The sequence below is a fragment of the Bactrocera dorsalis genome, chromosome 4 (genome assembly GCF_023373825.1).
Source record: "Bactrocera dorsalis isolate Fly_Bdor chromosome 4, ASM2337382v1, whole genome shotgun sequence".
NCBI lineage: Eukaryota > Metazoa > Arthropoda > Insecta > Diptera > Tephritidae > Bactrocera > Bactrocera dorsalis.
In genome coordinates this window covers 55,838,608-55,982,786 of record NC_064306.1, presented here as the reverse complement: position 1 = coordinate 55,982,786, position 144,179 = coordinate 55,838,608, and the positions used below count along the sequence as shown (strand labels likewise).

The following is a 144,179-nucleotide window of genomic DNA, read 5'->3' as shown; positions in this document are numbered from 1 at the left end:
ACTTAAGTAAAAAAAGGTTTGTCTTTAATTTATTTGTTACCTTCTTAGTTGCATACACAACTAAAAAAAAATAAACCTAGGTATTAAACTTTCAATGCATTAGTAAAAAAAAAATTTAACCCAGTTTTAGAAAGAATGGTCAAAATTCAATTACTCGTAATAATTTCGGAAACATGTGTGGATAAACATACCTCAAAAATGTGTATATTGGTTTACATTCATATTCACTGGGCATGTCTCAGGGTGTCTCGCTGAGACTAGGTATACTGCCGGCATTAAAATCAGTGTTGCCGTTTTAGCGCATTTCGCGCTAGATAGCGCAATTCTAGACTCTTCAGCGCTTTTTTTTCTCAATACAATGCGCTAAAAAATATTTTTCGGAATCTAGTAGAAAATTGTAAAAATTATTGACGATCGTAAATTTAAGCCAATAAGTTAATTGTCAGAGCTGTAAAACTTTAGGAAAATAACGAGCTGGGAATTCCCCAAAGGATTTAGTATTCCCCGACCACAATGTTATTGATGCGTTTAATATTTTGTCTCTTTTTTACATTAAAGTGTTATGTTATGACTGTCTCTGATTTTACTAACAGAGTTCAATTCTTAAGAAAAATTGCCACACTTTTATGTTGCCTGAACACGGTTTGAAGAAAATGACTAAAACTGTAAAAAAAGAATCGGCATCTGGTGAAGGCACACCAACTGCACCCGAACGTAATGATGACCAGAAAGATATTCAGTTATTTAATTTAGTTGATTTTGATAAATGTAGTAATGGTTAAATAAATTCACATAAAAACACATCTTCTCTTATTGCCATTAAAAATTCACAGCTAAAATTTAGCGCAATTTTGAAATGAGTTTGGTGCATTTTTTTCTTTCTCAAACGGCAACACTGTTTAAAATTTATGTTGGTAATACTTGCTGATGCTTGGAGAATCCCCGATTCGAGTTTGTATATATGAAAAACTCCACTATTGTATTACACAAGAACTCTCCAAGCAATTAGCAGTTTATTGTTGTAAGAATTGGTTGTTTGTTGCAAGTGAGGATATATTTAATTAGTTAATTGTGAAAATAGGTTGACAATGTCTACTCGGTAAGAATTTTATTCTAATATTTAAAATAATTTATACTATTACAATTATTTTAATTTTTAATCTACCCATAAAATTAATCATTTACATCGTCAGTAGGTATCGGTAGTAAAGTTTGAAATCACAAGTTACGAAATTATTATTTAAAATAATGATTCTCATCGCGCATTTCAAAATCAATTCACTATTTTGACATTCGTAACCACCAAAACTATTTCGGTACCTATGTTCATCGTTCTTTCAAAACTTACAAAATTTGACACTTGAATTGAACTTTGAACAATCGGTGGACTTTCGTTATAAACATTTTTACGGTCGCTTTTTTGGCATTTGTTAGCAATTAAGTAGATTTTTCAATAAATAAAAACTATAGTATTATTACAAACTTTTTGCGCTTTTTTTTCTAGAAAGTATCAGAGTGAAAGCGAAAAACGAAAGCGAAAGAAGGAGTCTGAAGAACAAAATAAAAAGTTACCAAAGCGCGACGGAAAGGCAGAAAATGATGACATAAGTGGCAATATCGCAGGTCCCGATAACAGTGAATATTTAGATTCAGAGCAACCACAACCAGTTACGAGCAAATCTTTAAATGAATCATGTTTGGACATAGAAAAATTATAATCTTTACCGCACGTTACTGCTAAAGATAACTTTAAAGAACTCAATGATCAAGTAAAACGGTTTGTGATCGAAAACGGACACTGTAAACCAAAAGGCCCCTTTTTAAGGGATAGTAACAATAGATCTTTCTTAGATAAATATTATTACACTGTTTCTAAATCTGGCGTAAAGTTAGAACGTACATGGCTGTCCTATTCTCTATTGCTTCAAAAAGCATATTGTGAACTATGTTGGTTATTCGCAAATAGGGCATCTAAAAATATACAAAATATTTGGATGGAAGGCTATGATGATTGGAAACATATTGTGGAAGCCATAGAAAGACATGAGGCATCGAAAGAACATTTGCATTCATGTTTTGTACATCGACAGTGGCAGTTACAGGGAACACTAGATGAAGAGCAAGAGTCCATTATCAAGAGAGAAAATTTTTTTTGGCGCCAGGTACTCACTAGACTCCTTGATGTTACTCTGACACTTTCAACCTGTAATTTAGCTTTTCGTGGCCATAAAGAAACGGTATATGGCAACGAAAGGAAATTTTTTGAGTATTGTTGAGTTAATAGCCAAATACGATCCTATTTTACAAGAGTTGCTAAACAAACCTAAGGGCCAGTTTAAATACTTAAGTCCAAAAATACAAAATGAGCTCATTGCTGTTCTGGTTCAAAAAGTGGAAAATGCTCTGGTAAATGAAATAGTCACCGCACCGTTTTATTCCATTTTGTTTGGTACTACTCAAGATATTTCCAAAACAGATCAATTGTGTGAACTTTACCGTTACTGTGTAATCGAGAAAGATGAAAATGGAACTCCAAAGGCGCTTGTAATTAAAGTTATTTTTAGGATTTCATGAGGTTAAGGATCAAACTGCCTTAGCAATGTCCAAGCAGATAATAAAATCCATAAATGACAAAAGTATTTCTCTGAATAAGTGCCGTGGACAAGGGTACAATGGAGCTAATACCATGAAAGGTACTTATGGCGGAGTTCAAAAACTCATACGAGATATAGAGCCAAATGCAGCGTATGTCCATTGTGCTGCTCATAATTGTGCAACAAATTTATAATTTTTTTGGCTATAGTATTAGACGATGGAATATATTATCTAGTTTTATATCTGACAACAAAAAAGGAGAAACCGTTGTATCATCAAATTCAGTAACATTAAAAACAATGAATCCAACTAGATGGGCAGGACGCTTTGATGCCATGTTTGCTTTAAAGGTTCGATTTGTTGATGTTCAAAAAGCGCTAACAAAAAGCATTTTATCAAATTTCAAATCAGATGAGAGAAATGAAGCTATCTTGCTAAAGAAGAAGGTATAGAACTACAATTTTATTATGTTGCTGGTTTTCCATTGCAAAGTCTTACAAACCATAGACGCGGCTTCTAAAGCACTTCAATCTAAAGCCATCGATCTTTCAAATGCTTCAAAGCGTTTGCAAGTCTGTCTAGAAGAACTTGAAAAGTATCGACATGAATTTGAAGATTTAAAAACGGAAGCAAATAGTATTGCAGTTAAATGGTCTATAAACCCTGAATTTTCTAAAACTCGTCAGAGAAAAGTGAAACGTCATTTTGATGAAATTTGTGAGGATGAACGTCTCCAAGATCCTGAAAGCTTGTTTAAAGTGAACGTATTCTATCGTGTATTAGACATCATCATTAATCAACTTAGATCGCGTTTCCTTGGAATGAATGAAATTGTTTTCAATTTTAGTGTCTTGCAGCCTGCCACTTTACAAAACTGATACTGATACTTGATACTGATTTATTGGAAAAGGCTTTAGCATTTGTCCATTTATATAAAAAAGATATATCTATGTCGTTTTCCAAAGAAATTCTCAGTTTTCGATCCTCTTTTAAACACGAAATAGAAAGGTCATCTTCTATAAGAGAACTTGCTGACTTATTAATAATAAAGAATCATTTTATATCTTCAAGCTTTCCTGAAGTGTGCACTGCATTTCTGTTATTTCTCACCATTCCTGTAACTACGGCTAGTGCCGAGCGATCATTTTCAAAACTGATATTGACAAAAACTTATTTAAGAAATTCTATGGGACAAGAAAGGTTAAGCAATTTGGCTATTTATCCATCGAAAATTCTATGGCCCGAAATTTGAACTTTGATGATGTCATTAACACTTTTGCTGAACAGAAAGTCCGAAGAAAGGAATTCTAATAATTAAAATTGTGTACTTAAAATAAAATTGTGATTTCAGTTCAATATGTACTTTAAATTAGGTACCTTTAATTAAAAGTGAATAATTAGAAAATCAAGAAATTATAATTATAAAGTTTGTATGTACCTACTTCACGTAATGATTTATTAGTTAACTCTTACAAATAAAAGTGTATAAATAAATATTATAAAATAAAAAATACTATTGCTGTTGGTTCAGCTTCTTTATATATTGGGGAAGTGGGAGGGCAGGGGGCCCATTCGATGAATTTGCCACGGGCCTCGAACGGTATAGTTACGCCACTGCTCGCTTGCCTTCCTTTCCGTTGGCGGTTGGTTTTCTTGTGTAATCAATACACCCCAAATGCGGCGAAGATGCAAAAACTTTTTGTTTTCAGATTACCCAAACTTTCTTCAATATTTTAAACGTGGCATGTTTGAATATACATGCATATATATTGTGACAAAAAAGCATCCGGAAATTGTAATTAAGTTCCCCGGGTAAATGATATTTCAAAGAAATGTATTTTCCCAAGTTGGTAGGACCAAATATGTGCGCGGTCTGTCAACCAGTTTGTTTACAGCAACTGCTTAAGTTGACACAGCACAGCAGTGCGTTGCGATATTTACAATGAATAAAAATATCGAACAAAGAATTTGTCTCAAATTTTGTATTTCTACCAAAATTTCGTGTGCCAATCGTTGCGAATGCTGGAGAAAGCTTACGGGGATTCAGTTTTATGAAAAATAAAAACCCGCTAGAGGTACACAGATATGCCTCGTTTTGGACCTTCGACCTTTTCAACCGATGAAAATATTATAAAGGTGAAGGATATAGTGATTGCTCGACTCGTTCAGATAAAGCTCAATGCAACATCGCAACGAGATACGATTATGACCGAATTTAAAGTCTAGCACGCAATGAATAACATCAAATAACCGCCGTATTTACCAGATTTTGGCTCCGTGAGATTTTTTCTTGTTTTCCTGACTGAAATTTTCACTCCCCGGAACCCCTTTTCAGTCGATCGAAGAAATAAAACAAAATTCGCTTAAGGAGCTTAAGGCCATCCCAAAAAGGGCCTATGAAAACTGTTTCGAGGACTGGAAAAATCGTTGGCATAAGTGTATTGCATCTGGTGGAGATTACTTTCGAGGCGATAAAATGAATATTGATAAATAACTAAATATTTTGCTTTTTATTTACAATTTCCGGGTACTTTTTGTACGCCATGTAAACCACTGTTTATTTGGTATTAAGAAAAAAGGATACTAAGAAGAGTCGTAGTTGAAACGAAAATGTTTCTGATGCGGACTTATAAATCCAAAAAATTTTCTAACCGTTCAGCCGTACATATAGCCGAACACATTGTCTTATAAGTAAATACAAAAAAAATTGGTAAAATTCGTAGAAAATCATTTAGTTTTTGATTAAATAGTTAGGAGATTGATTAAATTACATCAATGTATATAAAGAAAGGTCGACCATTAACAATCAAACTCTAGTATATCATATGCAAATTTAAACAGATATACATACATACTTGTATTTATGTCCAGGCCCTTTCACTCTTTACTTATATGGAAATTTTCTTCACAAATAACAAATACTTTTATATACCTACAAAGTATTTAAATATTAACGCCCAAAGAAATGTGCATTTTTATTTTATATACCAATACGAATTCCTTTCTATAGCACTTATAAATCCAATTTAAATAAAAAACACTCTCTTAAAAAATCACGTTTAATTAAATGACGGAATTTAATGGCTCTCAACAAGTACTTATGAATGGTTTTTTACCCTTTAGCTAAAGTGAAGTGATTTAGTGAGTGGAGTATGTGAAGAAGATCGTAAAAATAAGGAAATACTTTATAAAACCAACGGAATACTAAAAATATATTCAAACGAGTAAGGAAGGGCTAAGTTTGGGTGTAACCGACCATTTTATACTCTTTCAACTTGCAGAAGAAAAAGCGGTCGAAACTCGTTCAGTTCCTGGAAAAATAAAATTAAAATATAAAAATATTGCTTTAGACATCGATTATTCGATGAAATCGTGAATAAATTACAATCAAATTTTATATCTTCTTGACTTAAGTATATTGAAGGCCATATACTTAGACTAAGTTTTGTTGCTATATTCTAGTTCGCATCAGCAAAAATTATACCGAAAATATCTTCAAACGAGATATGTGTGATGTGAGATATTAACTGGAGCAAAGAGGCTAAATTTAATATATTGAGTTAAGATGGAAAACGACAGCTAGAGAATCGGAACTTATGTTATGGATGTGAAGTTAGGGCCAAAGTTTAAACCAATTTCATTCAGCGCTATACCACATAATTTTTGAAAAATATTGTACATTCAATTTCACTAAAATATTACATAATTTGATTAACTTGAACGGTGGAAAGAGGAAATCATTTCGTTGGGAATATTAGAGGTAGAGAAAGGAACAACCTGATTGCATTAATTTTGAGACTGCTCGGGTACACTTGGGAACATAATTTAAAGCAATTTTGTATAAAACTAATACAGTTATATATAACTAATACGTAAAATATGGAAAACTATGACTAGATTTTATCTATCTTTGCCAATAATAGAATTAACATGCCACAGACTAATAAAATGCTCCCAGGTTTTCATAAGGGTTTTTTTTCATAAGGTATCTAGCTTTCTCCCATAATACCCATTTTAGCCACAAAGATACACTGTTATGTGTAGAACACGCTCTCTCATTTTCATGAAGATAACTCACATATTGGTCGATATATGCGACATAAAGTCACCCGGAAACCGGACATAATATTATAAGAAAATAATTCTCTCTGGCATTCAATTATACATATATCTCACATATAGACCGATATTTTCGGTCAACAGTCAACTTCGATAATAGTGTGTAAACGGTATCAGTATGACCCTTTGAAAAATCACTGATTTTCGCGATTTTTTTTTGTATTTTAATGTTGAAATTGACTAATCGGTCCGTTTTTTTTAAATAAATACATTCTAAATGTACTACAAATGATTTTATTATGTTTTTTTTATGTATTGTAAATTGCTGAAGTGACACGTAAAAAAAGATCGTGTACGATGTCCACGATTGCGGCCGCGGCGGGCGGTCTAAAAAAAAATTTCAAAATGACGGCGGTTTGAACAAAAAGTATCGAATTTTTCCCTTTTTTCGACAGTTTTCCCTAGAAAAAATAGTAAGATTTAAAAAAAATAAATAAAAGTTTACATAGCGTGATAGCTAATCATGTTAGAAGCATTCTCTATAAATTGGAACTAGATATCTTCAAAACTCTTTTCTGTTTGGATCGTTTCTGTGAAAAACGAGTTTAAAGATTGGAGGATTGGATACCTTATACAGTTTTATTTGGATTTGGAAAATTTTTGGCCACACTTTAAGAGTCAATTTTGACACCGGCTCCTATAAAACCCGGCGTAGGCATGGTCCTTTTATTAAATTTTTAGCCCACAGGTGTCCTTGGCTACTGCCAAATTAAAGCTCTACATATTAATTTAGTGCATAATTTTTAATCAGGTTACAACTTTGTCTACTAAAATTTTATTACTTTTTTCGCACAATAAACATAAAATCGTCTATTTTTAATTGTACGGGAAGATTTTGACTATTATGTACCGCTGTTTTTTTTATGGCGCCTGATTTTACTATTGACCAATGACTGTCAAACAAAAAAGGTACAAAAGATTATTCTCAGTGCTGTTAATTCTTGTATAAGTGTGTATGAATGTAAATATTTCCAAGTTCCTGTTACCATTGCATTTCAAATTTTGGTATTTTATTTTCATAAATATGTTTTTCAGAGTAAGAACTTGTTAGACTAGATCTAACCGCATGTCAGCGTATGCAAATACAGCAATGCATATATACAAACTTTAAACTCACTGACTTTTACTCCGGATGCTTTTTGCTTGCTTTTGAATTTAATTGTGGCTTATAAGCTACTTTTAATAGTGAAAGTAAGAACCGCATTTGACAACTTTTCTACGCAGCTTTTTGTGTTAAATAACAGTATTTTAACCAACTCATGAGTATACCCAGTGCTACAGTCTGTATTTCATATGAATATGCATGGGCTTATAGAAGCCAGCTGCCCAGTGGGCACATGCAAATTAGTTCTAATAAATTTAATTGCATCTACGTCACACAAGGTCTTTCGCTACCGCAGCTATCACTTATAAAACAGAATTTAGTAGGAAAAATTTTGCTCAGCGTTTGAAAAACAAAACCGTGTTTCTTACTCACAAGAAAAAGAGGAAAAATAATATCTTCTTTCTGGCGAAAAGCATTATATATGCACTTGCAATGTTTCACTAAATTAAAGCTAAAAAACAATTTCCTCAAACTATGTTAAGTATTATTGATTTCTCATTGTTGACCTTTAGCGCCCACTTGAACTTGTGGGGTTTATTTACATAATATGATTTCCCTTCGACCAAATTTTATAGAAATATTTCTTTTAAAAACTTCGCTTGCGGAATTAATAATAATAAATAAGCGAGCATTTCAAATTATAATCAATTAGGTACCCCACGGCGTATACGTAACCTAGACAACTAACCGAGCTAGGTGTACAGGCGCAGTTAGCGAGTCATGAAATATATTTATTTGTTAATTCACCTATCTACTTGTACGCTCAGACTTATATTATTTTTGCGACAAAATTTGTGGTTTGTGTACAGTTCCATTTAAATGTAAGGTGGCATCAAAGTACAGAGCGACAACTGTTGAATATACTTAGATTATTTGGTTACATATTTGAAGTGAGCAGTTAAAAAACGCAATACAAGCACCTTTAACCTGTTTATGAACTGTTAGCACACCCTTGTATATACATATATAAATGCGACTACCAAGCACAACATTTGCTGGTGCGTATACGTAACTTCCTGGGCACGATATAACAAATCTAATGACTGAGGGAGCATGCGTTCTGAATTCTTACAAAATACGTGAATATGAACTGCTACTACTATGAGCGAAAAATAGTAAGATATTGTTCATAATTTTAAAATTCTTAATATATGTATTCCTCAAAATCTTTGTCTTCCCTCTCAAAGTAATCCCCTTTGGCTCCAAGTTACTTGTGCCAACGTTTTGTTTCAATCCTCGAAACAGTTGTGAAAGTCAATGCCTTCAATAGGCGTAGCGATTCACGTTTAATGTTTATAATGCACTCAAACTGATCTCTTTGAAATTTGCTGAATAGCCAGAAGTCACAGGGAGCTAAATCGGACTAATACGGTATTTTGGTACGATATTGAGATTTCCGGTCTCCTTTTACAAATAGATTCGCGCAAACGACGCATAGCACTCAAATAGTATTCATTGTTGACAGTTTGGCTGGTCGGAAGGAATTCCTTTATTAATTTTTATCAATCAAAAACACTTGCTCACAACAAACAATTATTACAGAAGGCGTTTCCAATATTCTAAATATTTTGGCATCAGAAATTTGATTCCGGGCACAAAATTTTATGGAACCTCTTTGTTGAATGATTTCACACATCGTAAAGATCGCCGAATATAATAGGTTGTCAAAAAAGTCTTGCGGTATTTTCGCTAGTTGGGGCTGAAAGCGCGTAGTTCTAGTTTTATTCGTCGCATCGGGTCATGCTATACCTTTTTGGAAAGCTCATTTCACGCGCTAACACGTGTTTGATTGATTGTCGTTTCTTTTAAGTCGTTCGTGAGTTATAGCGTCGCAAACATGGAGCAAAATAAAGAGAAAATACGGCATATTTTACAGTACTACTACGATAAAGGCAAAAATGCATCTTAAGCCGCCAATAAAATTTGTGCAGTTTATGGACCCGATACAGTTTCCATTTCCACCGCACAACGATGGTTTCAACGTTTTCGTTCTGGTAGAGGTGGTCGAAGATGCGCCTCGCTCCGAAAGGCCTGTCGTCGAAAATTGCGATAAAATTGCTGAATTGGTCGAAAGAGACCGGCATAGTAGCAGCCGTAGAATCGGTCAAGAGCTGGGCATGAGTCATCAAAAATTCATTTCAATTTCAATAAAAAAAAATTCAATAAAAATACCGCAAGACTTTTTGACAACCCATTACTTTACGTACTTCAGCAAGTCAAGCGTTTACTAAACACGAATGATTATTTTGATGTGACATTTGCCACAGATGGCATACCAACTTAGAGAAAAAATAGTTCGGCTTATGCATTTTCGCAGGAAATTTTAATTAAAAAGTCTTACTATTTTTTGCCCACAGTATGTTATAAAATTATTAACTAATGAAACGTGGAAAAACTATTACAATGACTTTTATTTTAATAATTAATTAGTAAATTAATATCCATTTAAAACGGAAACAAAAGCTGTCAGCACTTGTAGAAAGGAATTCAATTTGCTTCCATCATTAAATAACAGATTAATTACTTAATACACTTACTGAGCAAACAACGGGATATATGAATTCTGTCATTTTCAGTTGATTACGTGAGCAATTTAATGTAACGATTTTGTGTTTAATAAGATTTTCAAACGCTAATGATTTATTTACTTTTGAATACAAGCACGTAATTGTTTCATCGACAAGAACACAGTTTATAGATGGATGTGGGAAAAATAATAAGGCAAAAACACAAAACGTGGATAAATTTAACAATGTTGTAAAAGATTTTTGAGGATGATAACACTCGGAATTTTTTTTTTTTTTTTTTTTTGAACTAAACACAAAAATCTAGATTAATTATTCAGTTAATAAGGCTTTCGGGCTTTCGATCTGCATATTAGTATTCCAAAACTAGGTTTTTCAAATGCGGTAAGTTCCATTATAGTAAGTAGTATAGTTCCAGTAATTCATATTTTCTATACTTACATATACTCGTATAAGATTAATAGATCCCGACAACAGCTATTGTGATCCCATGTTAATACACACGTACACATACGTATTAGCACAACTGCAACCCTTCATTTGCTTGTCAATTATACTCAGCGGAACTGCTTTTCATATATATTTAATATATGTTTTCACGTACACTACTTCACGAGCTTTTATAACGGTACATTTATAAAAGCGACTGCCAGCTTATGTAACTGCTGAAAACACGTTGACAATATATTTTAGAAACTTTGCTCATTTTTTTCACTCCATTTGCTGCTGAGCTCACATCGAAACGTGATGGCAACTCATTGATTATGCAAATGGGAATTTTAAAATATATATATAAGTATGTATATTTGTAACAAAAAAGTACGTTTGTGTTAGATGTATGTAGGCATGTGTAAGTGTGCATAGCCATGTGTGCAGTTATGAATTTAGTTGAAATAGTTTTTATTTGAATTTAAAAACATCTTGTATGCAGAGGGTTAGGGGAAATTTAAGTGAAACGAAAAAATCATGTCAATCAAATTCATAACTTTTAACTCACTTTGAACTTTAATATTGCTTTATAAAAAACTAAAAACATTTTTCCTCGAATTTATTGTAGCAAAATGTATATGGTTTAAAATGACGAATGTCACTTCATATAACTGAGTTAACATAAATACTATATGATCAAGTATTAATGCTATATCTTTTTCAGCTAAAAGTGCATTTTTGTGCGGTTTTTCTGGTGTAATTTTTTCAGGATGCAATGGTGACTCATGGAGTACGTGCGGATTGCTGTCTGACCAATAATACATATTTTGCTTCTTAACGAGGCCATTCAGTCAGAAATGAGCCACACCGCTGAAGATGATTTTTCGATGAAAATCTGAAACATTTTCAGGTTGTTGCTTACGATTCTGGTGGTCAACCGTTCTTCAGTTCTTGCATCAGTTTGTTCTTTTAAGTATGTAGGCCAAGCTCTTTTTGTAAAATTCGCCACAACCGCGTCACAGAAAAGCCCAACGCTTGAGAATGTTGTATGAGAGACTGATTTGGGTCTTCCTCAATTAATCCGCCAGCGGCAGCAATATTCTCGACACTAGAGGCACTTTTTTGTCTCTCTGGCACGAAAATGTTTTATACTGGACCTGTTGACTCGAATTTTTCCACTAGAAGCTCTATTGTTTATCTGATAGAACGATTATGACGAGCATAAATTGGACGTAACGCTCTTAAAGTTGAGGCCACTGGCTCCGAAATTCAGTAGTAAGAATTAATAGTTTCGGCTCGTTTTTGGATCGTACATCTTTCTATGATGAAATAAAAACCTTGGTGTAGAAAAAAGGCAAAAAAAGAAAAAAATATGGCGTCGTTTGCTGTCCTTAACGGTCTACTTCTGTAGCGTCCTTATTTAAAACCCCGTTATCTAGCACTCCTTATAGCCTTTCGCACCTCACCTATTAACTCTCACTTCACGCAAGCATTTTTCAATTTGAGTGACACATTCCAAGTGTCTTGGCGGTTATGTGTTTAGCTGTTTAAATTTTTCTGTCATAGTCAAGCTTATAGAAAGAAATCACTCTACCATCAATCTATATAAATCTATCTATACAAATTCAAATGCTATTCCATTCTATTATTCTACTTATGTAACTTATTTCGTTACGTCTATTTCACCTTTATACACTGTCATGTCGCCGACATAAAAGACATTGCACACTTGCATCTCTTGCAGTTGCGTATACGCACTGCTACATTGTGTCGGAGCAAACCAGCATTGTACTTATCGAATATAAAAACTTGAAGCAAACCAATTTGTTGGCATCTCAAGAAAAGATTCAAGCCGTGCAGCAGTTTCGTCACTTCCTTCTCTTTCGTCGATACTTTTTAATCCGTCCTCTTTCTTTTGTAGATAACACCGTTTTTATGTTATTTTTTGTATCGCTGGACACGAATCATACACCTAATCCCTTTTACCAATAAAGTCATCTCTAAAAGTTTTTCTGGCACGCGAGCGTGACAATTGTTGGTCTACATTTCGGATCTTGTTTCTTTAGGACCACCGTAAGTTAAAGTCATTACCACTCAAATATTTAAGCGGCAATTTGACAAGAAGAAGGGGAGAAGTTCAATTAATATTCTCACATATTTATTAAAGTTCACATATCTATACGTATGTGGCTGCTAAAGTTCCCCCACCAATTGTGGCAATTAAAGATACTATCAAACTATGACATAAACTTACATAAGAAAAGCAATTTCCGGAGTGAAATCGTAGAAGTTGGCACACAATTTCAATAGAATCAGTGAAGCAGTCAAAACAGTGTGATGAGTTTCTCTGTTACATTACACACAAACATCCATGTTTGCATAAAACTATGTGGTATAAGGAGATGCGTCTTTTTGCGAAAGCTTTAAGGCATAAATACATATGCATGTGTGAGCAGAGATATCTGTTTTCAATTATATCATGTATGAATATACATATGTATGTACATGTATATGTACGTTTCGACACTTGCACGCACTATTGCCTTAAATGAGTAACCGCGTGTTTTAACCAGAATATTCTGCTGCCGACGATCTGTGGCAACCTCTCCGCTAGACAACCAAATATTTCACCACTTTATCTATGTGTTATAACCACTTGCCTGACCACTAATTGGTGTTTCCGCTGCAACAGAATTCGCGACAAAGGCATTAGCACTTGAAAGCATACGCACACAAGCGTATAATTAAATATAAACACTCATATGAACAGATTTTTATATCTATATACAATATGATGAGTTTATGAAATTCGAATATTTAGCATAACAAGATATCTTGCATGGTAGCCACTGGTTTATAACGGGTGATTTTTTTGAGGTTAGGATTTTCATGCATTAGTATTTGACAGATCACGTGGGATTTCAGACATGGTGTCAAAGAGAAAGATGCTCAGTATGCTTTGACATTTCATCATGAATAGACTTACTAACGAGCAACGCTTGCAAATCATTGAATTTTATTACCAAAATCAGTGTTCGGTTCGAAATGTGTTTCGCGCTTTTTTATCGACAAATTTTGTTCAGCGATGAGGCTCATTTCTGGTTGAATGGCTACGTAAATAAGCAAAATTGCCGCATTTGGGGTGAAGAGCAACCAGAAGCCGTTCAAGAACTGCCCATGCATCCCGAAAAATGCACTGTTTGGTGTGGTTTGTACGCTGGTGGAATCATTGGACCGTATTTTTTCAAAGATGCTGTTGGACGCAACGTTACGGTGAATGGCGATCGCTATCGTTCGATGCTAACAAACTTTTTGTTGCCAAAAATGGAAGAACTGAACTTGGTTGACATGTGGTTTCAACAAGATGGCGCTACATGCCACACAGCTCGCGATTCTATGGCCATTTTGAGGGAAAACTTCGGACAACAATTCATCTCAAGAAATGGACCCGTAAGTTGGCCACCAAGATCATGCGATTTAACGCCTTTAGACTATTTTTTGTGGGGCTACGTCAAGTCTAAAGTCTACAGAAATAAGCCAGCAACTATTCCAGCTTTGGAAGACAACATTTCCGAAGAAATTCGGGCTATTCCGGCCGAAATGCTCGAAAAAGTTGCCCAAAATTGGACTTTCCGAATGGACCACCTAAGACGCAGCCGCGGTCAACATTTAAATGAAATTATCTTCAAAAAGTAAATGTCATGAACCAATCTAACGTTTCAAATAAAGAACCGATGAGATTTTGCAAATTTTATGCGTTTTTTTTTTTAAAAAAGTTATCAAGCTCTTAAAAAATCACCCTTTAGTTGCGGTTACATTTGTCTTGGATTCCTTCTTCTTCTTTACTGGCAAAGCTGACGCAATTATAGCCGAGTTATCAGTTAACAATTCGCCAGTCGTTTCTTCTTTTCGCTTTTTGGCGTCAATTCGAGATACCAAGTGCAGCCAGGTCCTTCTCTGCCTGAACGGAGTGGAGGTCTTCCTCTTACTATGCTTCCACCGGCGGGTACTAAATCGAAAACTTCAAAGCAGGAGTGTTCTCTTCCTTCCGAACATCAGGACCTAGCCAGCGCAACCGCTGTCGATTTGCGTCTATTGAGAAGAGTGGTTCTGCTTTGTATTTCAAGCCTGACATTGTTGTTGGAATTCATGCTGATTCCAAGATAGACGAAATTATCCATGATTTCGGTGTTATGACTGTGAACAGTGATGCGTGAGCCAAGTAGTGAATGCTATGACTGTTTGTTTGTGGTTTGGGCAGAGTGCACTTGAATTCCAAATGTAGGGCATGCTTTCGTCCGACCATATCTTGCAGATGCATGGCTGGTATTCCATCGGCCCCTGTGGCTTTGTTGTCCTTCAGACGGGTATTTGTTATTCGAACTTCACCGCAGTGGGGCATTAGGATAGATTCGATCGTCATCGGTGGCGGATTCTTTTTTTGTCTGTATATGCGTCTCGCTTCCTTCTTCAACTCTTCGTATATATCCTACCCCGCTCGTGTTGGTGTCGATCGCAACACTGCAAGGTAAGCTGTCCTCTTTCTCTCTACTGCGACACGACAGTCCTCATCGTACCAGCTGTTCTTTCGAACTTTACGAAAATGCCGTCACACATTTCAATCCGACCACATTGTCCTTTTCTTTCGTCGAGGCATGAGGAAAATCAGTGTTATGTTGAACAATTTTGCACTGATGCGGACTCTGGTCAGATGCTCATTCACCGGATTGAATTCCAGGCCTCGACGACTGAGTCTTTCTCCCACCACGAATCTCACACCGATCCTAGTCATTCTTTGGTTGCAGTAAGTATGAATGTCCACCTATGTATATAATGACGTCCTAACATTTTAAATAACTGTATCCGTTCTTTCGGGTATCCTCAAAACATCTGTGCTAAGAATTGTTAAGGGAAGTGGATAAAAGCCATAATCTTTGGGAATCTCGGTAAATCTTGAGAAACATAATGAGCGTATAGAATGAAATTTTACTAAATTACCCAGAAATGAAGAAAATTATTATTAAAGTTCTATGAACCTTCTATAGAGTATACCCAACTAACAGCCACATAGAAACTACCAATAGGAAGGCGAACATTCTTTTAATATAAAATGTCAGAGCTTTTACAAATTTCTTTCTTATTTTTATCTTGGAAACATTCAAGCCAACTGAAGCCATGAACCAATTTATAGGAAACATTTTTTGAAAATAATTTTTTAAAATAGTCAAAATAAAAAGTTATTTGCTATCAACTACGCCGCCTATTTTATTGTATGCTTATGATTGCCATTGCAATTAGTAGAATTGTTAAATGAGTTAGTTTAAAATTTTGCTCTCTATCTAAAATTTCCATATTTCGAGCTAAAATAATAATTTCAGCAGCACTAAAGCATTATGCTTCCTACTAATTTTGCACTTTGATGTAATAATTGCACAATTTGCTTGCCACTGTTTTGTAAATTAGTGTGTGTGTGTGGGCAGCATGGTACACGTTGATTTATGTTTCAGTACAGTATATCAACGTGGATCTAAGTTGCATATGTGAACCCGGCTATCAGTGAGAGTAAGTAATTTATTCATAGATGCAGCTCACCACTGTGATAAACAACTAATTACTTCATTAATGTGTAATAATTTTACAGGAAGAGACCAGGTTTCCAAAGTAGTATTTAATTATCATAGTATATATTACAACAAGAATGGTAAAAGTTTCAATAATAATTTAAAATAAAAACATATTATTGAAAAAAATCGTCTCCAACATAGTTGCCATGAGACAAAGGACCTGTTATAGCGAAAGTTGATCATTTAATACCATTTTAATAATACGTTTTCTCTTGCGGTCCGACAACACGAACAAGTCTCGAAAGGCCACTTTCTCAAAAAAAGTATGAAATTTCAATTTTGCTATCTTTTCTTTGATTTGATCTATGGTGAATAGGACAACTTAAACGTTATTTCTACAACCGAACACAGGTCACAATATAATCTGCAATATTCACGCAGGAGCTTACACTAATGCCAATAAATTGGCAGATACCACGACTACTTTCATATTGACTACTGTCATCGAAAACCATTCTTTTGTATTTTCATATTCACAGGTCACCAAATCTTAAGCAAATTTGTATACCATTTTTGCCTTAAATTAGCATAATGGTTATTTTCGAAATCCGGAAAAAATTGCAGGTGACATGTTACAGTACCTATAGACTTGATAAAAAATATAGAAAGGTCTCATTCTTATGAAAAAACGCAAAAAACAAACAAACAGCAAACAGTTACAAACATATAAAATTAAATAAATCTGTAAAAATGTCTCTACTGAACCTAGAATTTTTAATATTAAGCGTATACAAATAATCTGTGAAGAAATTTATGCAAATGGAAGGTCGGCAGCAATGAAATTCAAAGATGTGTAAATAAAAAATGTTTGACATGCAAAATTTCACAGAAAATTCTTTTTAATTTTTTGCCACACATCGCTTCAGGCGATTTTCGTCTACCTCTATTTATTTAAACAACAAAGGACATAATAAATGCATGACGGAATGCCAAAAGTACAACATTATTTACTCTGCCAGATTTTTCAATTCAGATATTACCTATTCGTGCTTATTATTCGTCATTTGTGGGATTCAAAACAGTGGGTAGAAACTTTCTTTTTTGGCGGAATGTTTGTATTAATTTTCTTTATTACAATGTTTAATATTTCTCACGCTATGTACATTTTTTACTTCCTGGTTGTTTGCACTACATCTGGCTCAAAAATTTTTGGTTTAAAATGTAATTAAGTATTCGTATTTTTATTAAAAAGAAATTGTAATGGAATATACGGTGTACTAACACATATACGCATATTCAAACAACAAATAAGTCTACATGCTAATACTCTTCATACAAAGAAACCACAAGTATGTGTTACATGGCTACGCATTGTGTATGTTGAGAGAAATGAGCAAGCGAAAAGCTCAACTGCCAACGGAGCAAATGTGAACAATGAAAAGCAGCTGACTAATTGGAATTGTTGAAATTATTACATCGAAATGACAGCTGAGCTAAACCGATGAAGACAATGAGGCAGCAAACAATTAAATTTACACGCGCTTATGTGAAAAGCTCGTAAAATGTCAATCATTTCACTCAAATGTGCGTCAACAGCAGCCACTAAAAATCACAATAAAATCCGCAGCTTGTTCAATTTGCGCAGGAATTTCGCACAAAAAGGATGTGTAGAAACGCACTGGCAACAATTTAATTATTTCAGGGAACATATTCGCACTCCCTTTCCTTTCCCTATTCGCGCTTTACTACCACCCAGGCACCAAAAATTGTCAAGAAATAATACCAAACTCATTAATAATAATTTGAGTGTCAGTATAAGTGACAGTTACTTAACAAATACTAATGAAAAAGCAAATCTGATGTGAATAAATTTTCAGCAGTTTTTTTCAAAATATAACGAATGTCTTTAGATAGAAAGATTATGAGTTACTGTTTAGCACAGTTGAATAAAACATGCTTATATGCTTAACAGACGGCAGCGTTAATCCGGATTACCTGCCTTAATCCGTGTGTCTGCCCCACGGTGACAGAAATGAAACACACCTTTGGTAAAGTAACCTATCTGCCACAATTTCCAATGACCTTAAATTGGATTTCAAGGGACAAATTGCCGAAAGTTTCGCCTCTGCTAATGATAATACCTTCTTCGTGAAATTTTTCTGTAGAATATCTGCACATCTAAAAACAGCGAAGATCACAGCCTTAGAAATGCTTAGAAGTCTGTCCATGGGTATTGGCAGTTTGGTGCGTACACCTATCATCCGAGTCCTAATTCTATATGCCGTTCCCGAGCCGTCTGTATAGCATAGCATAGTGCTCCTGACAATGTACTACTCGGGAATGGCTCTAGAGACGAATTCTACCCAATGACTCTATGCTTTTATACGCTTACTACGAAGTTCTTTCCATGGTCTCCCAGCAACCATATAGTCTTTCTAAAGATCAAAAAGTGGCAAAATACTTCGCACAAATGAAGAGCTTAAGATGAAAATAAATGCCTGTTACCAAACCGATATCGAAATATTGAAGGACCCTTGATATACTACTATTTTCAATACTTTTCAGCCTATGAATATGTAAAACAACACAACATCAATATAAATACATTAATTAATCATTTGAAACGATAAATTTTTAGTCACCATCGCCTCCTTACATTTCATAATACTGATTATAAATGAACGTGATCTCCAGCGAAATTTATATTATCGTTTATTTCAATATTCAACGTGAAAGTCAAAATATGTTTATTGCCTATATTCGTTAAAATAAATATTTATAATACCTATGTATATTGATATCAAGATTTTATGCCTCTTAACAGAAGATTAATTTTATTTACTGTTTTCTCCTACAACTTTTCTTCACAGCAATATAAAATTGGATCAAAGAAACCCAAGCGAAATCTGCTCCTCACACATACTACCGAAATTTGTCATAATTATCAAGTCTGGTCACGACGCAGACCCGACGCGAAACACACAACCAACTAAGCATTGAGTTCCAGCGGTCTAACGCTCCCACTATCACTACACACCCTTAGGCGTATTTTCGCATTACTTTGTAACCAAATGCAAACAAAGCACCATCAAATACGAGGCATACAAGAGTAAACGAAATATGTTGCACAATCAGAGTGTCGCGCCCACACTGAGTCCGACGGCGCCCGTTATGGTCGCGCTGACGACATCGTTCGTTGTACGCCCCACCATGGCAGTGCTGCCGGGAGTCTGCCCGCCCAATTGGAGCAGCAACAACACCTATGACTGTATTAACGCGACCATGGACAATGGTGTGGGCATGGGAGGCACTAGCGCAAGTTTCACCGGATTCCCTGGACAAGATGGCGCAGCGCTGGGTTATGATGGAAATTACTCTTTACCACGGGATGGTCTGTTCGAATTTGAAATGGACCCATTGGAGCACGTTGTGTCAACCATTGTGCCCGTATTTTTTGGCATCATCGGCCTCGCGGGCCTTTTGGGAAATGCGCTCGTCATTTTAGGTGAGTACAATAATGAAATAATGAAAATCAAGTGTGTGCCGCATACAATATGTGCGTAAGTGTGTTGACTGACTGAATATATTTGTTTGTGCTCATTTGGATAACTGACCTCGCAAACACTCATCTTTATGTACCCATATGTTTGTATAGTTAACAAATGAGTGTCGGCAGTGAGTGTATGAGATAACAGCTTAATGGATTTGTGGTTGCCAGCGAAAATCCAAAATCAGTGCAAAATATTATCCCACTCTGACTGTGTTAAAATTGTAAATTTTTGAATGGTTTCATGATTTTCCATCATTCTAAGAGCTGCTTTGGTATTTTAATTATAAAGGATCTGCGGATTTCAATTTTATCTATTTTGGGCACAGAGATATACTGTTATGAGTAAATCACTCTTTGTAATTATCATTGAGATAACTGAAATATTGGCCGATATGTCCAGCATAAGGTCACATGGAAGTTCGAAAATCTTTATATTAGGTATAAGGGGACTCGGAGAAGTGTTGACCTGACTGAACCCATTTTTGATACACAAAATTACTATTGTCAGGAAAGGATTCATACTGAATTTCAATCGTATAGTATATCCCATACATTGACCGATATTTTCGGTCAAAAGTCAATATTTTTTATTTTTTTGTTTGTTGGTACACTCTTCATATGAACGTATGTGAAGTTTCATTTCAATCTGTCAATTCATTCTTTGCTTACAAGCCATTTAGTGTCGCCGTGTCACAGTATCTTTTTACAATGGAAAAATTGAATATCGTGCAGTGATAAAATTCTTATTTTTGGAAGGTCTAGCATCAAGGGAAATTCACGAACAAATGTTAAAGGTGTATAGTGATTGTTAGAACAATTAGAATAGTAGAAAGATGGGTTGCTGAATTTAAACGTGGCCGAACAAGCCTTGAAGATGATCCACGTGAAAGACGTCCAAAAAGCGCATCAACGCCATTTGGAGCGTTTTAAAATGGATAAAGTGGATTTTGTGCGTCGTTTCATCACTATAGATAAGACTGGGGTCTATTATCATGATACTGAATCAAACCAAGAGGCTAAAGAGTGGTGTGAACCCAGACTTGTTCGGCTTCAAAACGAGTTCGGTCCGGAAATCGGCCAAGAAGGTTATAGCATCAGTTTTTTGGAATGCAAGAGGAATTTTGTTTGTGGATTACTTTCAAGCTGGTAAAACAATTAATTCTGAATATTGTTGCAACTTTTTGTACCAGTTGAAGAAAAAAACTCGTGAAAAAAGACCCGGTTTGCAGAAGAAAAAAATACTTTTTCATGAGGACAATGCACTGTGTCACAAGAGAATTTTGACAATGCCTTAAATCCATGAATTAAATGTCGAATTGTTGGAGTATCCACCGTAATCACCAAAGCCCTCTCATAAGCGTATTTAGTTATTGATTTATTGGGCTTTTAGCAATTTTTAACAGTACCGTTATATACGGAGTGAGCGTTATCTTCCGATTTCATCCATTTTCACACTGTAGGTAGGAGTTCTTATAATATGTGTGCTGAACGAGTTTGGTTATTGTAGTTTTTATGGTTTAGGAGATATGTAGATTCAACTTATTAGAAGAGGGCGACACTTTCTGCCACACAGAGGTACAACCTCAAACATGATCGGAATACTAACTGGTCACTGGTGGCGACACAGGTCCGCAGAATGGAGCAGATAACTCGAGAGGACTGCATGAAAGGCCATCCATGTCAAGAGGTCCCCACGGTATGATACATTGGAAGAGGTATCAATAAAGAGGTCACAGAGCCTGTTAAAATTACTAATCCACATGGTCCTAGGAACTAAACTCCATCTGGTCAAGTTTCACAACCCAAGAGAACTAAATGATATGTATAGAATAAGAAAACGAAACGAAACGTCCCATCGGAACTCTTGCAAATTAGTCGCAAACAAACGTCTGTGCTTCCAATATTCATTCCAACTTTTACCATTAGATTCAAACAAATTATCTTTCGGCATTTCAAAGAAGTCACTAAAAACAGTATTATAAAATGCAGCCAAATTATTATCCCTCGGTTCTTTAATTTCTTCCGTTCGCATTCAGCGTTGCTCAGCAACAAAAGTGAATATAATGAATGTTGCAGTAAAATATGTGTAATAAATGAGTGCTTACGTAAAACGCAGGTGTAAAAGTGTAGCAAAAGTGTTGAGGCGTGTACAAGCGTGCCGACGTTGAGGGCTCTTCACGTGTAGAACCTACAAGTACTCAGGTAAAAGAGGATGTATACTACGGCTTGAACGACTACCATATTGTATGGGTATATGTGTACTTATGAGCGCATATGTACAAGATTGAGTACGTGAACGGGCTAGTCAGGTGTCAGGCTACAAACCAACCGCGCTTTGTTGAGCACCTACGTTATTTTGGTAGCAAGTGGGAAGTCAAGGCCATATAGTAGTAGTAGTCTCTTTGCAATTTCCTTTCTTTTGCAAACCACTTCATCCGATAGCCATTGTGTCTTGCAATTGCATGTAGGCTACCGTGGTATATCGACTAGCCTGGTACTTATCACAGCTGTTGTTTTCTGCTATTCGAGAGAATCCTTTGTTGTATTCTTACGCTCCCACAAGTCTATAAGTTTTATGTGTATAATTACAGATTGATAAGTTGGAACTTTTTCGAACATTTTTTTTTTTGTTTTTTTTTTTTTTGTGGTTCAGATGACTTCTTTAGAGTGGAACTCTTTATTTACCACAAACCTATATTTATTACATAGAGAATACATATTCACTCATGTTAGAGTCACATCTTGTTACTAGAAAAATGGTAGAATTTTATTCAGCACGAAATTCACAGGTGTACATATGTATGTATGTATATATTAAATGAGCCAAAAATGGATTTCTGGCCACAAACCAGCACTTGCAATTCACACAACAATCCCTGGGTGGGAGAGTATATTTCCGAACGGATGTGAATGTAGCCACAAAAATATGTCCCCTCAGGTACTTACTTGCACACAGATTTACAGTGTGAGCTACTAATATACCATATAGGCTATATACCATCAAATTTTTACTAGTTTCTTGAATTTTTCCCAATGAGAAGCTCAGAGAGCCAGGGAAGGCAATGAAAATCGGTAATGGTAATGGGAGCCGCTGAAAGGCAATAAATGAAAGCTGATAAAAAGAAAAAAGAAATCCCTTTTTATAGTAGGATGCAAATTTACTAAATTCGAGCGCAGTCAAAGCCGAGAAGAGCCAGTGAGAACCAGGGAAACCAAGCGAGTTCAGTGAGACTCAGCCTTCATTATTGGATAATATTCGACCGAATAGATCACACCCGCTATACCAGTCGTAACTTAGAGTGTACACGAAGACTGTGGAGGGTCGACTTGGGGCCCCTTAGCAGCAACTCGGACCGACGTATGGAACGACTTGGAGCATTTTAAGTCGAGAGCTTAAATTGAAAGCGTACAAAATACAAATTGGGCAAGAACAAAGCCGCTCGAGCGTCCCAAGCGACATCGCTTCGATCTAAGGGATTTGAAAAGTTCAAAGAAGATCCGATTTTTCCGAGAAAAATTTGGTTTAGCGATGAGACCCATTTCTGGCTCAATGACTATGAAAACAAGCAAAATTTCCGCTTTATGACGAAGAGCATCCTGAAGAGCCGCCATTTCATCCAGAAAAAATAACGGTTTTGTGTGGTTTGTGGGCCAGTGGAATCATCATTCTACATTTCTTTAAACATGATGCCGGTGAGAACGAAACCGTCTATGGCGACACCATGATAACCGACCAGTTGATGGCTGAAATTTTAGCTCATGATCTCGGCGACATTTGGTCTCGAACGAGTCATAGAAAATTGAATTCAACAGATGGACCATCTCAGACGTAGAATATTCTTTCGAATGATAATAAACATTTTCTATTAAATTTGAAGTTTCTGTTTTTTTTTTCATTAAACAATTAGAGAACCTCGAACTGGATCGCCTATACATTAAAAACTGTTTTGGTTTCATTTTTATGACGCAGACTGTATGTTCTTGCATTTTCTACCGGAATACGTATTTTATTTTGTTAAAATGTTACAACATTTTAGAGCGTCACTTGTTTTTACATTGGTAACACAAGTGGATGAGTTCCTGTCATATCTGCTGATGTTACAATTAAACAGACACATTGAGACAGTTAGTGTTACATAGTACACAAATGTGTTAATATAAATTTGAAGGACTTAGCCATGTGCAAGTAGTTGCTTTAACTTAAATGACTTACAACTTTGTTCTGATACTATCTAGTTCTACTAAGTTTCCGAGAAAAATTCACAGTAAATTGAGTTTTGTACTTCGGGATAGCCGAAGAGTTGTAAGAGGTTGCTTTAATTTATATAAATTTCGTCACATATCTATAGAAATAATACATGCAATATATAAAATTAATATATGCAGTATATAACGACAAATGGATTAATTTGTTTACATGCAAGGAAAGGTCTTTGGGATTTGTAAACCACAACTTTGACATGGCTTAGCTTGTTTTTCACTCATGTCCTCTTGATGAAACCGTGCACCAATATACATATACTCGTTTATGGTCGTATGTTTGTATCATCCTATATTTGCGTAACAGCTTAGAATAAAACAAAAAGTTTAAATTCGTGTCAAAACTTGGTTGAAATTAGTATGTTTGTGTGGATGTATTCGAGGACACAAATAAGCCCAAACAAAAAGCTGTCAACGCAAAAGTAAAGCAAGCATTTTGTTCTCTCTAAACACTCTTAAAAACTCGTCTGACTTTGTTTACAATGACGCTGAAGATGTCACTCAGCGCAGCATGCTTTATGGGCTCTCTAGGAAAAAATTAGCATATGGTAAGAGGAAAAGTGGCTGCATTTCATCAAGTAGAGTGGTCATATGGTAAATGACACTTCGACTTAAAAATTCTAGTAGCTACGAATATTTGTATACGCTGACATAGTAAGGATAATATTGTGAGCAAAAAATAGTAAGACTTTGCTCATAATTTTGCTGCTTCTACTAATGGCTATAGTTGGCTCAATTTCACGATAGGTCACAGGATGATGTGTCATATATCATTAAAAATACCGTATTTCTAACCTAAACAACTAATTGACTGAATAATTATTAAATAAATTTTAAATTCATTTTATCTTCTTTTTACAGTGGTCGTCGCCAACCAGCAGATGCGCTCCACCACCAACCTGCTTATTATCAATCTAGCCATTTCCGATATACTCTTCGTCATCTTTTGTGTGCCCTTCACCGCAACCGATTATGTGTTGCCCGAATGGCCATTCGGCAACTTGTGGTGCAAATTTGTGCAATACATGATTGTCGTCACCTGTCATGGCAGCGTCTACACGTTGGTGCTGATGTCTCTCGATCGTTTTTTGGCTGTCGTACATCCGGTCACGAGTATGTCCCTACGCACCGAACGCAATGCGATGCTGTGAGTACAATACAATACTTAAAACAACCTACATACCGCTAATTGAATTGGGTACTAGGAGAGAGAAAACGTCATTAACACATTTTTCTTTTTGCAGTGCCATCATTTGTGCTTGGGTGGCCATTGTGACATCGGCCATACCCGTGGCGTTATCGCACTCCGTTCAACTATACTATTTCAAAGGACGCAATTACACAGCGTGTGTCTTTTCATCGCATGAGGGAATCTGGAATCTCGTTGCTTTTCAGGCAAGTGACATACTTTTTATAACAAGCTCCTTTTCACTGAACATCGACACATTGTTCTTGCGTTAGTGCCGATTTTCTTTAGACAAGTTGGAAATAGAAATAGATGTAAGTTTTATTTCATTGGTGTATGACACAAGCAAGCAACTTTTAACGAAAAAACGTCGTTTTTCTCAAAGAATTTTCTAAATATGTCGGTCTCAAAGTTTAAATATTCGGGATTTTCTGTTGTAGATAATTCTTTCAACGAGTAGGTTAGGAGTGTCTGAAGATATAATCTCCGATTGATTGTCATCAAGTTCTCAGAATGAGAGTACATAGGCGACTAAACTATCGATCAACTGAGCATAATGCGACTAATGAAGGCGAAAATGTGACAAGTTGTTAAAAAAAGGAAAAAGGTGTCCTCGGCAAATAGCGTAGACCTTTCGAAAATTTTTCGATGGGGAAAATAACACTGCAGGAATATCAGATAGAATAGAATAATTTACAAGATCACTCGGATTCATCGCGCACGACGCCGTAACTTTTAACCAACGCACAATATGTAAGAAATTGGTGGAACTACTGAAGAAGAAACATTCATCACGCACATTTCTATATACTCTAAACTACAGCAAGCAAACAAATAGGACGAAATATGGCTCCATGTAGAAATCAAAGTATTGCAGATAAGTATATTGACTGAATTACTGAGAGTACTGGCACTTGCACAGCTGCGGCAGCCACTTCTATGTTTGCATTTATATGTATATATGGATTTGTGTCATTGGAGTTTACTGTAAGCATCGTGGCATTTTTGCAGATTATTCGCACAATTGTCGTGCTGATATCGCTCTTCTCAGCAGATCAGTAAATAATCTAGGTTCAATATATGTATATAAAAATTGCTGTGACGATTGTCGAGAGCACTTACAACTCTTAGCGAGAAGCTTATTTGTTCTCGAGAGCATCCAAGCATTCAGCTGTAACTGAGCAAAACACATTAAAATATTTGCGGATGGTAAGGGTCAAGAGGAGAAAATGCAGAACTCTTATGTAGTTAGGTGCTAATGCAAGTCATTCGACCAAAGTTTATTCTAGTTTTGGTTTTCTCTTTCTTAAATTAAAACTAATTTTCGAATAATAGAAATTATACACAGCGTATTATCGGGCCAGTTAGTAATAAGCCTGTGTTAATCGAACATAGCTATTCTTAGAATTATACCAAAGGTAATTGGCTACAAATTAACCAATAAATCAAAAATAAGTGCCAGCTTAATTTTAAGTATAATAAGCAAATACCTACAAGAGTATCAAAAAACGCGCTGCAAATACGATTATAATACTTTTCAAATGTTCATATTCTTCTTTGACAATTTATTTGTAACTTTGCCGGAAGCATACTTGCGGAATCGCTTTCATGTTTGCGAGCCAAACAAGCATCCGGTGCAAGGAAATGAAGCATAGCGAAGATAATAAGACAGGCATTCTAACTATTGCCACAAGACGAGCGCTTGATGGGTATCAATAATAAAAATGGTAAAGTGCCTGACATACCGGAACATATAGGTGTCATTACGCCAAACTGAAATCAACAGATTATAACTATAATAAATGGCGATCTAGCTGGACCATTGTATTTTTTCCTTACAAGCAGCCAAGATCTTTATATCTACTCAAGATGTCAAAGGTCAAATGTTTGTATAAAGTTTTCAAGTTCTATGCCAATTCAAAACAGATATAAATATATATCGTAAGAAACTCTCTCAAAGTGGTTTTGTTCAAGTTTCCATATTTTTAATAAAATAAGTACGGCTCCGCAAACTAAAGTAAGCTTTTCATCTGAATCAGCCCTTTCAGCCCCAGAGGACTTTTTAAACGATGTCAAATATATATAGAAGTTGCTTATAAGCAACTTTGGGGCTGAAAGGGCTAAAAATCAACTTAAAAAGATCGGTTCTCTTTTAGCAAGTTTTATTTTAGTCAGTAAATTCTACTTCTAAACTTAAACTTTCTCACCGACTAACTTGTTGTTTCCTACGGGGAACTTCATTGCATCATCGATATACAGACAACACACAAATCTATAAAACACGCGCAAACGCCTGAAGGACAGTTCAACAAATCTTCTTGAGCATTCAAGTATATTGAACATCCGGTTGTCATAACCGTCAAACCAGTAAAAATGTCGAGATTTCCACTTTCAACGCAGCTCCATGTGGTAGTATGTAGGAATAAATCGTCACATCTATGTATGTAGTTCTAATCGCCTTACTGCAACGTGGCGCTGTGCTGTCTTTACACTCTCCTAAGTACACTCACACATACATCACTTCTCCCCCAACACCTATTAAAAACTCATCGAAACATCACATTTTTCGCTCAGCAATCGCTCGCTTTCAAAAGGGTGACACGGTTCATAAGCTATAAATTTTTGTTATACCACAACTTTTGACACTATGTAGCTCCATGTCACTGTGAAACTGAAACTTAAGAGCCTTTTCCAATTATTACTAAGATTACGACTACTATTTCAGCCATTTAAAAAACTTTATCATTGAACTTAAGTTGTCTTACGCAAAGGAATTACCCGTCGAAAGAGTTTTATGTTTCTTCTGGCCTAGCTCACGCTGTCTTTATGTAATAACAACTTTCTATTGTTTTTTTTTGTTTTGTTTTGACGACCTTCAACTTGAACCTGCATTCTGTTTCCTTTTTATTGTTGCCAAGTTTATGTTATTTATTTGTTTGGGGAGTTGTCGCGGATATTTTAAAACTTTATGCTGACAAGAAAATGAAATTCTGAGTATGTTCCACAAGTGCGTTACGATGAAATATATTGAGATAGGTTTGAAAATTGAGAACAAGTTTTTGCCATATACAAACAAAACATTCATGATTTGTGAGCATTCGAAGGCCTTTTTGAAAACCTAATTCCGCTGCTAGTTTGTTTATGAACTAGGGTTGTTCCCCATGCAACTTTATTCTTTTCTACAAAGTAAACTGGATATATGTATACCCACGATGAACTTATTCCTTATAATTAACTTATTAGATCTTATTCCTCTAAAAGTCTTCATTTTCTATTGGGAATAAATAAATTTATAGAGTCTACGTTATATACAATTGCAATAACTCTCTCATCTTGAGCACATGCAACATGTAAATTAGCATGAGAGAGCTAACGAATAATCCAAGGCTGGAATATAATTTACGATTAAAAGATGAATCGACAATTTTCAGTCCAATTAATTGAAGGCAAAGAAAGAATAAGTAATCTGTCAAATTAAGATATCTTGAATTTGTTGTGGAAAGGTGTATGTACATAAGTATATTTAAGCAACCGAATCAGATTAATAAATAATAAAAATAATGGTTAATGATAACCCAAACAACATTTATTGATACAAGTTAAATTCTCCCTGAAATTTAAAATATTTAACGAAAAAAAAATTTTAAAAATTGTAAAAGCAAAATACTGTCAAGACCACTGTGCAAGCACTTTACTTTCCGCGTGTGCTCTTGCCTCAATGGTTAATATTGTATTATCTGATAAAACAGTTCATGATTTAAGAACTAAATAATTTACATTTGAGAAATTAAACCTCAGGATAAAAAGATGGATGTATTTGTTATTAAATATTTTTTTTTGGCACTCCATTCCACAGGATATGTATTAGCTCATAATTCAATTAAAGAACTTCTTGCTGAGCCTTTGCAATATCTAAAAGTTTATCCTCAAACTTTTCGCAATGAAAATATTTATTTGTATTCTACACTCGAGCAGCAGCAGTTGCCATTTCCAAATCATATATGTATATTCATTACTACATAACTGTATATTTGAATATACAAAGGCAGTCAAAATACTATGAACTCTGAAAGTTATTAGCAAGTGTTGACAAAGGAAATAAGTTGGCATAACTTGCTTACTTATTATTGACATTTATATATAACTGTCATTAATCCATATACTGGTAAACTCGCAAACATCTATGAATATTTACTTGAACTGATATTTATCCGCGAATGTGTCGCTAATGAGCTTTCAGTTTCAATTAACCCCAGAAGCTGCCAATCATTTAAAAAGTCTTAAAAAGTTTTTGAAACTAAAAATTATTTCACAATTTTTCGGATAGAAAGGTGATTGCATGCGATTTAAATGAAAATGAGAGAGGAATTTTAAAAGTAATATGGTAGAAGGAATTTTGAAATATTAAAAGAATTAGTCATGCAACACCTTGCTAATTCCTCTAACTAAGAAAACCTAGCTACCTAAAAACTCACAGATAATATATTTATATTTTTGAGTAACGGGTTTTTCAATAAAAGTGATACAAAAGTTTGTGTTTTTTTAGCAAAACAAAAACGGTTTGGGATATCAATGAAATTCTTTATTCATGTGAAAGATGCCTTTATGTATGGAACTCGATTTCTTTTACATGGTCACCACCGGGGCCCTGAAACCAATTTCGACGGTTTTCAAGCATAATTCGGTTACTGAGGAAGCCATTCAGCCATCGATTTTTTGTAATCGATCTTCAGTAGTCGAAGTCGATTAAGAATCGATTCTTGACATTCGAAAAATCGATTATTTTACGAGAAAACTCGATTCTCGAGTAGAATGGGAATCGAGTTTGCCATCCCCACTGGCAGCCATCGCGTGCACATATAATAACCTCCGCACAATAACCACAACAAAAAAAAAATGATTTTTTTTCCATGTTATTTATATGGAAAACAGAAAATTTGAATGAGGCACCTTTTAATATTAATATTAAGAGCTCATCTTTTGAGTGACTTTTTTTTACACATTTTTGAAAGTTTTGAGCCTGTTTTTCAGTTGAAAAAAAAGGTTGCCTCAGAATGACACACCCTAATTCGAACTCAATTTTACTACTTTTTCTTCCGCCTAGTCAACAATAACAAAGATTAATTTCAAATAACTGTAAAATATTTATGGTTCAACTCGTAAGTCGGACTATTAAAGTTTGCTGCCTTTTAAGGACAAACAAATAAATTCAGCCATAAAATTCCGAGTAAAGTCAAAAATAAGTTGAATAAAGCTAGCTAGCAATCGTCAGCATTTCGAATTCGAAAACAAAATGACAATATCAAATTCAATGAATTGGAAAACGAAACTCCAGGAAACCCATAAAGGCGTGCATAAAGTGCGAACGTGCAAGCGTATTGACGCTTACAACATCAGACGAGTAAAACGGAAATGCAAATGGAGCGGCACTTGCATTCATATTGGCTACGAGTTGTCAAACAGGCGAGGAGGAGGCAGCATGTAAAAACACCTGTATGTTTCCCCGTTATTTTTGCTGAATTGCAAGCGAACAAAGCTATTGTGAAACAATAAAATTTTCAGTGAGAAATAACAAGCGCATAGTCAGGTTGACTGGCATGGTAACTGTAAATAAATTGAGGTTGAAAACGTCATGGGAAATACTTTTCAAAAATTCAGGTAAATTTATGTATTGAAAATATCTTGGAGTACCGAAAAGTAACCTAGCACTAATCTTATGAGGGTTAGTTCAATATCTGATCGGCTTGAAGCAAATAAAAGCGACGAAGTTTTTATTTCTCTATTTAGATAAAAATATTTTCCATTTCAGTAAAATTTTGAAAAGAACTGTATTTGATCCAGAAAAAGCTGAGCTTAAAAGCAGTCTGAACCCCCTTTACATAATTTGGGGTTTATGATTAAGCTTATTCTTCAAGAGAAATAAGTACTTCATTGTGATTGGAAAATGAAGACTTACAAAACCAAATTAGAATAATAAGCGATGAGGTCCTAGCAAACATTTCACTAAAATGTTTTTATTAGGGCCTTTTTCTCATGGTTTTTTATTTTCACTTTACTTACTTACGTAAGTACCTCTTCGCTGAAAACTGTGCAGCACAAACGGCGGGATGACTACTGACTGTAGGAGAAAATTTACGCCAAACGACGTAGAGATATGTTAGCTGCGCACAACACTCTAAACATTTATACTGATGGCTTAAAAATAGACTACAGTGAAGAGTTTGGCATAAGATGGGCTGAAGATGGAGAAGACTGCCGGAAATGTCTACAGCAAGGTACAATGGCGAAAATGGAGCAAAAATGGAAGCATCTAGGTTCCCCATGGTATGATACACAGGAATAGATATCGATAGTGAGGCCGCAGAGTCTCTTGAAGTTCGTGTCAAGCGCGGGCATCCCCAAGGACGATTACTCCTCGTGGACCTAGTAACTGAGCTTCTTCTGGTATCGCAAAGGACCAAAACTGGTCTATGCGTGGCTCATTGACTTACCACACTAACCAAACCCAACCTATCCTTTATATGTGGAACAAAGTAACTGCTATTTCTCAGATTATTTGCTACCTAAAATCATTCGTCCATGACAAAATGCTTATTTCATCATTGTAGTGATATAAAAAATTAATTTATTCCAGTTATAATATACTATATAATAAATACTAGAGCCAATCGCATCGTAGAACTTTGATCTACGAAGCATGACAGCTTAATTTAACACTGTTCAATTTGTGTGTTGCCTTTATTGAATTAAATTGGATTACGTCAGATTTGTCAGCGTGTTTGAATGCTGCGTTAATTACACAACAGTTAGCTGTTAACTAATAAATGAGCGTGCAAATGACTGGCAATAAAAGTGGCTAGCGATTAACTAGAACAACAACTTAGAACTTATACATAAGTAAATGTCTGTGTACACGTAATCTTCAAAGCTTCCAAGCGCTAAAATGTCTGGCTATCAATTTACAATACAAACACATAAAGTAATGAGTAAATGAATGAGCTTCCGGGAATATGCCATGAACATTTATGTACCATGCATATAAGTAATAATTTAAGATTTGTGTATATAGGTTATAGAATTAATTATGTAACAAATTTAGTCAATTTTATTTAATTGAAATGTCTGCTTATATGGTATTTTATGTAAGAAAAACGTTTCTGCAGCAAATGTCTTTCATAGAAGCTACGTATTTTCCCCATTTGCAGGTCTCTTTTGCCGCTTCATCATACGTTACACCACTAACGCTGATCTTCTTCTTGTACATGTGCATGCTGGCACGCCTATGGAAGAGCGCGCCCGGCTGTAAGCCATCGGCAGAATCAAGGTAAGCAAAAGAGTTTTAAGCCCAAAAAAGTGAATCAATGAAAGCTGAGCTTTTGAGTAGAAGGCTTTAATTACGCATACACATTCGAACACACACATGCATAAATCGGATTGCGAAGAGAAGTTATAAGCAAAAGTTACGCAAGAAAATCCTTAACTCATTCAATCAAACCATCTTTCATGCATTTATTCCTTCGCGTCGGTATGTCCGCGATAGACTGACAACCAGGTGAAACGTGCCTACGCATCAAATTAAATTACTAAACTACTGATGTACATATATTCGTACAGCATGTAAACATAAATATAACATTATTAATCGGTAGATAATTACTACGCGTTTCTCTTAAATCCCAGCAAACCAACGACATTTGTGCGTAAGAAATCCGCGAAAATGTTGCGCGCTCATGCTTGCAACGGAAAATTTAATTATAGAATTGTTGAAATCATTCGCCTTACAGTTTATCGGCGCTGCTTGTGCTGAACGAAAAATTTGTTGGTCTATCTTCCACTTTTCCAGCTTTTTATATTTAATTGTATAAGTATATTCACAGTTTTTTAAGTGCTGCATTTCGCACTTATAATGATATGATAAGGATGAATGATATAGATCAGTTTTTAATAGTAAAATTCTAAAAGCTTTCAAAATTATAATATCAAAAAGATATGTCCAACTTCATGCGACTGGCCATATTAAGCTTACTTACAGAGTTAGCGAAACAAAAAGGCTTTCAACTGGAAACGGTGTGAATCAAAGAAAAACAAATAAAGTGAATAAAAAGAACAAGTTAAAACAAAAGCAAATTACGAGAAAAATTAAAAAAAAAAACACAAAAAATTACTGATCAAGAAGCTGGAAAACAGTGATGAAAGAATAATAGTTAAGGCGATGAAAAAGTGAAAAAAAAACAAATGTAAAGGGAAAGGGAAAGGAAACCAAAGATATAGGAAGAAACGAAGAAAACGGTGAATGCTGAAATGTTTTGAGTAAGACTTTTTAAGAGTTTTGTAAACATTTGACCGTTTTTAGCACTTAAGATCAAATTTGACTTGGACTCGGATAAACATTTTTTTCCAGATTAGTCAAACCTTTTCTTTAATGCAACACTCTTATGTCAATAACTTTGCGTAAGACGCAAAAGTGGCGATTTTTACTTATTCTGTCTCCTAGGAGAAAACCACATCTGGCGAATATGGTTCGTGTATCGCCAAGAACACAGTCTTTTGATATGAACCTATCGTTGACATGCTTCATGTTGAGATCCTCTGCTATCTCGCTGATGATAACAGGTTTTTTTTATGGCACATAGTATGTCACACGTTAATTGGAATGTAGAGATCTAATTAATTAAATATAAATTAACGATGAGGAGTGCGCTGTCGCAATGTAGAGAAAACAGGCTGTGCAACGTCACAATCGATCACGAGATAAGATATATACCGATAGTTAGACAGAGAAGCGAGACAGATTTGCTGACAAAAAATAGAGAGGCCGAAAAGCGTGAAGAGCTGAAGAGCTTGACAAGCTTGTCGACAGGGGTAACGCTCGAAAATTCTCCAAAAAGATACTGAAATGATGGAGGGAACACTTTTTCATCCTGCTGAATGATATCATAACGCGAGGATGACCCCGATTTCCCCCAATCGATATAAGTCGATAAGTCTTCTAACGCATCGCATATAAGGTTCTATCGAACGTATTGTGTGAAAGATTAAAGCCCACCATTAACAAACTGAATGGACCTTAACAGTGTGTCTTTAGGAAAATCAATAACCAACGAAATTCACCACCCCAAATCTTGGAAAAGACCCCTGAAAAATAATCGGCACGCACCACCTTTTCGTGCTTTTGACAGCACGAAAAGGAGCTGCCTTTTATACTGCGATATCCTGAATTTATATCCCCGCAAATCTAATTACGGCTATGTAAACAGTAAACAGCTGCTGGCGTATGCCGGTGATATTGATATCATTGGCCTCAACATCAGCGCCGTTAGTTCTGCTTTTTCCAGACTGGATAAATAACGGGTCGTGTAGTGAGCGAGGGCAAGTTGTAATATCTTCTGTTATCAAACAGTCACCGCGCTCGAGACGTGGTTTCCACGTCACTGTTGACAGTCATAACTTTGAAGTCGTAGATAATATCGTCTATCTTGGAACCAGTGTTAACAGCAACAACAACGCCTGCCTCAAAATCCAACGCAGAGTAACTTTTGCCAACTGAAAACAATCAAGCTTTGAGAGTATTCTAATCAGAGGAAGACCTCCACTGGAAAACCAGGTGATGAAGGGTCTAGGAATACTTGGAGTTTCTAATTTGCGCCAAACAGCGAGGAGAAAGAACTTGCACTTGCATCTTAAGTTCTAAGAGAATAAATGTCAATAACTTGCTGCGATTAGCAGAGGTTGAAGACACAAAGAACAGCAACAAATAAGCACATAACATTCACACTTATCAAAAATTAAAGTAGTCATCTCTGGAATGGTTATTTATGGTTTCCATATGACCACTCAATGGCTGAACTCAAGATCTTGTAGTTTCGAAAACTTCTTCTCCTATTCCTTTATTGACATATTTTCTTCTTTTTTCTTTTACAGGAAGGGCAAGCGACGTGTTACACGGATGGTCGTTGTGGTTGTGTGTGCATTTGCCATATGTTGGCTACCAATACATGTAAGTTCCAAATAAATCCATAACATGGTTATTTTTATAGACTCTGGAGATAAAACTCTTAGACGCACTATTATTTGTATTCCAATATAAACATTTTCTGTGGAATAAAGGGTCTAATACTAACTTCCGGCATAATTTCAGAATTTCTTCTTTCTAAAGGAAGAAGTCGAAACGAAGGACATCCATTAGCATTTTTGAAGGAAGGTGATATGGAAAAATCTGAACAGTCTTTCCCAAATTTCGCTAAACTGAAGTCAAAATATTTGTGATCGTATACTAAGACGAAAAATCAAGCGAATTAGCCTATGTAATTTAAGGTTAAGTTTGGTTAGGTTAGGTTGCTTTGTTAGGCCAACAAGAGACCAGTTTTGCTACTTTGCATTACCAGTGGAGTTCAGTTGCTGGGTGCATGAGTAGAAGTCATCCTTTAGGATGCCTGAGCTTGAAGCAAATTTAACGGACTCTGCGGCCTCCCTATCGATACCTTTTGCAGTGTATCAACCATGGAGACCCCAGATGCTTAGAGCGTTGTCTTGCCAATGCGGGACAAGTGCACAAGAGATGATCCGTTGTGTCGCTGGTGCCTTGCTTCAGACATTTCCTGCAGTGTTCTCGATCTGTCAGCACCATTCTGTCAACGTTTGTTGCCACCAGTCGGTGACCAGTTAGTAATCCGATCATTCTTCTTCTTCTTCTTTACTGGCGTAGACACCGCTTACGCGATTATAGCCGAGTCAACAACAGCGCGCCAATCGTTTCTTCTCTTCGCTACGTGGCGCCAATTGGATATTCCAAGCGAGGCCAGGTCCTTCTCCACTTGGTCCTTCCACCGGAGTGGAGGTCTTCCTCTTCCTCTGCTTCCCGCGGCGGGTACTGCGTCGAATACTTTCAGAGCTGGAGTGTTTTCATCCATCCGGACAACATGACCTAGCCAGCGTAGCCGCTGTCTTTTAATTCGCTGAACTATGTCGATGTCGTCGTATATCTCGTACAGCACATCGTTCCATCGGATGCGGTATTCGCCGTGGCCAACGCGCAAAGGACCATAAATCTTCCGCAGAACTTTTCTCTCGAAAACTCGCAACGTCGACTCATCGGTTGTTGTCATCGTCCAAGCCTCTGCACCATATAGCAGGACGGGAATTATGAGCGACTTATAGAGTTTGGTTTTTGTTCGTCGAGAGAGGACTTTACTTTTCAATTGCCTACTCAGTCCGAAGTAGCACCTGTTGGCAAGAGTAATCCTGCGTTGGATTTCTAGGCTGACATTGTTATTGTTGGTGGTGTTAATGCTGGTTCCTAAATAGACGAAATTATCTACAACTTCAAAGTTATGACTGTCAACAGTGACGTGAGTGCCAAGTCGCGAGTGCGACGACTGTTTGTTTGATGACAGGAGATATTTCGTCTTGCCCTCGTTCACTGCCAGACCCATTTGCGTTGCTTCCTTGTTCAGTCTGGAGAAAGCAGAACTAACGGCGCGGGTGTTGAGACCGATGATATCAATATCATCGGCATACGCCAGTAGCTGTACACTCTTATAAAAGATTGTACCTGCTCGGTTCAGTTCTGCAGCTCTAATAATTTTCTCCAGCAGCAGATTGAAAAAGTCGCACGATAGGGAGTCGCCTTGTCTGAAACCTCGTTTGGTATCGAACGGCTCGGAGAGGTCCTTCCCGATCCTGACGGAGCTTTTGGTCCCGCTCAACGTCAGTTTACACAGCCGTATTAGTTTTGCGGGGATACCAAATTCAGACATTGCGGCATAAAGGCAGCTCCTTTTCGTGCTATCGAAAGCAGCTTTGAAATCGACGAATAGGTGGTGAGTGTCGATTCTCCTTTCACGGGTCTTTTCCAAGATTTGGCGCATGGTGAATATCTGGTCGGTTGTTGATTTTCCAGGTCTGAAGCCACACTGATAAGGTCCAATCAGTTTGTTGACGGTGGGCTTTAATCTTTCACACAATACGCTCGATAGAACCTTGTACGCGATGTTGAGGAGGCTAATCCCACGGTAGTTGGCGCAGATTGTGGGGTCTCCTTTTTTATGGATTGGGCATAGCACACTTAAATTCCAATCGTTGGGCATGCTTTCGTCCGACCATATTTTGCAAAGAAGCTGATGCATGCTCCTTATCAGTTCTTCGCCGCCGTGTTTGAATAGCTCGGCCGGCAATCCGTCGGCCCCTGCCGCTTTGTTGTTCTTCAGGCGGGCAACTGCTATTCGAACTTCGTCATGGTCGGGCAATGGAACGTCTGCTCCATCGTCATCGATTGGGGAATCGGGTTCGCCTTCTCCTGGTGCTATGTGTTCACTGCCATTCAGCAGGCTGGAGAAGTGTTCCCTCCATAATCTAAGTATGCTCTGGGCATCGGTGGCTAGATCACCTTTGGGGGTTCTACAGGAGTATGCTCCGGTCTTGAAACCTTCTGTAAGTCGCCGCATTTTTTCGTAGAATTTTCGAGCATTACCCCTGTCGGCCAGCTTATCAAGCGATTCATACTCACGCATTTCGGCCTCTTTCTTCCCTCTTCAACTCTCGGTATCTATCCCATCCCGCACGTGTTGTGGTCGATCGTAACGTTGCGAGGTAGGCAGCCTGTTTTCTCTCCGCTGCGACACGGCACTCCTCATCGTACCAGCTGTTCTTTTGCACTTTCCGAAAACCAATGGTTTCGGTTGCAGCTGTACGTAAGGAGTTTGAAATGCCGTCCCACATTCGATCATTATCTACTATAAATTACCCACAGCAAATCCGGTATCAGCTTGCAATGGCTATGAAATTAGTATATATCTTCCTGCAAATTGATTCCTGGCTTAAAAAATTTATTTATCGTGAGCTAGATCACAATTTACCAACAAAAAAGTGCCCGAAATGTGATCGCTTATTCTGTACGAATAGGTTATAATACCAAAAACAATAAAATTGAAGCTCTGTTGTTGATTACGCTTGGTCTGTGACCAATTGGAAACCACTTCAATCAAATAAACAGTTGTGGGATGCTTATACGAGTATCCTATTCTCCTAGAATTGTTCAGACCTCGCAAGATACTGTTTTGCAATTTTAATTACTTCAAATAGCAGATACGTCTCAGTTATATAGTTTATAGTTTTCCATTGAGTCTAATGTCGTTTTAATAAAGTTAGCGGTGTCCACCTAATCTAGATTAGAGCTATATGTCTATATTGCTATCCTCAACAGAGCAAACTGCACTTCTTTAAATTTGAAAATACCTACGGAAACAGGGATACAATTTTATGCCAACATTATGTTATAAAACTCTGTACAGGATATAACTTGATATCCTGCATTAAACCCGTTATTTAATATTTATTCCAATACTCAAATTATAAACTTTTATGCCATACGCACTTCTCAAATACATATAGTATACACCCAAGTACACACATGCTATTTTTATACGCATATAAATCAAATGACTTCCAAGAACACACAATTACATCTACTTGGACCCTTATGTAAATACACACAGCAGAACTCTCGACAACTGCTCATAATAAATATGAATATTTTCTGAAGTTTCGTTTGACTTTCCCTCTTTACTGCGAGCTAACGTTTCACTTAGAGTGAGGCTATAAAGTATGAAATTGAATGAAATCACTCAATAAATCACATGCGTAGCGCATGTGGCTAGCCGTTCGACATGGCGTATGAGTGATATTAAAGTCAACATAACAATACGAAAACTTTTTACATGTGTTTGTGGTGTGTGTATGTGGGAACTTTGTAATGCTTTCACATTTTTGTCGTCAATGGTCATATGGCATTGGTCTTTTTGTATACATATTTCTGTACAAATATACAATTGGCTTTTGCCAGAACTCAAAGTCAACCTTATATTACATTTGTCTTTAATTAAAACAGTGAAAAATCACGAAAATGTTCTCTGAAAGCGACAAAGGAAGAAAGTTGCGCACAGCTGAGAGCCAAAGGGTCTCTACAATAAAAAAAGGATTTCATTTTATGCACAATGGTGGAAGAAATTTTTACTGGGAATCCAGAAGCTTGACCGACAAGAAATGAAATTAGTTGAAAATATTGTGTCGCTTGAGCTATGAAGCTTTGTCAATTGCTCCTTAAAAAAGCTCGAGCTGAATGGGAGCCATGAATATATTGAATTGTATTTTGTCGTATAAGACACCTTTAGCTCTTCTACGTAGCCTCGATCGAAGCTTTTCACATATGTAGTTCCATGAAAATATTTGAAAAACTATAAATTTTTCACTATCTTGAAGTAGAGGCAAATGAGAAGGAGAAAAATTTAGCTGAAAATGTCTCTTAAAGTTAAATAATGTTGAATTTTCTAACAACATAACAATTTTCCACAGGGTGCATTTATAGAGTTTGCGTAATAAAAATGTCACATTGGGACATATGTTTGCAAATATTTATGCATACAGTACGAGTACAATGAAAATATATTTTGCAAACAAACAAGAAGTGTAATATGAGTGCATATATTGTAGCACTTACAAATATATTTTTCGGCTGGTCTGGTCATGCTACTGGCAAAGCATAAATACTGTTCTTAAGTAAATACATACATATGTACATATATGTATATAAACATAGGTATGCAGGCCAAAAGCTCAACAGTGCTGACTTCAAGCAGTTATTAAATTTAGGTGTGCATATGTAAGTGAAAATAGATTTTTATGTACTTTATACTTGTATATTGTTTGTCTGTATCTCTCTGCAAGTGAAAATAATCTTGGATTAACTGAATTAAAGCATTTAGTTACTTTTGTTTCATATAAATAAATATCTTCTGAAATTCGAATTTCACCGAAAAACTGGAAAGAAATTCCTTAGCTTGAGTTCATGTGACCTCGATTGAAAGGCTTTTAAGCAATTTGAATTTTATAGAATTAGCAAATATAAAATATTTTCTCTGACACACATACGAATTTTCATAAAACAAAATAAGAATTTACTGCACACAAGAATGTCAATGTGAAGCTTAAGAAAAATAAACCGAAATTCAGAAAACACAAAATATAAATTGGATATAAGGCTAAATACATAGTAGAACATGCTTCTCGCTCTACAAGTAGAAAACAATAAAACTATATACTAACTTTTAATTAAATTCGAGGGATTCAATTTTATATTGTCAAGACTACGAGAAATTCTAAGGAGTTAATTTTGAGAAAACTGTAACAAAAAACAAAAACAAACTTTAACTTCTCATAAGTATAAAGTATCCCTTGTAAGGTACCATCGGCTGGTCAGTTTGTATAGCAGCTATATGCTATAGTTGTCCGATCTGAACAATTTATTCGGAGATCGGCATCATTGCCGAAGACAATAACCCATGCCAAATATTATGAAGATATCTCGTCAAATAAGAAAGATTTCCATACAAGCACTTGATTCGGCCGATATCGGCGATCCCGACAGTAGCTTTTAGGGGAGAAATGTTCGTATATCGTAGATATATACATCATACACTGACCAGCATGTTGGACATAAGGTTTGCTAGAAAAACGAAAATTATTATATGTAACGGGTGATCCAAAAAAATTTACTTTTTTCAATATCCTTTTTATTTTGACAAGCGATATCGCTTGGCTTTATGAGCTCTTGAAAAGTTCCAAGAAGATCCGACGTTTTCGAACTAATTTGACTGCATATTTCTTTAATATGATGCCGCTGAGAACGTAATCGTCAATAATGACCGTAATCGCGCCATGATTTCCGAATATTTGATGTTTGATTTCATTAAAATTTGAAATGTTGATAAGCAGGGAACCTCTAAATGGATCACTCGTTATACATATACATACATATGTATATTAGGGTGTTTTTTTTTTTTTTGAATTATTAATTTTTTTCAGTCCCTTTACAAAATTTCCTTGGAAATACCCTAAAAAAATTCCCTGTAAATTCTAGCCCTTATTATTAACATTAAGAACTGAACCAAGGCCTGTAAAAATTTTCCATAGAAAATACACTACAATCGTGAGTTTTTATCTTTAAATTCATACAGATCAGGGGTATTTTATGGCATCGCTTTGACTTTAGACGCATATTTCTCAGAATTGTTCACTCTACAAAAGTGCCCAGTGCAACAAAGTCGTAACTCACACCGGCGAGGTAGTACGGGGCTCTAAACCTGATTTTTCCAAGAATTTCGCATTTTTTTGTATATATCTCGTAAATGACAGGAGCTATAGAAAAAAATTATATGACAAATTTGTAGGAAATTTTATTTGCTATAAAAAAGATCCGAAGTCAAAAGCGAGTTATTCAGCTTTTTAAGTAAGCAGAGTGGTTATAAAACCTGAAAGTTGGTCTCCCCAGATATACCATTTCGCAATTCTCTTTATTCAAAAAAATAATGATTTTATCACACAACTTTTTTCATTTTCATTTCATTTCCACAAACACAATTTAAATTTAATCAAGTTGGTATTTTTTTCTTTTTTTTTAATATCAAATTAAAATTTAAACTTTAGCAAACTGTGTAATTGGCTTAAAGTAGGCATAAATATTTCTCGTCAATTACGAAGCAATATTTATTTGAATTTATTTACATTTTGTTACGCTAACTGATTTCGTCCTCACGAATCTAATACATGTAAATAATATTTATTCTATGTTGTGTTACTTTTTGTGTGTTCATTTGCGATCAATTTATTTTATTTATTTTGTTGATTTAATTTATTTCGCGCCTTAAACCGTTTATGCTGATATTGCTCATATCAGTAGCTAATAAAGCTTTCGGGTAAATAGATTATATGCATGTATTTTCAAATGTATGGCTTTATAGTTTTCCATTCTGCTCATGCAGAAGCATAACCACCATTTTATAAAGTTGCAAATTAATGCGCAATTGTTCTACGAACTCATTCAAATATTCACATACATTTCAATTAATACATTTGGGCGTAAATTGACCATGAGAGGTTCAATGAAAAATATATTGAACATTCGGCGGAAAGCGGTTGTTGATAAAACGGACTTTAAAATGTTGATGTAGCCACAAATGTAAATGTAATTCATTCTATAGAATCGCATTGGAAAAAATATTAATATTCACCGGTTGGAAATTGAATATTCATGACGCATAAGCCTGATAACTTCATATGAAAATAATCTCAAAAAGTATCTATTTGCTTCATCAACTAATTTCGTAAGATACATCATGTATTCTTCTTCATAGTTATACCAGACGATTTAACCCTTTCAGCCCCAAAGGACTTTTTAAACGATGTCAAACATATATAGAAGTTGCTTATAAGCAACTTCGGGGCTGAAAGGGTTAAGCTCCTTATACCTAAAACTGGTGTCTCCTCAAACCATTTTTCGTTGACGTTTTGAGCCAGTAATTATAAGACTATGTCTTAAGAGAAGAAAAGGAGAAGACAAACGATATGGCTTGCTCGGTGACAACTAGTAACACAGGGCATACCACAAAGTTATTTTGGAGTTTCTTTGGATAGCAGGCAGACCTAAAAGCTAATACTGCTAGGAAAATGGGAGCTTAGGTACAGCGTAAGGGTCATCATAGTGCACCCAACCTTAAGATTTCACCTATGGGTACATCGGAAAAGTGGGCTTGATGGAATGCAGAAAATTCGGGAGGATGGTGAGATTTTGCAAATGACCAGCCTTTAGCGAGCTGAGACGGGATGTCTTCCTCGGCTCCCAATACTCCAACTCAAAAGATATTGGGCAGCTGGGATGGGATTTACTGAGCTACTTGACAGATTAGATAAAGTAGGACAATAAGCCAGGCGTAGACTAGTTTAGGTCCGTTGTGATACCAGATGGAGTTCAGTTGCTAGGTCCGTGAGGAGTAGGACGTTTTCCTGGTTGCACCCAGGTAGCTCGTTCCATCAGGTTTGATGAGGTGAGAAAGGAAATCGCGCGATCACAGATCAGTCATACAAAAATATTGCTTCGAAGGTAGAGAAAATTATCAAAACCACAAGTAGTAGAAAACCTTCAAAAACGGTCGAGAGATCGCGAAAAACATATCACGCTCTGGACGCCCTCCGACCTTTGCACCTGATAAAAATATTAGAAAGTGAAGGATTTGTTCCTTAAAAATCGTCGGGAAGTGCTAGAGAGATGGCAAGAGTGTTCAACATCTCTCGCGGTGGATATTTTGGATATGAAACGAGTTCTAGTTCGTCTCGTCCCGATAAAGTGGATTTTTTTCTCAAACGAAGTATTGTAAACAGGTCTCTTTGAATATGCCTGATCGTGCGAATTCCGATCCCACATTCATGGTGAGCATTATAACTGCCGATGAGACGTAGGTTTATGAGTTCTACTTGTATATGCAAACAAGTCAACAATCATCGGAATGGAACCCCGTTTCAGTCGATTGAAGAGATAAAACAAAATTCGCTGAAGGAGCTGAAGGTCGTCGCAAAAAGAGTCCATGAGAAGTGTTTCGAGGCATAAATGTATTACAACTGGTGCAAATTACTTTAAAACGACAAAATAAATTTTGATGATTTTTCGGTTTATTTACAAATTCCGTGATCTTTTTTGTCACAAAGTTTATGCATAAATACTTTTTCTCCGAAAAGCTCGGAGATAGTAGCTTTGAAGCTAAGATCTTATTGCCTCAGCAAAAAAAAATACTTATCAGTTGCCTATTGTGTATAATGCCGGTCGACTTCAGTCCAACGTTCAAGGAATTGCTTTTGATAACTAAGAATGCTTTCATAGAAAGAATGAGAGAAGAGTAGAAAAACAAAACGACAAGCTTTAAACGATAATTTCGATTTAATACGAATCCATCAAAGAAAACGCGAAACTGTGAACCACTATGTAGTAGCCAGTCAAAGGTAGACGCAGTAAAATTAAAGGAGAGAAAGGAAAGTATTGAGCGCATACTATGGTTACAAATTCGCGTAAAGGTCGAAAGCACGGGGCGCAGCATTCATGCTCTTTATTTGTATTGGTGAGTTCGTGCGAAATTGAAGGTGCACAATTGCATTCTACACCGACTACTCACTCATCAGCCGGCGAATATGCTTATTCGCTTGCATAACTGTGCATTGGCATACGTTCGAGCTTACAAAAATGGCAATTTCACCTTCAATTAGATTGATTTGCCGTATGCCATACTCAACCAAGCTCCATTTGCCGCTACAACTATTTTCTTTTATTGCCTTACTTCACATTGCTTTTCTCAGCTTTTCTTTGCATTTAGCAAGTCGTGACCAATGTCAGCTGTTGCAATTTGCCTGAAATGTTTTTGCAATTGTCTGATTCCGCATGCACATGATGGCATATTGATTGCAATTTGTGTATACATACATAAGAGTGTGTATTTTAGGGTGATGCTTAAATATATGAGGAAAAGTATCGGTTGTGAATTGGAACTGCGAAAAAATATTGCTATGTCCTGAATAAAGTATTTTAAGTTTGCCACAAAGTTTTCACCTCCCAAAGGTATTAGCCTCAAAAGGGATCGCCGTGTTGCAACAGCCGCCTTATTCGCCCGACATGTCACCTTGTGACTTTTTTGTTTCCAAAAACAAAGGAACCCATTTTCAGTCGATTACGGACATCCAGGCGGCCGTGACGAGGGTACTCGCGGACATCCCAGTCGCAGCGTTCCAGAAATGTTACGAAGCATGGAAAACGCGCTGGAATCGCTGTACAGCTGCCCAAAGGGACTACTTCGAAGAGGATGGCAGAGTTGTAGAATAATTTTCAAATATACGGTTTTTATGGAATCAGTCTCATTCCTTAATTGTCATACCTCGTAAAGGTAATCACCGTGACTTTAGCCAAGTCCGTCTAGTCATAAAATAGTTCCTTAATTTTAGGGATATCAATCTGAAATTTTGCACACGTCCTTTTCTCTTAAAGAAGCTACTCATTGTCGGTACCGCCCATATAGAACCACTATTGGATATAATTACCATACAAGGTGAACGATCAAAACGAAGTTCTTGTATGAAAAACTTTATTATTTGACAAGATTTCTATAGAGAACTCAGCATGGCTTATTATCTAACGATATAATCCGCAAATATTTGGTAGTCGAAAAAGTATTTTCATATTTCTAATCAAACTTCAACTTTTTTTTTATTTCTGCGAAAACGGAGACAAGTAATTTTCACAGGCTCCTTTTGAAGCCAAATTTACTCCATTAAGGGAGTTCCATATTGACCGAAACAAATGGTAGTCCGATGGTGCAAGGTCAGAGCTATCAAAACTTCCCAGCTAAGCTCTCCCAGTTTTTACCGAGTCATCTACGATGTGTGTGGTCTAGCGTTGTCCTGATGGAAGACAAAACCCTTTCTGTTGATCAGTTCTGGCCACTTTTTCAAATGTTTGCTTCAATCTCATTAGCTGTTGACAGTAAAATGGAGAATCAATTGTTCGACCAGGCTGGAGCAGCTCATAGTGGATGATTCCTTTCCACTCCCAAACCCCAAACACTCAGCATAACCTTTCGAGGCGTTAATCCTGGCTTTGCGATCATTTGTTGAGCTTCAACACGCTTGGACCATGATCTTTTTCGCACATTATTGCCGTATTTGATCCACTTTTCGTCTTCTCTTACCATTCATGGTTCGATTTCATTTCGTTTCAGCAAAGAATCGCAGATGCTAATTTGGACCATTAAATTTTTCACAGACAATTCATGTGGTACCCCAACATCAAGCTTCTTTTTTGTAGGTAGCCGTTTTTAAATGGTTCAAAACTGTTTGATGAAGAATGTTAAGTTCGTTGGCGATGTCATGGCTGTTTATTTGAGGGTTTGATAATATTACGTTTCATGACATCTTGGTTCTCGGAAGCCATTGATCATCAGTTGATGTTAATAGCCGCATTGGATTTGGTTCATCGTCACCGCGTTCTCGACATTCTTTGCATAATTTGTACCAATCAAACTTGCTTGCGATAAATAATTATCACGAAAAACCTTTTCCAACATTCTGAACGTTTCGACACCAGAATCTCAATTCCGCACACAAAATTTAGTGAATAATTTTTGTTTAATAATTCGGCGTAATTATCGCTGAATGCACTTTATGTACTTCAGAAAGGCAAGCGTATGATTATCTGATGTGACATTTAGCACAGATATCACTGACAGTCATACCAACCTAGTAAGAAAAAATATTTCTACGAATGTGTTTTCGCGCGAAGTTTAAATTAAGAAGTCTTACTATTTTTTGCCCACAGTAGTAGAGCTGTCAATCAAACTGACTGATCAAAATTAAATTATTGAAATAAAAAGTTTTTATTTGTTAAGGGTGTTATAGCTACGGTGCAACCGAATTAAGCGTTCTTTCTTTAGTTGTGGCAAATGTACTTATTTCTAAGTAATATATTGGTGTAACCAACCACCCTAGTATGAGCTTTGACTGCAGTGCAATTGCCGTAGATATATTTCAAATCAAATTTAAAACAGATTTTTGTTATGATATCACAAGAAACAAGTATTCAACATTTGCTCATAACCACCCTAATGTGCATGCACATTACAAAAAAAGCACAAAGTCTTTCAACGCATTTTGTCACGCAGTCACTTTGCACTAAGCAATTAATTTGCTGGAAATAGCAAATAGAACAGTATGCAAAAAGTAGGTGTATGCAATATGGTGCATTTCTTCTGTCGCCGTCACTAATTTGTTTTAATGGACACTCATATGTTCGACAAGTGAGCTTAGCAAGCAGCTGTGCTGTGTGCCATGGCAAAACAAATGAGAGCTATCTATGCAAGTGCAAGCGTGTCCCGGTGTTGGACCAAATGCTATATGTAGCTTAAGTACCTATCCATTAGCATCTCTGTGCGCACTTGTGTAGGTGAGTTCAATAAATTAACACCTACACTCGATATGTCCATGCGAATGCAAGTGTTGGTGTTGCAGTTGAGTTTCGGGCAAGGGCGCGGGCTGCGGTCACGGCAATTGTGTAGGCAGCAAGGCAATGCATAATAAATGGCATCAAATTTGTGCTTCAATTCTATGTAATTTCATTTGCAATTTGCTACTATTGACATTGCTGGTGCGAAGAGTATCAGTCGGGCGAATGCATTTGACTTTGCATACAAAGGAAATACTTATTATATGGAAAATTAGTCATAAGAATTGTATTGTCAAATGAAGTTCCACGAATATAACGAAAAAATATATGAGAAAATAACTGCAAAACAGTATTTGTTTCGAATATTGACACGACAGAATGGTATCAACTAGCGAACCGATACTTTTATTGTAAACATTTTAATGGATTTTATGACTATTTCGAACGAAAAATAGCCGTAAGCCTAAGAAGTAAGTTTTATATGGAATTAAGTTGTTATTTTCAAACATGCCGCTGTAATCTTTCAGCTACAGTCTGTCAAGTAAGAGCGTGGTCGACTTTATCGACAGTTAATGAAAGATTTCGCTCTAATTCCTTCGCGAGCCGATAGATCCTTGATGCATTGTTAACAACGGTTCAGTTGTCGTTGATCTTTTGAAAAATAATCACGTTAAACACCATGAGTGCTAGGTACGCGTCGCGCTACGAGGCTGTGTTCCTTTGCATCCACCCGAAAGGTCCCAAAATGTCGCAATCAGCGGCTGCTAAATATATGAGAAAGTCGGATTCATTTGTACAGAAGTGGATACAGCGAAATAAAGTGGCTAAAACTGTCGATGATTTACCAGAACGTGGTTCGATAAAAAAAGTAAACAAAAAAGATGAAAAAAGGATAGTGAATCTGTTTTCGCGGAATCCTGCTTTAATACTGCGGCAAGGACAAGCAAAATTAATGGCAAAAGGTTTAGATATATCCCACTAAACTAACCGAACCCTTCTTCATACTCATGATCTGAAATGGCGAAACACAATGAAGAAGCCTCTGTTGACTGAAAAACTTGTGACAAGGCGACTCGCTTGGGCGCATGAGAATATTGATAAAGATTTTGAAAATGTCATTTTTACTGATGAATGTTCTAACGGGTGATTTTTTTGAGGTTAGGATTTTCATGCATTAGTATTTGACAGATCACGTGGGATTTCAGACATGGTGTCAAAGAGAAAGATGCTCAGTATGCTTTGACATTTCATCATGAATAGACTTACTAACGAGCAACGCTTGCAAATCATTGAATTTTATTACCAAAATCAGTGTTCGGTTCGAAATGTGTTTCGCGCTTTACGTCCGATTTATGGTCTACATATCATTTCTCATTTCTGGTTGAATGGCTACGTAAATAAGCAAAATTGCCGCATTTGGGGTTATATGGGCACGTTCTGTCCTCACGCGAGGCTGGTCAGCTTCCACCAATAGGCTTGTTCAGCGGATCGTAAAACATGGAATAAAGGTGCATTTTTGGGGCTGCTTCTCAAAGCAGGGAGTCGGCACTTTGTATATACCAGTAAAAGCATAACGCCAGGAGAAGACGAAGCCGATTCCCCAATCGCTGACGATGGGGCAGAAGTTCCATAGCCTGATCATGAAGAAGTTCGAATAGCAATTACCCGTCTGAAGAAAAACAAAGCGGCGGGGTCCGATGGATTGCCATCCGAGATTTACGGTGCTTTGGGCGAATACTGCAGTCGACGGAACGATGAGCTGTACGAGATGTACCACGGCATTGACATAGTTCAGCGATCTATGTGCATATCATCCAATCAATGCTTTCCAATTCAGATTGTAACTACAGCTACAGCTACTGATCCATACAACTTCTTGTACAGCTGACCTAACATCTACTATATATGGTGTATCTTAGATTGACTGAAGAGAGGTGTTGTTCCATTGAAAAAAGGCTTATCTATACAAGAACAAATACGGCGAAGATTTGACAAAGAGGAAAAACGTGCTATCAGTCATCTTAATTATTTTTGTTTGTGGTTAAATTATGCTGTAAATCGAGCTATGTTGCAAGTAAATAATGGATTTAATATTAGACCAGACATACATACACTAAACTAGTGGCTTTGTAAGTAATATTTTCCTCCTCTGTCCTTTAATGACATGCATAAAATGGGTTTTATAGAAACAAGCTAATAGATACTATGTATATGATATATTAATGACCTTCAATTATTCAGTTTGATATAAAATGCCTACAATTTTCCTTCTGAATAAGAAAAATCCTGAATGAATGCGCAAAAACAAAAGCACTTAACACAGACTTGAATAGAAATATAAGTATACGACTACAATGAAATTTCTTGTTGTCAACTAATTGCACTATTTCAATTCCTCGCCACTTCAATGAACATTCACACACATATATACACATATATAGGGATAGACATGAGATTCATTTTTAATAGCAAGTAAAAGCTTTTAGTCTAAAATTTTGAATTTCAAATTTATAACCAAACGGTTTTGCTAAAAAGGCATATATGCTATGTGGTTCTGATAACTATTCCCAACATCATACCCACAATCTTTTTGAAAATCTCTAAAAACATACATAATAAAATAATTTAATTGTCACTCAAAGCATCAAGCATGTGCAACCCATGTATACATGTAAAAAAATTTCAAGGAAGAAGGATACACTGAAAATGCAGAAATTTTTTGAAAAAATATTGCATAACCCAAGGCGTTAAGTAAAATTTCACTGCAAATGGCGTCAGCAAAATCAGAGCTGTGAAAGTGCAAGTGAGAAAATGAGCTGACAGGCTACAGCTGCTTGCATTGGGAGCGCATGCCGCAAGTAAAATGAACTCAACGCCTCAGTGACTCCTCTGACAAGCGAGCAGACGAAGGCAAAGCAAAGCAGCCAGTCAACAGCCACAGCTCAGTTTACAGATTTTTGTCGGCTGCTGACAGCAGACAGCTGCCTTAACGCTCGAGCGCTCGTCTATGTAAGCTGAATAAGCTTTTAAATTGGAAAAGTTTTTGGATGTTCTTGGCTAATCGACTTAAAAAAATGGGCAATGGAACATAGAAGCTAATAAATATTTTGAATGGCAATACGAAAATATGAAAGCAATATCCGAGAAGGGCGTTTGATAGAATGTCGAAAAATGGGCTTCCACTACGCAAGGCCAACTTTTAGGCGAACTGTGCATTTTGTGGGAATTTTATACATGGTATATGGTGGCTGCAAAAGGCTAGACCAAATTCATCTTTTTCAATTGCAACAAGTTATGTTACAAAAGCGATCCGAAGAGTCTCTGCACCCGATGCACAATCTCCTGTAGACCATCAACCAAAATTTTAGTTTTGTTTTAAAACAGCTATATCGGTATATCGATAACTCAATTAATATTAAAAAAAAAGTAAAGGGTGATCCATTTCGAGGTTCCTTACTTCCCTACTTTGTTAAAGAAAAACACAGAAAGTTCAAATTTATAGGGGAATGTTCATCCGAATGAACATTCTCTGGCATTTTTTTGAAGATTATACTTTTCAAATGTTGGCCGCGGCTACGTCTCCGATAGTCCATCCGTTGAGTTGAATTTTCTTTGACTCAAAATCGTCGCATCTTCTTGGAGCCTTTACTTAGATCAACCGTTAAAGCGCACAGTGTAATCATAGAGGGCTTAGATGATGTAAACGCTGTCTATTCTACTTCTATGACGACAGTCAAAAAGTGGTAACCCACAAAAACGATCACACGTGACCAATGTGCACGATCTCATATCGGCGGACCGAGTGAAGGTGCGCTAGATAGCTGAGGTAGAGTAACCGAAGAAAGTAGAAGATCTTCTACAAGATACATTGGGACCGTGAAACGACTTCACAGCAATCCATTGAACAGTGGATTCATTCATTCAGCTTCGAACTGTGATTTCTATCGAGCAGAAAGGCGATGGCCACCATTTTCTGGTATTTACAAGGTGTGTTTAAGATCTACTAACGGGTGATTTTTTTTTTTGGTATATGAGTTAGGATTTTTCAGCATTAGTATTTGACAGATCAGTCGTGGATTTCAGACATGGTGTCAAAGAGATAAGATGCTCAGTATGCTTTGACATTTCATCATGAATAGACTTACTAACGAGCAACGCTTGCAAATCATTGAATTTTATTACCAAATCAGTGTTCGGTTCTTTTCTTTTTTATCGACAAATTTTTGTTTCAGCGATGAGGCTCATTTCTGGTTGAATGGCTACGTAAATAAGCAAAATTGCCGCATTTGGGGTGAAGAGCAACCAGAAGCCGTTCCAAGAAAGCTGCCATGCAAAAGACGTCCGAAAATGCACTGTTTGGTGTGGTTTGTACGCTGGTGGAATCATGGACCGTATTTTTTCAAAGATGCTGTTGGACGCCAACGTTACGGTGAATGGCGATCGCTATCGTTCGATGCTAACAAACTTTTTGTTGCCAAAAATGGAAGAACTGAACTTGGTTTACATGTGGTTTCAACAAGATGGCGCTACATGCCACACAGCTCGCGATTCTATGGCCATTTTGAGGGAAAACTTCGGGAACCCCGAACAATTCATCTCAAGAAATGGACCCGTAAGTTGGCCACCAAGATCATGCGATTTAACGCCGATTTAGACTATTTTTGTGGGGCTACGTCAAGTCTAAAGTCTACAGAAATAAGCCAGCAACTATTCCAGCTTTGGAAGACAACATTTCCGAAGAAATTCGGGGCTATTCCGGCCGAAATGCTCGAAAAAGTTGCCCAAAATTGGACTTTCGCGATGGACACCTAAGACGCAGCGCGGTCAACCATTTAAATGAATTATCTTCAAAAAGTAAATGTCATGAACCAATCTAACGTTTCAAATAAAGAACCGATGAGATTTTGCAAATTTTATGCGTTTTTTTTTTTTAAAAAGTTATCAAGCTCTTAAAAAATCACCCTTTACATAGAGAAGGACCAAACTAATACAGAACAATACTATGCCGAGTTATTGGATCAGATTGGTCATTATTGGGCCAGATCGACGTCGAATTGCAGGAAAAACAACGAAGAAAAAAGTGCTCTTCCAGTATGAAGACGAACCGAATCACAGCTCCGCCATCACCATGGTCATTACGAACCGTATCTACCATATTCTCCACATTTCTTTCCACGCGACAAACTTAAAAAATTACTCGGAGGGCAAAAATTTTAGTCGAGGTAAAATTTCACTAAGGGGCCTTACTTTACAAACCTCTAGAAAATTCATTTTTCATATTAGTTTAAAGGATAACCGATGTTTAGGTTATATAGTGAATCGAAGGACAAAAACCTGTTTGTTGATGATGTGGAAGCTAGGTGAATATATAGACCCTCTTATGGAAGATAAACCTCACCAGATGTACCAAGTTTCATTAGATGTCTCAATCATCAAACCAAAAGAATTCGCGAAAATAATTCTCCTCAGCACTCGAGTGTTGTAAGATGTTCCAAACGGAATGAGATTATGTTTAGCAAGTTAGAGTATTATAACGGATTTACCAAGGAAATTAAAATCAGCAAATATGCAAATCTATGATATTCCCATTACAATGTGCCTCTTACGCCATTTGTGATTATTGTAGAAGCGTAATCTCGATCATCTTGACTTGATATGCAAAGGTAGCTCTTGCAGGACACATGAATTACCTGCTCAAAAGCTAATCGAATCTGTATGCCACACTGAAACTGACACAACTGACATGTGGCCTCATATTTCCGTTTTATGTTTACCACAATTTCAAAAGATGCTCTCCACCAACTACACGCACACCCATTAATACGTATGTATATTATCCTTGCTATATTCCTTTATTTGCAGGTTATACTCGTTCTGAAGGCATTGGATATGTATGCATCCACGCATCTAACGGTTATTATTCAAATCATCTCACACGTACTGGCGTACACGAACTCCTGCATTAATCCAATACTCTATGCTTTCCTGTCGGACAATTTTCGCAAAGCATTCCGGAAGGTGAGTGAGTGCCAGTAACGAGGGCAAAAAAAAACAAAAACATAAAAAACGTGAAAAAAACTAATAAAAAGAAATGACGAACAGGGAAATGCAATTTGATGCAAATTTCACATCTAATATAACGGCTTTTTTATTCTCTCTTTCTCTCTCTCTTTAACTCTTCCCTCTCTTACATGCCTTGCTTTTGCATCGACAACTAACGGATTTGCATGCACAGGTGGTTTGGTGTGGCACACCGCCGCCGATAATCAACAACCAGCAGATCACCAAGACGACGCGCACAACCAACTGCAACGGTACTTCCAATGTGGAAATGTTATAAGCCAGCAATGGTGAGTTGATACACGGCAGCAGGCAGGCGAAGGTAAACCGAAAAACGTGCGGCTGTAACAGCATGCAGGCACATTTATGGCTGTGGCATGCCACAGGTGGTGGTGGCGCTGTTGTTGGTAGTGTTGCGAGTGATGGTCTTGAGCTACTGCTGCAGCTGCAATAAACCCGAGGTCGTTATTATCGCAACAAATTGATTGAAGGAATCTGCACACATACATACACACACATATATATATACGCTTACATACATGCATGTGGACACGTGTGTGCGCTTGAAATGCTTTTGATGTCAAGCTTAGTCATGTACAGGTGGATTGGGGCTGGCATATGCTGCGAAATTTACATGCACGCATACATTTCCGCATTTGCATGTATGCTATATATATATGTGTGTGTGTGTTTATGTGCACGTGTATGTGTCATATGCGCTGCAAAGCAGCCAAGCGGAATTGATTTTTTTATTACATTTGCATGTGTGAGTCTGCGTTTGGCGGCAGGCAGACATTTTTATTCGAATAAGAAGCAACTACAAACTATTGCATATACATATGTATAAATATATGTATGTATATTTAGGTATATAATTATTTGTGCTTGTATATAGCATAAGCTAGTGATTTAACTATATAGTGTACGAGTATATAGGCGCTATAAGTGTGTACAACAGCGGCAAGGCCTTCCCAACGTCCCCCAACGAGCAACCAACGAATGCATGCTCCAATTATCGGTTTCTTAAACATTTTATTCCTATATTACAAAAACAAAAAAATATAAAAATATATAATGTTTAAATTACTTGTGCTAACAGCTTAGCTGTTCAACAAGTGTAGTGATAAAATGTATGCTTTGAAGCAAAGAAAAAAAAACGAAAACAGAAATTCGAACATGAGAGCGAATTCTCGATTGATAGGCAAGCTACATAATGTTTAAAGATATTATTAAAAATAATTAATTTTAATTTAGTAAAAATTGTATTTTAATAAAAAATCAATTTTAATTTAATAAAAATTTAATTTTAATTTAGTAAAACTCATAAAGCGCTAAAAACACATATTGTTCAACTACCAAAATTATCACAGCTTTGGTCATATCTTTCTGTGATAAAAGTCGTCTTCGATTCGCCACAGTTCTACTCGCTACTTTTAGTTTTGCTTACTTAGAAAAAATTTATATGTGAAGGCGCAGCAAAAAAAAGACAAATAAGATAACTCATTAAGAAGTATAAACTTCTGTTGCATCGCCACGCTTTTATACCAATCAGGTACTCAATTTATACCAGTTGTTTGTTCGATTCGTCAAACTCCAAATAATGATGAAATCAAGCGAGCTAATAACACATCGAATTAAAAGGTGCCCAAAGCCTACGGCCAACTCTTTCAATCTGGTATAGCTTTTGAAATGTTAGACGACTCCCTCTGAAGACTACAACTAAAAAACACTAAGTAATCGCTTCGAGCTGGATAAAGTCATATGCTCATATAGTGTTAGAAAGGTGAGATTTTATGCTTCCTTCAACCAAATCAAAAATTAAATTCGGGAAAGTTGATGAAGGTTTCAGCTGTTCAAAAATTTGTGAAAATTATGAAGAAATTCGCTATATTTTGAAATTTTTGTATAAAAAAGGGTAGAATACCACGCAAGCCACCAATGAAATTTGTGAAGTTTACGAAGACGATGCTGTATCAGTTCGTGTAGCACAACAATTATTCGCTCGCTTGCGTTCTGGAAACTTCCATATGAAAGATGCAGTTCGGGCTGGTAGACCTATCATTGAAAAGGTCGATGAGATTATGGAAAATATTGACCAGGACCGTCACATAAACAGCGATGACATCCCTAAGAAGCTTAGCATTCATCATTAAACGGTTTTGAACCATTTAAAAAAGGCTGGCTACAAAAAGAAGGGCAATGTTTGGGTACCACATGAACTGTCTGTGGAAAATTTAATGAACCAAATTAATTCTTTGCTGAAACGAAATGAAATCGAACCATTTCTGAAGCGAATGGCAACAGACGTGGAGGAGAAAATAATGTGCGAAAAATATCATGGTCCAAGCGGGGTAAAGCTCAACAAATGGTCGCAAAGCCAGAATTGACGCCTCGAAAGGTTGTGCTGAGTGTTTGGTGGGATTGGAAAGGAATCATCCACTATGAGCTGCTCCAGCCTGGTGGAACGATTAATTCTACATTTTACTGTCAACAACTGATCAGATTGAAGCAAGCAATCGAAAAAAACGGTCAGAACTAATCAACTGAAAGGGCATCAACTTCCATCAGGACAACGCTCGACCACACACATCTTTGATGACTCGGCAAAAACTGAGAGAGCTTGGCTGGGTAGTTTTGATGCATCCACCATATAGCACTGACCTTGCACCATCGGACTACTATTTGTTTCTGTCAATGCAGAACTCCCTTAATGGAGTAAAGTTGGCTACAAGAGAAGCCTGCAAAAATTACTTGGCACAATTTTTCGCCGAGAAATCGTAAAAGTTGCACACTGATGGAATAATGTCTCTAGCGGAAAAATGCCAAAATGTGGTCGGCGAAAATGGGACATATTTGATTAATTAAAGTTCTTTATAAATATAAAAAAAAAATAAGTTGAAGTTTGATTAGAAATACGAAAAGATTTTTTCGACTACCCAATATTCAATCGAATCGAACAATCTGCAGTGCTCAAAATTTGGATTTTTCGATGAAGTGTCTGTTCGTAATAACAGAGGAAGCTATAAAGGTAATGGAAAAGGACTGGACTCCAATTCACGTCATATTGCAATTGCGGGCTCTGTACTCAGTACTTCTAATGTAACCCAGGTGGAGAAGAAAAATTACATTTCAAGGAATTTTCAAAAGTCTCATTCTTTTTATCATTCAAAAATACTGGAGATAGAGATCTGACGTCGACTAAAGACTCTAGCCGCTATAACCGCGTGATAAAAGAGAATAAGTACTGCTAATAAAGTCTAGGCTAATAAAGAAAAAGAAGAGAAACTTTCAAACTTTAAAAATTATTTTTAAAATATCCATTTCGAAATAAATTTACTTACGATGTATGGGACTGATAATAGTACTAACCATAAGAAGGCTCAGAAAAGTAAGATTAAGTAGAACTCAAACTAACTGGTGTCATAAACATATTGGAGACATTTTCCTTGAAGGCAATTATGGGAATACGCCCAGTCTCACTGATTTAGTTGAATATCAAAAACTCGCCTAATTCTCCGGAATAGAAAAGCAGGATGCTTAACATCGCTACGATTTGGCAGTGTTTTTATGGCAAATCATTTAAAGAGGAGCAAAAAATAGAAAGCTATAATTTAGTGCTAACCATATGACCTAAAGCTGAAGATAATTTTCTATGGAAACCATTTCGAGAATACTTCAATTACAGCGAGAATTTCATTTCGAAAATTGAGTAGAATAAAATTTAGTAAATTTAGATTATCTAATATTTATTTGCATAGCAATTAGTTTTTAACAAATTTGTTGGTGAAATAAAATATTAATTGTTTTTATAAAACATACATAAACTCTAAAAAATACTCAGACTGCCTGTGCAAGCCGGACTAATGAGCCCAACCCCGTCTTGTGTAAGCTCTCTGCGTAAGTTCCAATAATTAAGTAGCTCGAGCATTTACTCACAAATTTTCGCTCAAGTTACAAAATGTTTGAATCAATCGACAATTTGCTCAACAAAATGAATAAAACCAAACAGTGTACAAAGCAAATAATTACAAAGCGAGAGTCCTAGTTGTTGATAGTTACTACTACGACTACTAATTGGTAGAAAAATAAGACATAACCTAAAATTTATATAATAACTGTAATATTTAAATGTACTGTATACAAAATACATTTATGATATCTATGCAAGCATAATTGCGTAAGTACAAAGGAAACAAATATATTGCATGTAAAATGCAAGTAAATACTATTACGTTTGTAGTGGTGTAGAGTGATAGCATAAAAGTCGCCTAGGCGACGGTATTTCATATTGCATTTTGTTACGTTAGGGAAGTAAGTTGATAGTATTTAATATGTTTTGTATTTTTGTAAGTTACGGTACATACGAACACAATTTGAAATATTAGAAAGCAGGCGAATTGTTACGAAGCATTTTGAGTAGTTGCAAGCAAAAAGAAAAATAAATAAACTATTAAAATGAAAATACTATATTCACACAAATTAGAGGAATATACCTCGAGGAACCTAGAATTAAAAACCTGTGTATTCAATTACAACATTATTCATTTATGAAAGTACGAAATTTTAGCTTTTAAAATGATAGAGAGGTAGTTTTAGGTAGATTTTAAGGGGTTGTTACTTAGCTTAAAAAAAAACAAACAACAAAGAGAAAATATTAAAAAATATATGTATATATACATAAATATATATATTCAAACCGAGTTGTATATTTTTTAAGAAAACATAAAATTGGTAATAAGATGCGCATATAAAAACATGAAAAATTAAAAAATTTGAATTTTTTTAATTTTCGGAAGAAATTTAAAACCATAAGAAAATATAAAATTAGAATTTTCTAAACTAAAAAACAATAGAAATTTCGGAAAAAGTTTGTAAAAAAAAAATCGGAAATCATAAAATTAAATTTTCTTTTAAATTTTTGGTAAAAAAATATTTTTAGTCTGAAAATTCTATTTTTAAACTCTGTTAATTTTTTGGAACAAAATATTAAAAAAAAAAATTCGAAAGTCAGAAATATTATATAACTTTTTTTATTTTTGAGAGAAAAAATTTTTTGAAAAAAATTAAAATAAAAATTTAAATTTCTGATTTTATATACATATGTACATATGTACATATACAAAAATAATTTTTTTAATTTTTTCTGAATTTTTTTCCAAAATTTCAGTTTTTCCTACGCGTTTTTCCTTACGCGTTTCTGGCCTAAAAATTCCTTTTTTATAGTTTGTTAATTATTTTTTTTTTTTTAATTTTTGGAAAAAATGTTAAAAAAAAATTCGAAAACCCGAAATTTAAATTTTTTTAAATTTTTTCAAAAATTTTTTCTTTTTCCAAAAATACATATAATTATTTAAAATTCTGACTTTCGAGTTTTTTTAAACATTTTTTAAAAAAATTTAGAAATGAAATTTTCAGGCAAAACAGGTTTTTAGCCCAAAAATTACAAAAAAATTATAACTTGTTAATTTTTGTTAAACTTTTTTTTTAATTTTTGTTGAATTTTATTTCTTAAATTTTTTGGAAAAACTGTAAAAACGATCCGAAAGTTAGATTTTTTTGTATTTTTGGGAAAAATTAAAAAAAAAATTTGGAAAAAATTAAAAAAAAATTTCTAAATTTCCGACTTTTGAGTTTTTAACATTTTTTTCTGAAATAAAAAAAAAAAACAAATTTAACAAAATACAAAAATGGAAAACTTAGACTAGATACGCGCAAGTAAAAATAGAAAATAACCAAAATTTTGGAAAAAAAATTATAAAAAAAATCGGAAATAATTAAAAATATTTTTTAGGAATTTAGTATACGTATATATTTTAAATAAATATACATATATTACGTAACTATATAAAACCACATACATATATCAAAAACTACAAAGAAGTTTAAATTTTATTTTCAATAAATATTATGAAAAAATATTAAAAAAAATATATATTTTATAAACAATAAGCACAATACTATTTTGTAAACAAAAAACTACAAATTGTAAATATACGATATATAAAATTATACACTTAGTATATAATATGTACATATTTCTATTTAAAACTGTTTATTAAAAATTTCTCTGAAATAAAAGTTTGCAACTAGCAGTATTAAGGAATTTTACAAATTTTTATTATTTTTCTTTCACACCTACATGCATATATACACGCACACATACATATATGAAGTTAATAATTATGTAGTTTAAGTATTTTGTAAATAGACGAAATTGTTTAATATATATTTAAAATAATAGTTTTGCAATTGTAATAAAAATAATTTCCCACACTTATAAAATTTGCATACAGACACAATTGTATTTACATATATATGTATGTATAATATTTGTGTAGGGGCCGTGTGAATTATAAGCATAAATTTGAACTTAAGCTTAGGTTGCAATGGTATTAATAAATATATATAAAAATGTTGAAGTTTTCATTCAAAATAATTAATTAATAAAAATATTTTGCAAAACAGAAAAGTATAATTGTTTTATTTAGAGCAGTTTGTGCCAAAAACCTTTAGTAAGTAGAAAAACTTAGATGTTTTGTTTTTAACGTTCCCTTGCTGCAATTCTTGGAAGTATACCTTTAGGCGTATAGTTACTCTAATTCGTCTATAATATATTTTAGTACTCAAAGAGTTTCTTACTAAACCAATCAGAGCAGTGCAGTAAAACAGTGCTAACACGTAAGGAAAGGTTATTTGCTAGGACCAAAGCTAGGGAAATACCTTAAGGTGCAAAACGAACTCAACGGATGGACCAACTGAGATGTAGCCGTGGCCAACATTTGAAAGAGATAACCTTCAAAAATAAATGCCAAACATTTTTCTTTCGAATGATAATAAACATTCCCCATTAAATTTGAAGTTTCTATATTTTTGTTTAAGCAAATAGGAACCTCGAAATTGCATTATTTTCTCTATTTAACACTAAACTTACGAGTATGACAATTAAGTAATGAGACTGATTCCATAAAAACCGTATATTTGAAAATTATTCTACAACTCTGCCATCCCCTTCAAAGTAGTCCCTTTGGGCAGCTATACAGCGATTCCAGCGCGTTTTCCATGCTTCGTAACATTTCTGGAACGCTTCGACTGGGATGTCCGCGAGTACCCTCGTCACGGCCGCCTGGATGTCCGTAATCGACTCAAAATGGGTTCCTTTGACCACCGATTTTGTTTTAGGAAACAAAAAAAGTCACAGGGTGACATGTCGGGCGAATAAGGCGGCTGTTGCAACACGGCGATCACTTTAGAGGCCAAATACTGGGACACGCTGAGGGCGGTATGGCGCGGCGCGTTGTCGTGATGAAGAATCCAGTTACGAGTGATGTCTGCGGGCACCCTGTTGACTCGTTTTCGCAATCTTTCGAGTACTTGGCAATAGTAGACTTGATTCACAGTTTTCTCCGGTGGAACGAATTCTTTGTGGACGATTCCACGGCTATCAAAAAAGGCAATAATCATCGTTTTCACCTTCGACTTGCTCATGCGAGCTTTTTTCGGGCGGGGGGCGCGCGGAGACAACCATTGTGAGCTTTGGCGTTTGGTCTCCAGGTCTAAGAGCACTATCACCATACACTCTTATAATTTTAGCGTACGTTTCCGAAGCTGTTTCGCCCAATCTGGCGCAAAATTTTATCGCGACGCGTTGCTCTTGATTTCGTTTTTCCATTTTCGTGACGAGCACTACAAACACACGTCTACTCAACTTGACGCAGCAGGCGAACTAAACAAGCTAGAGCGATGGTACATATATCAATGGAGAGGGGAGGGATGCCGGAAAAAGAGAAAGGGAATTTCAAGGTCACAGGTTTACCACAAGCGCGGCAATAAAGTCAGTCTCATTATTTAATTGTCAAAAGCGGTCGGATATTTTGTTTTCAGTTTGGAACTGCAGTTTTGAGAAAAAGGGATTTAAAGCTAAGCTAATTAATTACATTGACTATGGACTGCTATATTTTAGAAAAAGTAAATCAAAATAAATTTTAAATATTCAATGAAAATTTTTGTATACCATATACATATATACAAACAATCGAAATATGCAAACAATATTCGAAATTATGCACTAGATGTATGTAGCCCTTAAAAATTACACAACGCTCAAATACCTAGAAGCTAGAAAAAAATATGTATGTTCAGTTCCATATTTGCGTAACAAGTTTTCAAATTTTAACATTTCCAGGCAACACATTTGCTGGCTTTTCGAAACACAGTTTGATCGCCTCGAATAGATTCCCAATAACAACTTTTTGCACTGATTTGATACGAAATATTTTATTTCTATTCACAATTGCCGCAATTCAAGTTCATAACGTGATCAAAAAAACTATTTTACCGCGAACAAATTACAAATTCGCACGAAGTTCGTGAATTTTCGTTATAATTCGTGCAACCAGCTTTTATTTTCATATTTACTCATACTCGTATACAGCTACACTGTCATAAATATGTATGAATTCATGCACGTTTTTCGAAATTATTGAAAATCCTTTAGAATAATATATTCACTATATTTTTGAATAGTTAATAAACTCCCACAAAAACAAAGGGGTTTCTTTTTACAGTATTTTAAATTTGCAATAACGCTTCAATTTGTCTGAAGTGCATTTTATCCTTTCAACAAGCACTTCAAAAAGTCATCATTCAAAATTCAAATAGGTTAAATGTCAATAAGCGTTACAAAAGGCACTTTAGGTGCGCTCGCGCTGCTTCGACAACAATTTGCTTGAGTGTGCCACGTTCAACAAGTTCGACATTTAACGGCATAGACAAACATTTGAAAAAAAAAGCGTAAACAGCAAAAACGAAAACATAACCTCACTAAAGTGCTTTTGCTGCGCAGTTGAAATGGCGCTCAACTGCTGTGAGGCTGCAGCCGTTGCTCAGCTGCTGGAGCGCATAAGCGGCGGCAGTATCAAGTGCGTCATTGTGTGGCACAAATTGGCCAATTGAACCCGTGTGTGTGCATGTGTGTGCATTTCAGGGCGCGTTAGAGTGTTTCGAGTGCAAGCGCATGAGTATGAATGTTGCTGCATATTTTATTTTGTGGATTTTTTTTTTCAGCATATTTGCCATACATTTTGTTAAACTAAACAATAAACAAGCGACGCTGCAGGTGTAGGAGTGCGGCAAGAATACAATGAAACTGTGCAAATATTGTATATTTATGCGAATTTATAAACAGGTTAATGCAAAAGCAAACAGAGTGTCGACGGTAAGTACATATACATATATATATATGGGTATGTGGATATAAGCTGGTGGCTAATAAGCTTGCAACTTGTTGCTGACGTCGTTCGACGTGGAGAGTCGACATAATTAAGGTGTGCGTGCTAGTGACTGTAGATTCCCTGTAGTGAATACTTCAAATTTGAAACTGAAACAAAATTTATGAAGCCCCTACCTAAAAACAGCAGTGGATGCTTATAAGTAGTCCGAACGTCGGATATTCCTCAGTTTTCAACAACTTTAGAGATTTTCCCATATGTTTTTCTAGAGGCTCCAAGATTTACGACCAACACGATTTCATTACTTTTCTAGAAAAATATATGTATAAGGTTTAATAAAAAGATTTTTTTTATTAGTACGGTTCGATGTTTAAAATCTACATAGCTTTGCTCGGTAGGGGTTCTCATTCAGAACACCGCAACAGTCGATTTTCACAAGCTTCTTTCGAGATGAATTACTCAACAGCAATGTTGCCATAGCCAGAAATTGGTAGACATCATAGGTAGACAATCACTTGGTGTCTGGTCTGAACTATAAAGTGGATGCATAAGAAGCTTTCAAAAAAAAAACTGTCATATCTTCTGATGAGCCATCAAAGATAAGTGTGGCCTGTCGTTCTGCTGATGGAACATAAGTCCTTTTCTATTGACCAGAGTTGGCCGCTTTTTGGCGATTACTACCTTCAGAAGGTCCAACTGTTGACAGCATAGGTTTGAATTAAGAATTCAGCCGTAAGGGAGCAGTTAGCAAACACTTCCTGATCGTCAATTCAGGCTTGGCCATTGCATTTGAACCACGACCCTTTCCGCTTGACGTTGTCGTAAGTCATCTACTTAAGCCTGTAATCAACCGCTTCAGAAATGGATCGTTTATATTACGTTTCAGCATCGGCTCGCAATTGCAAATTCAGACCACGAGGATTTTTTTCGTCTTCTGTTGTATCCAGTCTTATTGAAACTGTTCCAAGCAGTTTTCTTTGCAATGTTAAACTCCTGGGAAATTGAAGCAGAGCTTTCGTGACCGAACTCGACGATTTCCATTATTTTATCGATATTTTCGATTCCAGAGATTGGTGCATTTTTGACATCGAAATTACCGGAACGAAATCGAAGAATACAAATTGTGTGTAATTAGTTGTTACAGTAGCATAATAGGTGATCCAGCGTGATCTTTTATGCCTACCTCCCTGCACTTTCTGCATCATGTCATTACTTATGACCATCCGGGTCGCTTTCATTATATGTTTTTGATTAATTTCCGTATTTCCTGTACTGGTTCGGTAGCCAAAAGTATGGCACTTTTGGCAATCTCATCAGTTATTTCGTTTCTGTCAAGCCCCTATATTTACTCCCTCCCAGCTTCTTCGAACGTTCTTTGATGTAATTCGATGTCAGATTAGTGCCCTAATTGCCGCCTCGCTATCGACATATAAAGGAGTTTTCAATATGGACGCTACAAAAGTAGACATCTAGGGATAGGAAACGACGCCATATTTTTTCCGCTCCTTTGACATTTCTCTTCGCTATACAATATATGATCCAACAACGAGTCCAAGTTATTAAAATTGTCTACCGAATTTCGAAGTCAGTAGCCTCAACTTTAAGAGCGTTATAGCCAATTTATGGTCGTCAGAATCGTCCTGTCAGATCAACAATCGAGCGTCTAGTGGAAAAATTTGAATCCACAGGCACAGTACAAAATGTTCCCATGCCAGTGAGACAAAAAAGTGTCCTTAGTGTCGATAATATTGCTGCCGCCAGCGCATCAATTAAGGGAGACTCAAATCAGTCTCGTCGTTCTCAAGAATTAAGCAGCTGTGTAACGCCCCTGTGGCGAATTTTGTGAAAAATCTTACCCTACATCGTAACAAGATCAATTTGAAGCTAAGAACTGAAGACGCTTGACCACCAGAATCGTCGCTTATTCGCGAATAGGGCTGAGCAACAACTTGAAAATTATCCGGATTTTTATCGAAAAATCATCTTCAGTGATAAGGCTAATTTCTGGCTGAATGGCTTTGTCAATAAGCAAACTATGCATTATTGGTCAGGCATCAATCCACATACATATATTCCATAAGTCACCATTGCATCCCGGGAAAATTATGATTTTGTGCGGTTTATGGACCGGCGGCATCATTTGGATCTACTTCTAACCGATAACCAAATATTTTGGCCCGATTTGGATGATATGGACTTGGACAATATGTGGTTCCAACAGGATGGTGCCACAAGCCACATAGCGAATGCCATAACCGATTGATTGAAAACCAAGTTTGATGAAAGTGTGATCTCACCAAATGGATTCGTCAAGTCTATGCTCTACACCAACAAGCCAGCGACAATTGATGGACTTCGTCCGATTTATGCTAGAAAACCGTCTAAAATTGGGTTCAGCGTCTGGTCTTCCGCGTGGTGGCCATAAATGTATTATATTCCTTACGGTTGAGGACCAAATTGGATCACTCCTGCGGTGTCAAAAGGATCCCTTATCAATTTCAAGGTTCCCAAGGGTTTATCCAATCACAAAGCAGTCATCAAGGCATGAAGAAACGATAGATAGAAGTAATGAAGAAACAAGCAGCCATTACTTTCAAAATTGGTTATATTTCGTCTGAGATTTTTTGACAAATTCTAAAAATGAAATGTCTCACGCCGAAAGCTTCATAGCTACTTGCTAAACAATCGCAAATAATCCCTGTAGGGCTGCAATGGATACAATAACTTGCACCGCCGACGCTTGGAGTTAATGAACAACGCTTACACGCTCTTGCTGTCAGATTTTTACGGTGTTTATTAGAAAACAATGAAATGGCGCAAATATACGCAACAGGTTTTTGTCCACAAATGAGTTGAGTATATTTAGATGCCAGTGCACACGTGTGTGTGTGTGTATATGTGTAGGTGTGTGAGCATATTTGTTCGCGTTTCGCATATATTTGCGCGTGAGGAAAACAAATGAATTCATTGCTTGCGCTTTTCCATATGGACGGAGGTAAGCACACGCACACATCCATACACAGGTGAATATGAACCTGTGATACTGCGAGCGTCCAAGCACAACCCTATCAGTGCCTAATTTACACCGTGCTACAACAACAACAACTGAATTAAGGAGATACAACGGATTGTATTTGTGTGAGCGTTAGATATGTCTTCATTAGATCGGTTGAAAGCCACAAAGCCATATGCTTATAAGTACATACCTACTCATACATATGTATGTGTCGATATATAGGTATGAGTGTGTGTGTGTGTTTGTAAGCGTTGCTTCAAATACAAAGAGCTATAAAATTAAATAAACGAAGCCAAAATTAACATGCGCGCAACAACAACAACAAGTACAACAACAACTATGATAACTAGGTGTCTTCCAAAGTCGTAATTTCAAATATCATATGGTCCTAGCAGCATAGAAATGACGCCATCACCACACACACCCGCACCCCTTGCACCGAGTGGCAGGTGTTTTAAATCTCAGGCCACCTGCGCATTTGGCTTAACTGCTCGAAGTATGGGTTGCGGGTTAGAACTCAAAACGCTGTCGCACTGGCTGTTGGGAAATCAGTTAACGCCTTGCCGTCGACTCGTCCAGTTGTGCAGTTCCACTCCGTTTGGAGCAGCTTGTGTCCGCGTAGTGAATTGTATTGTGCTCAAGTGTGCTTCTTGATCAGTGAATTTTGGTTTCCGTTAACATTGCGGTTTAATTGTAAACAGGAAAACACTCGGTTTACGCTTGGAAATGTTACCAACCCCCGGTATTTGGAATAGCAGCTTGTTTCTATGCTTTTTGTTACTGTATTTCTTGCAAGTGGACTCCATACATACCGAAGAGGGTTTGGAGCTCTTATTTCGAGAAAGGTAAGGTTTTTGATGAAATCAATATATTACATTTTTGAAATTCGCTTCTCTGTGGAAAATTATTTAAGCACTGCTTGCTCGGTTTATTATATAAATAGTGATCTGGGATCAACAATTTTAGTACCACGAGAGAAAGCTTGAGTGTTCATGCTTTTAATTATTAAGGGCTATCTTATTAACATACAAGTAATTTCCACTTTACTGATTTCTTAAGAAATAAAGACGACAAAAAACTGGAGTAGTCGATTTTCATAAGCTTCTCTTGAGGTGAATTTTTCCCTAGCAAAATACTTCGGTATACAGAAACACAAATTATAAGGGGAATGCATAAGAACCTCCAACAAAACTCCTAAAAACCAAGCTTCTAATGGGTCACTATCAATATGTATGGCCCGGGATTGTCCTAATGGAACACAATTTCTCCTATTTTTTGACAAAACTGAGCAATTCAGGGTGATTGCTTCTATCAGACGACTCAATTGTTGATAAAACAGCAACGGTTAAAGGTTGGCCGTAAAGGAGCAGCTCATAGTAGATTATTCCCTGTCAATCATTGCTTGGCAATCGTTTGCGACGTCTCAGCGCCACTCGACGACGACCGTTTTCGCTTAACGTTGTTCATAATGACCCAGTAAGACCCGTTTTAGAAATTGATCATTTTTTGCAATTCAACAGCGGTTTGCATATGGCAATTTGGTCCGTGTAGTTTTTGCGCTAATTCGTGTGGCATCCATACATTGAGCTTCTTTTCATATCCATGCTTATTGAAATAGTAGGAAAGGAATTTTTGCAATGTTTAGCTCTAGGTGATAGAAGCAGTGCTTACATAACGGTTGGACTAAATAATTTTCATAATTTTATAAATTTCTTCGAATGTTGGTTTTCTTTTGACATCAAAATTACCGGAACGGACTGACAAAACCGAAATTGCGCGTGATTGGCTGTTATAGAGTCTAAACCATAAACGCTATTCACATTAACATCCGCCTGGCTTTTCGTTTTTATTTAAGAAAAACTGTAAAATATGGCGTGTTTTTACTTTGATCCTGTTCATCTTTGGCGCGTTCTTAAACAACACAGTGTCAAGGAATCACGAAGCTTTCCGAAAGGTTTTTTTGCGAAATTTATATCGTCATATTGAGGTTCTTTACTTTTTTAAAGAAAAAAACACAGAAACTTCAAATTTAATGGAAAATCTTATTATCATTCGATAGAACATTCTTTGGCATCTATTTTTTGAAGATTATCTCTTTCAAATGTGCCCGCGGCTACGTCTCAAACGGTCCATCCGTTGAGTCCAGTTTTCGATGACTCATTCGAGCATTTCGACTGGTATCTGGCGAATGACACGTGTGATGTCTTTCTCCAAGACGTGAATCGAAGTGGGATTGTCCGCATAGACTCTAGACTTTACATACCCCCACAGCAAAACGTCTAGCGGTGTGATAACCCATCTTGGTGGCTAAACGACCGGACCAAAACGTGAAATTATGTGCTCAACGAAGTGTTCCCTCAATAAATCCGTGGCGCCGTCTTGTTGAAACCAAATGTCGCCGAGATCCCGAGCTTCAAATTCAGGCATTAAATAGTCGGTTATCATGGCGTGATAACGGTCATCATTAACGGTTATGTTCTCACTCGCATTATTTCCGAATAAGAAGGGACCGGTGATTCCCTCGCCCACAGACCACAACAAAACGGTATTTTTGTGGATGAAATGGCAGCTCTTGAATCTCTTCAGATGGCTCTTCTACCTAAATGCGCCAAAATTTTCTTTACCCATTGAGCCAGAAATGACCATCATCGCTAAACAAAATTTGACTCAAAAACGTTGGATCTTCTTGCAACTTTTCAAGAGCGATTTCGCTTGTGAAGATCGACCGGCTTCAGTTCTTACATAAGCTGTATTATGTACGCTTACAATTTAAGATATCGACGTAAAATGCGCCAAGTCGTTCCATACGTCAGTCCCAGTTGCTCCGAACGGCATCGAATCGGTCTTCGTGAAAACTCTTAGCTACGGCTGTTATATTTTGTTCACTGCGAGCTGGACGTGGTTTAATCAGCCGAATATTATCCAATAATAAATGCTGGGTCTCAAGATGGGTGATAGTGTTGCAAATAGTACGCTCACTTTGCCGATTGTGTTGACCTTGAATTGAGCGAAGCGCTCGAAACACATTCTTTACAGAACGTGAATTTTCGTAATAAGTCTTTCCATGATGAAATGCCAAACAATACTAAACAAAAATAAAAGCTTGACTTGACTCACAAGTGATCCGTCGAAAAAAGGCTTTTGAAAAAAATAACTCTAATTGTATCTTTTTCTAATTTATTGCTAAAAAATGCATGAACCATTGGAGGCTCTGTAAATCCAATGTACTATATTGGTTTCTAAAATTGAATATATCATTATTAATAGTTTTTGAATAAAGAAGCAACGCAAATGGGTCTGGTAGTGAACGAGGGCAAGATGAAATATCTCCTGTCATCAAACCAACAGTCGTCGCATTCGCGACTTGGCTCTATCGTCACTGTTGATGATTTTGAAGTCGTTGGTAATTTCGTCTATCTTGAAACCAGCGTAAACACTACCAACAATGTCAGCCTGGAAATCCAACGCAGGATAACTCTTGCCAACAGGTGCTACTTCGGACTGAGTAGGCAATTGAAAAGTAAAGTCCTCTCTCGACGAACAAAAACCAAACCCTATAAATCGCTCATAATTCCTGTCTTGCTATATGATGCAGAGGCTTGGACGATGACAACAACCGATGAGTCGACGTTACGAGTTTTCGAGAGAAAAGTTCTGCGAAAGATTTATGGTCCTTTGCGCGTTGGCCACGGCGATATACGACGACATTGACATAGTTCAGCGAATTAAAAGACAACGGCTACGCTGGCTAGGTCATGTTGTCCGGATGGACGAAAACACTCCAGCTCTGAAAGTATTCGACGCAGTACCCGCCGGGGGAAGCAGAGGAAGAGGAAGATCTCCACTCCGTTGGAAAGACCCAAGTGGAGAAGGGCCTGGCCTCGCTTGGAATATCCAATTGGTGCCACGTAGCGAAGAGAAGAAACGACTGGCGCGCTGTTTTTGACTCGGCTATAATCGCGTAAGCGGTGTCTACGCCAGTAAAGAAGAAGAAGAATAGTTTTTGAATAAGGCTCCGAAAATAATTCTTACAATCGCCATTCGCTGGCGATTTAAAAATTCTCCAAAAAATAGTTAATTACACAAATTATTTTTCTTTCTGACTATTACAGATCACAATCGGATTGGGAAAATGTCTGGCATCAGGAGACACACTCACGCTGTCGCGACAAATTGATACGTCAACTGTTCTGGGCCTGTGAGAAGGACATTTATCGGCTGACACGGCGCAATCGCAAACGTACGGACAATGAAGCAATGCATAAAAGGAGCAAACGTGAGTAGAGAGTCCAACTTTTTAACACTATTATGCTATTCACAAATATTATAGTTAATATAATATACGAAATCCTAACACTTCATGTCTTTCTAGCCATCGCACGTACCTGGTTGAAATTGGATTATGTCAACACGCTGTTGCGCACACGACGCGCCGATGCGCCCTCGATTACGAATGAGTGTTGCACTAAGGTCGGCTGCACTTGGGAGGAATATGCCGAGTATTGCCCCTCGAACAAGCGTCGTAATCATTACTGAGATGAGGAGGAGACCAAAGCGCGTGGCAAAGTGGATTAATGAATAAGGAATAATGAATAATGAGACTTAAGATATGCAACATCAGGATGAATAGGTTCAACCCGGATAATGAAAGTGAGCATAGTGTATTTGGTAAAAACATGTTATTTTAAAATATATGGTAGCTGTTATATAAGATATACAAATATTATGTGCGATTGATTAGAAACAAGTTGTTGTAAAAATAAAATAAAATCTTAACGAAATGCTTGTAAAATATTATAGATAAATACTCATAGTTACATGTATGTATGTATACAAATGCATTGTATAAATGTATGTATGTATAATGAATTGTTGTGTTTGCATCAAATAAAAAGTATATATATTTTGTTTTCTACTCGATGGTGAAGAAATGTGGTAACAAAAAAGGTATAGGGGAATACATGGTTTGTCCGGAAAGTAATAGGACTGATTTTTTTCCGCCGTGACTGTACTTCGGAGCGTGCGCGCACCGACTGGATTCAGTAGAGGGCGTTCCTAGTTAACGAACGAGCGGTGGTCTTCGAGCACTTGGAGAGTCAGGACAAACATTTTCGCACAACATGTTTCTGTGAGTGGTGCACAAATGCAGCGTTCGTTAGAGCAGAGGTACGCGACTAAATTCTGTGTTAAACTCGGTAAATCTGCGACAGAGACATTTTGATATGATCAAACAGGCTTACTCAGATGTTGCTTTAGCAAGAAGTGGTATCTTTCGGTGATACCAGGCCTTTTTGGAGGACCGGGAAGAAGTCGGACAAACGTGAAAGTCCTCAAAAGACTCTGGCGAAGGGTCAATCGGGTCCAACAAGATATCGCAGCCGATTGAAAGTTTTACCACGACAACGTCCCGGCTTACACCGCCTTTCTTGTGAACAGCTACCTAACCAAGGCCGACATCCTAACGCTTCCGTAGATACCCTAAAGGCCAGATGTGGTCCCCGGTCTGTTTTGTTTACTTTCATGAAAAGGGGAGGAATTATGTATCATGGAGCCAACGGGGGACCACATACATATATCGATAGTGCCTCAACAGAAGATCCGAGAGCTTGGTTGGATTCCTATGTATACCAATGATTTTGATAGAGAATAATTAATCCCAATAAAAGCTTGTGAAAATCATATTTCTTAGTTTTATATCAGTTAAGAAAAAGGATCTATAAAATGAGAGAGAAATTTGCCGCTTTCCTTTATAAGTTTTTTACTTAATTAAGCCCGTAAAAAGAGGATTGACACACACCACCACTTCGTCGATTTCAAAGCTGCCTTTATGCCGCTATGTCTAAATTTGATATCCCCGCAAAACTAATGCCAAAAGCTTCGTTCGATACCAAACGAGGTTTCAAACAAGGCGACTCCTTTTCGTGCGACTTCTTCAATCTGCTGCTGAAGGAAATAATTCGCTGCAAAACTTAATCGATCAGGTACAATCCTCTATAAGATTGTTTCTGACTTACGCCGATGATATTAATATCATTGGCCTCAACAACCGCGCCGTTATTTCTCCTTTCTCCAGAACGGATAGGTAAGCGAACCAAATGGGTCTGATAGTGAACGAGGACAAGACGAAATATTTCCTGTCATCAAACAAACAGTCGTCGCACTCGCGACTTGGCTCTCGTCACTGTTGACAGTCATAACTTTGAAGTTGTAGATAATTTCGTCTATCTTGGGACCCGTATTAACAGCAACAACAATGCCAGCCTCGAAATCCAACGCATGATATCCCTTGCCAACAGACGACAATTCGGACTGAGTCGGCAATTGAGAAGTAAAGTCCTCTCTCGGCGAACAGAAATCAAACTCATTATCAATTTCCTGCTATAAGGTGCAGAGCCATGGACGATACGAGTTTTCGAGAGAAAGCTCTGAAAGTATTCGACGTAGAACCCTCGGGGGGAAGGATAGGGAGAGGAAGACCTCCACAACGTTGGAAAGACCAGGTGGAGAATTACTTGGCTTCGCTTAGAATCTCCAATTGGCACTACATTGAGAAAAGAAGAACTGGCGCACTGTTGTTAACTCGACTATAACCGCGTAAGCGGTGTCTACGCCAGTAAAGAAGAATCATCGGTTTGTACTTCTTTCGAAATGAAGCGGAAGACAATGGATCAATGGAGAGCGATATAGATCGATGATAACCAGCTTTTTATAGCCGCACATTGAAAGAAGTTGATCTTGACAACATCTGGTTCGAACAAAACGGTGCTACGTGCCGCACAGCACGTGCAACAACCGAATTATTGTGAGAAAAGTTTGTGCTCCTGCCAAAGAAGTCGTAGAGGCCTTTTTAATGACGTTATATCCAGAACTTTATTGTATCGATCGTAAACATTTGAATTTCCTTAACAATGAATGAGTGTGTGTTTTTTTTTTGGTTTTTTCAAAGAATAAGAAAGCCCAGTACATGCTCTATGGTCTCCGATTAGCAACACCCGATTTATAACGATTAAAAACAAATACAAAGCGCTCATCGCTAGCACTTATCTTACGCCTGTAAGTCACGCCTCAATATATCAAGCTTGCACCAACGCCATCACATTATAATTACAATACAAATATACATACATATATTTTTACGCACGCTTTGGTGATAAGCGCACAGCGCTAAGCAAATGAATAGCCCCTCCGACCGACTGAATGGACGCACTATTAAATCAGTTGCGAAAATCTGCTCTCCCCGAGCGGAACTGTGCGTGCGTGCGGCGGTAAACGGAAGTGTGTTAATAATTTTCAAAATTATGACGTCACTTTGGCTTTGTCTGATTGTTTGCGTGGCGCTGGCGTGGGAGACGCAGCAAGCGCCAGCAAAACCAAATATACAAGATTCAATAACTGCAACAACAACAACGAAGATTGAAGAAATTACTCAAGAAGCGGATGCGCGCGAAAAACGGAACATTGAAGTGCCGCCACCGGAAATTGTATGCAAAACAAGCACAAAACAACAACAAAAACAAAACAAATTATATTGTCAACTATTAATATTCTCATTTTAGTTGCGCTTTATGCGTCGCTTTGGCTACTTGGAGGCCAATCCCAGCGATTCGGAATCACTTTATCATGAGTCGGCGATTGTCGAAGCCATAAAGAATGTACAAAAATATGGAGCGCTCAATCAGACGGGCGAGCTGGACAATCAAACATTGGAGGTAGTCTAAAAATAAGACCACATAAGCATTCAGGCAAACATAAAACATGCAATTAGTGCTGATAATGATAAGCGTGTGTAACACATTGAACTTAACGGCACTTAAAGCTCTTGAACCCGCATCAACAATGTGTTAATTTTAGTTTTTATTTACTTTTAAGCTCTTCAGCAAGCCACGCTGCGGCGTCCCTGACATTGAAGGCACTCCGTATTATCTCACAAGCAGCACACAACGCGCATATGTGCAAAGCATCAGAGACAGAAGGAGTGAGTCACGGGCAGGAAGTGATTTTGGAGTACGCCGCAAACGTTTTGTGGTCGGTGCGCCTACCTGGAAGAAACGGCGTTTACGCTACTTGTAAGTATGTCTAATATTTGTGGTAGTGGTATTTGTGTAACCAAGAAAACAGTATAGGAGAATTCAAAACCCTCATTGGGTTAAATCTCCAAGATTAGAGCTATATCAGCAGAGTCATATGTAGGAGAGAACGTCGTTCGGCAGACAAAGGAACGGAGAATTGTATATCCGATCTGAAATTTTTCATACTTTTTTCTCTCTAAGAAAGTGCTCATTTGTCGAAATCGCCGGTATCGGACCACTATACGATATAACTGTCATAGAAACTGATCGGTCAAAATCAAGTCCTTGTATGGAATACTTTTTTATTTGTCGAGATATCTCCACAGAATTTATCCCGAAGAATATTTCAGATCGGGCCACTATAACATATCGCTTGTCATATGTATATATACTCTTGCAACATGATAGCTACAGAGTATAATAGCTTTGATCACCTAACGGTTGTTTCTATCCCCTCAAACTAATCGAGACAGATATAGGGTTATACAGGGTTTATCCGGAAAGTAATGGGACCGATTTTCTTCCGCCGGGACTGTACTTCGGAGTTCCTAGTTGACGAACGAGCAGCTGGTCTGTTGTCTCCGAGCACTTGGAGAGTCAGGACAAACATTTTCGCGCGACGTGTGAGTGGTGCAAGCCGAAAACGCTGCGTTGGTTAGAGCAGTGGTACGCGATTAAATTCTGTGTGAAAGTCGGTAAATCCGCGACAGAGACGTTTGATATGATCAAGCAGGCATTTTTGGAAGGCTGAGAACAGGTCGCTGATGAAGACCGTGCTGAGAGACCTGCGACTTCGGCAAACAGTGACAATGTGACTCGTGTGAATTTTTTCCTTCTGGACAAACCTTCAACGCCAAGTTTTACGTGGAAGTCCTCAAGAGGCTCAAACGAAAGATCAATCTGAAAAGGCCGATGAAAGGCAAGCATTTTGAGACGAAAGAGAGGATCCAAGCAGCATGCACATAGGCTGTCAACGCTATTCCGATTTCGCCTTCCGTGACGCTTTCCGGTACCGGTATAAAAAAATTCTCATATCAGAACCTCAGAGGAATGGTAGCGTTCAGGACCGTCCAAATGTAACACCTAACAGATAGGCATACAGTCCAGTCAGACCAAATACTCTCTAATAAACGATTATTGGATCTGGTTTGTAAGTTTCAGGGTCTATACACATAAACTCCGTACGAAGCAAGAAATAGCCACAGTTGTCAAACAACAAGAAGACGAAGTGGAATGCTTTAGAATGATAAGAAAGTAAAATGTATTGTTAATCCTCGAAGCCGGATCAGATGTTAGTACTACTGCTTTTGCTACACGATACACAAATACCACTACAACTAGCAACCCTACTATTGTAAATTATAAATTTGCAATATCATTCTTAGCATCAGCAATTGGTCTCGGAAAATTCCAAAATCTCAGGTGGAGCGCGACATCGCACGGGCTCTTGAGCTATGGGCAACGTACAGTGGTCTTCATTTCGAGCGCGTCAACGACACCGATGCCGATATAATTCTATACTTCGGCACACGATATCACGGAGACAAGTGATACAAAGAATATTCTAAAATTTAAGTTTCAGTTTATAAAGTTTCGTGATTATTCTCCTTTATACACAGCTTCTCTTTCGATGGACCTGGCAATATACTGGCGCATGCTTTCTACCCCTATGAAATGGGTTCTTGGGGTGGTGACGTACATTTCGATGAGGACGAAAACTGGCAGGAGAACTCCACCGATCTAGCAACGGGTGTGGACTTTTATGCAGTTGCAGCACACGAAATCGGTCATAGTTTGGGTTTGGCGCATTCTCCACATTACAACTCAATTATGTTTCCCTACTATAAAGGTCCTGGAGCGGGTACAACACTAGATTATGATGATACATTGGCTATGTACACCATATACCGTAAGATTTTTTCCAGTTTTAGAGAAAAGTATTTTCAAACGAACTTTGCATTTCAGTAACTAAAGTTTTGGAAGATGATGAGAATAACGTAACGATAGCAGAAGAGCCGCAGATAACGTTAACCACACCCACTTTCCATGTGGAGAAAGAGGAGAAGTCGAAGGAGACAACTAAGAGCACATTGACGTCATTTCGTGACGATTTCGAGACCGTAAATCAACATAAAGTAAGTAAGTGGTCAAATATCTGGGCCTCATTATGGATTCCACTTGTCGGTGGAAACATCATATATCCCTAACCATAGTTATAGCTACAAAAGTACTCATGGTGTGCAATCGACTTGCCGGGAAATTCTGGGGCTGCAAGCCAAGGTTTACCAGTCGGATGTACACCATCATCATGAGACCGATTATTTCTTAGACTAGAAAAGCTGCAACGACTTGCCTTCATCTGCGCGTCGGGTGCAATCCTTATGTAACCGTCGTCCCCATTGGAAATAATGCTAGAGCTCACGCCGATTCATCTAATCAATCAAGCAGGCAAACATATAAAGCTTCAAATGACAGCAGAAGAGTTTGACAGAGGAAGAATAATCTCGTCCTAGCAAATGAAGGTCCTAAGTGATGAAATACTATTGGCTCTCGATCGATCGATAGCATTAACAAAAGGACAAACTTCACCGGGAAATTTAAAGTCACCCGGCAGTAAGGCTGAATGGAACAATAAAGTGCTTGAAAGCGTCGGAGGAAACTGAGACAGGAGTCGCAGGACCACGTATCAAACTCTCCATACCTGTGGAAAGTTTATCAAGCAGTTTCCATGCAGAAATCTTTGCTATAAGTCGGCGTGTAGAGATAAACTTCTAAATCAACTGTCGCAAAGACAATATCGCCATACTCAGAGACATTCAAATAGCACTTAAAGCGATCTCTGTAAATGAGATTAAATCGGTTCTGGTGCAGGAGTGCATAGAATGGCTCTATGGTGCACCAAGTTGTGGGTATGGTCGGGAATGAACTGGCTGATGAGCTTATCCGCTCTGCAGCTTCGACCAGAATGGTAGGATTGGAACCCTATATTGGGGTTGGTTCTCATACCATGAAAAACTGTTTGGCAAAGAGGAAAGAGTCGGCAGGAAGAAGTATTGGAAAAAATCCCAAGGCATGCGCCAATCAAAGTTGTTAATGGGTGGTCACAGCCTCAGCAAGTTTAAAATTATAATCAATTTCAGAAGAAACAAGTTGCGGCTACTTGTCGCATTCTGCACTGGTCATTGCAAGCTCAAGAAGTCTGAGACATGGAGTCGGAGATTTCCGAATACCTGCTGATAGACTGCACGGCAGTCTGCAGACACAGGATTATTAAGAACCTTGGATCCTTGTGTCCAAAAAGGGATTACATCAATAGCACTCAGCAGTATATTCGAACTCATCAATTTGCTGGAGCTATGTAAATCGTTATGATTTAGGGTTTAGGTCGTGGTGAAAACCTCATTTTTTATATATCTAAGTAAGTGGAAGGTATAGGGGTTTAGATTAAGAAGTATACTTATACAAGTAATCTATACTCGAATTTAAAGTATGAGCCGGTATTTAAGAAACTCGGATTGACAAGTAGACGTCAAAGCCAAACGTTTAGCTTAGAACCTGCAATGAAGCTTATCCACCGTTGGAGATATTGTGAAGTCGAAGACCCAAAGGCAATTTGCACGGACTCGCAAGCCCTCCGTTGTTGTTGTTATCTAAACCCTGTTTGGATTCGTTCCCACGACAGTCGGCGCTATGTAACCGGAACATATCCGAATTTTTATCCGAGCAAGGATAAATTCTCAGAATTCCTAACAACAATCCCGTTTGGGTAGCAAGGCGCAAATTAATTAAATTAATTGTCATCGAAATCATGTAACGGGAGTCCCAGAAAACGTGAGAGGGGGTGTTAGATGAGTGTGATTCATAGGTAACGCAAAAACGGTGGTTAAAGTCATGAGGAGACTCATTACGCGCAAGGCATATATCCTGCTAATATTATCCTCTTAGAATATTGAGCTCTTCGTCTGCAATGGGTGATGGTTTGACTTGAAATACACCATTCACTGGCCCGGATTTTTTATATGTACATTTAAGGACTATCAGCTCGGCAGTATTTTGCCGCTACAACAACAACTGCAACATTGGAGTCAGCGGAGTTGTCAGGGACTTCACTGTTGATAGCATTCAGTACATGTCTGAAGTTAGTTTGGCCAGTAATCTGGTAGATGTATTATTCCACGTTGGCGAAGTAATCAAAGAGTGACCTCTTGTTCCTATGAGGAAAAGATAGCCGCAAGTGAGATTCCTTAGAAAGCATTAGAATTTCCCTTAACCAGAAGCATGCAGGCCTCTATGCAGGTGTTCAACAGTTGATATCAAGAGGCAGACCCTCCTATGATGTACTGCTTAGACCGACGAAGAGATCAAATTCTTGATTTAAATTAAACTTCCTTAAGTCGAACCTAACATTTTATCTCAAATAACTCAGAAAATAAAAAATTAACTAAGCCTCTGAATTTTCTTCCGTTTTTTGCAGAGCCGCTTCGCTTCCAGCACGACAAAACTAACAGAACTTTCAACAAACAATACAGATATACCACCGCCAATCCCAACGCTGCCTACTTTATGGCCAAAACCAGAACTTTCGAAGTTACCAAATATATGTCTCGGCAAATTCGATGCCGTTAGCGTGTTAAATGGAACGGTACACGTTTTCAAGAATGAATATGTCTACAAGTTAACGCCACGTTATACCGTTATGAACGGGTATTTCTAGCAATGAAAATGCAAACATTTATGATTATTTTTCAAAACATTTTCTTTTCGTAGCTATCCGCTGAGCATTTACGAAATGTTTCCCTTTCTACCGGCAGATGTCAAGCGCATTGACGCCGCTTATGAGCGCTACGATGGCGCTGGCGTATTTTTTACAGGTATTTGTAACGTATTTATTAATAACTGTACTTTATTATTATTTAACGCGAAATGAAAATGCTTCTTACCTTTTCTCTCTTACTTCTCTCTATTAGGCGACAAATATTGGGTATTCAGCTATGCACAGAGCAAGCGGCCCACACTCATCGAAAATAGCCCGCTTCCAATCGAAAATTTGATAGATTATGCGACACATATCGACGCCGTTATGTTGTGGCGTAAGTTTTTGCGAATATGTAACGGTACTGCAACAGTGTAAAAATTGATTTTTTTCATATTTTCTGCAGCAAAAAATAATTTGACGTATATATTTGCTGGCGAAAGATTTTGGCGTTATAATGATCGCTTGAAAACGCTGGATGTAGGCTATCCGAAGCCTATGCGCCGTTGGTCCGGCATCCCAGGCCATATTGATGCAGCAGCGACGTTAAACAATGGCAAAACTTATTTCTTCAAAAATAATCTTTATTGGCTTTACGACAATGCCAACATTAGACCGATGCGTGGCTATCCCAGACGCGCCTCAAGCGCTTGGTTGCATTGTGTTACAACAACAAGGAAGCCACTACGCAATTACAATACAACAGTTACTTTTATTGCGCCTTCAGCTTTGACTTGAACAACTTTGATTTTGAGTTATCCTTAGCTTTAACGGTTTTTGTAGTTGTTGTGTTGGGCTTAAAATTAGTTTTAGATGTAAAAGATGCACTGGGACTTATAGCGAGTGCATGTAAATAATAACGAATGAAAAAGTATGTAACAGCTAGACCACAGTAAAGTGATGTCAGTAGTAGAGGTAAAAATGGCAGTTTTTCGTCTAAATGTAATAATGGACTTATGAAGTGTTCATATAGGGGAATCAATACACAACCAACTGTGTAAAGTTTTTCTAACGCATGCAGTTTCGTTTGGCGCTCGTTCGGATACAGGTTGGCCAATTGTCCGTACATGAAAGCCACATAGGCTAAATAGAGAGCGTAACGCAGCAGCAACACGCACGATTGGTGAAGTAATGGAAATAGCGAGAAATAGCCAAAAATGCTTAACCAGTATGCGTATGTGGCATCCGTTGAGTGGAGTACGAACAGCAAGCTGTAAAGGTGAAAAATTGTAGGAATGAAAGTGTAAATGCCAAAAGTTGCTTACCACAGTGGTAAAAGGCACATTAATAGGGCCTTCTCATGCACGTGCCAGCCAAACATGAAAGAAGAGCAAGAGCAGATAACAACGGCACGCAGAAATGTAGCTTTTGATTCGCTGTTAAAAGAATTGGATTTTGTTGAAGCGACATTTTGCAAGGGGAATTAAATGAGCAAAGTATATACTACCTTTTTGACGTATAGGCAAAGAGTTTTATCAATATTGGTAACATAAAGAGCAACGTCAGTACAAATGTGGTGCGCGGCGTTATGTTAGGCAGGAATTGTGGTTCAAACTCTTGCACAAGCCCAGAAGTAGTTGAAGGTCCTGTTGTACTTGGAATGCGTAACAATTTGGCTGCAACTTTGTCGGCAGTATTATATAGGGCCCAGAAATTTGGCGCCCAATAAGCGTGTGTTAAGCCGCGTTTGAATGGAAATAGGCGACTAAAAACCTGAAAATAATTTGACTATAATTTTGTTTTACTTCTTGATAAATATAAATTCGCACCTGATCTATCTGATTATAGAATGGTCCGAAAGCGGCTACAATAGGTGTTAAACCCACTACTGCCAATTTAACTATACATATTATTGCATTCCTAGCACACTTAGAATCCAGGCAATAAAACTTGAGCAGATAAACTGCAAAAGCTGGTGCCATGTAGAGAAAAATATGCTTAAACATAAGTAATGTGGCAAATGTGAAGGCTGAGAGCAAATAACGTTCCTCCAGCAGAAAACTTATACTCAGCAAGAGTATACCAAATAAGAAACCATTATATTGGAAATGCATATGATCCACAAATAACAATCCAACGTTAAACAAAAGTAACATCGCAGCAGCAAATGATTGCGGCGATGATTGCGTTATTTTTAATGCACGTAGAGATCGTCGTACACCAAGAGCGAACACTAGATCCATAATTATCACCGAGCAACGTTGGAAATAAATTGTAGCCGTAGAAGCATAGTTGAGGTTTGTTACGACTACCATTTGCGGATCCACGAAGGATGCGGCATAAGATAGCAGCCATTCAAAATAGGCAAAGAAGGGTGGATAGTCAAGCGTCCAATTGCTAGTGTTTTCATAATACCATTTACTTATGGGTAATGAATGTGTTATAGCCAACCAATTCCGGTGTACTTCGAAATCTGTGGAGTGACTAAGATACAGTTGTTATAGTACATTGATATTTTATATTGAATAGCTTTTGACTTTGACTTACGGCGAAGGAATTAGCAATATTTTAACTGCGCTAGATAGAGCGAAAATCTTCCAGAAATGGCACTCCATTATTGGAGCCGCTGATCAGAAAAATTTTGGGCAGTTTGTTTCTACTTTGCCAACTAATACAAAAAACAAAGCCGGCTGATGTGGAGTTGTCATTTCCATTGATAACAGGTATGAAGCATTCACAATGAAGCAAATTAAACACATAAACATGTGTAAAAGTCATGTAAAATATAAAAACCAGAATGATCAGAGTACACACATTGCTGTTTATTGTTGCTGTAATATAAAGACTCCATTATTTTCCCAAAAAAATATTGCATTATAATATTTCTACAAACTAATCTCTTTTTTCTTAGATTTTAATAATTAAGTTTATCGATTTCTGTCTATCGATTACGTGGGTCTCGATGAACATTTATATGTGATTGACTAAATTAGGAAGAGGAAGCAAAGTAGTGAAACCAATAAAAAAGTGGAACACAACAGTGACTAGTTTGACGCCAAAATTTATTTTATTCACATTTTTTGCACATTTGCCATTATTAACGTGTAAAATATAATTCTAATTCATTAAAGTGCACTGTGCAGTGTTTAAATATCAGTTGAAATAATGTCGCACTCCTACTCCAACGCGCCGAGTAGTAGTGGCGGCTCTGTGTCAGTACCTGCCACTACCAGTGGTGGTCGGCATGGTAGTAGCAACAATCAAATAAATACCACCCATATCATATCATCTGCAACATATAGCATATCGGGTGATGTGGTAGTAACCAGCAGTAGTGCCCCCAACAATCCCAAAGAAAAGCAATCAACGAAGGCACAGCGCACGGCTGTTGTACGCAAACCCCCACCCACCATTGACAACTTCTGGCAGAATATTATGGCAGATGTGCGAGCGATACATCAAGTAGATGCCAAACATCAAGCATTACCATTGGCACGAATTAAAAAAATTATGAAATTAGATGAAAATGCTAGGATGATAGCGGCCGAGGCGCCACTCCTTTTTGCCAAAGCATGTGAGTACTTCATACAAGAGCTTACAATGCGTGCCTGGATACACACAGAAGAGAGCAAACGACGCACACTTCAACGATCAGATATTGCACAGGCTATAGCTAATTACGATCAATTTGATTTTCTGATTGATATTGTGCCGCGTGAAGATATAAAACCCAGTACCAGTAGTGGCCAGAAAAAGGACACGCAGCAACAGAGTACTAACGTGAATACTGTAAATAATACAACAGCTACAGCTGGAGCAAATGCTGTCATGACTGCAGGCACCGTGACTTTACCCGTTAAGATGGAAACAGCTGAAGGTGAAGTGTTGACTTTTGGCGCGCTCAATGCCGATACCTTAACCGCAGCGACTGCCCAACCACAACAGACACAGCAAGCGCATACCACTATGCATGCGCCCCAACAGTTACAAATAATACAGCAACCATCCGCGACACAACCACAACAGATGCAATACTTTATTGCCACACCGGAGGCTCTAAATGCAGCACACGGACAAAATGCGGCGCCACAGCCACAACTGCAGATCATACAGCAGCCGGCGCAACCGCAGTATTTTATAACTACTCATGTAAGTGAAAACATTTAGTTTTAAATAAAGTGAACAACAAACGTCATTCATAAATATATCGTTGAAACTCTTTTAATAACATGATTATTTTGATCATTAGCAACCACAACAGCTTATATTGACAGCAGGTCCAAATGGACAATTCACTGCCACACCTGCACCGGCCAATCCTGCGCAGCACCAGCAGGCGACAATTTTACAGAATTTGGCGCAACATCAACAGCACCAACAACAACCACAAATACAGTTGCTGCAGCAGGTGGTAACACCAACAGGCGAATTGACCAATGTGCCCGTAAGTTAAATGCATATCTCACACAGAATGGCTGCAACTTAACTCTTTCTGTTTGTTCTTAGATCGCTATCAACGCAAATCAATTGAATTTATTGCGTCTACAAATGCAACCGCAAGCAACACAGCAGCTACTGCAGCTAAATACCGCCAATGCCCCAGTCACTACCGCGCACAATGTAACCGCTGCTCAAGTGCAAGCTCAACAGCACCACGTTCAACAACAGCCGCAGCAGCAGCAACTTCATAATGCAAATGCTGGTGCTGCAAACATATTTATAAACGCAACACCACACATTGCTGCGGCACAACAACAACAACAGCAGCAGCAACAACACCAAGTTAATGTTGCCGGCGCCACAATTGTGGCTACAGATCGTACTTTAGGCGGCAACTATCGTCCGAATTGCTAGCCACCGGAGCTAATCTACCATCCACAAGCAGCACCCACTTTTAACATTTCTTTCGCCACGAAAGGACACATAGCGGCACAATACAATGGTAGAGATCACATTTGAGAATGGCACATCAGTCTTTTAATTTACGTTAGTCTTTAATAGTTTTAGTAATTATACATTCATAATGTATAAAATTCATCATAAATTATAGTTATGCATATACAGTATACTCTCGAAAAGTAAATCGATTGGTATTTTGGGTAATTTACTTTTTCGAATAATTTACTTTTCCAAATATATACATAAATTATCTGTTTTTAATAATATTAAATGCATTTTTAAACTTAAAAAATTCATTCATTTATTTGCTTCAATAAAACATATGGTTTTACATGAAAAACATATGTATTTATTATGAAGAGAAAAAATTTTGAATATTCTTTTGTTTTTTTCTTTTGCAATATATATTTTCTGACCATTTACATATGTACATATCTCAAAGTTTATTTACTAAATAGACACGATAAACAAGAGAGTAAGTGTTTTTGCAACATCGTAAAAAACGCTGCTTGCTTCGTTTCGAATTTTTTATCACACTCTCTGAAAAGTAAATTAAAAAATTTACTTTTTCGAGGTGCATGTGTAATCTTAAAGGTGATTTACTTTTCCGCGATTATTTACTTTCTGAGAATTTACTTTTCGAGAGTATACTGTATTATATATTAATTTAGACTATGCAAGTGTAAATAGTGAATATAAAAAAAAGGCCAAATAGATTTTAGTGCTAAGTTTATAAAGTCAACAAAGAGAATATGAACGGCAGTAATACAGGTTTAAATGAAATTAATTCGAGTCTGTGATTAATAACCGCAGTTTATGCTTGAAACTTATTACGCCGCATATTTGTGCAAACAAAATCTATTTTAGCATTTAAGACAGAGTTACAAAATTATATAAAATGAATCTTTTTTTTAGACTACGTATTATTGGAAATGTGTTTGAAATGAACGAACACAAAAAATAAATCATTTAGATGTTAATGATGGATGTAAATGTGCAAAAGTTTAATACAAATATATATAATGTAGTAATTTTAAATATGTAGTTTACTTGTGTATCCGGGTATCCTCCCAGCAGCTCAGTTTATTTTCCGTTTTTTAGTTTGTAGCAGGCTGTCTGGTTATCAAAAGACTCGCAGTATATTTCACATGTACCACAATGTCTTAAACTAATAATCTATTTAAAACCTTTTTATCACACTGTTGTCAACGAGCTGAAATAATAATGTGCAATTTGATTTTTCTTTTGGCACATTAATAAAAAAAAACATGACACAAACAGTTGATATAAAACATTTCCTACTAAATCACTTTTAATAAAAGCAAAGAACAATAATTTATGCGCCAACCGTTACTTGGCGCACACAAGAATATACAGGGTGACCAGCATGCCAGCTTTTCGATAATCAGCTATGTATCCACAATAGCCTGTAGACATTGCACGAAGGATTCGGCGCATTCAGCCGCAAATTATTGACTTATTTACTTTTTTCCTCTTAAACAAAAAAATCCTTGGGCCTCTTGTAGTCTCAAATATTATAACTTTTTGTTTTATTATTATTATTTACTTTTTTTTGAACCAAGACATTCAATATTAATTAAATTATCGGCAATTTTAATTTTTTTCTCAATTAAAGATATTTGTTTTGGATATATAAATATATTTATTTTATTATTACTTAATACTCAAAAATTAATATTGATATTATAAAATATTGTTATTATTAATATGCTTAATAAATATTGTGTTTACTTTTCTTATTTTTTATGTGATGAGTCTGCTCCTTTGTTTCAAAATTAATTTTTGGAAATGACTTTACTGAAGTTTTTTTTTGAAATCTTGTCAAATATTAAAGCAAAAATTATTTATTAATATATAGTTGTTACAAAAGGACGAATATTAAAAAATATATATTAAAAAAAAATAATAATAAAAAATATTCAAATACCCGTTATATTAGAATATGAATGTTAAAATTATTATGCTACATATTTTTACATAATATCAAAAATAATTGCAAAACATTGTGTGAGCAAAATTAATTATCTGCAACGGCCGCAAATTTGAATTAAGGTTTTGCTTACTTAATTTTACGATTATTATTCATTAGTTTCTGTTATTGAGTCGATTGGGGCGGAGGGGCGCGGTTGTAAATGTTGCGTATTTATTGTTGTTATACTAAAACTACTGGTGTTTTTTTTGCAATTGTCATTAGCGTATGCGCGTTCAATATATCATTACTGGTGTATGTATGTAGGGTTGTATGTCTTAAATTGTTGCTGACATGCATCATTGTTTGTTTTTAAGTGTGTATATATGCGGTTGTTGTCGTTAAAAGTTGAATAAATGTATGTATTTATTTTACTTATTTATTCGATAAGTTGCGTAAGAACGACGACCAGCACCAATATTGTGGGCCTGAGTTGTTGCTTTAATATGTATCTATAAGTGTGACACTGTTATTGTAATCATATTATTCATTACGGTAAACGTACGTTATTTTCTGAATTCTCAATAAGTGTAAATACTTGTTAGATTTTCAAAATACTTTTTAATTTTAATTTTTTCTGGTATAAAAATTGATGTAAACATTATGGCAATATTTTATTGAAGTCTTTTCGTTTGCAGCGATTTGTTTTTGTTTTTATTTTTTTTTTTAAGTATATTTTTTAGTATTGCTTTCACAGTGACAACATTAACTTGTTGAGTAATATTCTGTAGGACATTGTGCTGTACATTTAGAGGTTATGTTTAGAAAGAAATTTATTTTTTTTTTTAAATGCTGTCTTCATAATACGACACAAAATGTGTACAATATATAATTTAATATCACAAAATTTTAAAAGCAATAATAAGAACCTAAAGACACTTTCATTACCGACAGATAGAGTTGCTTGCAAGCTGAACATAACCTCTAAACAGCTGAAGGCTTTTTTTGGATTTTTCATGAAAAAATTGCAGGGTGTTGAGGATTGGTACTACCGGCCGAAAGAGATTACTGTTAATGGGGTAAAATGGTATAAAAAAAATTGAATAGGAATAAAATAAAAACCACATAAAAAATTAATAGAAAAAAATTAATATAAAAAAATAATTAAAAAAAAAAATAATTAAAAAAAAAATTAAATATAAAAAAATATTAAAAGAAAGATCTAATTAAAAAAATAAATAAATATTACAAAAAAATATTTATTAAAAAAATAAATAAATATTAAAAAAAATATTTATTAAAAAAATAAATAAATATTAAAAAAGATATTTATTAAAAAAAGAATTATTTAAAAAAAATATTAAAACAAATAAACATTAAAAAAGATTTAATTAAAAAAAAGTAAAAAATATATGAAATATAAAAAATAACGACTCTCAAATCCGTTAAATTTCAAGCGGCTTTTGTGCACTTTTTATTTCAACTATGTCTATACTCTCTTCCTACCCCTTATGAAGCACAATACCCATAAAATATTACAGACAAGTAATGTTGCCGCTGAAAGTTGTATATTGAACGGTTCATTTATCGCTTGATTGTTTGAAGGTAGTATTTACGAGTAGTGCAGCAGAAAGTTTTTAAATTTCCAAAAAAAATATATATGCATATATATTCTTTACCCGAAGACTAGAGAGCAAAAGTTTTCTTTGTAACATAATTTGTCATGTTTTTGTAGTTTATGTTATTATAAATTATTAATTTACAGTTCATTATATAAGATAATAAACATAAATACATATGTGTGTATGTTAAAGAGAAAAAAGTTGTCACATCAGCTTTGTCATTATCATAATAATCATCATAATCATTTCATTAGTTTATCCATTAGTTATCAGTTATAAAATAGATTACATAAATTTGTATGCCTTAATTACGGTATGTATGGATGCATATTTCACGGTATATCCACTACACATACATGTATATAAATATATCCATTTAATTATAGTCATTAAATATTTGTAAATAATCGAGAGGAATTTGCATGTCTTATGGCAACAGTTTTAATTAGACACTTTCCTTCAAATAAAACTAAATACGATAGTCGAATGTCTTCTCCAATTTTCCGTTAAGTCGTAAATACAAAAAATTCTCAATTATAACCTCAAATTTCAGTTTAACATATTTCGCTTTTTTTTAGTAAACAACGCGTTTATAAATCATTAAAAAACATATTTAATAGTTAATTTTTCTTGTGGAATGTTAGCATCGAGTTGGTGTTCGAATTTCTTTTTTGGCAAATATTGAGTATTAATAAAAATATGCTTAAGTTTCATTAATTATAAATTTAGTTTATAAAAAAAAGGAAGTTCACGGTTCACATAAATATCTTCCAACTAACTAAAATACAGTTATATGCAGTCTTTTGCGTTATATACCTTTGTTCTTTTTGTATTGTAATGTAAATTTGGTCCCTGGAAGTGTTTAGTTTTTAATATAACTGATTGATTTTTTTTCGAATATCGTAGCAATTCCTATTGGAAGTGGTGTATGAAATTTCTTTGTCAGCATAATTATTTGACGTTATACTGTTGCTTGTAACTATAAATGCTTCGAATGTTCTGACTGAGAATGTACTGTGAAAACGAATATAATTTCTAAATATATTTAAAAAATATATATATTTGTCTGTATGTCTTTGCATACATATAAAAGTTATTCTAATGGTATGCACGCTTCATACTCATTTACGCTCATAAACATTAACTTAATGTAATATACTGCTAAGTGCCAGCGCTTAGTTGCACACTGACTGGTTTTGCTTTTTTTTTGCTTTTGACAAAATATTTAATCCTCTTGCCACTCATTTTCATCCACACCTTCCATGTCGTCCTGCTCCAGTTTGGTATTGTACTCCAAGCGGGCACTGACTGACTTTTGAATCTGGAAAAGAGAGGGGAAATATGAATTATTTGTTAGTAAAGTATTTGCTAACGCAGATCATGTGAGAAAAAAACGAGAAGTGGCCATTCTATATATTGATATTTAATCTAGAAGTTAAAAAACTCGATTTTGATTGGTCAATTTATGACAGCTATAGGCTACAATGGTTATTGTTTTTGTATCGGGTACCTAGTCCCCGTTAGGATGGTAAGAATTAGATAAGTCATCATCGACGCCATCCAACGGTAGGTCCAGGAACATGCTGTTTCGACGGGGTCGGACCAACGGGAGAAGGTGTCAGATTTGAAGCCTTAACTTACGCAAAGAGGTGACTAGTGTAATGTGGGGACTCATTGCACGTTGGACATATGTGTAATATGTCAGGGTCTATTCTGGGTAAGTAGGAGTTTAACCGGCTACAATATCCAGAACGAAGCTGTGCAAGGGTAACTCTTCTCGCGGCAAGTCGAGCTCTTTGTTTGCAATGGGTGGTGATTTGACTCCAAGTAAGTGTTAATGGCTCCACTGTGAATGGCGGTCTGTATTTAGTTGCGTCCAAAGTCTGCTCGGTGTATTGTTTTATGTCGTCGACCTCTTTATACTCCCAGAAGGCGGTTCGCCTCCACGCAGGTGACTACTGCAAGGATGATTTTAGCGAAAGCATCTTAGCATAAACTGCTTGGAGATGAGTTGATTATGGTCATAACTGAGAGCATATGGGCCTCACTATGCAGGTATGCAAAGGGAGACATCAAGAAGCCTCCTGTCATAGTCCGGAGTGCAGCGTTTTGACATGCTTGCAGCTTCCTCGTCTGCTTTTCACTGCATACAGGCGACCAGTAATTAAGCACCGGCCGGCCAATTGCCTTATATTTTGCCAACAACGTTTCTTTGTCTTTTCCTCATGTACTGCCGGCTAGCGGCTTGAGGATTTTGTTGCGGCTCTGTGCCTTGGCAATAATCGATGTCATATGAGGCGTGAAGAAGCACAGGCTGTCGAAAGTCACACCTAAAAGCATAAGGTTATTGACAGGTGGAATCATTACGCCTTCGACTGTAATATTAAGGTCAAGTCTGTCCTGCTTCTTCCAGTGCATGAATATGCTATAAGGGTTTGATATCGACGGTTTCGAATAATAGCAGCTTCGACACAGTTCGTCACGTTAATCACGCATATTGATTGACATATATACTTAATTAAGTCTACGATTTTTCTCTCTGGGTGTTACAAACGCCGTGGCAAACTTCTCTTCAGAGTATAATGAACAAAGCTTCTATATCGTTTACTTACCTCTTGTTGTTTATTCTTCTCGAATTCCGCTCGAGTCATTGCGCCGCCACTACTGCCATTGCCCGCATGCTCTATCTTCTTAGCGGGGGCGACTTGCTGAATTGATGATACTTGAGAAAAAAAAATCGATAAAATGTATTAATAATGGATTTCCAAGGAAAGGATTGAATATTAACGATTTCAAAACACACTTACAGGCTTCCATGCCCTCAGGCTGCAGACTCAACTTAGTCGCTTTCCTATCGTTGCATGCAAACCATTCATCCGCAGACAGTGTGGGCTGCCATGTGACGCGTGTTGGCGGAAAAAGATCGTCTTGAAATAGTTCGCTCTAAAGACAAAAAGGGATGTAAGTACTCATACTGTTTGTGAGCTAAACAAGATCTATAACACATACCTTAATGCGTGGCACAGTGAAACTCAGCGGTTCAATGGTCGTGTTAGTTAATCTGTACGCTTTCGAAAATTCCACACTCGCAACGTCACAATGATTTTTGGTGAGAAAACTCAAACCTTGATGCAGTGAAGTGCAGCGATGATGCGATAAAGGACAAATGTATGGCTCCTCATCTGTAATCTCATAGCAGTAAATGGTCGAGTCACCTTTGCCCGTCACAAACAATGTCGAACTGTCCTCATCATAGTAAGGTATCAGTATGGATGGTGAGACATCCAGACTGGCCGTATTCAGTGGTGCATTCAGCTTTTGTGCATTGTAAACGCTTATCTGGCGCTCAGAAACTCTACAAAAGAAAAATGGAAAAGCGATGGATTATAAAAATTATATAATATAAGCATGTATGTTATTACAACCAATTATAAATGCTTTTACTCACTTATCAAAGCCAGTGCAGACGATATATTGACCCTCCAGCGCCCAAGTGATACGCGCACCTCGCGTACCCACCGGACCGTTGCCTTCACGTATGGGCGTCTCCGACTTGCGTGGATTGTAGACACGTAATTTGCCATCTTTGCACACAGTGGCGGCCATCTTACCGCAAGGGCTCCAGGCCAAATCGAATATCTGATCGGTGTGACCGGTTAATAGTATTTTTTCTTCCAAAGTGTGTAAATCCCACAATTTAATTGTCATATCGTAACTGGCCGTCAAGAGCACATCTTCGGCCAACGGATGAAAGCGTATAAAGTAAATCTTATCCAAATGTGCAATAAGTTCACGTTCCGGCGTGTTTGTTGGCTCATTGAGTCCACCTTCTGGTATACGCCACAACTTAACTATACCATCGTCGCAGGCCACAGCCAAACGTGACGAATCGAATGGATCCCATTGGAAATCCATTATGTTGCTGCCGTTAACCAAGGAAGGTATGACACCGTCGGGTAGACGACCCGGACGGCTTAACTCGAATATGGCAATTTTACCGCCAGGACCCGATAAGGGCACAGCGACACGTTCGTGGTTGGCATGAAAGCCGTTACATTCACCTGGTATCTGACGACTGAGATTGCGTAGATTCTCAATGTGTGTGGATTTGTGACCGGTCGTACCTTTTAGATGACGGAATTTCGAAACTTTGCCGAAAACGGTCGAGGTGCGTTTATGTGTGGTGGTTATTGCCGCTTCAGTTGCAGACTTTTTAATGGCAGCGCCACCATCCACCGTGGTTGTGACATTGCGACGACGCTCCTCTAAGAGTTTACCCTCGGGTGCAGAAATACGTTTGACATCGGCTGTTGGTGTGACCAAATTGGCTTGTTGTTGTGGTTTAAACGGTTCACCCTTGGAGAGTTCGCGACGACTGAAAAAGAAAATAACCATTTGTGTAAAAAAAAAAACAAGAAAAACGTTAACTTCGGCTGCACCTATGTATGTTGTAAAACCCTTCACAGGTGCATTTTTTGATTTTGATCGATCAGTTTATATGGCAGCTATATGCTATATTGGTCCGACCTGAACACTGATCACTTATGTATATATAATAATATTTCCCTTTTCAGGGTATAGAGACCAACAAAAACTAGCTACTCTATTGCTCTTCAACACAAATCTAAGATCAGCTAACTAAAATTTTCGTTTTGAACTCGTACTTACAGTGGCACTGGCGATTGCGATTTCTCCTCGACCGTACTCTTCGAACGACTCTCATACAAGCGTCGCCTTTCGGCAATACTGTTTCGTGCAGCCGAGAAACGACGCAATTCCGCATCAGGCTTATCATCACCTTCCGTAGAGTTCTCCGAAGACTCCGAATGTGTTTGCTCGAAAATCTAAATAAAAAGGGTTAAAATTTATTTTCCATTCTACTTAAAAAATAAATAAAATCGACAAAGATAAAGGTAAAAAGCAGTAACCTTATCGGGCGATTCATCAGCATCAGCCGAGGACTGTGTTGTAGTGAGTGAGTGTGTGTATATGTTTGTTGCCGAAATATGGTTAGCAATTGAAGGAAAGAATTAATTAGGTTAGCACATTTAAAATTAGTTAGTTCAGAGTTAGATTTTAAAGTTAATACATTAATTTCAGTTTGGTTAATAAGTCGTAAGCAATAAATTTAGGATTTCTGAATAATTTTGTTATACTTGGACAACTTTTTGCATACCTTGCGACGCTCGGAAGTCGACAGAGATTTCTGTACGCTGCTGTCGCCGCCATTATCAGCATTGGGTTCTGTTGAAGAAATAAAATGTATAAGTAACAATATTAAAAAAAATTAAATTAAAAATTCTTTAACTCACTTTTAATTTCGATCTCCACAATCAGATCGGGTTTGTTTGGTGTTATGGCCGGCACTGGGGCCGGTGGTGCTGGCGCAACAAAACTATCGCCACCATTGTCAGCCGAACCTGCTGTAGAAGCATGATGTATATTTTCCTGCGAACCAGGAGCAACTGGCACAGCGAAGACTTTGTCGAACGAAACATCGCCGGAATTGCTGGAAAATGGTTTGGGTCCAAGGCGTGGCTAGGTGAACGAAAATACAATAAAAATTTTATTTAATTTATGTATAATATGGCATATTGGTTGGGGCATGTGTTGTGATAAAGGTGACAATGAAAATTTTAAATAAATAAAAGGTAAATAAGAAACGAAAAGGGAAATTAAGACAAGTGAAAACTCACAGCAAACAAATAGACCACCATATATTAAAAAAGAAACAACAACACTTGAGCGGATAATCAAACAACAAATGGAAATATTGGTACTGGTGCATGTGCAAATATAACCACAATAAAATTATAAAAAAAAACAGTGCAACAACGACACAAAACGTAATTGAAGAACTGAAAATGTCAAAAGAACGGAAATTATAGCAATAATCAGGTTCAAGGCTACAAACTTCTTCAGACGGAAGTGCAGTTACAATAGAGTAGAGAGTCAAGTGAGCCACTATACTTTTGACTAGTATCTAAAAACTATTTGGCTAAGAACTGTCAGCTCGGCAGCATTTCTGGAAATAATTTCAGGTATGTTTTTGCCAACAACAACAAGGTAAACTATTCGGCACCATTTCTCGAAATGATTTCTGGAATATTTTCTGCCGCTACAACAACAAGATCAAAAATTTGGAAATTTTTTTTTTTGTTATTGAGATGGAAACATTCCACAAATACATTGACATAAGATATTATAGTTCCAATATATATACAAATTTCGAGACGAATGGAGACTGGACGCCAACAACAACAACTATAATTTATACATGATAGTGTAACAACAAAAAAAAAAACCTAATTTATGCTATACTTTTGAAACAAACACTTTTTGACACACTGCAGTCTTCTAAAGGATTACTTTCAAAGTCTTATAGAAGTTTTACTTTTCTCACAAAGTTCAAATACAACATACATATGTATGTACTATACAGGTATTTGTAACCCTCGCAGGTTTTGGCAAATTAGTGCTGCTACAACAAAAACTAACAATTTTTATTTGTAATTAACCTTACTTTTCCCGTCTTTTATGCGCATTACCTCCCTTTCATTTTCTCTCTCTCTCTTCGCAAAATTTCTTGCGCTCTTGCGCTCTCTCTTATTACAACACTGCACTTCGGTCTGATCCGTGACAATAAATTATCAGTTACATTCTTCACAGCACAAAAACCTGCACACCTTGTAAGCGGCTGCAGCCGTAGTGCGTGGACGTGGTCGCGGCATAACCTCATCACCACTACCACCACTGGCGAGTGCGGCAGTTGTGGCTGCATCGCCTAGAGAATTATTACGCGACGTACGCGGCATCGGACGCGGTGGTGAGGTTACACCGCTACCAACGCTGCCACTACTGCCCTCGCGTTCACGCTGTTGCTGCTGTGGCGATGATAAATCGGCCGCATTTGCCATAGAGGCATCCTCACTGCTGCCTGTTGACTCATCAGCAGGTGATTCGCGACTAAAGCGTCGCATCAACTCCGTATCTTTGCCATCCTTCTCCGAATCAGTTTTATATTTGTTGTCGAATTTACGTAGCAATTCGGATTTAGTAAATCCCACGGTTCCAACTTGCTCCTCAGCTTTTTCCGTTTCGCTGGCGTTGTTCTCGTGCAAACGCGCTTTTTCGCTATCGTCCTTTTCATTTTCTATGCTTGTTTTCATTGAGAAATGTTTACCGTTGCGTTGTTGTTGCAACACATTGCTTGAGACCATCGCATTGTTAGGCGATTTTAGGGTTGGTGTTTTGTTGCATAGTTTTTTGTTTTCTATATTTTTAATTAAATCACTCAAATTACCACGATGTACCTAATGATGGAGGTAGTGTCCGTTATGGCAATTTGGATATATATTCAGTTAATTTAAATGTTTGTAGATAGAAATAGAGATTGGAAACAAGACAAAAAATGAGTACGAATGGTGGACACAGAGCAAAGTTAAATGCATAGTGGAAAATCGAATTGTGTATGTATGTAATTTTTGTAAATATGCATAACTGACAGTTACAACATATATTTACTTACAATTATGGGTGAGTCGCCCAATTCACGCTTTGCGGGATCCAAACTCATCTTTGGCACAGGCATATTGGCGCCACCGAACCATTCGCTGGCCGTGAGTTCGGTCTTATAGCCCGTGGTTTCCGGGTAGAGATCGCTGTGGAAATCACGATAAGTCTGCGGGGATTTAAGAAACATTAAAAAATATTATACGCTTTACCCTCCTTTCTAAGTTTAACTTACCTTGCGTGGCACCTGATACATAATGGGTATAACCATGTTGGAAGTTAACTGCAGTACACGATTCACTTCGCCTTCCATTACTTTAAGCGCGCGCTTTGGTACCAAACAAGCACCTTTGGTCTGTTCGCCGGTGTGACGTAGACCTTCAGTCAGGTAGGGATCTTTGTCGCTCACTTCCAGATAATTAATGGTTGTGTCACCCTTTCCAGCAAGGAATAACATATTTGTGTCGGGATCGTACAGTGGCATAAGTATACCGGTGGAACAATCGAGTTCCAATGTCTTCTCCGGCACTGAAAAGTTACGCAAATCACGTATGATAACCTGACGCAAACGTGCCGAATCGAAACCGGTGGTCAGTATACGCGTCTGGTTGCCCAACCACACGACACGCGAGTCCTTAATACTTTGATGTGACTCTGCGACCATTTGTATGGGTGAGTCAGCGATGCGTGGATCCAATATGCGCACATTCTTATCCTTGCAGCTGGTAGCAAGTGTTGTGCCATCCTGTTTCCAGCTTACCGACTGTATGACCTCGGGATGTTCATTATTAGCTACAAAAAAAGAGAAGACATAAATAAAATAACCAACCACAAAACTAACTACAGTCTTCAACACTTACAGAAAAGTTCCTTTTGTGTTGTTATATCGAAGAGTGTGACACAACCAACAGCGGTGGAGTGTAGCAAACCATCAGCAGTAGGATGAAACCCGACTGTCTCTACACGACGTTGCTTGTGGGAAAACACACATTCGGGATCAGAGAGTGATGCCTCCAAACCCTTTTCCGGTATATGCCAGATTTTAACGAGACAATCTTGTGACGCTGTGGCCAAGAGCCCATCGTGAAAGGGTGAGAATTCTAAATCAGTCACAGTATCTGTATGACCATGTAATAATGGCATTATTTTGCTTTTACGTCCGCAATCGTCCAATGGTAGCACAGCAACACTCGAACCCGTGTGTTCCCAATTGAAAGCCATAAAAGCGGCTGAAGCCGCAATATTATTGCCGAAGGTCTGATACGATCCCACACAGATGTCACGTATGCATGCCTCCGGCTTCGGGACGATCGGTGCGGCATTCTTGTATTTGGATGCTTTAAAGCGCCACGCCATCTTGATGGTAGCTTAAACAGTCAATAGATGACTTTGGCAATTTGATTGTATTATACCTGTGAATTTAAAAAATGTAAAGGGTTTTATAAAAGATTTAAAGGTTATGGATACTAAAAAGTTGTAAATAAAAAAATAAATTCCATATTTTAATTTTTTTTTTGCCGATTTATGAGAGTTCAACACCAAAATTTACGATTGGTTATTGATGTTGAATAAATAGTAATTATACCCAGACCAGGGTATATTAACTTTGCCACGAAATTTGTATCACTTAAAAGGAATAAATTTGATATAGGACAGAAATATATCAAAGAAATTTGGAATGGTCTAATGTTCAAGACAATGATAAAATCTCCGAAGAAATTTTTAATATCTATAGCATAAAGATGTCATACAAACTTACTGGTCAAAAACAAATGCTTAAATGGAAAAAAATTTATAAATATAAATAGAAAAGTACAAGAAAGTGGACACTATTCACTATCATCTGTTTGTTTACACATTTATATCCCGGCACCAAAATTTTTCTACAAAATACCTGACCCTGACACAATACCACAAGTTCAAGTTGGCACTGTTTTCTGTTCCATTTTGAATTATTCTTAATATTTTCATTAATTCAACAAAACAGAGCACTGGATGACACAACTAAAACAATTTACCAATTAAAATATTAACGCTATTCGCATGATTCAAGGCAACTAACGCACATTCCTCACACCAAAATGCATTGCAATCACAAAACAACAACAAACGCTAATATAAAATTATAATAATAATGTATAGTATACGTTAAAACTCAATTAATGTAGCCAGCAAACGGTATAAAAAACCAACTGAGCCGAGCTACTGAATCAAAAATAAAAATTCCGTTTACTGTGTAGGTGGAAGCAAGGCGCCACAAGCAACACGAGCGTACGACGCTTGCAACAAACATTGAGCGTATTTTTCTTTTACTTTCCAGCGCTCTCTCCTGAAGGCAAAGCAAATGCAGCGGCCCAGTAGCCGGTGCAAAGAAAATGAGAAAGCAAAAGAAAACACACAAAAACAAATAAACACGTCCAAGCAGCAATGCAGGGCAAAACACTTCGACGAATATGCTGTATAGTTGAAATAACCAAATATGGATACAATGCCACCACTAGAGCCCACCGGTTTCGAAGAGGGTTGCTTGCAACTTGCTCTGCCTTTCGCGTTTATTTTGGTATTTGTTGGTAAGTGGCGGACAAGTGTGAATTATGCCACCACCGCTAACGCGGAGCAGTACAAATGAGGAGAGTCGACATTGTGAACCCCAATACACTATCAGCACTATGTGTACTACCACCACCACCACGACGATCACCACCAGAAGCTGTTGAAAACACTACGTTTCCGCCCAAGCGAGCCAAATAACAAATGCCGAGTTGCACAAAATTAGATACACAAAGTAGATATTTTTTGAGCTGCTGTGTTGCAACAAAAAGCGGTCAAGAACTCATAGCTGCCACCACCAACTAAATAGCCAAAACCAATGTCATATAGCTGGTACCACTGTCATAACCTTATCTTCATTTATCATTTGGGATTTTTTTCAATTCCTGCAATTTGTTAGTCGAATTAGAGTCGTACATGAGAAAACTTGAGGTCGGTCCTCCAGTATCAGCAATGTTTATTTGTTGTTATAAAAAAGGGTCAAAAAACATAAACCAACTAATTTTGAGATTCTGCCGGTAACAATCGCGTATTTGTTCTGGGTCAAAAACTTTCCAGAATGCTGCCTAGTGGGCGGAGGCATGGGCACGGAAGGCATTTGGTATATAATAAAAACTAGTTTTGGGGAGATTGAATTTTAGATTCTTTTTAACCCAAATCACGTCGGACCCGGTACCGTTATTTCGTCATTCTCGCAATGCACAAATTTCTTTCCTTCCGTCTGAGTCCAACTGACTCAAAGAGATCAGTGCTCACCAATCATTCCTATGAACTTATTATTGACGTGGATTCTCGTTCCCTTCTGCGGTTTACAGGAACGAATGTGTCACTTCATTTTTATAAAATATGTACATATACATATATATAAATATTCCATCACACAAGCGCAACGGCTGGCAATCAACAACAAAATGTCAAAATCCAGGGGGTCCCTATGCACACTTTTTGTTTGCGGCTACTGTTGACTGTGGGCTCGCAAGTTCGGTGCAATATCGGTTACGCTTTGTTGCATACTGCAGCGGAAGTTAAAAAATGAAGAAAATACATAAATACATATGTACAATAAAAGAGCGAAAAAACATTTAACATAGACCAGAAAATATGTATAAGGAAGGCAATCTTTCCTACATGGATATATGGATAAAGACATCTGCAAAAGCGGCAATGGCAGCAATGCAATCAGCAGAAACAGCAAACAAAAACAAAAAATATTGAGAAAAACTTGTCAACTGTCTTCTGCTCCATTGATGACATTTATGCAGCTATCAGGCCTGCAAGAAGAGTTCGTACTGGAAGTACGGGAAACAAAGTGGCATGTTGGTATTCAGAATATAGAAGTGTGAATATATATTTGCGAACTAGGTAAAAAGAATTAACTTAATTAGTATACACATTATTAAATAGAATTCTTCTTAAGTTCTTGATACTAAACCAATTATTGTTTAAAGGTTATTTAAAGGTATTATACATATGAAATTAAATTAAAAAAAAAATTAATATCAATTTATTTATATATTTTTGAAAATATTTTCGAAAATTTGAAGCTTATCCGGCAATTAACTTTGGAGATATGAGCGCATTTGTAAGAAAATTTTCTGCGAAACGGCTACATACGACCTTCTTAGATATAATATATTCAAGTAACATTCGAAGGAATAAGATTTTTGATACTAATTTTGTCTTTATAAGCCACACTTCTTTTACAAAAAAATCCTTGTTTTTGGAAGTCATCACTGGAACGTTCGAAGGAATAAGATTTTGTGGACACGTCAATAAAGTATTTTGATATTTTTTTTTTTGACAATGCAGGTCTTTTGCATGTGCACTAGCAATTACTTAGACAGACTTACAGTTCAATTAAACGAGAATGTGATAAAATTTGTTAGAAATAAATTTCTAATTTCTAGCTCGTTACTATAAATTACTTTTGGTCCGAAAAATTTGCGATTTAAGCCATAGTACATTAACTAAATTTTCTGAGGTTCATTTATACACACATATGTTGTTGTAAGCCAAACGGTTTGCCCCGTTGCAAGTATTTCCTCGACGATTACACTATTAAGGCCATTGCATGGTATTTGGCATTCATGCTGCAGTGACACTGGAGACACCAGTATAGTCTGGACAAGTTGTCGTTGTCGCGTACGACGCCGTCGTCATCGTCGTGTTGTTTGCCGCTGCCAGCCACAGGGCAACAACAACAAGACAAATAAGGCTGCTTGAAGATAACCAAACAGCCTGGAGCACCGCTAAACAATCAAGTGAATACCACAATCGACCATACTGCATGCCACAACAACAACAATAAATACGCGCTAAGCACACATATCAGACAAGTGTACGGTAATAACAATAAAATCAGTAAAAAGGAAACAGATAAAAGTTGCTTGGCGGCTTGAAGTAGTATTTGTTCGTTTTCCTGCCAAGTTGTTGGATGCCTTGCTTGTGTCGGCTGAGTTGATTTCGCTATTCATGTCGCACTTGTGCTGAACAGAAAACAGAAAACGAACCAACCAGTATCACCATCCAGTCCAGTCAAACAGCCAACCTACATGCGGCATTCAGGCCTTTTCCAACACGGCGAACACAATTTAAATAATTTAGCGGAGGAAAAGCTGAAATAAAACTAAAAAAGGTACGAATACAGGCGGAAAGAGGCGCAATATAAACGGATATTTTCATGATACATATGCTTGGTAAGGAAGACAGCTACAGGCATTACTCCCACTTTAAGTTCTCATGAAAACAGTAGGACACTGATTGAAGATTAATGCTCAGCATACAACCTGAGTGTGTGTGTGTGTGTATATTTTATTTGCTTTGAGCGCTATTTTTCACCTAGTAGTATATGATTTCCTACAAACCGATTGATATGTCATTCACTTGCAGCACCTGAGTTTTGCACCTGTGTAACGGCGCAATGGGCAATGGCACTCATATTCCATTCTATCGTTTCAAATGGTACATTTAAACTATTTGGAATATTTTTCACAATAGGCTATTTAATTTCGACAAGTTGGACGCTGTAAGTACGCTTATCTTTTTTTATTCACACAATTCTATAAATTGTATGACAAGCGTTGTTTAAATTTTGTATTGCTTATACAAAAATTGCATCGAAGGGTTTGAGAAAAAAATAAAATAGATTATTAAAATTATTACAAAGACATTTAAGTCCTAATTATTTCATCATCTGAATTATAGCTAAATTCTGGTTTCAAACTGTATTTTAATCCAAATGTATTTAATCTTTTGTCGCATGCAGGGTTGCAAATAACGCCTTAAAAAAATATTTGAATTAACATTTGAAATAATTTTTACTCGAAAATGCTAAAAATTGTTAAAAACGTTGAATTAAAAAAAGTAAATAACTACCCAATACAACGCAAATATGTGTTTACCCAAATATTCGGCTTAAAATTAAATATTTTTAATTTATTTACTCCAATACCGGAAAGAAAAAAATTAATCCCAAGCTTGTTATTAAAAAATTGGGAAAGAAATTGTTTAAGAATTTACATTTTTACATGTTTGTGTACTTCATGTTCTCCCAATTTAGTTATCTTCGGCAAAGGAAATCTTATTTTCATACATAAAAAAAAATTTATCTGTCATTTTTCATTCCAGCTTTTAATAAAAAAAAAATTTATTACTTCAGCTTTAACCCAAGAGTTTTGATATTAAAAATTACAACAACTGAAATTTGTAATCCAAGATTTCCAAAATCAAATTTAATTTTTAATACAAAATTTTTTATTTAAAAAACTTGCAATACCGAAAAATAAAAATAATTTGCAGGAAAGCAAAAAATTCAAAAAAAAATAATACTAAGGACTATTTATTTACTTAAAATTGGATTTTATAGATTCCCCCCGTCAGCATTATTTCAGTCAATACCAAGCCCTAAAGCACAGTTAAATAAATCTCTGCAAATAAAAACATAAAAAGCTAGATAAAAAGCTATTCTCTTTTAGTAAAATGGAAAGTGGGCAAGCGTGCGTGACTGATGGAGATCCCATGTATAAATGAGGTCAGTTAATTTCTAGCAACCAGTTGACTAAAGCGCAGATATACACCTCCACAATTGTCGCAACACGCTGAGCTGTAGCTCTTTAGTATTCATATATCGCTAATCATTAACGTTGAATATAGAAATATTTACATACACTCATGTACTGCATATTTTTGTATAAATGTTTGAAAAGTGTGCAAATTGCTAATAGCAACAACAGATACATCATCATATGCATATGTTAACAATTATATTATATTTCATTCTAGGTTTAGTTTAATGCTTTTTAACATTTTTTTGTGCTTAGTATTTTATGTGCGTTTTCTTTCAGTTGACACGGTGCTAGCGATAAAGACGCATACGAATTCGTAACAATAGAAAGTGCTCGACATTCGACATGGTGTCCGGCAAAGAAAACTATGAATCGTTGCAGTGTATGCAACTGGCATCGTTTCGAAGTGCAAACAGATATAGAAAAAGGCAGAATCGTAATTCCGACCTAGACCGTGTGTTTCTTTGATTTTTTATTTAATTTTTTTTTTGTACTTTTTTCTTGTGGACGTAAGCAATAGCTAGGGGAACAACGTCATTAAGCTTACCATTGTAGATATCTGCTTATATACCGACAGAGGGTTGATTGAACGTTGAATGGGCGCATCGCTGAAAAAAGCTGCTACCCAAGGACAAATGGATAAGCTTGGTCAATCAATCGAATGTCTCGGCTACGCTATACCAGTAAAGTAGGCGACAAAAATAAATAAATAACACCAAGAGTACGAGCTGAGAATATGTATAGTTTCATTGTTCATTAAGTGAATGTACCTTAAATGGACTGGAAAATTTAAATTTTATAATGGCTAACTGATAGCAATGAATGCAAACCAAACACTATGTATGTACATACAATCTTTACACACACACATGTACTTAATCCTGCAATGTGTGCATTCTGTGGTGCTGATATTTTCACTGCCTGTGATAATTATGTTATCAAGTAATTATTGAAAACTAACACAACTGATGATTCATAACAATGACTAACAGACGCGCATTTGGGATGTTGTCATAAAATCATACAAATAAGGTGCTTTAAATATCATATACTATATAAAATATAGAAGATTGAAAATTGTCTCAAGTAATATCCTGGAATACAAAAATGAATAACAACTAATTAATATGCAATTCATTTCGCCCCAATAGTTCCACCCTCCCACCCCAACAACACCGTTCGTAAAAGCGACACTTAAAAACATTGAATACCGGAACAAAAACAAAGGTTAATGTTTTTGATGGTTTGGCTGTGTTTTCAGCGAATTGTGGCCGCTTATTGTTGTTATTATCAACTTTGAGCCGACAACGTGACAAACACACATTGCTCGCTTATCGCAGTTGAGTGTTACCAGTTAAATTCAACATTACTCACGCAGTTTTTGTAGCAATTAATTCTGGTAATTTTTAATATGTGTTTAGATCCGATCTACATACTTTCAATGAAAATTATTAAATTTAATAATCAGCAAAACAAATTATAGGGAGTAATCGAATCTGCAATACATACAGAGTATTATGCTCTCTGTTACCCGATCAGCTTCGAGAATTTTATGCGCTCTTCTGGTTTTTCTCTTATCTTTTTTTGGGTTTTTCGCAAGCGAAATAAACCTTTGTTGTTGCTGGTTTAGAGTTCGCGCAAACGTCGTCTGCATAGTTCTTGTCAATATAACCATATATATAACTGCCGCTGACGTCGCCTTCGCCAAACTTTCCATTGGAAAGAGCACACACCCTTTTATGTGCAGACGCAAACAAAGCAACGCTAAATCCAAAGCCGGTATTAGGCGGCATAAAAATTCTACGAGGAAGCTGCCGCCCATAATCTAATCTCTAAAATAAATAGGTATATATCCTACCTAGCTGCATACAAAAACAAAAACACTTACTACACAAAGAAATTTATAAGGATATTCACCGCTTTTGCCTAAGCTTCAACTCAGCTTGTTGTTTGATATATTTTTGCCTCTGCTGCACACAATACAAACACTTGAATGCAATTGTTTTTTAACTTTCATATAAATTAGGACTGGAAGTTAGGAAATAATATTTTCATTCACTCCACTGATTTCTTTCCTTTTTCAAAATTCAGCACACACACACTACGCCGGTAACTAATATGTATATGGGCTATTATTTCCGAAGAAAATTACCGTCACTTATCGCGATGCACTTGAAATGTTTTCAGCGTTTTTGCCTGCTTGCGTTTCTGCGGCGAATCCTTTGTTTAGGTCGATTAAAATAGTGCAATCTGAGAGGAAATGCACCCAAAATTTTTAAATTTTACTGCAGCTATATTTAAAAACACTTTTTCTTCTTCCGACTTTCTTCGAGCGACTAATCGAATCGTTTCTCAGCAGTTTCGTCGATTTCATTTTCGCTCCAGCACTTTTCGTGAAATAAGAGTAGAGCTGCCATATCTTAATATATCGTTTGCAATAAATCGAAATATGGCAAAGGCATCCATTCTTTTATTCGTATATATCAAAATAAATTTTGGTTTTAAATATGTTAAAAATCGTTCGAAGTAATACTCTTTCTTTCTTTTGAGTGTAAATTATTTGACTTACGAGTTATAGGTTAAAATATAATTAATAATTTTATCAAGTGTTATCGTCCGGTAACAACAGAGTTGCACAAAAATAGTGTTGCAAACGACAATTCTGTGGTGAAAAAGAAGTAACAGGGGTAGAACAGAACCATAGAATAAAACTTTTAAAAATATGGTGGAAACATTTTTTGCGGCAAAAATGAAATTATAGGAAATTATTAAAAATCTGAAGTCAGTATATTTAACTATACTGAGATGGTTATTTTGCTTAAAACAAAATATTAATAAAATAATGTGTTTGCCATAAAAGCACATCACAGCGCTACCTTGGTGAAAATCATCTAAGCCTGAGATGAAACACAGATCCTTTCCGGTTACTGTTATGGGAACTTGTTTCAAACTATTTGATTATGCCTGATAAATGTTAATAAGCCTATTTAATGATTTTTGTATAACTTACTCACCAGCTTAGTAATTTTTTATAACGTCTTTTTTTAAACTATGAAAAGGTTATATTAAGTTTGCCAGGAAGATTGTAACTTACATAAGAAAACATCGGAGACCCTTTAAAATGTAAATATAAACAGTCAGCGTAACGAGCTGAGTCCATTTATTCATGTCCATCTGTCCTTCCGTTTTTCAGATATCGATCTCAAATGTTGCTTACGTTCTTTCCACCTCAAGAAGCAATTAATATTTCGGAACCACCGATAACCGAACACTACTGCATGTAACTGCCTTAGAAATTTGTACGTTCTTGCGTGGAAAACTTGTATACTTGTCGAGATATCTTCACAAATTTTGACATGGATTTTGTCCAAACATGTTATATAGGAACACTATTGCATACGTCACACTTCACATAAAGATCATTCTTCATACTCTTTTACGCTATAAGAAATGCTCCTGTTATTATTAATATAACTTTTGTGCAGTCGAAGTTAACAATTTAATATTTTTTTGAAAAAATAAATTGTAGTAAAACAACGCTTTCGAAGGAAAATATGTGTACATACATTTATTTTGTAAAGTAATTTCATAAATAGTTTTTTATAGTTATTTTCAGTTTTACTTTTTTAATATTATTAAGATAAAATTAATTCATACTTAATTTATAATTACAAACATTAATGTGGATCACTGCAATGTTATACATGATACATTATTTGTATGTTTCATGAGTAGTTGCTAATACATATGCTATTCTTTGACATTTACATATACATATACCTTTTATTATATGATTTTTTTAGCTTAAATGTTAATAGAAATTGCACTACAATTAAACATACCGAATGAAAGAGATATTTCACATGACAATTTCTCATAAGCTCATTTGAAAAAAAGGATAAAATAGAAAATAAATATTTTTTTGTTTTTAATTAACAATAAAAAATAGAGAAGAAAATTTATAATTAGTTGTGTAGAATTAAAAGTACATATATAAGATTTTTTATATACTATATTAGGCACATAAGCATTTTTACAAGAATTAGTACAGAGAGATAGTATAAGAAAAAGTATATGAAAATGAATGAAGAAATAAATGCATGAAAAAAGATTGTGGCTACCATAGCACGTTTGAAACAAAAAAAGTTCCGATTTGCAATACCATATATTATTCATTTGTTACATGCATACCTATATTTATACAGTAGATGTTTTGCTTATTTAGATATACCTTATTTATAAATAGTTTTGTGTGAAATTATTATACAAAATATATATTGCAACTAAATATTGTTATCATTTTACATAATTTAAAGTGTTGTATTTTTACAAACGATAGCAGCACTTCTATTGCATCGTATAGATATAACCTAAAAATTATACAAATGCATTTTATCAGTGTTTTTCAATTTATTTTTGTTGTTCTATATATGTGTATAAATGTACTTTTTGCTTTCTATAAAAAGCAAACTCTTCAGCTTTTCTACTACTCATTTCATAAACAAATGTAGAATACCAATACCAACTTTGTAATATAAGTTAGCAGTGTTTACATCATACGCTGCACCATATTTTCTTTTAACCACAGCAAAGCATAACGGATTCTCGCCCAGTACGTTGCAGTGCAATTATTTATTTTATACCCTAAGACAGTCTTTATATTCATTTAGTTTAGTGTGTAGCATAGTTTTAGCAGTGCTTGTGGATGCAGATAATTTTTGGACTATTTTAAATTCTATGGCGCACAAACAAAATTTTAAATTAATTAATTTTAATTTTAAATTCGATTATTTTGCTTTTTAAACTTTGTTTAGACATCTTATAAGTAGAAATTTCATTGAACTAAAATTGTAAACAATGAACAGCTGTTTGTGTAAAAATAAGCAAATAACCATGCATAGCGTGCTCACGGATGTTATTTTTATATTAATAACCACATAACCCGATAACCACCTTATGGTGAACAGCCTAATAGTCAAATTTCAGCTTAGTATTTTGTGAAATCAATTTTTGATTAGAAAAATGAAGAAATAGTATTTGTGAATTATTAAAAACTGGATAACTAGTATACTCTATTATAAATCCAACAGTTATTTGAATATTTTAATTTTTCATTTAAAAATATGCTATCACTTTAATATTTTGCCCAAGAGTATGGTTGACTTTAATTTTAAGGTTATAAAAATAATTTGTATTCGTGCGCCAAAGATTCTAAATAAGAATTGAAAAATGTTTAAACTTTCATAGTTTTTTTTCAATTCTTTAGTTAAAGAAAGTAGTAACAATTTATATTTACAACACTGCCTGCACTAACTTAATCTTATTAATACATATTGCTAGTATGTATAAGATATTTATGCAAGTAAGGTAATTATTTACAAAGTATACAATAGTTGATTACCATAAAATTACTTTTTCAATATATTCAGTGTATAAAATGATTGTTTACACATTTCTACGTAGTAAGGAAAATTACAATTTTGAAACGGTTTTATATAATAAATCATTAACAGAAACAGCAAGCAGTAAAAAAGACTTTTTTTGATAAATAATTAATATTATAGAAATTGAAATGGGATTTATAAATGTTTCTCAAAAATAATATTTTTTCTAGAAATTTTAACGGGATTTATAATACACTGCTTTCACATTATACTTTACAAATGTTTAGTTGATAAAAACCAGACGATTTATATTTATAAATGCGCTTAATGCAAACTGCAATATTTTTATATTTTTTGAAATGTAAACAACTCATTATAGAGTACCATTTAAAAGCATATGCAAACCCATTTTGTTGAGATAATTGTGCGAAAACAGGCTGCTAGCAAACAAACACATTACTAGCACACTAACACTGCTTTCTAATGATAAAAATTATTATTCAAAAGATTCAAGTTGCATAAGAATTAAAAACATTTTTTGTTACTTTTAAAGTTCATTCGTTTTTGTTTACGCTAAGCGCTCGTTTCGACAACTCTTCACATACATATTGACGGTTTATGAATTTATCGTTGATTTATTGTTACTTTACATGAATATATAAAAACAAATTACTTGATTGCTTGTTTTATGAAACACGGCGTTCCTATCGACTGCTCATCACTGTTAAAGAGAGACAGTTAAATTCTTTCACATATTTGAAAACTAATAAGGTGTACAAAAACATGCAATACATATAATTATATAATATAATAAAATTTCGTTGTGTTTGTGTCGGTGCAAGTTAAGTTTGGTTTGGTATTTGGTTGCTCTACAACATTTGAGTTGATTTTTTTGTTTTGCTTCTAAATTTTTCATAAGCTTCTGTTAATTTAAAGCAATTTACTACTTCTCAAAATTGAACTTATGTGCAATTTTGTTTGGTTTGCATAACATTATAATTTTTGCTAATGTCAGCATAAGATGTGCTTTCAATGAGTGCGCGTTGCGGTGATTATCACTATGCTTTTAGTTATATATGTATGTATGATGATAGCAAGTGTGCATCCAATATAACTGTGCATTGGTATATATGTATATTACTATTTTATAGCTGTGTTTTATGTTTATTTTTCTCCTTTGCTGCTTTTACACTCATATAATGCTATGTTTCTGCCAGCACTGAAGAATATAGTTTGCATATTAGTAATTCTATTACATTGCGTGCATTTTTCATTTTGTTTTTAATTTCTTTATTTCTTTGCTGATAATTGAGTATTCCTTCAGGATATGTGAATGTACGGTTTCCGTTGCGCAAACATTTTATGCTTGTACAGGACGTCGGCCCCGCGGTTTTATGCTCTCCGATATTTGCCACATCTCCTCCTCACCCAGTTCATATTCAAAGTTATCGAAGAAACGTATAATGCGCTCATTGCGGCGGAAATTGTACTCACTGTGTAGAGGAAAAAATTTAGAAAAAGTTTAAACTATAAAGGTCTGTTTCTGTGTACAAACCATTTTTTGAAGCGCTTCATATTCTCTATTAGGTGATATTGCTGCCAACGTTTAGAGAAGTTGACGACGCCTTCCTTTAAATAATCTGGATTGCCAACATGTACGAATGTTAAGTCTTGCAGGACTAGACCACTGTTCGGTAAAAATAAAAAAAAAAAATTATTTAATTATTTACGTTCAAAAACAAATAAAATTATAACTAATAAAAAATAATAAAACTACTATCCAGATTTGCGGATTTTTCTATTTGAAAAATACAATTTATGGATTAAAAATCCAATTCTGGGATTAAGACTTTGATTTTCGATTTTTAATTCCGGAATTGAGAATTTAATTTTGAATCCAAGGTGTCTAGGATTAAAAGATGAATATTTTATTTTTTAATTTAATAATAAAAATATCGAAATTAATGTTTTAATTGAACAACACTATTCTCAAACAATTTTTTTTTATAGTTTAATTCTTTGGTCGCTCACCAAGTAATTTCGTTTGAACACAACAACTGAGCTTGTTGAATTTTTTCACAGCTAACTTCACATTTAACCGCTTTACCGTTATATCTTTGAATAGTTGATATAGTAAGGCTTGTTTGTAAAAAAAATATCTTAAATCTTTTGGAATAGTGTTTGTTTGGAGACCCATCGAAGATGGAAGATTGAAAACAGCATTTTCGGCATAGTTTACTATCAAAAGGGTAAAAATGGAGTTCAAGCAAGGGGAAAGTTATGTGACGGAGAATATGTGTTGACCGAACAACAACGCCAACCTTTGATTTGCAAAATTTCGATGTTGAGGATGCATCACGTCCTAGAAGGACTTTTGAAGCCGACGTGGATAAAATAAAGTCTTTGGTCGATGCAAAACGTCGAATAACAAGTCGATAAATTGCTGAGGGATTAAATTTGTTTAAAGCGACTGTTCGCAAGCACATGGAATGTGTAGGATTTCGAAGCCTGACATAAGAGATCCACATGTGCTTAAAGAATGACTATAATTTGCTTGAAGCGACGAAAAGTGGAATTCAAAGCGTAAGAGATCATGGTCTAAAAAGGATTAGCTAGCCCAAACTACCTTGAAGGACGTTTGTCTCCAAAACAAAGGTTATGTTGTCTGTTGTATAGTATTTCAAGGGGATCGTTTAATTTCAGCTTTTGGCTTTTCTTCAAAAAATTCTGAAGGATATTGTGATCATCTGAACAAATTGAGTGAGGCAGTCAAGCCGAAGAGGTCAGAATTACTAATACAATTTGCATGGCTTGCCAAAAGCTTTTGCAGCTTGAATGGGATGTGCTACCACACCTACCATATTCTCCAGACATAGCACCTTCGGACTAATACTTGTTCTGATCTCATTTTTTGTATGGGAGAATTCTTACCTCTGAACGTCAAAAACTATTTGGATCAGTTTTTTGTCTGCAATGTTTATGAGCGAAGAATCAATATTTTGCCGGAAAGATGATAATAGTGGATCAAATTGCAGAATATATAATTTCATAACATGTTTTACACAATAAAACAAACCTGTGTTTAAATTGCACTAAAAATTAAATTACTTAGTGAACGATCCATTAAAAGCTTAAATTTTTAACCGCAAAGACCATATTGAAAAATCAATAAATAAATTTTTTATCCCTTATACAAAAAAATTAAAAAGAAAATGTTTTAAAGCTTGTTTGCAATTGTGTAGATTAAAATGTTATTTTTTTTCATTGTGGTATTTGAAACTATGGAATTAAAAATTAAAAAAAAAAATTATTTTAAATTAATATTAAAAAAAAATACTCAATTATTTTTCTACCCCACTATCTACTGATCAGTGCATTTTCCATATAATTTTTTTCTCTATTCCTTAAAGTGTTTAAATCAATATTAATTGCTTTATACTTACATATACGGAATACAGGGTGGACTTGTTGCAGCTAAAGTAGTGCGATATGCTCGAAAACTGGAGCTAGAATCGATCAGCAGGCAATATTCCTTAATGTCTTGCGTTATAGTCTTGGGCCACTCCAGTCTAATTGCAAAAAAAGAAGCAGCGATTAAAATAGTCGAAAATATAATAGTAACGTAGCAGCTAGTAACGATAACTCACCGCCGTATGGGCGCCGAATCGAGCGCTGATAATAAAGCCAAATACGAATTGTAGTTATTCATTTTTCGCAAATATTTCATAATTTTTATGAATTTAATAACATGTTTTTCACGTTCTTTGGCATCGCCTAATGTGAGAATTTTCGAACGTGCCCAAAATGACATATTATTAAAGTGTTCGGTAAACTTATTCAAATTGGGCGAACGCTCTTCACTCTGTTCTTTGGCAAAGAGCAATACTTCGGGTATTTCGATCTTCTGAAATAGATCGGCATCGAGTAGTGTCATTTGTTCGGCAATCTCTACCGATTTGAGATCGAGTAGGCTGGGCTGATTGGTGACGGTGATATGCATATCGGCTTTAGGTGGTGGCAAACGTTGTTCCCGGAATAACGTCACCTACGAATTACGTCAATTATTAGTGGAAAAATTTATGATTTATGGTTGAGTTGACTTTACCTTCTCTACAAATATGCTGCGCAACGTTTTCGCTAAATACAATTGGCCGGCACATACCAGCTGATAATTAAATTCGACTATGAGAGCCAAGAGCTGATCTGTCAGGTCCATTGACCTAAAATATAAAATTAAATTAGAAAAAGTAGTTAAAAAATATTTGTTTTACTTACGTTAAGCCATCGACTACTCTCATAAGTAGTGAGAATGTCTCACGGGCAACGCGTTGTTTGTGATCGTTTTGGCAACAGAAGAATATTGTATAGCGATGGGTTAGCTTTTCAATCACATCGATCGGCTGTATAAAGGTGCGAAACGTCGTGATGAAGGCATCAATGAATGCTGCAAATAAAAAAAAGTGGGGTTATGTAAACATCAAAATGTATGTATGTGTAATAATTTGCATGTAAACATGCTTTCACGAGACCTCGAAACAACTGCACCAAATGACAGCATTTGGTATTCCCTCTTATGGAAACTCGTAGTGTACCTCTTAAGTGTTAATCCACTAGAGACCACCTTGTTTAGGTATTTTGATAATTTTTAACACTAACTCACCATTGTCATTCTGCACGCGGCTCGCATGCACAATCAATGCATCAATATAGCCGCCCTTTATATCCGGTCCATCTTCATCCTTTCGTTTGAGCACCAAATACTTGGTAACGTCAATTTCTTCCAGCATTTTTGGCAATTCATCCTGTGGCACCGTTTGCAACTCACCACACTATACAATAAATGTAAAAGAGTTATAAGTATTAATATTTTATTTATGCAAATTTCACCCACCTTATCATCAGTAAAGCTATTGTTCTGCAATAATTGATCTTCACCAGCGCTCTCCGATCTGCTGCCGGGCGTACCCTCATGTGTGTCGGCGCGACGTAGTGGTGAATGCCTACTTGTTACATGATTGTCGTGACAATTCTCATTGGGCAGCTGGTGCGAGTGACGGAGTGACGCTTGTTCCTCTTCGGTTAGATCGCCGAGCTCCTCACACACGGTGGACATCATTTCACTGCCCTGTGTGGCGGATATAACGCGCGCTGGACGCCCATTCTCCGCATCGGCACTAGCACTCAAATGTGTGGGCTTTGGACTAGGTGGTGGCGTTGTAATAATGGTGGGCGGTGTAGCGCTGGACTTGCGCTGCTGTTTGTAGTTCTTTGGTGGGAGTGCGGGCGGCGTTTCCTGCTCCGAGGGTGGCGATAAGTCCTTTGGTAGTGGCACAATGCTGCAAAAAAATGGAAAAATTTTATTGTTTTTTATATTTATGCCAAAATTTAAATTTGTTGTACTTACTTCATTGTCTGGCTGTGCGTAATGTTCCCCGTTAGATCCTGCACATGCATCGTATGACGATCGAAGGGCCGATGGGGGCCCTGGCACAGCTCCATGTATGCGAAAACTGTTGAAAATTAAATATTAAATAACTTATGCAACTAATATGTAAATGGTAAATAATTTATAAGAAATCGAAAGCGGTGAATGGCAGTTAACGGTAAACACATTTTGGAGAATTCAAGCATTGTTTGAAACAAATGACTTTTATGAATATATTTTGACAGATGGGAGACAGAGCAACACAGCTACAAATGAAGATGGCAAAATGATTTTTAATATTTTAATAGCCGCAACTGAGCTTTAAAGCGTTACATTTATAAAAGAATCGAAAAAACAAACTTCAAAGCTTACATATGAGAGTAAAGTGCACTTCGCTGAGCCATCAGCGCTGACTACTGTGGATTTGAAACAAAACTTTAAAAATTGTGTAAAAACTCAAACGCATGCGCAACGGCATACATGTATTAGAAGCAGTTCGCGCAACGAAATAATCAACACAATTGAGAAGTAACAAATTTGAGATTTCAAAAAAGGCAGCTTTAAGTTGGAACTAGTTTGAAGATACATACTTATATCGAAAGACAAATTTATTTTTAAAATTAAAAGGGTGCAGCTAAGTATTTGAAAGTAATCTTTATTTGAAATTTAAATAAAAAATAAAGATTTTTTCAAATACATTTCAATTAACAAAATAGACTTTTTTTATAACGTCAAAAACGGATAATAAAAATTTAACCCAAATTTAAAATTCGAAAAAAATTTACAATTTTAAGTTTTCTTAGATATATGTAAGTAATTATATATGTAGCAATGCAATTTTTTCACACCAAAGTAGGGATTTCAGAGAATAAAAGCCTACTGAATTTTTTAAAGAGCAGCTACTTAGACGTGAGTATTTTTGAATGAAATTTTGCAATTTTTTCGATATTAAGTCAAAATTAGGTGAAAAATTAATATTTTAATTAATATTTTTGGAACACAACTAACCTATTAACCCGAAATTTTGAAAAATATTTTTTTTTGTAAAACATAAAAAACCAAAACCTTGGTAATTTGAAATTTTTACATACATTTTAAGGTTATGTTTGGTTATCAAAAATGGAAATTTATGAAAAAATCATTACTAAGAGCAATTTTGTTTGTAAAAAGTGACACAAAAATTAGATCTAATATTAGAGGAGATAAAAAAAATAATAACCCGGTCTAAATTTTTCTCATGTTTTAATTTCTTGCAATATTTTTAAAATCACTCGGTATTTTGTTATATCGATGAATAAAGAATTTAAAAATAAAGCCGTGTTTGTTCGTCTATAAGATATTTTAGAAATAAAGGATTTTTTATATAAAAAAAAAAGAAAGTTTTAAACTAGTCTTCTCAATTTTTTCTCAAAAAATTGCCGATATATTTTTTTCTGACTCAAAAAGCATCTTTATATGCTAGAAAGTGTTTTCAAATATTTATATTAAAGGGGTTACAAGGGTCGATGGGTTTCAAAACATCAATTTTTTTTATTGTCTTATAAAATTCTATAGCACCTCTAGAATATTGTCCTAAATGTTGATGTGACTAACAGTTTCGGAGATACAGCCTTGAGAACCTGTGCGCTCGAGGCTAGCTAGGCTAAGTGCGCCGTCTTTAAACGCGTTTTTCTCGAAACTGGCTTTTTGAAGTCGGTTGGCAAGATCTTTGGAGAACCGATTAAACCGATCTTCATGAAATTTTACACAGATATTTGATATACAATTCTTAAAGACCTCGGCGAAGGATTTTTTTTCGATAACAACGATTTGAAACAAAAATCGCGAAAATTTCACTGAAATTTAAATTTTTTTGTAAAAAAAAGTCTACCAAAATGCCAATTTTCAGTTTTTTTATCTTCCTCCAAATTCTAAGTTAAGGTTTTAACTAAAACACGTATTTTTTTCAAAACGCGGGCGCTTTTTTTTCCGACGGGTCACCCGAAATGGCATCGCAATGATCGAGTTTAAAAATTTTTTTCAACAGATTTCAGAATTTCTTTTTTAATAATGTATGTTGAAAAGAGACAGTTTTTACTCGAGGACCCCTTACAATTTTAAGAAATTCACCTTGAGAATCGACTTTCAAAAAAAAAAATTGTATAAGCTGTATATAAAAATTTTTAAATCTGGAATTCTTAAGGGAGGAGAGACCGAAAATTGTATAATTCAAAAGAATTTTTAAAATAGTTATAGAAGAAGTATTAACAATCGAAAGTAAAACTTTAAAATTGAATTTTTCATTTCGTTCGTGTAAGGCTATAAAAATGGAAATATACATACATACGTATAACTGAAAATGATAATATTTCAGAACACACTTTTGGAAAAAGAAATGATAAATTTCAATTAAAAAAACATCATTTTACTCTCCAGAAGATATTTAATTTCGAAATGTCAAACATTCAAACGTAATAGGCTATAAATAGACACATATCTCCTAAAAGAGCACTCATTTTTTCACTCTTATATCGCATTGGAAAGCAGAGATGAAGTGTGAGAAAGCAAATCAGAAGCGCATAAAACATAAATTCATTCTCTAGTAGAAATCAATCAATGAATGAGCAACGAGAGAAGAACACACATTCAATCAAATAAAGAACTTTGGCTTGAAATTTCAACTCTTCAACATTAATTAAATACATACAAGTATATGCATGTAACTAAGTACATTATGTACATATATGTATGTAACACATAAAGCAATAACAATAAAAATTCAATTTTGCAAACAAATATAAATGTAATTGCCAATTGCGCTAAAGGCAAAACAACAATTTGTTCGCTAAAATAAGAGAGTGGAGTGGAGTAAAACACAGGCAGGCAGGCAGGCAGTCCAACTTACCCGAGAAGGCCACACTTTGAAACACTAAATCGTTAGAACAATTCATTTGGGTTAGTGTTTTTCGCAAGACAATATTACATTTATTATTAACATTATAATTATTATGCTCATAATAATGTTTATTGGTAATTGTTGTTGGTGTTGTTGCTGTAGCTGTTGCTTTTTCTGTTTCTATTTCTGTTTGGTCGATTTCGGTACGCGTTTGTTTGTGTATTTGTTTGCTTCGACAAAGCAAGTCATTTGGATTACTACTGTGTATGGGAGTACAGTTATTGATATTGTGACATATTTGTGTTTGAGAATTGCTACAACTACTACTACTGTGTAACGGAAGTGTAGTGGAAAATGCGGAAGTAGTTGGCGGTTTTGTTGATTCTGTAAGCGTTGTTGTACTATTTGGGTTTGTACAAGTTGTCGCTTGAGTTGTTGGAATTGTTGTTGTTTGGTAATTTTGTGTATTGCGTTTGATTTTGAATGCGAACGACTTATGATAAATACTATTTTCGAAAAAGTTCATTGAAATTAAAATTTTAATTTCAAAAACAAAGGAGATAAGTAAATGATTTAAGTAAATAAATTTTGTTCAAGTAATTTTAACGCAATTAAATAAGTTTAATGAGACACAAACAAAAATCAACGGTACATGTATGTAGGTATGTATGCATGTATGCAAATTGTGCAAAGGTGAAAGTGAATGGACCAACGCCGTCAAATGGCACCAGGAAAACGGTGATTACCACGACAACAAACAATGTGGTTTTGTTGGCGTGTGTGGGCGTACGCAGAAAACATACATAATTAAATAGATATATGTATATAAATAAACGCATATATGTATGTATATATGGGAATGTTTGTGTTTTTAGGTGCGTATGGTTGTTGTATATTTTCACAAATAATACACAAACAAATTACACAAAAACAATAATAAATACATAGTATGTACGTGTGTAAGACCGAACGCAATATGTGACGTAAATATAAATCAGTGAAAAAATAGAAAAAAGAAAACAGAAGAGAAAAAATACGAAAATATAAATTAACTGTGTGTGCCGTGTGATTGAACTTACTGTGCTTTTTCTTCACCGGTAGCGGTGGCGGTTGCTCCAGATCGCCAATACTCGTGCAACTGCTGACAAAGCCGCTAACCAAGTGTCTTGAGTCGAGTAGACTTTGATGTTTCGTTTGATGCCACGGTGCCACGTGATGTTGATAGTGATTATGATGGCTGTAACTGGTGTAGTGGGTATGATGATGAGGGCGGAGTTCGGGTTTTTCGCTAAAAAGAATTGAAAAATTTTAAAAATTAGTTTGGAAATTTAAATCCAAAGTTTTTTTTTTTTTGTTTTTTTAATTTAACATTTTAGTCGCTGGTAAAATGAATCTGATTACAAAAATATAAGCAACTGTTGGAAAGAAATTTTCGTAATCTACTACTATCATTCTTGTACCTAACCATAAGTTTCGTATTCTACATTGTATACACCCGACTTACCCATTATGATCGTCGATTTCATCGAAATTATCATATTGCGAAAATATACGCGCATCTTTGTTTCGACTAGTTTTTGGCGGCAAAGCAGGTGGCACCAAATCATTGTGCGAACCCATGCCATCCGATGATGAAGCTGTATCCAAACTACTAGCCTTTGCCAGCGATGAAAATGACGATTGTGTGACATGACTAGTACTGCTGGTATGCATTGAGCGTTCGGTCAGGAGACCGCTGCTCTCATAGTGATCGGGACTGATACTGCTGGTATTGCTAATCGAACGTGCCTCATGCGACAATGTAGACATACTGTTTAGTATGCTAGTCGATGTGGCCATCATTGTCGATGACATGGCGCTCGTCATGGTCGAACTGGTTGTGTGCTGGTGAAACTCTTGCGCTTGCGTGTGAAATTCACCACTACTTGACGATTCAATGGCATCGAATGCAATTTCAGAGTTCGAACTGGACTTGGTGGACGATTGAAAACCACAATCGGATGAACGTTTCGATACACTCTGTGCCGATGTGCGCACCGATGTCATAGAAACGAAGCCTGTAAGGGCAAAAATGCAGCGGAAAATTTAATTGATGGGGTCAAGCTGGTGTTTAGATGTGTAGCTATGGGCATATATTTTATTCTACATACAAACAGTTAGAATTCTAATTTAAAATAATAACTAAATATACATAATCGAAAATTTATAAGTAATATTTCAAATTAGTTAAACAATTAAAAACAAATTTGAACTATAACAACAAAAAAATACAATAACAAACAACAAAACGATGTTCAATGGTACGAGGCATGCTGTTTACGAATATGTATGTGTATTAAAAAAAAAACAACAACAAAACAAAACAACGTCGCAAACTTAGTGACAACAGAAAAAGTCGCAAAATATTAGAATGATACGCAGTAATGCAATGAAGGCATACATATGTATAATTGATATGCTTTAAGTACCCGATTCATTGGAATGACGATTGTTAGTATTTTTGCGCATTTCCAGTTTCTCCAAAGCGCTGCCACCAGCGCCATTATTACCGTTGCCACTTTGCAAAATAAAATCACACTCATCCGCGCCATCGCTAGCCACTGAACTGGTGACGATAGCACGCCGTTTGGTATTCTCCGTCGCCACGTTTTGTGTCTGTGTGACAACGGTAGTGTTGGTGGATTCATTACCACTGCCAATTGCTTTGTTGCATGCCACTTTATTGTTCAACGTAACACGCTTGCCACCGCTTACTAGTGGTTCTGCATATAAGATTTGTGTTTTGTTTATATATTTATAGTTTTCAATTAATTATTTGGTTAGTAAACGGTTTTCTGTTTTGTTTGTGTTTCGTATTTTGCATAGACACTATATGTATATTGATCAAACTTACTTAATATATTTAATTTATCAACATCGTTATCGAGCAGACTGTCATTGTAGCCATTGCCCTCCTCGCGTGAATGATTTAGCTCTGAATCGAGTGAACATTGACTAGAATTTTCATCCGGCGAGTGTGAGTCCACCGACAGATTGCTGATACTTAAGGGAAAATGAATAATTAACGAGCTGTTTCTAGTGATTTTTACAAAAATGTTCACTTACTAATCAGCGCCATAGTTGCCCAGTGAAATGTCCGAACTCCAGTCGAAATCCGAGTTAATGCTCTTATTGTTTAAACTCGGTTGTTGCTGTTGATTGCGGCGCTTCGGTGGCAGCGGTGGTGGCCTAGAAAAATATTGAGATATCACATATTTATATTTACAGTTAAGTTATTTGTTGATTCGGTTTAGTTTCGCACCTGTTCGGTAGCGGTGGTTTAGGTGGAGGGCTCGTGTCGCGCAAAATGCTCTCGGTACTGTGTGAAGCGCGTATGGGATTCGAGTTGGTCTTCTCTAAAATATCACGTTCCCTGCAACATTCAGTATTTTTATTAATAATGTATATTAGTAGCCGGATTTTATATGATGGAATATAAAGGAGAAATTAAATGAGGTGTAAAGAATGACGAAGAGTTTGGGGCTTATAGCAACTAGGAATATAATATATCTTTCTGTGTAAATATTTGTTTTTGAAGGTAGCTGCAAAAAAACATACTCCAAATAATTTTGAGAATTGCTTCTAAGTTGTGACTGACTTGGACGGATTTGGTAAATCCGATGTTTGTTGGAACGGAGTAGACTAAATCTGTTATAATCTATCCCTAGAACTCAGTAAAAATTTTATGATATTTCTGGTCATCTTTTATGATACCCTTGTCAAGCTCAAAAATGAGTCTTTGCATAAAATTATCTTTATCCTGATTTTGATCGGTCAGGTTATTGGGGTACGATCTGAACAATTTGTTCGGGAGAGGTAGCGTTTTTCTGTACTATAAAATCTGGTCAAAAGAAAAAGTTTTTCATATGAACTTGACTTCGATCGCTCAGTTTATATGGCAGCTATATTCTATAGTATTTCGGTATTCGCGAGCTGTTTCTTGGGGAGAAAAGAACGCGTGCAAAATTTCAGATCGATTTCTCAAAAACTTAGGGACAGACAGACGCCACTTAAGATGTCCAACATTTCCTCTTGGGTTTAACAACTTCTTAGCAACTGTTCAAGATATAAAAAGGAACTTCCGAAAGATTTTACAAGTATTATCCAGGAGAAAAGGAGGATGGAATCATGTGTAAAAGTTCACGCTAGTGAGGAAAGTTCTCTGATCGCCATTAACTTAGGAGTGGCCAGAAATGATTCTTTTACACATGGCTCAAGCAGCTCACAAGCTTGGTCCTAGACCAAGTATCCTCTGGGTAGCCTAAGAACATCCGTTTGAAGCTAAGGTGAGAAGGCGAAATATCCCCTCTACAGGGTTGTGCGTAGAGTTTGGGACCCGACACTTAAATAACACCCGCAATGAAAAAATTTAAACAGCCACGGATGAGCATGTATGATATACGACGACATTGACACAGTTCAGCGAATTAAAAGACAGCGGCTATGCTGGTTAGGTCATGTCGTCCGAATGGACAAAAACACTCCAGCTCTGAAGTATTCGACGCAGTACTCGCCGAGGGAAGTAGAGGAAAAGGAATATCTCCACTCCGTTGGAAAGATCAGGTGGAGAAGGACCTGGCTACGCTTGAAATCTCCAATAGGCGTCACCTTGAGAAATTGCATTCGAAATTTACAATAAATTCGTCAGTTATTGGTGGACTTTGGCAATAAAAGAAAATAGTTTTATAAAAAAATAGTAGATTTCGCATTCCAATTTCCAATACGGGTGTACCAGAAACTCTCAAACTTAAGTCTCAAAAATATGACAAGCCATTAAAAGTGCAAAGTAAGCTAAACACTATAAATATAGGTTATACTAAAGCATATGTTGGACCTACTTCGGTGTTAGCGTTATGTCAGGCAGCGATGTACGTTGGCCAGCCACTTCCGGCAGATGCATTAGATGATTGAGCGATACGGCTGCGCCATTGTTAGCCAATGCAGCTGCGACGGCATTGTCTGGTGCATACTTCAAAGCGTTCTCCTCACGCTCCTTCAGCTTCTGATGCGCAAGCGTCGCCAAATTCTGTAGAACAAGTGGAAGAAAAATGAGCATATGATGTAAAATGTATAAACAAAGCGACTTTACAATTAATTAGTGTCAATTGAGCTAAACAGATAAGCAACCAACACATTCACACGGTAATTTGAACTCATCTCTACATGACCCTGAACCTTTACATTAATATTTTTATAAAGAACTTTTTTTTCTTCTTGAGTTTATACTTTTTAAATACATCACGCCTTGCTTGCTTTCACGCTAATTCGCTCGCTTGCGCGCTATTTTTAACGCTGAATCAGACAGCGGCAGCGTTCGCGGCGTAAGCAAACGCAGTCGGTGGCAGAAATGTATTGTCAGCCGCAGGGCGCTGATTCATTATATGTTTGTTTTCTTTATATTGTTGTTGTTTTTTTAATTTTGTGATTTTTGCTTTGTTTAGTTTGCAACGACATTTTTGCGCGCCGCACAGCTGAGCGATGAACAACGTGATCGCCACTGATCAAGCTTTTGCTCATGTCCACACACACACACACTCAAATATATTCAATTTGTAAATCTGTATGGAAATGCACAGCAGGTTCTTTAGGCGCACTTACCCGCACCGCTTCACCAAGTAAATCAACAATCTCCTTTACATTATCTTCGCTGAGCAGCGCTTTCAGTTGTTGATGCTCGTCTTGCAGATTATCTTCGACACCTTCGTCGTCGATCCGGCGCGCGGCATAGATAAGCATTACCTCGTCGCAAAGCTTCACTAATTTACCCAGTGACTGATATACTTGTTGTGTCGCCGACAGAAGTACATTGCTGTGCTTATCCAACGCATACGACTGTATAACGGTGTACATGCTGGCGATTGTCTCGAGTATAACAGTTGCATTGCCCGGCAGCACTTCCAGTTTTGATCTGATTATCACATCGCGAAAATGTTTCAGCGCATTCGAAATATCCTTGACATGCGTCTGCAGTGGACTCTCAGCTGCGGCTAACTCTTCGGCGGTCGTTGGCGGTTTCATGGACTTACTACGTGGACTGTGCGGGGAATGGGATCTGTCAGATAAAAAATACAAATGTTAACGTTACTCAAATAAAATGGAATTTAAAAACATGCGTTCGACCCTTACCTTCCCAGCGTATTGTTTGGTGTGCGAATCATGGATATTTTCTCTATTAGATCGTCCTTGAAAGACCGCGCTCTGCGCGCCAATTTCGTACCCTTTAGACTGTTCTTATGACCGGACGTTGAGACACCGTAACCGGCGCCTGGTACTTGATATATCGCACTGTTGCCGCTCAGCGGTGTGTTGGCGGATTGTTGTGAAGTGGGTGTGGCGGGGGATGGTGTGTTCGGCGATGGCGTACCACCACCTGCACAAACAAGATTTGATTGTGAGGAAAGCGAGGAGTTGGGTGTGGATGGAGAACTGATGGCACTGTCTGTAAAGAGAAAATTGTAAAGATAAAGATTAATTTTATGGAGAAGGTCGGTTACGGTTAACGATTACAGGTATGTTATTTGTTAGAAGATTTGCAAGCCAAGTGACCTGCGTCAAACCAATTGAGCTACCATATGTAGTCTTAATTTATAAGCAGTCAAATTTGACAAGTTCACCTAACCTAACTTTATGGCAGAACTATTTATGAAGGAAGTAGCATTAGTAAAGGATTGATGTTTTTGACAGATCACCCGCTAGTCGTGTCAAGCTGTCATGTTATTTTTGTTCAGTATTGTTTGGCATTTCATCATAGAAAGACTTACGCCTGACCAACATTTACAAATCGTTCAACTTTATTACGAAAACTCACGTTCTGTAAAGAATATATTTCGCACGCTTCGTTCAACTCATGGTCAACATAATCGACCTATTGAACGTACTATTTGCAGCGCCATCACCCAGCATTCACTATTGGATAATACTCGACCGAATAGGCTAAGTCCAGCCCGCAGAAGCCGTAACTGAGAGTGTACATGAAGACTGTGGAGAGTCGATTCGGCGCCGTTAACAGCAACTTGGACTGACATATGGAATGACTTTGTGTATTTTACGTCGAGATCTGACACCGCCTTGCTCTATGGACTCTTGAAAAGTTCCAAGAAGGTGCGACGTCTTCAAGTCAAATTTTATTCAGCGATGAGGCCCAATGGGTATGTAAAAAAGCAAAATTGCCGCTTACGGGATGAAGACCAACCTGAAGAGAGTTAAGACCGGCCATTCCATCGAGAAAAAAATGATTTGGTATGGATTGTGGGTCGGTGAAATCATCGGTTCATATTTCTTCAAAAACGTAATCGTTAATGGCGACCGCTGTCGCGCCGTGATACCCGACTATTTGATGCCTGAAATTAAAGCTCGGGATCTCGATAAAATTCGATTTCAACAAGACGGCACCACTTCCCACACATCGCATCAGTCAATGGATTTATTGGGGAAAACACTTCGGTGAGCAGATAATTTCACGTTCTGGGACGGGCCATTGGCCACCAAGACCGTGTGACATTACACCATTAAGACTTTTTTCTGTAGGGATATGTAAAGTCTATAGTCTATGCGGATAATCCCGCTTCGATTCAAGACTTGGAGCAAAACATCATTCGCGTGATACACGCCAGTTATCAGTCGTAATGCTCGAAAGATTCAACGAAAAATGGACTCAATGGATGGACCATCTGAGAACTATATACGGCCAACATTTGAAAGAGATAATCTTCAAAAAATAAATGCCACAGAATGATAATAAACATACCCATTAAATTTTAACTCTCTGTGTTTTTACTTTAAAAAAGTAGAGAACCTTGAAATGGATCACGCTTTAGATAGGGAGAGCCTGTATATAGAACACTGTATACGCCATATGAGAGAGTTTTTGTCTTGGATACCGATAGTTTAAAAGACCCTGCTGTGAAGTTCATAAGTAATAATAGGTCTCGCAATACTCGGACAATAGTATTCATTGACTGATGCGGTAAGTAAGATTTCGAAACCGCAGATGATGGTGCGATCTGAACAACTTGTTTGGAGAACATCGCCTTATCTTGGAAAATAATCTAAATTTTTTGAAGATAATTTATCAAATAAACAAAAAAAAAACGTTAACTTCGGCTGCGCTGAAGCTATAATCTTCTCCTTCTTCTTTATTGGCGTAGACCACGCCTTCGCGGTTATAGCCGAGTTTACAACAGCGCCCCAAACGTTCTTCCTTTTCGCAGTTGGAGATTCCAAGTGTAGCCAGGTCCCTACACAAATACAAAAGGCTCCTTACAAGAACTTAATTTCGATCGTTCAGTTTGTATGGCAACTATATGCTATAGTGGTCCGATAAATCAGCAGCTTCTTGGGGAGAAAGGGAAGTAAATAAAATGTCATCGATATATCATACATTGAGGGCCTAGTAATGTATATAAAAATCGACTCAGCTCGTCACGCAGGTCATTTATAGGGTCTTTGACGTTTCCTTGTGGGTGTTATAAGCTACGTGGCAAACTTAATATACACTGTACAAGGTGAATATAAAAAAAATTCTGGATAATATTTAAAAGTGAAACCGGCTAAACAACCATAATTACTGCTATATATGTGCACCCGGAAAGCCGAAGTATTTGACACATTCCAAAACATTTAAACCGCACAGACACCAGTAAATAGAAGCTAACCATAAACAGAACACCCCAACTTCTACTTACACTGAATGACATTCTTCACGACCACACGCGGTCGATAGGGCGTATAGAAAAATTTTGGCGATTTCAATTTGCGCCTCTGGTAGAGTTTCATGCCACGATCCAATGAATACGAGATAACATGTTGGCTCTCGGCATATGAACAATCGCTGACGAACGACTCATCGAAGTGCGGCATTGCATAACAAACGGTTTGCGGCAACAGCGATGTAATAAACCATAAATGATTGCCGCCACTAAGATGTAATTAGTGCTCTTATAGAGATGTGCGTGTGTGTGAAAGACGTTTATAAGCACAGTCACAAACAACAAATATCAGGAAGCTGACAAGCACCGAAAATTTTGGAAAGCCTTAGGCAAAGTCACAGCACCAAACGCAACAAAAACTAATTTAGCCAATTCGTAAGCCTGAGTACGCGTGTGTATATGTATGTGAGTATGTCTGTAAACAAAGTCTGGTTAAAATTTAGGTTGAGTGGCCCATTTGTGAAAATGGTGAAGTTGCATTGGCACGACGTTGACGCGAAATGCCTGTGACTGGCTGCTGCTGCTGCCTCCGCTATGGCCGCAGCCAACAAGACTGCAACGCTGATGCTGCGCTAATTTGCTTTGAGCTAATGTTAAATAATTAAGTTAACACGCTCGCTGGTTGATGCTGCCAGCTGGTTGGGTGGCGGGCTCGTTGGCTGGCTGGCTGACTGACTTGGCTTGGTTTGGCTTGGCCGGGCTTTTGTTTTTTTGCCTGCTAGCGTTGCTTTTGTTTCAATACCGCTGCCGCTGTCGTCGTCGTTGTCGTCGTGGTTCGCTGCTGATGAGATTTGAGGTAATTAGCAACACGTTATCATTGAGGCTAAGGCGAGCAGACGGCAACTGTTGCTTTGATGCGTTTACTAGCGCTTAGTTATGCGCTGCTTTGATATGGGGTCACACTTTTTTCGTACGACAAACACTCTGCACAGCTTCACAGAACTCACAAAACTTTTGCAACTCGTCTGTGCATATATTATATTATATTATATTTCAAGAATATTTCACTGCCAGACAGACACTTCGCGCACAACTCGCTTAGGTTCTTGCCATTTTTGGTTAGTCTTTTGTTCGAGCGCTGCGTTGCACTGTGCTTTTGTTCACGACACCAAATAGACAATGCGCGACAACGAGACAATGCGATAACAAGGCAATCAGATACTGCAAATATGTGGATACGTGTAACTTTGTAAATAAATACGAGCACTCGTCGTTGACATCGACGAAATCGTACGTTCCGTTCCGTAAGTTGGTGTTGTTCGTGCGATGCCGCGTTGCGCGTGCTTGGCGGTGTGTTACCTTCAAGTTAGGAAGCGCACTGAGCTATGAAAGCCACGGCTGGCGGCTGTTAGCCATCCGACAGTCAAGAGACGAAGACGGATATGCGAAATACTATATGCTGCTGACTACAAATAACGTGGCGAGAGCCAAGCACAACAAACACACAACAACAACCAGAGGCCAACAGCTCGGCAGTCAGTCAAGAGTGAACCTGCTAGGCAGCCAACACAGGCCTTACGTGAGCAGTCAGGCGGTCAATCAGTGCTGGTGCGCCACTTTGCTTTTGTCAACAGCTGCGCTAGCTTTCTGCTGGGCCTGCTCAGCAGCCAGTGGTCATCGGCGACAAGAGCGACGCAGCAGCTCTCTATGCCGAATTGAAATAAATATCAACAAAAGTATTGCGCGCGCCCGTATAAACAAAACGTAAATAAAATAGCATCAACTACAGAAATAACAACACAAACAGTAGCGAAATATAAGGAATACTCTATTAACGCGAAACCAAATGGTCTCTCAAGTCTTGCAAATTAAGATGTTAAAAGGAAAGATTATTCAATAATTTTGTTTAAGTTCGTAAAAAAACTTTGATCTCAGCAATACTGTTTATTGATTGTTTTACTATGTTCGATATAGTTATGAAAATAATTCTATGTGAATCCAAAAAAATACTGACTAAAACCTTATCGGACGATTGTAGTGTTTTTTCGGGCGTTTTTAACGATATTGATCGGTCAGGGAATTTACACTCCTATTATGTATGGCTACTAGTACGAGTTTAGTAGCCGAAAGCAAATCTTACTCCTGAATATTGAGCAATGTTACCAATCACTTTAAACAGCGTTGCTCAAAATCGCAAAATAATGAGTCTTGTTAATGATTTTAGGCTTACAGAGATCAGTGACCATACGTAATACGAAAGGTTGATAAAATTTCACCAGTTGTCTTACATAATATGGGCATTAAGTTAATGTGTCGGTGGTAATTGATGTCCTAAAGTAACGGGTTTCATCATGGAAAGATATACGATCCAACAACGAGTCGAAATTTTTAAAATTTACGACCGAAATTCGGAGTCACTGGCCTCAAATTTAAGAGCGCCACATCCAATTTACGATCGTCATATCAACAATATACGATTGTCATATAAACACGTATAGTGAAAAAATTTGAATCGACAGGCACAAAATAAAATGTACCCGTGCGAGTGAGAAAAAGAAGTGCCCGTAATGTCGAGAATATTGCTGTCGCGGATCAATTGAGGAAGACCCAAATCAGTCTCTCGCATGACGTTCTCAAGCGTTGGGTATCTCTGTGACTTCGTTGGGGCGAATTTAGCGAAAAGATCTTGGCCTACATCTTTACAAGATCAAATAGACCCAAAAACTGAAGCCGCTTGGCCACCAGAGTCGTCGTATGTTCGTGAATGGGGCTGACCAACAACTTGTATGTAAATGATCCGGATTTCCATTGAAAATTCATCTTCAGCGATAAGGCTCATTTCTGGCGGAGTGGCTTCATAAATTATTTGTTATTGGTCAGTCAGCAACCCACACGTACTTCATAAATCGCCATTGCATCCTGAAAAAATTACGTAAGGGTTTGGTGCGGTTCATTGGGCCGTAGTTCTTCCGTGATGATCAAAACCGGCACGTTACTGTGAATGGGAATCGCTACTGCTTAATGATAAGAATGTTTTTTGGTTCGAATTGGACAGGACAGCACCACAAGCCACACAGCGTCATAGTGTCACAATCGATTTACGGAAAACCAAGTGTGGTGACCGCATCATCTCACGAAATGGTTCAGTCAATTGGCCGCCTCTTTCATGTGATTTGACGTCTTAGACTATTTCCTGTGGGACTACGTTAAGTCTATGGTCTATGCCAACAAGCCAGCGACGATTGATGAACTTTAACGAATATCGAACATGATATTGCAGCAGTGTCGGCCGATGATGCTTGAGTACCGTCGAAAATTTCTTTCGTCCAAGTTCTAATACAAGGTTTTAACTAAAACATGTACTTTTCCACTTTAGATGATCCTGTAAGGGGTTATTCTGCCAACATTTTCCGAGGGGTCACCGAAAATGGCGTCGTAATGGCCGAATATTAAATATTTTTTTTTCAAAAATTTCAGAATATCTTTGTTAGTTGTACTCGTATATGTTTGTAATAATAAAAAATTCTAATAAAATATTTCATTTTATATTTGAGAAAAAAATTGTTGAAAAAAGCTGTTTTTTACCCGAGGAAACCCATGTAACCCCTTAATTACTCTCTCTACTCGGTGATATTTTACCAAACAACTTTCGGCAAATGTATAGTACATACACAAACCCTTGAGCATCATACAGCGTTGGGTATAAAAATTACGCTTCCTGCAACTACCATTGAGCACGACTCGCCACTACAGCTGTGGGCTGGCACTTGCCATAACATCAATATGTGATTAACAATAAATAGACAATGAGTACACCTCTTCTTTACTCTCGCTCAACGGAGCGTAGCAGTCGGCGAAGCTAAGCAGCGGCGGCAGCAAACACAAAACTTGAATGAAATTTCAATACAAAATACAGGAACAACGAGAATTGTGCATAACAAAAACACACGCAAACTAACGAATATGCTGCTGTCGAACCACGAAATGAACATAAAATCTTAATAGGAAAATAGGTAAAATAATAGGCAAGAGCAACAAATCGCATACGCGTCTGCCATAGGTGTAAGAAAAAAGTGAATTTCACTTTTTAGCAATTCGTTGGAATACTTGAAAACAACAACAGAAACAATATGTATGTTCCGCATAGAGGCACTGGCCAAAGCGGCCAAAGCAAGAGGAACACGCCATGGTGGACTGCTTGAGTAATCGCGCCAAAAACAAATAGTAGCTGCGGTAAACAGGAAGGACAATGACTTGCTGTCGAAATAAGAGAGTTGTATTTTATTTTGGTTCGACGTTAATTTGTCAGTTTGGCATGAAAAAGCTTTTGTGTTCAGGCTGTTTTGGAGCTAATGGTGAAATTTAGCTATTTCCCTATATTTTTATTGAACCAGGAAGTAAAATGTTCATAAACACGTTTTTATAAAGTTAAGGACCGGTTGCTCAATGTCTGGTTTGCAGTCGTCTGTCAGTTTAATGTGATTGGTTTTATCCTTTCAACAAAACACTTAGGGCGTCGCTGCACCGATTAAGGGTTCTTTGGAGAATCGGAAGGGAAAAAAGTTTAATAAAGAAAGGCAACCGTCATGAAAATAAACTCTTTGGGGAATCACTTGACTTTGATGGCTTAATACATTTACCCTGAAGAGACTTTTGACTGGGCCATTGGTAGAAATTTACAAGTCATCAAACTTTACACGCAATGTCTGCATGTTTAGACGTGAAACTTAAGATTCCGTACTGTCTCCTTGGAAGTAGAGATCATTTCCGAGTCGATTTCATCACATTCCGTGGAAAAAGTCGGTCAAGATCGGGTTTATAACACTCACTCACTCATTTCCAAAGAAGTAAAGCCCCAGAATATGTCGCCATACCATAATCCTCACAAAAAGATCAAATTTTAGCGATGCAATTGCGTCCCGGAATCACACACTCAACAGCGATATTTTTGTTTGTTGGCGAAGTCACTGAGCCGTAAATGGGTTTTATCTGAGAATATGATTCTTCGACGAACGTAAAATTGTGAATTTTTCGGAAAAGGTGAATTTGGGTAATAATCTGGGACAATTTCCAAGGGCAATCTCGAAGTGAAACGTGAAATGATGAAATGGCAAACCTTGCTGAACACACTGACAAAATTTTACACAAATCAAAGTCCACTCATCCCTAATAACTGAAGCAAAGGGATAAGAGTCGAATTAATTAAAGAAATCGAAGTTTTAAAATTTCGGACGGTTTTCTTTTCGGGGCTTTAACATTGTGAGTCAACATTGCGAGTTTTCGAGAGAAAAGTTCTGCGAAAGATTTATGGTCCTTTGCACATTGGCCACGGCGAATATCGCATTCGATGGAACAATGAGCTGTATGAAATATACGACGACATTAACGTAGTTCAGCGAATTAAAAGACAGCGACTACGCTGGCTAGGTCATGTCGTCGAATGGATGAAAACACTCCAGGTCTGAAAGTATTCGACCCAGTACTCGCCGGAGGAAGCAGAGGAAGAGGAAGACCTCCACTCCGTTGGAAGGACCAGGTGGAGAAGGACCTGGCTTCGCTTGGAATCTCCAATTGGCGCCACCTTGCGAAAAGAAGAAACGACTGGCGCGCTGTTGTTAACTCGGCTATAACCGCGTAAGCGATTTCTACGCCAGTAAAGAAGAACACTGTGGAAACCCGTAGTCTCCAGATATGCCAAAAATTCACAGCCTCTACACTTCTTTACGAACTCTGGGCAACATCTAACTGAACAGACTGGGCCATTATAGATGCTGGGGTATGCGCGCAGTAGAAGAAGAGATTTAGAAATACAAGACAGTTTGAGTAGTGATCTCAAAGACTGTGTATTAATGTGCAGTATTATCAAGGTCAGGTGAAACAATCATTGGGGAGACAATATGAGGACCGCAACTTTAGTTTCCAACAATTTTAAAACGCTTGGGATATGTTCTGAGGAATATTACGATAAAACGATTTTTTGGGATGGTCTCGATGATTACGTCATGGGGTTCCAAAGCAGAATTTTGAGATCGAGCAACTATTTTACTTACACATACACATGAACAATCCTTTTAAGTTTATCAGCATGCCTTCAATGATTTCGAAACTTCAACTTTCTCCACAGACTTGAACATTCGAAAGCAACCTTATTGACGAGACACATTTCAGCACATACTAATTGTGCATGCACTTGAAATATACATACATACACGTGCAAACTACAGTACGTCAACGCTGAATCTTGAAATGAGCAAAACGTGATTTTTGCAATACGCAAAAATAGAGCAAAGAAGCGACAAAGTGCGAAAAGAAATCCAAAAACCTTATGCTAGACATAACTACAATAATATATACACACATACTATACAATATATACACACGGTATATAAATATCAGCATGCGGGCACGAAAGAGTTACGTACGTCATGTCTAAACTACAGCTAGGAATTTATGGGACAAAGACGCGACGTCGTGAACGACGGAATGTCAACCTCGTTGCATTAAAACATAACAACCGAAGCAAGCAGATAGCAATCGACCAAATATCTAAACGCCAGTCATTCCTAGAGAAGGGAGTAGAGAGCAATTGGCTTTTGTAACCCAAAAACAAAGCGTGAAACCTGGCATGAATGAGCGCAAAGAGACGACGAATCGGACATGAGAAGCCTACTGATGACATAAACATAAAAACAGCTTGGCAACGGCGCAGGCGACAGCGGATGTGTGGATAAGCTGAATATTTATGTGATTCCATATAAGAAGATTTAGTATACAGTGGGATGCAGCAATTCGCTTGGATAACTAGCTGACACAGTGAGTGACTAAAAGGTGAAATGCCAGGCATTAAATTTGCTATGAACGTGTTTAAACGAAGACAATAACAATAGCGGTACTTAGTTAGTTCGGTCGGTAGACCTTATCAAGTTGACAGCGTAGCAAAAGATAAAGTAAAAAAATATGCAATTAATTGAAAAACGAAGATAATTCATAATTGAAGTAATTATATTTTCGCAAACATTTACACAACGTCGCTGTCGCTGTCCATTAGCTGTCGGCATGCCGAATTCCGCTATCGTTTTGTAGATACCATGCATTTACCATCTAATAAAAACGCTTGAGTTCAAATTCCCGTAACAAAATTCACAAAAAATTATAAAAATTGAAGTATGTGCAGAGTAGAAATGTACGTGTTGATTTACATTAGGGTGGTACAATTTTTTTTCAAATTTTTGTTGTTTCGTTAGAATGAGGAAAATTGAAAAATATTTCGTGAAGCTCTTTATCTTGATCTCGATCAGTTTGTATGGCAGCTATATTGTATAATAGTACGATATCGGAGGTGCCGACAAATATGTAAGCAGCTTCTTGTGGAAAAAAAACGTGTGTGTGAGGAAATGATTCGGGTATATACATATGTATGTATGTATATATACACGGACAGGTTGATCTCGTCACTGATCATTTATTCATATACAATACATACTTTATAGAGTCGCCATCGTTTTTTTCTGGATGTTAAAAACTTCGTGGCAATCTCAATATATTCTGTTTAGGGTATAAAAAAGTAAAAAAGAATTCGGAAATGTCCCAAAACAGCAACAAAAAAGGAAAAATGTGATTTATTGTACTAAGTTTATTATTCCCCTATTTCTTTTTTTTAATTATTTTATAATTTTGTGATATTAATACTCGGAAGACCTCGAAATACCTCTTTAACAGTATATACAATTATGAACAGCCATATTTACTACTTTTGCGCCTTGCAATTTTTGAGCCAACTATAAAGGGTTTATCCGGAAAGTAATAGAACTGAGTCGATTTAAAAAAATTAAAATATCAAATCGTTACAATCTTTTCAAAACTATAATACTAAAACTATAATGCCAAAGAGGCTTCTTCTTTGTCGATGCAACGCTGCCAGCACTATTTCCAAGCATTGAAGGCGTCACGGAAGACATTCTCCGGAATCGCATTGAGAGTCAGGAAGTGCATGTTGCTTGGATCCCCTCTGTCGTCTCAAAATGCTTGGCTTTTATCGGCCTTTTCAGGCAAGGAAGCAAAAAAAATCCGGAAGGGCCACATCTGGCCTGTAGGGCGGCTGCGGAAGCGTTGGAATGTCGGCCTTGGTTAGGTAGCTGTTCATAAGAAAGGCGGTGTGAGCATGGGCGTTGTCGTGGTTCAACTTCCAATCTGCGATGTCTTGTTGAACCCGAATTCTTGAAGACTTTCACGTAAACCTTGGCGTTGACGGTTTGTCCAGGAGGAAAAAATTCATGGTGGACGATGCCTTTGATGTCAAAAAAGACAATGAGCCCCGTTTTCATTTTGGATAAGCTTATTTTTCTCTTTTTTTGGGCGAAGAGACGACCTCCAAAAAGGCCTGGTGCCACCAAAACACAACTCTTCTTGCTAAAGCAACATTTGGGCAAGCTTGTTGGATCATATCAAACGTCTCTGTCGCAGATTTACCGAGTTTCACACAGAATTTAATCCCGTACCTCGGCTCTAACGAACGCATTTTCGGCTTGCAACACTCACCGAAAAACGTCGCGCGAAAATGCTTGTCCTAAATCGATTCTCGGAGTCAACTAACCGCTCGTTCGTTAGCTAAGAATACCCTCTACCAAGTCTAGTCGGTGCGCGAAGTACAGTCGCGGCGGAACAAAATCAGTCCTATCCAATTCAGGCAATGTAGAAAAAAATATTCAGACAAAAATTCATTAGATTTTCGAGGGCGACTTTTGGAATTATTTACTCCTATTTTTTTTATTTATTTTTTTTTTTTTTATTTTTACCATAGTAATTCAACAATATAAAAAAAATATTAACAAAAAAGAGCCACCCTAAAGCGCATAACTTACTGAATGGAATACACTCGTGCGCATTATATACTATAAGTACATACATACATTGAAATATATGTAGAATCACGCATGAATGTAAAAGAAATAGAGTTTGTACCAACGGCGCCAGCGGCGGGTCCAATCAACTTAAGAAAAAATAAGAATAATAAAAAGTCATATGAAATAATAAAACGCGTCAAACTATCATTACTACAGACATGAGTACATACATACATACATTCATAAGTATATGCGTATGTAGGTGCGGCTATACAGCAGCACACCATCGGAATTTGATGTTGTCAGCTACAAGGTAAAGGCCCACTAAGAGGTGGCACGAAAGTAGCAATAAATTAAAAAAAAAAATAATAAAAAATAACAAAATAATAATAATGAGAATAAAAAAACCAAAAAAGAAAAAAAATAGAAAATAAAAAAATATGTATTTCTAAAAATATCTCCGATAATAATAATTCCATCGTGGGTGCGATTTATTATTTTATTTGAGCTTGCTATTTTTATATTCCTATAGATATGTTTGTATTCGTATTTTACGCATTCGTTTCTCGTCCGACATTGCACATAGTCGCCGGCACTGAATTAAAACAATAACAAGCGCGAATTGAATAAAGAACAATCGTAGCTTATGAGAAGCTTTCAAAGTAGATTCTGTTTGCCTATCAATCTATATCAATCAAGCGATTATCACTTACAATATAATAGCAGACGAATAGTAAAAGCTCAGGCATTAAAGTAACTTATAATCAAGTCATATGCTCTACCCGAACGGTTGAGTATTGGTGTAATTGTATCGTCTATTACACATATTTTAATACAAAAATCGTGAGCAAGGCAATGCCGTTTTTTTAAGATAAGATAAACGTAAAGTCAGGCAGCAGCTTTTTTTAGAAATTAAGCCTAACAAACGATATGACGATATTATTTTGTGAATTAGAAGTAGCCTAAACATACCATACACTCACGAGGGTGACTTACATAGATATTTTGTGAACTGGAGCATTCACAACGGATAAACGATTGATTAATTTTGAACTAATTTAGTTCATTTTGTCGGATAGGGAAAATCGGAAAGGAACTTATGTAATGATAACTAAGAGGTGTTGGAATATGAATATGAGTTTTGGTTTAAAGAAGGATTGTATCTCCACAAAGCGAGCCAAGGTAAATTGGCCCACTATAAAGTAAGGGTATGAGAATTGTGTTTAATACTAAACACCAGAATGGTAAAATATCTAACTCGTACTATTTTTAATCAAATTTACCGTCTGATCAAATTTGAACCGGACTGGTCCAAGTAAACTGCGCACACAAACCGAATTGAACTTTGTATTTAAGGTTGGTACAACTTATTTTATGCTCGTGTGTAATTTGATCTCCATAGTTCAACGCATTTGCTTGAAATTTTGTATTTCCAATAGAATCACGGCTACGGAAGATGGCTAACTTTACAAAGAAGTTCGGAGTTAATCTCGGCAGTAAGGCAGAGTGGACCGATTCCACGGACAGCGGTACTCTGACGGCTCGAAAACACCGAAAGGCATTGCGGGGCCGCATACCAAACTATTCATACCAATGAGACGTTTTCCGAGCATCTTTCAATCATAAGTCTTTGCTATGTCAGTGGGCAGAAATCAATCTCCACCGCAACTATCGCAACCAGTGTATAGCTATACTTAGTCAAGCGACACTAAAGGCGATTAAAGCTATGAGTTTAAATCGCTTTTAGTAAAGGAGTGTATAGGAGGACTGAACCATCTATCAGTGTGCAACCGAGTACAGCTAATCTGGATGCCAGGACATTAAGTTGGCCAACGAACTAGCCCGCCGACGGCTTAGTGCGCAGTCTGCAGACTCAGAAAGCACTTGTCCGACATGGGCATAGAACAGGAAACTCCAGAACGCCTGATTCTGGATTGCCCAGCAATTTGCAGAAGCAGGCTTAAAGTCCTAGGTTCCCTCTACGTGGACAGGGAGCACATCATCTCAGTCGCGCCTAGCAGACTGCTGGAATTGTTCAGGATGCTGCACCTTTGTGACCATATGTGATATAGTGAAGGGCACAATGGACCATTGGTCGCAATTCAAAGCCTCAATTTTACTAACTATCTATGAGAGAGATAGCAGAGGATCTTAACACCTGTTATGGATCGACTCAATACATTTTGTTTTATTTTTTTTATGGGTTTGACAACGACAACGAGTAAAGGTCGCAAAAGAGATGCTTTACAACGTAGCTGAGAACTTTAGATTCATCAAACGCAGCATTATTGGTGACGAGAGATATGTCGGTTTAAGAATATGATGTCGAAACTATCCAACAATTTAGCTTAGAGTGATCCAAAAGTAAGGCGTAAGCTAAAAAGCTACAAATTCGATGAAAGCACTGAAAGCTATCCCGTCCGAGATTTGTAAGAAGTGTATGGAAAATTGGATTAGACGTTAGAATGCTTGTATTGGTTCAGGGGCCTATTTTGGTTTGTTGTTTTTTTATTGTCAGTCCGAGTCAAATTTGATCACATAGTATATTAGCAAATCTAAAAAGTTGGTGTCAAAAAAGCTCACCTTAGTTTAAAGTCGCCAGCACATGGAGCTTAAACTTAAGATTTTTGTGTTTATCACTATAAAATACTACGAAAGTAACGCTATTCTACGATGTCAGAAGTAAGACATTAATTAATTTTAATATGACGGAAAGGAACTTTTTTATATACTGAACAGAAAAATTAATACCGCATATACTAACATGAATGAAATTGCTCAAATCGATCTATAAAAACGCCTACTTCTCAGGTAAGATCTATTCTATTAATTGTTACCTTTGTACCGGAAATGCTCTATACCTACGTTTCTCTCCATATTAAGAATAACGTAATTTCCGTCACATCTTTTTCTTAAATGCTCCTTCTTATACTGGAATAACAAAAAAGTATTAAAGATTACCGTGTCTTTCTCAAAATAGCTTTGCTATAAATGGAAAAGAAGAAAAAAGAAAAGAAAATATTTTAATATCAGGTATTCCCCTCTAAGAAGTGTAAATTTCCCCCTCAGTACGTTTTATTATATATTTTGTGTTGAAAGAGTCTACTTTATTTAGGTCAATATATAAAATGTAAACTTTCATACGCACTCAACTCAACTGCGGCACATAGCAATTGCATAACATAGCACACCATAACGGGTGCCACACCACTCAACTGCACGCCACATAGCCACATATAAACCTACATACAAACAACTATGCGTGAACTATATCTTTAATCGAGTTAAATTTATCGCACGCATAATTGGTGAAGACCTCTTGAACTTTATGAATTTATATAGACACAAGCAGCCAGCAGCCCACTTGCATCTGCAGCCATCACACACACACGCATGTGTTCATCAAGGCATGGCATAACTACACGTGTACGTGAGCAGTGGGTTGGTTATGTTTGAGCCTCTTGCAGTTGCTTGGAGAAAAAGTGTGAAAACTTTGTTTTAGTTTTTTTTGCTTTTAAAATAAATTGAAAGTATTTGTATGTGTGTGGGTATGTATATTATTGAAAATGAATACAATTTACGAGCAATTGAAATAGAATTAAACTAAAAGCGTGTGGAGCGCAAGGCAGTGTAAGAATGTTTGTGGGCATGGGCGTTTTTACGTAGGCCGCCAGCCGTGACACCTCATCACACTTTCCCAGGCTATTTCTATTTTCATTTAACATTGCTCATTGAACTTTCCGAGTGTTCGTCGTCATTGATTTTATTTTAAAGTGCATATTGATTTATTTTTATTTATTTATTAGTTTCTAATTAAATTTTAAAAATATTATTTAATTTTTTTCCAATATTTTCAAATAAAAATGAGTGCAAGTTTAAGGCCTACACCGGAAATAGAAATAAAGAAATAAACTAAAGCGCCGCTGAGTCAATAAATTAAGATAAATGAGAAAAAACGTCAAAAAATGTTATAGAAATAATAATAATAAAAACAAGAAAAATAATAAAAACAAGAAAACACGTTAGCTTCAGCACCGAAGCTATAATACCCTGCACAGGTTCCTTATTTATAGCGTAAAAGGGTATAAAAAGAACTTTTATCGATTTTTATTGTTCGGTTTGTATGGCAGCTATGTGTTATAGTTGTCCGATCCAAACAATATGTTCCGATTTTTTAACGTTGCCTTAGATAATAATCTATGGCAAATTTGGAGAAGATATCTTATCAAATAAAAAAGTTATTCATACAAGAACTTGATTTGAATGGTCGGTTTGTATGGCAGCTATATGCTATATTAGTCCGATGCGATCTATACCTGTTGAGATTTTAGTATTGCCTTGAACACCATTTTTTGTCAAATTTTGCGAAGATATATTGTCAAATAAAAAAAATTGCCATGCAAAAACTTGCTTTGGATCGGTGAGTTTGTATGGCAGCTGTATGCTATAGTGGTCCGATATCGGTGAACAGATGAACAGCTTCTGAAGGAGAAAAGAACGTGTGCAAAATTTCACATCGATAACTCGAAAACCGAAAGCTTAGTTCGCGGATATACAGAGAGATGAGACAGTCCAACTTGGCCCAGCTCGTCACACTGATCATTTTGTATACCTGTTTTATAGGGTCTCCGAGGTTTCATTCTGGGCATTACAAACTTTGTGGCAAACTTAATATACCCTCTTCAGGGTATAAAACTATAGGCAGCCAACGCAAATCGGTGACGCCAAAAAACGTGCGTTCAATAAATAGAGTGCGACCAACTATGGAGAGTTGTGTTGCAAAAACGCGCAGGCTGACATATTCACTTGCACTTATGCATATACATATACACGTGTGTATGTACACGCTTGAATGCATGCCACATTTGCGCAGCGCCCACGTCACTAATTCGTCTGAGCACTCATCCGCCCCAGCGGTCGCGATGCAACACTGTTGACATAATCGCAATGCGCGCACGCGTGGACGCGCAATTTTTATTGCTAACACTTTTTATTTTTATGGCTATGCATAGTGTCTATATATGCATTTTAAAACGCATGCAATACTTTTTCTGTTATGCATAAACTATTATTATTTACACATATTCGATATATGTACATGTATGTATGTATGTCTGTATGTTTGTTGTGGAAATAAAAATATTTTTTCGCTTGCCTTATAAAGTCAACTAAATTTGTATTCGCCCATAATCAGCAATATTGACGCATACTAATGCAACAGATGGGCAAATAGTAATAACAACAACAATTTCATTACTGCAATACGTCATAGCTGGGCGACCAGCCAGCACGCGCTGTAACCATTGACGCAATGACTCTTCAACAGCCATCCAAGTTCTCAGGCATTTATGTACATACATATATAAATAAAAGTATATACTTATGTATATGAATATATATGTTGGCGTACGTAGTGGGCATTTCCCTCGTTATGTCGCTCCGTATGCTCTGGGGCCGCTGGCATGCTCTGGCTGATAAAATGATTTATTTTTTTATCAGAAATTCATGTGTTTGTTGTTGCCAGGCAAAGGAACTTTGCTTTCTGTTCGTCGCATGTGCGTCACATCTGACAGCGCTTGTGCCAACAAACTCTTTCAAATGAAATTTCCAAATATCCGGCGGATTGTCGACGCAAATATGTGGTTGTAAATAAAAGCGAGCAATAAAAATTATTTACATTATGCGTAATAGTTATTTTTATGCAAAATACACACAGGCGGCACAGGCCAACTAAATGTTTATTTATTTTCCTTTTGATTTTTTAATAAAATATTCAATAGCTATTAGAGATATTAAAGATATTAAAGAAAATTATCTTTCTTGCATCTGATTTTATTTTCAGGGATCTATAACCTCAAAAAAGCTGAAAAATCGACATTTACACCATGTTTGCGTGTCAAGGATTTACTAAGAGCTCGCTAGAACTTTTCGAAAATATTTGGATAGGTGAATAGGAATGAGTAATACCCCACTAATAATCCACTATTTAATCTAATATCCTGCTTACTTTTAAACCTTTAATATTAGCATTAGAAAATCGACCTCACTGTTGGATGCACTGTTGAGTATTTCAGCAGAAAAAAATTACAGGGATATGATTTGTTTCCTGGTTAGAATTACAGCCAATATTAAAATTGCAGTTTTGAGCTTTACTTTAGAAGCTTATAAATTTTTTAAAAACATTTTTAAAATATTCATTTCAAAATTTAGTTGTTATTTTTCAAAAACTATCGAAATATGCAAAATCTAGAAAATTATTTTTTCCAATTTATCATACTAGTTTTGACCCTTAAGGTGTTGAAGTAATTATTTGTATGGCAATAAACAGTAAATGCGCCTAAAAATAGGCAACGTTTTTTTTTTTTCAAAGAAATTTATAGCCTCTACTGCGGATTTCAATTCAAAATTTATTTGAACTATAATTAGAATTTTTAAAATTAATTGCATCAAATGTCGATTTTATTGACTACAGCAAAATCAACTGTTTTTACCTCGTTTTTCATTATTTTTTCGAGCATCTCGAGCGATATAGCAATAATTTCTTGGCTTGTCAGATAATAGCATTAAAGGGAATATCAAATCAGGAGATCTGGGTGGGCAGTTAGTTTAGAGACAATGTTTGCTGAAGAAACTGAGTAGAATGATAAGCTTTTTTTGATATCTTTGAATAAATATTTTCCAATTAAAGTTCTGCCGCCAAATTGTTTGTCAGTATTGTACACAATTTTGTTTTTTTTTTTCTAATCATTTTTTAGATGATCAAATTTGACCCGGACTGATTGAAATTATTTTTTGAGATTTTTGGGTGCAACCTTCTTTATGTTCGTACGAAGTTTGATCTCCGGATGCCAATTAATGTGTGCTTGCCAGCAGCTTATTAAGGAAAAGAAAAGTTTATCGGGGCGATTTTCACCATGAAAAGAATTTGAACAACGAACTTACTCAGTGAAGGTTGTGAAATCATCGAAAACTTGGCTTATGCGAGTCGTTCATCCACCTCTGTTAAGGACGAGAACTTCGAAAAAGTTAAAAGAAATATTAGTTGAAAATCGCCGATTTGGTATTAGAGAGATATCAGGGGATCACAACTCTTATGGATTGACGCAAAACGTTTCGGTTAATGCTTTAAATATGAAGAGTGACAACGATTAGAAAAGAATTGAACATTTTGCAAAAAAGAAGCATAGAGCGATAAAGTAACTGAGCATACAAAAGTGTGATCTAAGTAGAGTTACTTTTTTTAATAGCCTTTTTTGGGTCGTAATGAGAAGGACATGAGTGAGATCATTTTTTTGGAAATGAAAAGCCTAAGTCTATGGGGACAATTCTGCTTCGATTCAGGCTTTGGAGCAAACATCACGCGTGCCTTTCGTCAGTAACCAGTCGAAATGCTCGAACGAATCATCGAAAAATGGAATCAATGGATGGACCATCTGAGACGTAGCCAAAGCCAATATATGAAAGAGATACTCTTCAAAAAAACAATGCCAAGGAACGTTCTTTTGAATAATAATAATCATTTATCATTAAATTTGAACTATGTATCTGTGTTTTTCCTTTAAAAAAGGAGGGAACGCACGAAATTTGGGTTTATAAATATTAAAGGTTTATGTTAGTATAAGTGGTTAAAGGTTTTTGTTAGTCGGGGTCAATTTTGATCGCATGATGCCTAATATCAGATTTATTCGGCCACCGATATGATGTCTTATATTTAAATTTATATACATACATACATTTTTCACTTCAAAGTTGAAAAAAATTGAAAAGGTGCTAGTTTCATACTGAGCGCTCGATTCTTTACTAACAAAATGAATCAATTAAATTGTTCAATAATGCACAAATAATTCCAAGTACACTTCAACTCTGCAATTATGAAATAATAATACACCACCAAGTGTATTTGGCGCATTGCAACTACTCCGTGCCTCTGAACTCCACAACCCAAGACCCAATTAGTCAACAATTTGTAGATTGCGAATACTTTTGAATGAAGTGCTAATTTTTTATTACTTCTCTACAAATATGCAGTGGTTTTGTTATGAGCGCTCGAAACATTTTTATACAAACACACATATGTACATATGTACTATATACATACATATAATATATGCGTATATGCATTTTTAATGTTAATTAGCCGTTCAAGGCCAATGAGCGGGAACAATAACTACAGTTAGAGCATGCATATAATTATTTTTCAATACAACAAATGATAAAGTGAAGTACAAAAATAAAAAATTAAATAATCATAATAATAACAAACACACAAAACAAAAGCTTTAACAACGAAAAACCGAAAGCTATAATTAAGTTGAATAGTCGAGTTGCGGAATAAAAGAACTAACTAAGAAATACAAATAGTAGTTTCAAGTCAGCAAACACAAGGCGAACCATAAAATGCAATGTAAGCATGCAAATTATTGCCCGCAATGAAATAAGCAATGCCAAATTGGGGAATGCGCCGCATTTTTGCACCAACTATTGTACAGTGACACCATTTTCGCTCCTTTTTTGGAGCGTTAAGCAAATCCGAATGTTAGATATGGTAATACGTGTGTGTGTGCATGTAGACATAAAAGCAGACATATAGACATAGACATGTGCCTTGAGTGTTTACAAAACCGCAGGCGCTTTTTGGTGGTGGATTGGTGGAAAACGCGTTAATTTTGCTTTTAAACTCACTTTTAGCGTCCATAAATCATAATTACATACAACCGAAACTACAAGCGGTAGCTGTAAGCCATGAAGCATATACATATGTACATATGTATGTTGGCGTGTGCGCATATATACAGAGCGTGGATCACATAATTTGCCGCAATTAGAAATGTCAAAATGTCGTAATTACTTACTTACTTCACCGAAAGCGAAATCAGTTGCTGCTTACAACAACAAAATATACAAAAAACGTAGTAAAATAAACGATAACCGCATGGTGACGACAAATGTAGCTGTAGCTGGTGATTACGAAAAGACGGAATTCCAATAAACGAGAGTGAAATTATGCTGCTGAGCGGATTTTTTGGAATTATTAATTAAACGGAAACTGAATTTTTTATATAATCTTAAATACATACAGATTCATTTTGTATTATCAAAAATGAGTCAAATATAAAAAAGAAATGGTTCAAAAAGCTTTGTAACCTAGTCATAACTGAATTCGATTTGTCATTTGATGATTTTCGCAGAGTTTTCTGAATGGAAATAGGGAATTAGAGATATACGTACAAAATTTTTTTCTAAACGCACCCGCTTCTGATCAATTCAGACTGAGCATATAAACGGAATTGTTTAAGGAGTATTATATTGTAGAATATAAAAAAAATTCCTGCTTATTTACCTTTCAAAACAATATCCCTAAAAGTATTTATTAATATCTTAGTTAGTTCCGGAGATGAATATATTTTAGTAACAGAGCATCAGAACCCTCGAACTCATCTCGAAACTGCTTTTTTAAAAATCAAAAAAGTCGGAAAAATATTAAAAAATATTATTTTTCGGGCACCCGCAATTTATCGGATAAATAATGTCAGCAACATTTATTTAGGTTAATTATCTTCTTTATTTCTTCAGCTTGCTTCCACATTCGTGACAGACTTTAAAATTTTGTTAAACAATTTTAGTATATTATTTCCGGGATTTTTTGAAAAAATTTAAAAGCAGTGGGTCTCTGAGTAGAAAACCAGGCTCAGGAGCAGCAAGGAAAACATCTTCAAGGGAGGATCGGCAAAGAGAAACCATTATCCTAACCTCGGAGGACATCAGGATGGAGATCATAGACGATCTTAGAACCGAAATCCCTGCTAGAACTATACGAAAAAGGCTCCGTGATGTTGGTTTAATCGCTCGACGACCCACAAAAAAGCAACTTCGAACTAAGAAAATGCGTCAACACCGTCTCCGGTAGGCTATAAAGCACCAAAGCTGGACTGAAGTCGATTGGCAGAAAGTAAGCTTCTCTGTTATGTAGCAACGGGATGTTGTACGTAAGGAGAAAAACTGGTGAATGCTATAGTAAAGAGTGACCCTGAAGAACGGTTAAGCAGGGAGGTAGCCGAATGGTTTTGGGGATGCTTTTCTTACCATGGACTTGGAAGACTGACTCTAATAGATGGAACAGTAAACGCAATTAAGTACCACCAAATACTGGAGGAATATTCAACACTTTCAATTGAAGAGCAGTTTTGGCAAGAAAACAATCTCATCTTGCAAGAGGACTTTTTAACTGTCCAGATTTCAATTTCCGCCACTGTATTATTATTTATAGATAATTTAAATTGATTGCCTAAACAATGACCTACGATTATTAAAAAAAATCGCAAACTGTGAAAAAATTCCAATTTGGCTAAGAAATGGGATGATTTTGGCCCGCCAAAAAGCATTTTTCATACAATCGAAAAACTGGGGAGTCAGAGCACAGAGAGACATATTCAAATAAGCAGAAAAAATATTAAAGTGATCGGATACTTTTTTCGAGTTACAAATGCAGCAATTTCAAAAATAAAAGCAGTTTTTCGAAATTTCACATTGGGTCACAGTAGTCTACTTTTTCGAGAAATTGAAATTCTAATTGCAAAAAAATAACAAAATTGGAAAATATAGTTAAATGCAAAAATGCTGTGACCAGTCTCTAACTTCATGTTACAAACCTAATTTGTTCGAAATTCGGCATAATTTTGTTTAATTATTATTATACATATATGTATGAGCATTGCATGGCCAACCAAAACAGAAATTTGCTATTTATTGTTTGTTTTAATCACTATAACAGAGTGTATTACACTGTTATTCTGTTATTATCCGAAACACTTGTTAACGGTCTTTCTTATTAATCACCTTTTTTACAGTTTTAATTGGGTTGTAATCATAACATAATATGTCTGGTTATTTGAATTATTAGCAAATATTTGTTTAAACAAACGAGGCTATTAGTTAACCTCTATACCTTTGTTATTGTTCTTTATACACAGTATTATTGATATTTTCTAATAAATAAAGGTTTGCACGGTGTGGTGTTTCTGCTATCGGACGATATTAAAATTGTAAATAAATATTTTTGTACAAGAATTGAGACCGACACTTATCGGAAATTAGATATTGCCAGTATTTTGTTGAAAATACTGAAAGTTCTTTGACATGCTTACTCATCAAAAATGCCAGACCAAAACAAATAATCATTGTTATTCATTCCTTTCAGCGTAATGAAGTGGCGATAAAAATGCATGGAATGCACTAATCACTTTAATAATTGTCAAATTCTTTACTTTTGAAGTATTTTCAAATTGCCATATGGTTATGCCAAAGACTCTTCCTACAAGAACTGTCAGATACTTTCCTTAAAATCAAGTATTTCAGTGTCAAAAGTACAAGGTTGTATTCTGACAGCTGTCATAAATGGTTGACAAGAGGGGTTGATAAAAAAAAAATAGAGAATTAAACTGTTTTGTCCCATTACTTTTTTGAGTGTTAACACAAAAAAAAGCTTACAATCTTATCTTGGAAAATTGATAGTTCATTTAGTTCATGACGTATTATGCCACAATTTCTTACTCTATCATACTTCTGTATAGTATAAGCACTAAAACGAAGAAGGAAGTCAACAAAGTTTTTGAACATAATTCCAAAAATGCAAATGTATTGGTAATATATACCTATATATATCTCTATTAATAAGTGTTCCATTATACCCACTCTGCGGTAACGTCCATGGTGATGGCGCCAGAACCATGCATTGCGATGGGGCCCCATACCCTAAAGGCATTGCCCCGCATGGAGGATAGAGTTGGGAGAGAACGGCACTGGCAGCAGTCAGCAGGAATAGGCCACGCCGAGCTACTACCGGGGGGGTACAACCTTGCAAGGTTTAATATGATCAACCTCCCCCGAGACAAATTCTGTCTCCTTGTCGTGCTCTACACAGGGCATTGCAGGCTTAGGAAGCACTTGTACAATATGGGCATAGTCTCTTGCATAAACTGCCGGTTTTGTGACATGGAACAAGAAACTCCAGAGCACCTGATTCTAGATTACCCAGCACTTTATAGAAGCAGGCTCAAGACCGTAGATTCCATCTACGTGGACAGGGATCACATCACCTCAGTCGCGTCCAGCAGGCTTTTGGAATTGTTCCGAGTGCTGGATCTTTGTGATCAAATGTGATATAGAAGAAGGCACAACAGACC

At 36.5% G+C, this 144,179-nt stretch overlaps 7 protein-coding genes across 18 annotated transcripts; 4 read left to right on the top strand and 3 right to left on the bottom strand.

Moving 5' to 3' along the window:
- Window positions 1-19,211: 19,211 nt before the first annotated feature.
- On the top strand, window positions 19,212-55,000 carry LOC105228858 (allatostatin-A receptor). Its single transcript, XM_011208849.3, has 7 exons — window positions 19,212-19,842; window positions 25,009-25,294; window positions 25,392-25,542; window positions 32,539-32,657; window positions 35,255-35,330; window positions 53,004-53,159; window positions 53,377-55,000. The coding sequence occupies exons 1-7, from the start codon at window positions 19,458-19,460 to the stop codon at window positions 53,479-53,481; spliced, it is 1,278 nt and encodes a 425-aa protein (XP_011207151.3). The 5' UTR covers window positions 19,212-19,457; the 3' UTR covers window positions 53,482-55,000.
- A 10,457-nt stretch (window positions 55,001-65,457) lies between these two features.
- LOC105228868 (probable insulin-like peptide 7) lies at window positions 65,458-70,847 on the top strand. Its single transcript, XM_049455064.1, has 3 exons — window positions 65,458-66,289; window positions 69,557-69,720; window positions 69,817-70,847. Exons 1-3 carry the CDS (start codon window positions 66,171-66,173, stop codon window positions 69,978-69,980), a joined length of 447 nt encoding a protein of 148 aa, XP_049311021.1. The 5' UTR covers window positions 65,458-66,170; the 3' UTR covers window positions 69,981-70,847.
- Window positions 70,848-72,499: 1,652 nt separating this feature from the next.
- Window positions 72,500-79,004, top strand: LOC105228866 (matrix metalloproteinase-25). Its single transcript, XM_049455054.1, has 10 exons — window positions 72,500-72,925; window positions 73,001-73,153; window positions 73,314-73,510; window positions 74,899-75,060; window positions 75,133-75,422; window positions 75,479-75,648; window positions 77,988-78,217; window positions 78,281-78,384; window positions 78,481-78,603; window positions 78,673-79,004. The coding sequence occupies exons 1-10, from the start codon at window positions 72,617-72,619 to the stop codon at window positions 79,002-79,004; spliced, it is 2,070 nt and encodes a 689-aa protein (XP_049311011.1). The 5' UTR covers window positions 72,500-72,616.
- On the bottom strand, window positions 78,959-80,924 carry LOC105228859 (probable dolichyl pyrophosphate Glc1Man9GlcNAc2 alpha-1,3-glucosyltransferase). 2 transcript variants are annotated; one of them, XM_011208850.4, is made up of 5 exons: window positions 80,754-80,924; window positions 80,036-80,690; window positions 79,714-79,979; window positions 79,532-79,642; window positions 78,959-79,477 (listed from the first exon to the last, which is right to left on the bottom strand). In XM_011208850.4, the coding sequence occupies exons 1-5, from the start codon at window positions 80,819-80,821 to the stop codon at window positions 78,979-78,981; spliced, it is 1,599 nt and encodes a 532-aa protein (XP_011207152.2). In that variant the 5' UTR covers window positions 80,822-80,924; the 3' UTR covers window positions 78,959-78,978. The 2 variants fall into 2 exon arrangements, with proteins under 2 accessions (XP_011207152.2, XP_011207153.2); XM_011208851.4 differs by having other exon boundaries at window positions 80,036-80,679; window positions 80,754-80,893.
- A 283-nt stretch (window positions 80,925-81,207) lies between these two features.
- LOC105228860 (nuclear transcription factor Y subunit gamma) lies at window positions 81,208-83,274 on the top strand. Its single transcript, XM_011208852.3, has 3 exons — window positions 81,208-82,355; window positions 82,456-82,650; window positions 82,713-83,274. The coding sequence occupies exons 1-3, from the start codon at window positions 81,372-81,374 to the stop codon at window positions 83,058-83,060; spliced, it is 1,527 nt and encodes a 508-aa protein (XP_011207154.1). The 5' UTR covers window positions 81,208-81,371; the 3' UTR covers window positions 83,061-83,274.
- Window positions 83,275-86,480: 3,206 nt separating this feature from the next.
- LOC105228857 (coronin-7) lies at window positions 86,481-103,148 on the bottom strand. Of its 8 annotated transcripts, none has more exons than XM_049455046.1 (14): window positions 102,672-103,148; window positions 95,030-95,581; window positions 94,405-94,961; window positions 94,186-94,338; window positions 93,344-93,970; window positions 91,970-92,195; window positions 91,834-91,901; window positions 91,586-91,618; window positions 91,326-91,501; window positions 90,106-91,032; window positions 89,667-90,012; window positions 89,465-89,600; window positions 89,270-89,379; window positions 86,481-87,978 (listed from the first exon to the last, which is right to left on the bottom strand). In XM_049455046.1, the coding sequence occupies exons 2-14, from the start codon at window positions 95,523-95,525 to the stop codon at window positions 87,883-87,885; spliced, it is 3,951 nt and encodes a 1,316-aa protein (XP_049311003.1). In that variant the 5' UTR covers window positions 95,526-95,581; window positions 102,672-103,148; the 3' UTR covers window positions 86,481-87,882. The 8 variants fall into 8 exon arrangements, with proteins under 8 accessions (XP_049311003.1, XP_049311000.1, XP_049311002.1 ...); XM_049455043.1 differs by having other exon boundaries at window positions 102,701-103,148; XM_049455045.1 differs by having other exon boundaries at window positions 102,936-103,148.
- A 1,175-nt stretch (window positions 103,149-104,323) lies between these two features.
- On the bottom strand, window positions 104,324-124,908 carry LOC105228856 (guanine nucleotide-releasing factor 2). 4 transcript variants are annotated; one of them, XM_029551345.2, is made up of 20 exons: window positions 123,191-124,908; window positions 120,633-120,945; window positions 120,105-120,558; window positions 119,345-119,532; window positions 117,769-117,879; window positions 117,573-117,695; window positions 117,361-117,509; window positions 116,936-117,229; window positions 115,972-116,524; window positions 115,547-115,755; window positions 114,477-114,500; window positions 111,572-111,677; window positions 111,059-111,503; window positions 110,828-110,996; window positions 110,443-110,611; window positions 110,273-110,387; window positions 109,815-110,212; window positions 109,611-109,736; window positions 107,723-107,854; window positions 104,324-107,660 (listed from the first exon to the last, which is right to left on the bottom strand). In XM_029551345.2, exons 1-20 carry the CDS (start codon window positions 123,363-123,365, stop codon window positions 107,528-107,530), a joined length of 4,386 nt encoding a protein of 1,461 aa, XP_029407205.2. In that variant the 5' UTR covers window positions 123,366-124,908; the 3' UTR covers window positions 104,324-107,527. The 4 variants fall into 4 exon arrangements, with proteins under 4 accessions (XP_029407205.2, XP_029407210.2, XP_019846785.2 ...); XM_029551350.2 differs by lacking the exon at window positions 116,936-117,229; XM_019991226.3 differs by lacking the exon at window positions 114,477-114,500 and having other exon boundaries at window positions 123,191-124,906.
- Between the last annotated feature and the right edge of the window lie 19,271 nt (window positions 124,909-144,179).

Coding starts and splice junctions, on each gene's coding strand:
- LOC105228857 (XM_049455046.1), bottom strand. CDS start 95,525: ATGGCGTGGCGCTTTAAAGCATCCAAATACAAGAATGCCGCACCGATC. Junction 91,619..91,833: donor CGACTTCCGAGCGTCGCAAG/GTATGCAAAAAG, acceptor ACTACAACACAG/TCCTCGGCTGATGCTGATGA. Junction 91,033..91,325: donor TCGCAATCGCCAGTGCCACT/GTAAGTACGAGT, acceptor TTTCTTTTTCAG/TCGTCGCGAACTCTCCAAGG.
- LOC105228856 (XM_029551345.2), bottom strand. CDS start 123,365: ATGCCGCACTTCGATGAGTCGTTCGTCAGCGATTGTTCATATGCCGAG. Junction 114,501..115,546: donor ACCGGTGAAGAAAAAGCACA/GTAAGTTCAATC, acceptor CTAACGATTTAG/TGTTTCAAAGTGTGGCCTTC. Junction 110,213..110,272: donor GCAGCATATTTGTAGAGAAG/GTAAAGTCAACT, acceptor CGTAATTCGTAG/GTGACGTTATTCCGGGAACA.
- LOC105228860 (XM_011208852.3), top strand. CDS start 81,372: ATGTCGCACTCCTACTCCAACGCGCCGAGTAGTAGTGGCGGCTCTGTG. Junction 82,356..82,455: donor AGTATTTTATAACTACTCAT/GTAAGTGAAAAC, acceptor TTTGATCATTAG/CAACCACAACAGCTTATATT. Junction 82,651..82,712: donor GCGAATTGACCAATGTGCCC/GTAAGTTAAATG, acceptor GTTTGTTCTTAG/ATCGCTATCAACGCAAATCA.
- LOC105228868 (XM_049455064.1), top strand. CDS start 66,171: ATGTTACCAACCCCCGGTATTTGGAATAGCAGCTTGTTTCTATGCTTT. Junction 66,290..69,556: donor GAGCTCTTATTTCGAGAAAG/GTAAGGTTTTTG, acceptor TGACTATTACAG/ATCACAATCGGATTGGGAAA. Junction 69,721..69,816: donor AATGCATAAAAGGAGCAAAC/GTGAGTAGAGAG, acceptor ATGTCTTTCTAG/CCATCGCACGTACCTGGTTG.
- LOC105228859 (XM_011208850.4), bottom strand. CDS start 80,821: ATGGAGTGCCATTTCTGGAAGATTTTCGCTCTATCTAGCGCAGTTAAA. Junction 80,691..80,753: donor ATATTGCTAATTCCTTCGCC/GTAAGTCAAAGT, acceptor ACTGTATCTTAG/TCACTCCACAGATTTCGAAG. Junction 79,478..79,531: donor ATGTGCCTTTTACCACTGTG/GTAAGCAACTTT, acceptor TCACCTTTACAG/CTTGCTGTTCGTACTCCACT.
- LOC105228866 (XM_049455054.1), top strand. CDS start 72,617: ATGAATAGCCCCTCCGACCGACTGAATGGACGCACTATTAAATCAGTT. Junction 75,423..75,478: donor GGCTATGTACACCATATACC/GTAAGATTTTTT, acceptor TTTGCATTTCAG/TAACTAAAGTTTTGGAAGAT. Junction 78,385..78,480: donor CGCTGGCGTATTTTTTACAG/GTATTTGTAACG, acceptor TCTCTCTATTAG/GCGACAAATATTGGGTATTC.
- LOC105228858 (XM_011208849.3), top strand. CDS start 19,458: ATGTTGCACAATCAGAGTGTCGCGCCCACACTGAGTCCGACGGCGCCC. Junction 19,843..25,008: donor AAATGCGCTCGTCATTTTAG/GTGAGTACAATA, acceptor TTCTTTTTACAG/TGGTCGTCGCCAACCAGCAG. Junction 32,658..35,254: donor AAGCCATCGGCAGAATCAAG/GTAAGCAAAAGA, acceptor TTTCTTTTACAG/GAAGGGCAAGCGACGTGTTA.